The sequence below is a fragment of the Lissotriton vulgaris genome, unplaced genomic scaffold (genome assembly GCF_964263255.1).
Source record: "Lissotriton vulgaris unplaced genomic scaffold, aLisVul1.2 SCAFFOLD_1872, whole genome shotgun sequence".
Lineage (NCBI taxonomy): Eukaryota > Metazoa > Chordata > Amphibia > Caudata > Salamandridae > Lissotriton > Lissotriton vulgaris.
This window is the reverse complement of record NW_028248775.1, coordinates 388,688-501,829: the sequence shown is the minus strand read 5'-3', so window position 1 is coordinate 501,829 and position 113,142 is coordinate 388,688. Positions and strand designations below refer to the sequence as shown.

The following is a 113,142-nucleotide window of genomic DNA, read 5'->3' as shown; positions in this document are numbered from 1 at the left end:
CGGTGTCAGATTAACACCTCCTTGTAAATCTGCGGCAGCGTCAAAAGCCATGGGTGCGGCGGTGGAACGCCCTCAGCAACACCCACTGCACGCCCCTTTCACACAGATACCTGCGTCATAGGGAACCGTATTTACAAAGCGACGTTAAGCCATGCACAGCGCCTTATCACTGCTTATTAAACGCACTGCAGGGGATCGCGCCACCAGAACATCGAAAGCAGTGACATTCTGGTGGTGCACCTCTGTTCTCGTACCCTGGGGGTGGCACATGTTGGTCACACAACCTGGGGGTGGCACACAGTGTTCTGAAGGGTACATATTGTTTGTGCAATTTGGCAATAATCAGACCTGTGCCACTGAAATAATGCTCATTAGAAATGGCCACAGGCCCATGGCATTAACTCTTTCCATGCACATGACGAGCTGAGCTCGTCATGAGCCACGGCGCTCCGGTGCTCATGACGAGCTGAGCTCGTCATGAGCCGTGGAACGCTCGCATGCGGGGATAAATCCCCTGCTGTGCTGAGCGTTCCACAGGAACGGGTGTGGTCATGACGAGCTGAGCTCGTCATGAGCACAGGAGCGCCGTGCCTCATGACGAGCTCAGCTCGTCATGAGCATGCGGGCGCCGTGCGCACCCCGCTACCCCCCAGCACAGCGGGAAAATAACCCCCACAGCGAAGGGGTTAAGAAACATAGTTGGAAAATTTTGCAGTGAATGCACTGGTCCCAGATGTAGTAGAGGGGCCTCGTTTCTCCCAGTACTGTCTTTGAGGTAAAGTAAAGGACTCTTGTATAGCGCTCGATTACTCCAAAGAGTGCCCCGTCGCTCTGCACCTCAGAAGTTAACTGACTGAAGAAGGCCCAACCTTTAATCCTGATTGAAGGGCCACGTTTCCAATTTCTTTCAACACTTGGCAGTGGCTGAAATGGCCCGCATCTCCAGGGGTAATTTGTCCCACACTGATGGTCCAAAAAAGGGAAAGGACCTCCCTCCAGCTCTGGGGCACTAGAGCTACGGGAGTTTGGCCAAAAAAGTGTTGTCTGAAAGGAGGCATTTAGGGCCTAATTTATGAAAAGTGACGCATCACTGCAACAAAACAGTAATGTGACAGTTCTCACTGTGCCGTCCTTGCGACACGATGGATGCCAGATATTAAATCTAAGGCGTTCCATGACGCAAGGAGTTACAGCTACGTCAGTATTTCCAACGTATCTGTAGGCGCAGTAATGACACATCGCTGGAGTGTGTTGCAAAAGTGACACAGGTCCAGCAATGGGTCATTACCATGCTCCCGGTTTTATGGTATTTATTACCGTCTGTATTTAAACATATTTATTTTTGCCTATTTTATCGGTATTTATCCATATTTATTTTGTGTATAAATGAAGCTGTAAACTGTACATTTCCATTTTTATTTAACTGATAGGACACTCACTCATACTTTGATGTCTGTCATGATTTAGCTATTTAAGCTGCCCAATATTGCGTAACAATACATCCACCAAATATTAGCACAAATGTATGTTGACATATGCTGCCATTATTTAAAGAAATGCCACCCTGTTTTCTTAAGTTCCCATGCATGTTCTTGATAATACGCCCCATTATTTTCTGCCTGCATTTATCCGTAATGGGCAAGTCCCATATTTAATGTGCATGCATCAGTCTTACGCCTGCTTTGAGGCAGGCATAAGATCTTGACACAGTGGCGTCCTAGAAGTGGCGCAGTGACTGAGCCAGCCTTATGATCTGGAGGATGGGCATCAGCCAGCCAAAGGGACTACCAAGTCTTTACGGCCTGAACACCAAAGAAACGTCCCTCAGTCTTTTCTGCATTGCATTTGAGCAGGTGGTGAGTCAGCCTCAGACGTACTGCAGTCGGGCAAGCTCTGATCTTTTCACCCGGGAACACTTCATCCCTGCCCGGGGGGAACAATAACCGGGTGTCATCAGCATAAGAAACTATTTGTGCTCCCAGAGCCTCCGCGAGTGGTGTCAGATAGATATTGAATAAGGTAGGGTTCAAAGCTGAGCCCTGCGGTACTTCCACTTGCAACTCACTCGACCCTGACGAGAGGGGAGGAATCCAAACCTCTTGACCTACACCCTCAAGGAACGAAGCCAGCCAGCTCAGGGCATGACTCCCGATCCCGATGGATTGAAGCTGGGCTAAGAGTGTGGTATGATGTACCACCGAAGGCTGCTGAGAGATCTGACATAATCAGCACCGCCCTGGCCCCGACATCGAGTGTATCCCTGATGCGGTCTGTCTCCTCCACTAGTGTTGTCTCTGTAATACAACTGGGACAAAATCCAGACTGGCTCGGTGTAAGAGATGATTGCTTTCCAGGTACTGGGAGAGCTAATGGTGAACGGCTTCTCCAGTACATTAGCCGATTCGATGCGGTGCACTTTCCCCGCAGTGTGGGCGAATTCTACGCATGTGCAAATCGGACGGCCCCCAGCCAACCGAAACACAAGCCCAGCGTGACGTCAAACGCCCTGGGGCTGTCCGACGCATGGAAGAGGTTAGAGAGAGCTGAGACCAACAAAATGGGTCCATAGTAGGACAAATAGCCTGCGTGTGCCTGGGGTTTCTTACCAGACAGAGATGCCTTTATGGGTTTATTGGCCAACGGATTGATGATACTTGCTGCTAGTGGCAGCATATTCGGAGGCAAGGGTCCAATGGAGAGCTGGACTTGAGGCCACATAGAGCTGATATAGAGCCGTCCAAGAGAGGGGGTGCGGAGCTATCCAGCAACAACGATGGCCACCTGAGCCGTTGGCTCCTCTGCCCACTACACTATCCGGACATTAATCCTGTGGCTATCTGTGCCCTCCGAGTACTGGAGGGACGGCTTGAGGAAGCGCTCTGCCTGGAGCACATTTTTGTGCAAGAATCGCCTGCAATAGAGCCCCCAGCGCTGAGATCTGAGCCAGCCTCGGGAGGGAAGAAGACGCGCGTGGGCCGGAGGCACGACCGGAGGAAGGTTGAGGCGCGGCCTTGCCCCGCTCTGCAAGTACGGTGATATGAGGCGGGAGGCGGGACCCGGATATGAGCGCTGTCCCGCCCTGGAGCTCGGTAGGGAATGTCGGGACGGCAGCCAGAAGAGCAGTGGTGAGTGTGGGAGCTGCGCGATGAAGAGCGCGCTCCCCTGACACCCTGTGCCGGCAAAGGAACTGGGCTCGAGAACCCGACTTCTGCTGAGTTGCGAGGACTATAGGCCCCTACTCTCCAGGATCTCGATACGCCCTGCGAGGTGGGGGCGAACTGCTGCGCCCGATTAGCGCTGCCCCGCAGTGCACCCCCGCGGGCCCCACGCGTGTGGTAAAAGACCGGTGTTAGAAATGGGATTTCTGGCTGGCCAAGGCTTGCACCAAAACCAGTCAGAGACCACCATTCCTAAGTCAGGGCAAGGGAGTTACACGCCAAGATAACCCCTGCTCACCCCCTTGGTAACGTGACACGAGCAGTAAGGCTAAACTCGGAGGCTATGTGGGTTAAGTGTTTGCGCGCGCACCCAGTAACAACACCCAAGGCCCACCACTAAAGAAACTCCACACAAGGTTATATGTTAAAATAGCCTTTGTATTATACCAAAACACATTAGATAAAAACACACACTTTACAATGTGCCAACAGGCACGGGCAGAATTTACAGGGGATATATGTACATGACAGGGCCACATGGACCACTGTCAGGAATAGGCACTTTTAGAACTTAACACTTAGAACATGGAATATAGAATCACTGTAGCACAAATTAGAAAATAGAGCACACAACCAGTAATCACTGGTAACAGGTAAGTACTACCTACGCAACCCTAACCACCTTAGGAGAATATTACGCAGGGAACCAGGACCTCACTAGCAACACCTGTACTAGGAAGAACAACCACCGAAATATCACCATACATTTAGGGGTATAGGCATGAACACATTACACATGATGCATCACAACATTCAGAGATGTAGGGAAGGAAAACACATGATGCATAACCCTACATTCAGCGGTGTAAGAACAGGGCACATGACACATCAAAACACATTCAGAGGTGCAGGGAAGGAAAACACATGATGCCTAAAAACATTCAGAGGTGTAAGAACAATTGCGCAGCACTCACATAAGTCACCACCTGTGACTGTACCCAGGCCCTCTGGCCTTGTTGGGTCTAGGACGCCCTGTGTCCCAAAGTCAGGGGGCCTAAATGTAGCAGCTGCCCACTAAGTGCTGGGCAGCTGTAGAGACACTGATGGGGCCAACATTGGAGCCTCGCAGGCTCTGGCCAACTGACTGTCCCCTTGGAGCCTCGCTGGGCTCTACACAAAGCAATTCCCCTGAGCCTCTCCTTGGCTCTAAAACTAAGAAATGCCCCCTAGAGCCTCTGTGACTCTGAACAACAATGTGGGGCAAGGTGGGAGCGGCCCGCTGCCCTCTGGGGCCGCTCTACCAGCTAGGAAAGGTGCCTCTGAGCCTCATGAGCTCTCAAAACAACGGTGGCGCCTTGAGCCTCTCGGGGCTCTGAGACAACTGTGGCGCCTGGAGCCTCTTGTGGCTCTGAAACAACTGCTGTGCCTTCGTTGCAGTCCCACTCGGGGGACTGGAAATCGGCAAATACTACGGGGCCTCTTGGGAGCGGCCCGCTATTGAAGGGGGAGGGGGGCCGCTCTAGGGACACGCAAGACGCGCCCGAGGCCCTCTCCTTACCGGACTCTTCTTGCGGGGAGGCTCCGTTGGCGCTGCAGCTCCTCTGTGTTGCTGCAATGGTGTGGGGCTCTCCTCACACCACGGGAGCCCCGCTAGCGCCAGCAGGCCCTTCTCCTCTTCACGGCGACACGTCCCAGTGCGGGGTAGGCTCCCGCCTGGGCTTCCGGCTGTCTTGTCGTCCCGCCCCCGGCCGGGCGGCGGCGGCAATTCTTTCGGCACAGAACAAGGGGTGGGCACCCTCTGGACACACAGCGCTCCTTGCGCTAGATGAAATTTAAAGCGCTCCCTGCGCTGGATACAAATAAAGCGCTCCCAGCGCTAGGTGAATAATTACAGCGCTTCCCAAGCGATAGTTGGCAGAATAAAGTGCTATTAAGCGCTGGGGGCCAAAATAAATCTCTCCCATGCGCTAATTGGCCCCAATAGACAGCAAAAGATCATTTAGCCAGGCAGGGGGGCAAAGGCTGGGCCCCAAAGTCCAGCAAGTCTCTCAGGATGTGGGGGGGCAAGGCTGGGCCCAGAGCCAGCTCACAGGGTCCTCCTAGGCAGGGAGGCATTCCCCATTGGTGGTCCTCATGTGCCAGCCAATCACGTGCCAGCACACTCACTGCACACGCACACCCATGTCTAGAAGTGGCACTTCCACACTTGACACATTCACGCCGCACACATCATTGCGCAGCATTCAATCACACAAGTCCGCACATACCAAACTCGAGCCTGCACACCTCACGCATCAGGAACTACCAGGGACACAGACATTCCCAATGCATTCCTATGGGAGGGCAGGTCAATCTCACCACACGCACTCAGAGTGCGCACGCACTTTCCACTGGGACACAGTGAAAGTGCGCAGAAGCCAAAAATCACTATCACCAGGTCACATACCAAAAGCAAAAAGTTCAGGGTTGAACCTACCAGAAGGGCCAAGTCCAACAACCAGAGACCCTGCTTTGATGCCGTGTGCCTTTGGACCCCTCCCCCACTCAAACGCCATTTCTGCCAATATATCCCGGCATATGGCCCCTTGCAGTGTGCTTGACAACGCACAGCCTGCTCCCCAGTGCGTGTCTGGGCTCCAGTAGGTCACACTGGGCGGTAGGAGTATCAACCCTACTGCGCGCTGGGTGAGACGCCTACGGATTGCTTGGAGCTGGGAAACGAGGCCGACATCGCGACTTGACCTCTAAAAAGACTGCAGGGTGCCGGAATCGCGACTTTGCATCACGAAGAGAGAGGGTAAACCCGCATCCTATGCTGAGGCTTGGGAGGCAAACCTGGGACCATCTCACTTATTCTAGGCCCTCCTCCTCAGATGCAAGACGCTTCCACTACTGGGATCGCCCCAAATAGGTCCTGGCACTGCCTCGTGTGCACTGGCTGCGCTCCGAAACAGCTACGAAGAGAGACGGCATCCCCGGCTGTATAGGTTCCGTGTAGCATCAGCGGGGGTGCGGACATAGACCCTACCCACCGACGCTCCACAGACGTCACCTCTCCCCTTGGACCGGGCAACAACGCCTTTCTGGATTTGCGGCAACCTGTGAGCCCGGATCCAACAGTTGCTAGATTTGACGCAGCCACCATGGGTCGCCCGGATAGGACGCAACCTAAGCTGAGCTTCGATACCGCCAAAAAGTCCAACTCTGCAGGCCCACCACTCTGAAATGCGGACGACGGAGGGCAGAACGAACCGAATGGGGACGCAGCGGAACCAGACCTCCATAGCATACTCCTAGCAAACTTGCAGGGAGGGCTTACCTCTTTAGGGGCAAAGATAGACGCTCTCTCATATCGTAGGGAACGGATGGCGGAACAGCTTGACAAACACGCCGAACGCTTGGACATAACCGAGAGGCGTGTAGGAGAGGTGGAAGAGGCGCAGAGGACCTTGGATTCAGAGCATAAACAATTGGGGAAGGTTATCCAAATCCTCCAGGACAAGACCGAGGACTTGGAAGCGAGGTCGCGCAGATGAAACATACGCATCACGGGCCTACCAGAAAATACTGCTACTGGCAATATGGAGCTATTTGTAGAATTCCTCCTCAAGAAGCTGCTGGGTGAGTCCGCTTTCTCAGGGATGTTTGTTGTGGAGAGAGCGCACCGCACCCTGGGCCCGAGACCCAAGCCAGGAGCCCCTCCTTGCCCCATCGTGGCTAAACTACTGAATTATAGGGACCGCGACGTAGCTCTGAGACTCGCTCGGGAGAAGCAACCACTACGATATGAGGGGAGAACGTTCTCCCTGTTCCCGGACATCACTGTCCCAGTACAGGAGGCTCGCCGTCAGTTTGTGCCGATGAAGCGACAACTAAGAGACCTAGGAGTGGACTATGCAATGCTCTATCTTGCTAGGCTGCGGGTCAAAAGACAGGGAAGGTCTATGATTTTCACGGACCCGAGAGTGCTCCAGAAGGCCATGAAGGACTGGCGCAAAGACAGGCAACAACCAGAGAGCTGCGGATCGCAAGAGAAAGCTTTGGAAGGGTCTTTGGACGATCAAGACTAACTGATAGACCACTCACCGGAGGATATACTTACTCACTGGGGGGATTGGGGGGGTGCGTGACCCACTACGTATGACCCTGGGCATACTGATTGTACAATGGACTGAAGATTTGCCGCACCAAGGTCCTGCCGAAGGCTGATATGAAGTTGCTGGTTAACAGTGAGTCTGGGATTGCAATGGGGGTGGGATAAACTCTTCATTTTTGGAGTTGTATTTGTGCTTTGTATGACTGTTTTTGCGCTCCCCAGGACACTATGTACGGGTGCGCCACATATTGATGGTATTGCGGGTTGGAACTATAGACAGGATGGTGAAATGTATATAGTGACTTTATGTACGATGCCTGCTCGATGAATAATCACTGATACTCGAGTCATTTGCTGAGGGGAGTGGGAAGCGCCATGGCTACTACTAATCATGGCCAGAGACTACTGTATCTTCAGAAGGGCACTGAACGCCACTTAATGCTATTTGTTCATGGGCTGCACGGTGGGATTATTGCTCGGATATTGCTATATATTGACTGTGAGCAGGCTACCTACACCCCTGTGTGCTTACCACTACCCCTGCCAGGTCTTCTCATTGAGGGCTTATTGCTTTTATTTTAGTTGGATTGGCCTAGATCTTGTTCTTTGTTCTTTTTTTTTCTTTCTTTCTTTCTCTCTTATCTCTGTCTCTCTTCCTTCTTTTCCTTTTTTGATGCTGGCAATTGTGATGCAGGGCGGGTCTAGACTTAGATGCCCCTGCTGGGTGCTTTGCTTTGGTTCTGTGTTTATCCTTCTTTGGATAATGGGGAGATTGGGGGGGGGGAGGGGCAAGGCTGGGATTGAATACTGTTCATTTGTGCAAGGAAGGAGACTATGGGAGGTGGGGTGGGATGGGGTTCGGATTTGTTGGGGTGTTTGATACAGGTGGGAACTTGTGCGCAGCCTTGTTGGGGTTGGACATGCGTGGGTGGGGGGCAGGGCATTGCTGTATGCTCTTGTTTTGTTGTTCTTTATGGCATTGGTTCACTGCAACGGAGATGATGATTTGTTTTTTACGAAAATAGGGAGGGATGCAAGGCTTCCGTAGTATGTCGCACAAGCACTGTACTTAGCACATGCAATACAGGATGCTTGCAATGTCCATGGCTTGGACAAGCTGCAACGGCTCAATTATACACACTATGGCTGCAGACGTGACACAGCACACCCTTGACACTGACACTATCACATTCCTGACATGGAATGTCCGTGGGTTAAACGACCATAGAAAGGTTCCATGAGTGCTCCAGTATCTCGCGAGGCACGCTATAGATGTTGCACTACTTCAGGAGCCACACCTACCCCTGGACAGCCCGACCCTACGCTACAGAGGGTTACATAACAACATACATGCAGCAGGGTTTACCTCTCATGCAAGAGGAGTACTGACGTGGGTTAATCCCAAAGCCTCTCTGACTTTAACTCCCCTAGCTACGGATAGGGAGGGCCGATACGTGGTTTCGGAGTGCAGGCGGAAGGGGATGACTTTCCACATTGTCAATTCTTATGGACCCAACTATGACTGCCCCACATTTTTCACAGCGCTAGCTGGGAGAGTGCGAGACTTGTGTGGGGATCGAGTCCTGTGGGGGGGGTGACTTTAACATGGTACGACAGCCTAGATTAGACAGCTCTGATGGCCCAGACCGATGCCCCTCAGCCTCAGCGGGAATCCTGGGCACTGAAATGTTAAGGCTTGATCTGCAGGACACTCAACACAGGGGGGTTACACGCACTATTCTGCGCAGTACGACATCCACACTCGAACAGATTATTGGCTGATCAGGTCCCATCTCCTCCCCAGAGTGCAGGCGTGTACGACGCTGCCCAGAACGTACTCTGACCATTCACCAGTTTTATTCACTCTTAGCACTAGGCTAAGTAAACAACCGCCTTTTTCGTGGCGCTTCCCCCCTTACTCTCTACTGGATGATGCATTCCGGGAAGATCTTGCCACTGCCACAGAAGAATTCTTTGACAATAATGTAGGCTCAGTGAACTTCTACCTGACGGTCTGGGAGACATTCAAGGCATATCTACGAGGGTTCGCCATATCCAAGTACGCAGGGGTGTTGAAATCTATACGAGGCCGACTGTCTCTACTTAAAAATAAACTTAGGGAACTTGAAGAGAGTAGACTGAGTGGCTCGAGGGATGAGCTGCAGCGTGACCTTGCTCAAACGCTGCGAGAATACCATGAGGAGGCTGATGCAGAGGTAAAACATTTGGGAAAATACGCAGTTGCTAAATCTTACGGTGAAGGGGAATGGCCGGGTGCTGTACTGACAAACATAGTGAGGCAGCACAGGCGTACTATGCTCACTCCTGCTTTACGCTCCCCACAGACTGGGGATTTGATGTCGGAGGAACAAGTAGCCAACCAATTTAGGGAATACTATGCTGCATTGTACGCCTCTTGGGGCCCGGCTCCGGAGGAGCGCATACTAGATTATTTGACACATATACAGCTGCCATGGCTCATACGCATCGCAAGTTTCTGGCTCAGCCCTTTGAGAGAGAAGAGGTTGTGTGGGCATTGTCCTCAATGAAAGCAGGCAGCGCCCCAGGCAGTGATGGCTTTCCAGCCTCTTTTTACAAAACCTACTCGGATCTGCTAATACCCCGTCTGCTGACGCTTGTTAAGCAGATTGTGGAAACGGGAACCATGCCCCCCACGATGAGGGAAGATATTATAGTTGCTATTCTCAAACCCGGGAAGCCTCCGGAGGAATGCGCCTCTTATAGACCACTGTCTCTATTGAATGTGGACGCAAAGATCTTTGCAAAAATTATAGCGAATAGACTGAGCCCCTTAATCGCTACTCTAGTAGCCCCGAAACAAGCGGGTTTCGTGCCTAATCGCAACCTCACCTACAATTTGCGCACAGTGTGTGCGGCATTTCAACATACCCGTCAGGACGTACCAGCCATTGCAGTCCTTTTAGATATGGAAAAGGCTTTCGACTCCGTTGAATGGCCTTTTCTTCGACAGGTGCTCACTCGCATGGGTGTGGGAGAACTTTTCATACAACTAGTTAATAAGCTGTATGCCTCTCCTAGTGCGCGGGTCCGGATTGGATGTTTGTCGAATGAGCCTTTTCCTGTGAACCGCGGCACCAGGCAGGGATGCCCTCTTTCGCCCCTCCTGTATGCACTGGTGGTGGAGCCCCTGGCCTGCGCCCTGAGAGAATATCATAGCCATCGTGGTATTCGCATCCCCACGTATAATCTAATAGTGTCCACTTATGCGGACGATACCTTGCTGTACATCAGGAAGCCGGAAGATAATCTCTCGACGGTCTTGCGTGAGGTGGTACACTTTAGCTCGCTCTCGGGGATCCATGTGAATTGGAGCAAGACAATAATGTCCCCCCTTACTCCAACTACTAGTCGGATAGATCCGGAGTATCTCATCCAATGGACCACGGATTCGGTTCGATACCTCGGAATACGTCTGCACACAGACAGAAGTGGTGCTTAGGGAGAATTAAGGGGTAGCTGTCTCCAAGCTGGAGGATGATGTGGAGAGATGGATCAAACTACCTTTGTCCCTTATGGGCTGTATTTCCTTATTGAAAATGGTAGTATTGCCCCGCTTCCTATTTCTCTTCACCAACATTCCGATAGTCCTTTCGGGGGCCTTTTTCCGTCAGCTCCAGTCGATCGTGCTCAAGCTGGCGTGGGCTGGCAAACAACCCAGAGTGGCAAGGCATATACTCATTCGTCCCTATGTGGAGGGCAGCTTGCATGCTTCGGATCTGGAATTGTACTATCGAGCCGCTCAGGGGGCACATGCATACGGCTGGATTCATGGTCCAAAGGACGCTCCACACTTGCGGATTGAGGTGATAGTGGCGGCTCTGGCCCCGCTGCCGGCCTTGATGTCTCATTCCAGGGATAGGCGTAACGGTATCCTTGGCTCATTAAATGTTGTAACACATGCCTGGCACCACTTGATGAACGCTAAGGCTTGCTCACTGTTGTACACACCAACTGCACGCCTGGCGTGGTGTTCGTGGCTCCCCCCTTGCATGGATGGAGACGTGATAATGTCACTACTCCGGTTTAAAATTGCTGAGGTGGGGGACTTGTTTAAGGATGGCAAGGCTCGCATCTGGAATGACGTAGTCTTGGACGGTGAGATAGACGCTCCCCTCCTACCGCGTTTTCAGTTCCACGGACTCCAGCAGGCCTTGCGAAACCTTCTGGGTGACGACATGTCTGAGCCTCAGACGGTGACGGCATATGAGTATGTCGTAACGGCTAAAACACCGAATAAATTAGTCACCAATCTATATCGAATCACCCTAACGGAGCAGACAATGGATTATACTAAACCCAGACTGGCGTGGCAGACTGACTTGGGTATGGACCTTACGGAGGACCACTGGAGATTCTGCTGTGCCAACGTAAGGAAGACATCCATGAATGGGCGCCATCATCTGACGCACTTCAAATTTTTGAATAGAGTCTGTTACACCCCAGAACGCTTATGTCGCTATGGCTTACGGGAGAACTCGAGCTGTGAGAGATGCGGGGTACTAACAGCAGATTTTTTGCATCCGGCTTGGTGGTGCCCACAGATAGCATCCTTCTGGTGCCCAGTTTATAGGGAAGTGAACGCCACCACTGACTTATCTCTGATTCCATCGCCACTGCTGGCTATATTGGGATACTCTAAAGACATTACTCCCGCGAAGCGGAGGCTGGTTGATATGACCTTCTTGGTAGCGAAGAGGTGCGTAGCATCCCACTGGATGCGAGGCCCGGCCCCGACACTGCCACAATGGTCGAACGATATGTGATTCTGAAGGAATCAAATTTTACAAGACCGGACTATACCTACCAATAGCCCATATATAACATAACATAATAATAAGGCAGTCGGCAATGGAGATGGTCGAATTGTTTATTCAATCAAATGCAAGCCCTGGCATGGGAGCCTCGGTCTACACGACCCATGGAGGTGCGCAGAGGAGACTGCCTACGTACAAGTGACACAAAGCATATATACGTTTTCACACATTCAGGTTAACACCCTACAAGGAGCTATTCCGGGGGCAGGTCGGTGAGGTGCCCTCTTGTCTATCTGTAGCCCAGGTAGTAGAGGAACGGGCTCTGTTAGAATGCGTGCATCCCACAAGATGGGCAGGTGTGACCTTGGCTTTCCCTGGGCTACACACTAAAGATCAGAGAAGGAGGCTAAGCCTGGCAACATGGTTTCATATCAAGAGCTAACTCACGTGACTTCTGGGAAGCAGTACATGAACACGGAGAAACGAAACAAGATGGCCACAGTTATATCAATAGGTCTGAATAGGCCTGCATGAAATAATCGCAAAGCATACATATAGTACATGATACTATATGGTTATTCATATGCATATACAGTTATATGGTACATAGTGGGCCAATCATAAGTACATATAATTTTATATCCCAACAGACGACCCTTTTGGCCTACTATGGCCAATATAACTACATCACTCCACAAATACTCCCTCGTCGATTTGCATGAGGTCTATGACCTCCTTCTGGATCATTTGTTTCTCAATCTTTTCCTGCCGGGAAATGGTTAGAGCAGACGTTATCCTAGTTGCACAGAAAGTGCAACATGCTTGGCCACATTGGAGGCATATACAACAAGTAAAAATAACTCCAAAGGCTCCTGCTAAGATCATAAATATCTTCCAACCCCAGGTAGTCAGGAGGCCCCAGAACCATCCACTGAGGGACCAAGTGCCGTTCTCCACATGAAGCTCGCTGGCTAATCGATGTAATTTCTTAATAGCGAGATGTATGGTAGGGGCCGAATCGGGAATAAAAATGCAGCAAGAGCTGCCGATCACGCGGCAAGCTCCTCCCCTATCTGCCAGGATGACGTCTAACACCATCCGATTTTGAAGCGAAACAAGCCTCGTAGCCTGAAGCTCAACGGTAAGGTTGGTCAATATTTCAGTCGTGGTTTGAACCACGTTTTCCACTATCCTAGACAGGCGTCTTATGTTTCGACTATTAAAAATCAGGCCCCAGAATGGGACCAGGCCCTTTGAAATGTCTTCAAACTGCTGCAGCGAGGTATCTGTCTGATCAGTACTATCGGTATCATAGCTCCTAATAGTCCGATTAGATTCTACCTCTCTCTCTTCACTAACCGATGGGTTTTATGGTAATCAGAAGGGGCAATATAAACAGGAGGATAGAGAAAAGACAGGTAACACCGCCCTACCCATCCTCGAGGGTGCCAAGTATAAGCATTTTCACCACACACAAAATATACATTGGGGGGAGTGATCATCGGAGGAGAACTGTCAGTCTGCAATGTATAGGTATAATTACAAGTGCTACTCCCTACCTTAATATGACCTCGCCCCCTTATACAAAATAGGGAGGTAGCATTTATTATGGGGATCGGCAAAGGTTTATCATTCGTAACATTGCGGTCCTTGAAATGCTGAAAATACATAGTAGAATTGAAAAGTTCAAAATCCTGCATTTCTTCCTGCAACCAGGTGTCATTCTTATAATCAGTATATACGTTCATACAGGCATTCCGGTCCAAGGATCCCTGACCTCCATTCCCTTCAGCATCAAATCCTTGGTGCTGCTCTATATACTTAAAATGGCTTCATAATCCCTTTCAGAATATATTTTAGGATTTTCGACATAGTGTGAATACATTAACGATCAATCAATCAATCAATCAATCAAGGACATTTATAGAGCGCACTACTTACCCGGAGGGTCTCAAGGCGCTTGGAGGGGGCGGGGGGGGGGGGGTGCTGCTACTGCTCGAACAGCCAGGTCTTGAGCTTCTTCCTGAAGGAGAGGTGGTCTTGGGTCAGGCGCAGGTCGGTCGGGAGGGAGTTCCAGGTCTTGGCGGCCATTTAGGAGAAGGACCTTCCTCCTGTTGTCGTTCTTCGGATGCGGGGGACGGCGGCGAGGGCGTGACTGGCTGATCGGAGATGGCATGTGGGAGCGTAGAAGTTGATGCGGTTGTTGAGGTAGCTCGGGCCTTGATCGTGTAGGGCTTTGTGTGCGTGGGTGAGGAGCCGGAAGGTGATTCTTTTGTTGATGGGGAGCCAATGCAGGTCTCTCAGATGTCCGGAGATGTGGCTGTGTCGTGGGATGTCGAGGATGAGTCTGGATGAGTCTGAACGATAACAATTGAAACCATGCTTTGCAGCTAGCTAGATGGGATAAAGGAAGGGAAATGAATAACTCATGCTGGTGCATGACTGACGGTAGCAACCCACAAACCCAACAATTTGTTTTGTTTGTGGTACTATGGGTCTGGTGCAACATTTCAATAAAAACATTCTTCGAATAAGTTTCCCTATGTCTAGCCTTATGTGGAGGCAAAGAATAAAAGAGATGTTCTTCTGGAGCAGGGGTAGTTCTCAACAATTTCTGCACTGGATGCTGAAATTCCAAATATACAAATGCACACATCATTATTACAGTAATTATGACAATAAAAGCAATGAATGCCACCTTCACTCTGGTGGGCCATCCGGAAAAAAATTGCATATCATTAATATGACGCCGAGGGGCAAGTGGTCGTTCATTATTATTATTAAGGGAATTTTGTAAAGCGCCTGGTTACGCTCAGATGGCGTGTCACCGCGCTATGGCAAGTGGAGTCAGCATAGTTGTGCCGCAGGGTCTGCTGGGTTTACCGTGTATAAAGGTGTGTTTTTAATTTCTTCCTGAAGCCGAGTTCAGATGGCTCCAGGCGAAGGTCCAGTGGTAAGGCATTCCAGCTTTTCGCCGCCAGATATCTGAAAGATCTACCTCCCATGTGTGCCTTTTTTATCCTGGGGACCTTTAGTAGCCCTCCACAGGAGGAGCGCAGGGCGCGCGCAGGCGCGTGACGGGTGATCAAACTCTGAAGCGGTGCTGTTGCCTTCCCATTCCATCATAAATCGAGCAAAAGGAAACATACTCTCTATAAGTCCAAATCTATCTCGGTCCCTTGATAAAAGTCCAAAACAAATCTTTGTATCCACAAAGCACGCACACCACCAGAGGGTTTCTTCTTCCCACCAAGGGATCTTCTCCCTGTGTCCGTTTTAGAGCCTCACAGGCAGACCCTTCTTGTTCCACAAATAAAGAGCAGACTTTCAAACTCCAAAGGTACGATCGCGGCCTTTAACTCAGTCTTTCTTTCTGAACAGAGCCTTATTAACACAATGTTCCAAGCTCTCTGCGAGTTCAGTCCAGTGTCTCGCTCAGTACCCCAATCACTCTACTCAAGGATTTTCAACACACAGTCTTGGTTTAATTTCTTCCATTAGAGAGTGGGGTACCGTGCTGTTTTCGGGGCCGCAGATCGTATCAACAACGGCCAGGTTGCTCCTGGTCAGAAAACAATTCGGTAGCATGGGTAACAAACTCAGTCACCCCTTGTGGCGCCTTGGGACTGGCAGCTGCTTCTTACTGAGCTGTCACACCTTCCCCTTCAGGCAACACTTCACTTGATTGCTCTATTTCCTGTGCATCCAAAAAGGGCACAAAGCTTTTAATCAGCTCTCCTTTCTGGCTTGGCACTCCGTCTTTATTCTGCCGAGCAGAAGGCAGAGGCAGCGGCAGGCGCTTCAGATGGCTAACATGGATCCAGTGTTTCCGGCCATGCATCTTCACCGCCGTCCTCGTAGCCAAGATGATCTGGTAGGGCTCGGACCACCTGGGCTCCAAACTCGATTTCCGTTGATAGTTCTTCACCAGTACCCACTGGCCGGGCTCCAAACGATGTCCAGGACCCTCCGGTAGTGGCTGCAATATGTCCGATACCTGTTGATGAATAGAACGTAGATCTTTAGTCAAGGCATACAAGTAATCTGTCATCAACGGGGAATCAATATCCCTAAAGGATCGGGGCCTAGGGACTCCCCACACATTGGCGGGGCGCCCAAAAATTACTTCATAAGGAGACAGCCCTGTTCGAGTGTGACGGGTCGATCTAAGGGACAACAAGGCCAATGGGAGGGCATCTGGCCACTTCAATCCAGTGCTTGCACAAATTTTGGCCATCTTCAATTTAAAGATACCATTGTATTTTTCAACCAGACCCGCTGACTGGGGATGTCTAGCGGCACGGAATTTTTGTCTTATTTTTAGTCCATCACAAACACTCTGTACCAACAGAGCGATAAAGTGGGGCCCGTTGTCCGATTAAATAATTCGGGGCAAACAAAATCGGGGAAAATATTCTTTAATTAAAACCTTGGCAGTAGTAACTGCAGTGGCGTCTTTGGTGGGGTAGGCTTCAAACCATTTACTAAAAGCACATACCACCACCAATACATACTTCAAGTTATTCACACGTTCCATCTGTATATAATCCATCTGTATGACTTCAAAAGGCAAAGATGGCGGAGCAAAATTGCCACTCAAAACAGGTTCTCTACCTCCAGGATTGTGCTGTAAACACACCGGGCAATATTTGACAATGTGTGCGGCAATTTTAGAAATATTCAGATTATTCCATACTGGGTCTAATACTGCACTAATTCCTTTTGCATATATATGGGCCGGGCCATGTGCCATGGTCACCACTGCATATACCAATGCATTAGAGAGCTACCATCGCTGTTTCTCAGATTGGTCTATCCAACATTCATTCTTATCTAGTCTCCCAATCTCCCATTCCCACCTCTGCATCTCTTCCATAGTCGCTTCTTTCTGTAACTCTTTTACACTTTCAATGGTATTGTCAAAGAGGGATGTTTCGGTGGTCCATCGGGCAGATGTACTAGGGAACATGGGACTCCCTTTAGCCTGAGCCGTTTCCTTTGCTACTGAATCGGCAAAGGCGTTTCCCTTTCCAGTAGAATCTACAACTTTCTTGTGGGCCATGCACTTGATAATGGCCACCTTCTTTGGTAATGTCAGAGCAAATAATAATCGATCAATCAAAGGACCATGTTGAATTTTCTGGCCATGTGTAGTGAAGAAACCCCTCTCCCTCCACAGCCTCCCGAAGCTATGGGCAATGCCAAAGGCGTATTGGCTGTCTGTAAAAATGTTCATCATCAGCCCTTCACTCAATGCACATGCTCTTAACAAGACTATTAGTTCAGCTGCCTGGGCTGAGTGGTTGAAGTATTTTCCATAAATAAATCCAAGATTCAGAAAGATGAATTTGATGAAGTTTAATCCAGGAATAAAGATCCCATCCACATACAATGCCAGCAGACATCAACTGACACCAATTAGAACATTTCCATGACACATACAGTGACATAGCTAGTGATGTCCTTAAGATTCTATTAAAGCTACAGTGTTAAATATCACACATCCTCTTCCCTCAAAAACAAACAAAGAAGAGAAAAAATAGATAAATAAACAAGTTATGCAAAATACACAAAATTAACAAGATATATAGATCATACAAAATCAGAGAGATAACTAGGCCTTTTAGACACTCGTGTTGAAGACCTAATGTTACCAGAAACAATTGCTTTACCATTTTCCAAATCCTTTTCCTTGGAATCAGAAGACAGTCCTTCTTGCAATTTCCTTCTAACAATGACAACTCTATTTAAGTTCCAAATGCGATGATCTTGAGTTTGCACTGCATTGTTGAAAATTTTGATTACTTTGATAGGCTTCATGAATTTTGTATCAGAACAGCCCACCATGCCAGGTCGTCTCACCATGACCATATCGCCAACACAGACAACAGTTTTTTTGACATTTTTTTTAACATCAAAATATGCTTTTCTACGTTCAGCTTTATCCTTTTCATTTTCAACAATTTCATCTTTGTTGCACACACATTCTTTACCCTTTGACACTTCATACTTATTAACCCAGAAAGGTTCAACCTGCGTGTTCGGAATTCTCCCACGAAACAACAAAAATGGAGTCTTACCAGTTGTGGCATGAGGAGTATAACGGTATTCTTCTATTTTTGCCAAAACACATTTCTTCCAATCAGATGACAAGTTTTTGGCTAAACTAATAGTGTCCTTGATTACTTTATTAAATCTCTCAACCATACCGTTGGCCTCGGGGTGGTAAAGAGAACAGGTCTTGTGTGTAATACCCTTAGAAGATAAATAATGTTCCATTTCTTTGGAAACAAATTGAACGCCATTATCTGATAAAATGGTTGCCGGAAGACCTTCTCTACAGAATAACTCACTCAAACATTGAATAATTTTACTCGAATCGATTCCTGACAAAAAAAACACCTCTGGCCATCTTGAGTACATATCTATAACCACTAGTATGAAAACCTGAGAATCTCTATGTTGTATGGGACCCACTAGATCTAGAGCTATGTCCTGCCAAGGACCATTTGGTCTTCTTCTTAAGAACATAGGTTGTGTATGCGCACTATAAGACTTGTCACTGACATTACAATGAATACAATCCCTAATTACCCTTTCAACCATTTTATCCATTCCCGGCCACCAATAAGACATGCGAAGCCTCTCCTTACTTTTGGATAAACCTGAATGAGCAACATGGACCAAATCTATCAAATCCTTTCTGAGACTAGATGGAGGGATCAACCTCGTCCCACGAAACAATAAATCATTATCAATAGATAATTCACTGCGTACCGTCCAAAAAGGCTTAATCAAAGCAGAACCTACTTTGCAACTGACCCAACCAGTTCTCAATAAAGATATAACCTCACATAGAGTAACGTCTTTTGCTAATTCTTCAGACCATTTCTTCTCAGATAGAAATTCCTAATCCACAGCACACACCAATTCATCATCTAAGTCCAAATAATCGTCTTCCAACTCTCTACTAGGAACTAAACGGGAGAGAACATCTGCTATTCCATTATCAACACCTGGAATATATTGAATACCAAAACTATACTCCTGTAGGCCAATAACCCACTTTGATATCCTCCCAGATACCAGATCCAAACCTTTCTTGCTAAAAATTTCCACTAAGGGTTTATGATCAGTATAGACATCAAAGACCAGACCCCAATGAAATTTCTTTAGCTTCCTCACTGCCCAAAACACAGCCAATGCTTCCCTCTCTACAACGGAATAACGAGTTTCAGCATCTCTCAAACTCCTAGACAAAAACATTATGGTTTGCATGCCTTCTGGGCCATTCTGCTTCAACACAGCACCCAACCCTTTCTCACTCGCATCAGTGACCAGAATAGACTTGAACTTAGGGTTGAAGCTTTTTAACGCAGGAGCACTGTTTAATATTTGTTTGATTTCAACAAACTCATTCTCACATTGATCAGACCACTCAAATTCCACACCTTTCCTCAACAAACACCTCATGTTTACTGTTAATTCAGCAAAGCCTTTGACAAATTTTGCATAATATTCTATCATGCCTAACAGCTTCATAAGTTCAGATTTATTTTCCGGTGCCACCATTTTGTTTATGGTGTCTACCAATTCGGGTTTAGGTTTCACACCATCACCTGAAATATTATGTCCTAAGTAATTAATAGAATCAGACCTAAATCTACATTTACTTGCTTTTACAGTGAGATTGTGTTTGCTGAATCTTTCTAATACCATGTTCAATGTTGTATCATGATCAGACACATTATCTGCAAAGATTAATACATCATCTTGATATATACAAACACCAGTAACATCTTTTAACACTTTTTCCATAACCCGCTGAAACACAGAAGAAGCAGAAACTAAGCCAAATGGCATCCTCTTGAATCTATACGTGCCAAAAGGCGTAATAAAAGAAGTAAGATCTCTGCAAGACTCCTCCAATTCAATTTGGTGATAGGCAGAGGTAAGATCTATTGTACTAAAGACTTTGGCATTTCCTAACAATACCAATAACTCTGCAATATTAGGTAAGGGATATCTATCAACAATTACACATTTATTCAGTTGTCTGAGATCAATGCATAAACGCAAATCTCCATTCGGTTTTCGCGCTGCGACGACTGGAGCCATCCATTCACAACCCTCTATTTCTTCAATTATGCCATTTTCAATGAGTTTCTCAATTTCTATTTTCATATCTTCTTTTACAGCTAAAGGTACACCCCGGACCTTACAGCTTACAGGAACAGAGTCATCCCTTACCCTTATCCTATGTTGATAACCTTTAAGACAACCTAAAGTTTCTTTAAAAACATTGGGAAATTTCTTTTTCAACTCACATGTGAATTTGTCTTCCATTGACTTCCCTTCAATTGATTTCTTATCTTCAATCAATTTTTCTTATTCATTTGTAATATTAAGAACTCTGTCTCTCAATTGTATGCAAGGAGTGGCATTAGGATCTAAATATACACCCATATCACCTAAATGAAACCAGCTGATTAAGCTGTCACCCTTCTTTGAGACATACACTTTACCGGCCACATACCTAGACTTGTACTCTATAAGACCCATAAAATAACCATGTAGTTTTATTGGTTTTTTGTCATATCCTAATGGAATGGAATGGAATGGAATGGAAATAGATTTATTGAGCGCGATTGCTGCCCGGGGGCGTCCAAGCGCTGGGGGTAAGAATCAAAAGGACAGGTGGCGTGACACATTAGAGCTCGGAGGCTTGGGTGAATAGTAAAGTCTTCAGTTTTTTTCGGAATGACAGCAGGTCCGGGTTGGAACGGAGTGAGAGGGGGAGGGTGTTCCAAAGTTTAGCGGCATTCACTGAGAACAGCCTACCCCCGGATCTAGCTCTCTTTACTCGAGGAACCACTGCCAGAAGAGCCTCAGAGGAGCGGAGATTCCTGTTTGGGTGGTAGGGGATGACGAGCTTGCTGTTAATAGCAGGTCCTGTTTTCCAGAATGCCCGGTGTGCGATGCACAGCGCCTTGAATGACACCCTGTGTCTAACTGGCAGCCAGTGAAGACTTTTCAGTGCAGATCTGGCTGACTGAGCTCGGGGAATCTTTAACAGGGTGCGTGCTGCGCAGTTTTGCACTATCTGGAGTTTCCGGAGGGTCAGCTCGGGAGCCCCCACGTATAGAGCATTGTTTGTGTCAAGGCGGGACTGGATGAGGCCTTGGACTGCCACTTTCTTGGCTTCTGGAGGCAGAAGTGGAAGGACCTTCCTTAGGATTTTGAGGATACCGAAGCAGGTGGCGGACAGTTTGGTAGCCTGGGTGGAGAAGGACAGCTTGCTATCCAGCCACACTCCTAGGCTCTTGACGCTTTCCTTGGGGGTAGGAGGAGTGCCCAGGGCTTGGGGCCATAAGGAGATAAAAGATGTTGGCGAGGCTGGGCCTAGAAGCAAGAGCTCTGTTTTATCTCCATTTAATTTGAGGGAGGAGCTGGTCATCCACTCCTTTATGTCCTCTAGGCAACTCAGCAGGCCTCCTTGGGGGTGACTGATGTTCTTTTGAGCCAATGATACCACTAGCTGAGTGTCGTTGGCGTACGACACAATTTTGATGCCGTACGGTTCGACGATTCCAGCCAGTGGTTTCATGTAAACATTGAATAACACAGGGCTCAAAGAGGAGCCCTGTGGTACTCCGCAGCTGAGGGGCTTGCTGGTTGATATTGTGTCACCATTGAAGATCTGAAATGATCTGTCGGACAGGAAGGAGCCGAGCCACCTTAGAGCATTGCCAGAGACTCCGATGTCCCGGAGACGGTTCAGCAGGGTGGCATAGCTGACCGTATCGAAAGCGGCGCTTAGATCAAGGAGGATCACTGCCACTGATCCTCCCTGATCCAGAGCCCTTCGAGCTTCCTCGGCGACCGCTAATAAGGCAGTTTCGGTGCCATGTTTAGGCCTGAAACATGTCTGGGATGTATCCAGTAGGGAATGATTTTCAATAAACTGGACCAGTTGGACGTTTATATATTTTTCCAACACCTTGCCAGCCCAAGGGAGGAGAGAGATGGGACGATAGTTGGAATAATCGTCGGGGTTCAAGTTTGGTTTTTTTAGCAGCGCCCTCACCATGGCTTGTTTCCATGCTGTGGGAACAACACCTGAGGCTATAGATGTGTTAAGGAGTTCCAGGATAACAGGCAGGGTGGCTTTGTGTGCTTGCATCAGAACTTCTGGTGGGGCTGGGTCGCGTGGGGAACCCGATTTGACTTGCCGTGCCATTTTACCGAGAGTGTCAAGGTCCAGGGGAGGAAAGTGCTCGAGGGTTGGCTGGACAAGGGGAGGGAGTGTTCTCGGGGGGGGGTGGGTCAGCTGTCTCTGGAACTGTGGCTCCTGTTTGAAAGGTGGAGTAAATTTTCAGGACTTTATTGTGAAAAAAGTCCGCAAGCTCATCGCATTGAACTTGGGTTTTAGTCGGAGGAGGGGCAGTGGTAACATTTGAGCAGTGTTTTATTATCTGGAAAATTTCCCTGGGTTTTGATTTAGCCTCTAGGATTTTGTCAGAGTAGAAAGTAGCTTTCGCCGTCTTGATCCCATCTCTGTAAGTTTTTATTGCCTCTTTATATGCGTCCTTTTTTTCCGGGAGAAAATCCATGCGCCAGGCTCTCTCTCGTTGCCTGCAGCGACGTTTTAGTTCTCTTAAAGTGTCAGAGAACCAGGGCGCTGATCTCTGCATTCTTTTAGACGAGGATCTCTGGAGAGGGAGGATCGTGTCTAGTGAGTTCGTAATCCAGCTAACATAATTTTCGTTTGCTGCACTAGGGTCTGAGCAGGGAGGCAGTTGGGTGGCGTCCAGGCTAAGCAGCCAGGATTCCAACTGGAGTTTTGACCAGTTTCTCCTGAGTGTTATCCGGGGGGGTAGCTGAGGGGCCTTGTGGGTTGCCCAGGAGAACGGTATCAGAAAGTGATCCGTCCAAGGGAGGGGGATAGGAGAGTCGACAATCAGGTCGCTGCAGCTGCTGAAAATTGGGTCGAGCAGGTTGCCTTTCTCGTGAGTTGGAGCTGTGACCAGCTGGGACAGCTGCAGAGCTCCCAGGTCGTCTGTTAGGTCTTTGGCAATATTGTCTGAGGGGGAGTTGAAATGAAGATTCAGATCACCCAGGACTGTGTAGTTAGCCACGGACATAGCTCTTTTAGCGATGATCTCTGGGAGCGACCTATGAAACAGTTTTGATGGATCAGGAGGACGGTAGATCAAGGTGCCCGAGAAGGAGGTATTGGCGTTGAACTCTATACAGAATTCTATGCTTTCGCATTCGGGAATGCTTTCTGTTGTGGTGTGGCAACGGTACTGGTTTTTGAGTATAATAGCCAGACCGCCGCCTTTCCCTACTGGTCTGTCCGATCTAACGATGTGGTATCCACTTGGTAGGGCTGCGACTATGTCTGGGTCAGAATGAGTGGAAAGCCAGGTCTCTGTTAAAAAAATAACATCTGGCTCGCGCTCCTCCAGCAGTATGGACATTTGGGTGCTGTGCTTCGGTAATGATCGGCAGTTTAGTACCAGCATGCAGTATTTTAATGTTGGGGGGCCTGCTGAGGCTTTTCGGAATGAGTGTTTGCATTCAGGGCAGCAGGATGGGAGGGATATGGCTGTGAAGGTACGGGTACATGAGGCAGTAACTCTGCTTCCAATGGACCGTAGCGCAATGGGGCTGTAGGTCCTGACCAGAGGAGCGGGAGAGGCAGGGGGGGTGGCCCCTGGTCCCGGCTGGTCGCGGACGGGCGCAAACGGGCTTGCCTTAGGCGCGCCTTCGGCGCGCAAACGGCGCTCCCGCTGCGCTCGTCCGCTGCGCTTCCGATAACAACACATGATGTAGCTAAAGATGGGGGCGTGGCCTGCGGTGTGGGCGTGGCCCAAGGTCTCGCCTGAATGGCGTTTGTCTTCGTTGCAGCCGGCGCTAAGGAGCGTTTCACGGCTGTTTAGAGGTGGGCTAAAGGTAGGTTTTTCTTTCACAAGATTAGGCAAGATTCAACAATTTAAAAACAAATTCAGCGTTAAAAGCTCCCGGCATGTGCCTGCGGAGTCCAATCAATTCTTATGACAGCGCTCTGTTTGGCGCGTTTTATAGTGATCTAGGCGGAGGGGGCGTGGCCTGCGGTGTGGACGTGGCCCAAGGTCTCGCCTAAATGGCGTTTGTCTTCGTTGCAGCCGGCGCTAAGGAGCGTTTCACTGCTGTTTAGAGGTGGGCTAAGGTAGGTTTTTCTTTCACAAGATTAGGCAAGATTCAGCAATTTTAAAAAAAATTCAGCGTTAAAAGCTCCCGGCATGTGCCTGCGGAGTCCAATCAATTCTTATGACAGCGCTCTGTTTGGCGCGTTTTATAGTGATCTAGGCGGAGGGGGCGTGGCCTGCGGTGTGGGCGTGGCCCAAGGTCTCGCCTGAATGGCGTTTGTCTTCGTTGCAGCCGGCGCTAAGGAGCGTTTCACGGCTGTTTAGAGGTGGGCTAAAGGTAGGTTTTTCTTTCACAAGATTAGGCAAGATTCAACAATTTTAAAAAAAATTCAGCGTTAAAAGCTCCCGGCATGTGCCTGCGGAGTCCAATCAATTCTGAATGATGTCAGCTTTCATAAGAGATACCTTACCTTTCAATTTCTTGGTGAAAAATTCATCAGAAATGATGGTAATTTTGGCACCAGAATCGAACAAAACTTTAGTTTTTTCACCCTCAACTAATATTTCATCAATAGGATCAGGTTTTTTATTCCTGGGTGGGTTCCAAGCCGACTACGCCAGTGAAGTATTTTCCATAAATAAATCCAAGATTCAGAAAGATGAATTTGATGAAGTTTAATCCAGGAATAAAGATCCCATCCACATACAATGCCAGCAGACATCAACTGACACCAATTAGAACATTTCCATGACACATACAGTGACATAGTTAGTGATGTCCTTAAGATTCTATCACAGTGGTGTTAAATCCTTGCGGTTTCCACCACTGTCTTCAAAGTCGTAATGGCATATGGCAAAAGACTAAGGGTCGACTCCTGAGGCGGAAGCCGGGAGAAAGACTATTTGCTTTTAAAAACTTTTGTGTCACCGAATAACTTGTTTGTTTTAAGATTTATTGTCACAGATTACTTGTGCGTCCAAATCACTTACCGGACAGAACTGCCGTGCACTCAGCGGAGCCAGCGCTGACGTCACACGCGTTCTCCCCCTCGCGCCCTCCCGCCACGAGCGGAGGCCACGCCCCTTTTCAGGCCACGCCCCCAAACAAACAAACACTCGCGCATATAAAAGCGCCGTGATTTGAGCTCTAGCAAAGACTAAGGGTCGACTCCTGAGGCGGAAGCCGGGAGAAAGACTATTTGCTTTTAAAAACTTTTGTGTCACCGAATAACTTGTTTGTTTTAAGATTTATTGTCACAGATTACTTGTGCGTCCAAATCACTTACCGGACAGAACTGCCGTGCACTCAGCGGAGCCAGCGCTGACCTCACACGCGTTCTCCCCCTCGCGCCCTCCCGCCACGAGCGGAGGCCACGCCCCTTTTCAGGCCACGCCCCCAAACAAACAAACACTCGCGCATATAAAAGCGCCGTGATTTGAGCTCTAGCAAAGACTAAGGGTCGACTCCTGAGGCGGAAGCCGGGAGAAAGACTATTTGCTTTTAAAAACTTTTGCGTCACCGAATAACTTGTTTGTTTTAAGATTTATTGTCACAGATTACTTGTGCGTCCAAATCACTTACCGGACAGAACTGCCGTGCACTCAGCGGAGCCAGCAATGACGTCACACGCGTTCTCCCCCTCGCGCCCTCCCGCCACGAGCGGAGGCCACGCCCCTTTTCAGGCCACGCCCCCAAACAAACAAACACTCGCGCATATAAAAGCACCGTGATTTGAGCTCTAGCAAAGACTAAGGGTCGACTCCTGAGGCGGAAGCCGGGAGAAAGACTATTTGCTTTTAAAAACTTTTGTGTCACCGAATAACTTGTTTGTTTTAAGATTTATTGTCACAGATTACTTGTGCGTCCAAATCACTTACCGGAGAGAACTGCCGTGCACTCAGCGGAGCCAGCGCTGACGTCACACGTGTTCTTCCCCTCGCGCCCTCCCGCCACGAGCGGAGGCCACGCCCCTTTTCAGGCCACGCCCCCAAACAAACAAACACTCGCGCATATAAAAGCGCCGTGATTTGAGCTCTAGCAAAGACTAAGGGTCGACTCCTGAGGCGGAAGCCGGGAGAAAGACTATTTGCTTTTAAAAACTTTTGTGTCACCGAATAACTTGTTTGTTTTAAGATTTATTGTCACAGATTACTTGTGCGTCCAAATCACTTACCGGACAGAACTGCCGTGCACTCAGCGGAGCCAGCGCTGACGTCACACGCGTTCTCCCCCTCGCGCCCTCCCGCCACAAGCGGAGGCCACGCCCCTTTTCAGGCCACGCCCCCCTATCCCACAACCCCAGAGCACTATAAATCATGTGTAACCCTCGGTCGCGCAGCGGGCGCGACGATTGCGCGCCGAAGGCGCGCCTAAGGCAAGCCCGTCTGCGTCCGTCCGCGACCGGACGGGACTAGGGGCTATACCCCCTACAGGTTCCACCCCATCCATGGCTGATACCATTCGCTACAATCGCAACGAACTACTAGCTCTTAACAAAACCACCATAGCGGCCAAACTGCACCCATGCATCCAAACTGGCCCTGGTCTATCCTACGGACCTATCTCATGCCGCTCATGCCGATGGGCTAGCATGGGCCAACCCCCACCGGATCATCACACACTCACCACCAGTTACCAGCGGGAACTAAAATGCCTATATTTCAACGCCAGATCTCTACCTAAACATGCATTAAACATCTGGGACATATTAACATCTAAGACCCCGGATTTGGTTTTTATCACCGAAACGTGGCTATCCGACGCCAGTGCTCCAGACCTGGCCAACGCCCTCCCCCCTGAATACAAAATAATCACACAAAACAGACAAAGCAAAAAAAAAGGAGGTGGAGTCGCTGTGATTTTCAGGGACCACCTAACATGTCTCACGGATACAATTACTGCCTATCCCGAACATGAGTTACTATCATTCAAAATTCTCGCAGAGAATTTTATCATATTAGCAGGTGAAGTTGTCCACAATCCGCCAGGACAACAAACCAGCGTCAGCGCCAAACTACTGAACCAACTGCTCCCATCGTGCCTAAAACACAAAAATTACATGGTCATTGGGGACTTTAATGTCCATTACGAAAACACCAATGCCCCTGGATCGACACAGCTAAAGTACGACATGGAAATCCTGCAACTCAAGCAGTTGGTCGAGGGCCCTACGCACATAGCAGGGCATACCTTGGATCTCCTTTTTACTAACATTGAGTCGACCATCATTAAGGAAATCCTCCCCCTGTCCTGGTCCGATCACTCCATGCTTTCATTCTCTTTTAAACTTCCCGGTAAACCCGTAAAGACTAGACCCACCCCCACCACCACCAACAGAGCCTGGAGACTAATCAACGACTCCAACTTCCAAAATCACTTTCGTGAAATAGATGTCTCCTTATTAGACGATTCATCTATTTGTAACAACGTCGTTCTGCTAGAAACCGGAATCCGCCAAACGTTGGACAAACTAGCACCCCTGCGGGAAGTAAGGAAAAAAACATCCACCAATGAAAAATGGTACACCCCCATCCTCAAAAGCCTTAAAAGGGAATGTCAAAAAACAGAACACCAATGGAGACAAACTAAAGACTCCGAAACCAGAGCTAACTATATCACTAAGCGGAGACAATACATCCTTGCTATTCGAGATGCAAAAAAAGCATTCTTCACGCAACGAATTTACGGAAACCACAACTCCGCAAAAGAGCTGTTCAAAATCGTAAAAGAGCTTAGCAATCCATCCAGTACCTCACAAACCCTCACCCCTTCAACTGAGGCATGCGAACGGATCAGCACCTTCTTTTCCGAAAAGATTAACAAAATTTACTCTACCTTCACCTACTCCCATCCCACTACCCCATCCGACAACTCTGACGAAAACTCGCCTACATCCGACAAAGACAACGTCCATCTAGACGCAGGCAACTCCCCACGTCTAACCAACTTCCAAACACTCTCCGAAGAGGAGGTGTTAGCGGTTCTTAAAGCAATCAAATCCGGCTCTCCTGCAGACCCCTGCCCGCATTTTGTGTTTTCAGAAATCGCACCGACACTCTGCCCCTTCATTACCAAACTTTTCAATCAGTCCCTCACCTCTGCGTCCTTTCCAGAATCCTGGAAACACGCATCTGTAACCCCCCTCTTGAAGAAAGCCGGATCCGACATCCTTAACCCAGAGAACTACAGGCCAATTTCCCAGCTCCCCTATCTCTCCAAGGCTTTGGAGAAAATGGTCAATTCACAATTGTCCAAATACTTGGAGGACAACTCACTTCTGGACCCCACCCAAACCGGCTTTAGAGCAAACAACAGCACCGAAGCAACGTTGCTGGCAGTGTCGGACAGTGTCAGATGCATCACAGACCAAGGGGGATCTGTGGCTCTGATACTGCTAGACCTGTCAGCGGCGTTTGACACGGTGTCGCATGAATGCCTACTAAAAATCCTCCAGAGTAAAGGAGTACAAGCCCCAGCGTTAAAATGGATCAAATCATTTCTAAGCAACCGCACCCAAGCAGTGCACATGGGCCAATTCCATTCAAAACCCCGTCCCATCGGCTGTGGGGTCCCACAAGGGGCCTCACTAAGCCCCACTCTCTTTAATATCTATGTCTCATCTCTGGCTGACATTGGAAGAAAGTGGGGCATCGGCATATGTTCATATGCCGACGATACACAGCTGATGGTGACTATGGACGAAGGGTCGGAAACAACTAAGGAAAAACTACACAGTTGCCTCTCCGAAATGGCAGAATGGATGCGCAACCACTGCCTTAAACTCAATCCTGGAAAATCTGAAATATTACTGTTCGGAGGAGCCAAACTATCATGGAATGATACGTGGTGGCCACCGTCACTTGGAACAGCCCCCACCCGAAACAGTACGCCAGAAACCTTGGCATCATGATGGACGACGCACTGTCCATGAAAGACCACGTACGCATACTCTGGGGCAAAGGCTTTGCAATCTTGAAACTCCTGGCCAAAATCTTTTCTTGGATCCCATTGGACTGTCGACGCACAATCACCCAGGCCCTCCTGGTCAGCCGCCTGGATTATGGCAATGCCTTATTCGAAGGGATGAACGAGCAGCTGTTCTCCCGCCTACAGGTCCTACAAAACCAGGCAGCCAAACTGGTATGCAACAAAGGCAAACAAGACTCGGCATCCGCATGCCTAAAAAAACTCCACTGGCTACCAATGCGTCAGCGAGCCACCTTCAAACTACTTTGTCACGCACACAAAGCCCTCCACAAAACAGGCCCTACAATCTTGCAAGGAAAAATCGAATTCTATATTCCAAACAGGAACCTAAGATCCAACAACTCAGCCCTGGCAAAATCCAAGCGCATTTACAGGGCAAGGACAGGTGGACGAGCCTTTTCACACCTGGCGGCCAAAAGATGGAACGAGTTACCCATGGATCTTAGACACACTGCAAACCTCCTTCAATTCCGGCAAAAATTAAAAACCCACCTCTTTCCAAAAAACTAACTCCCTTCGCATAATCTCAGTAGTCCCCCTTTTCTTACAGCGCCGTGATATCCTATGGGATGAGTGTCGCGCTCTATAAATACCAGAAATAAATAAATATGCAGCTGTTGCAGTGCCATCTGGTAACTTAAAACAAGAGCCATCCACATACAGTTCCCCTTGGGGTTCAAGTAAAGGGGTGTCAGATAGATCTACACGCCCCTTTGTTTCTTCCTCAGTTCTAAATATACAATCATGGGCATCATCTCTTTTATCATTCTCGGGGAGAGGAAACAGTGTGGCTGGGTTCAAAGTAGCACATCTTTTAATAGTAATGTGGGGGGCAAACAGTGTCAGCTCATATCCTGTCAATCTAGCACTCGTCAGGAGTTGGGTCTTAGTTCTATTTAAAAGGATATCCACAGCATGCGGTACCATGACTGTGAGGTCAGTGTTCAGGACTATTCCTTCTGATTGTTGGATAGCCAGTGCCACTGCAGCAGTGGCCCTCAGACAACTTGGGAGGGCTCGAGCAACAATATTCAAAACTGAAGAGAAAAATGCACAGGGTCTCTGTTTTCCACCAAAAGTCTGAGTTAAAACTGACAACGAACAACCGTCTACCTCATGCACATAAAGTGAAAAAGGTTTCCGGTGATCTGGAGTTCCCAACACAGGTGCAGAACAAAGAGCAGACTTTAAAGATTCAAAGGCTTCTTGACATTCATCCGTCCAGGGCAGGGGTTCATGCACATCTTTGGTTGTCAAATGCAACAAGGGTTTAGAGAGAAGTGAATAGTTAGGAATCCATTGATGACAATAAGAGGTTATGCCAAGAAAAGCACGAACATCACGCTGGCTACGAGGTACAGACATGTTAGTTATGACAGATATTCGTTCAGGAGTTAATCGCCTCCCCGCTTTCAACAGGAAATGGCCTAAGTAGGTCACTTCCTGTCGACAATATTGGAATTTAGAAAGGGACACTTTTTTTTCCTTTTCAGCATAATGATGTAACAATTTTACCGTAGCCTCTTTGCATCCCTCCTTAGTATCAGAGGCCACCAAAATATCATCTACATACTGAATAATTGCATTTCCAGCTGGCAAAATTAATTCATCAAGAACTGCCTTCAAGGCTTGACTATAAATGCTAGGACTTTCGGTATAGCCTTGGGGGGCACGTGTAAATCTAAAACTTCGGCCAGCCAATGAGAATCCGAAGATATGCCTGCTATCAGGATGAATCGGGATGCTGAAGAAGGAATTCTTCAAATCGATCACAGAGAAGTACTGAGCTGTGGGGGGAATCTTGGTCAAAATAGCAGTTATATCGGGTACCACTGGATATTGTGGAACCACTATTTTATTAACCTCTCGAAGGTCAATCACAAAACGATATGTGTCCTTATAATCTGGGGCACCATCAACTGGGACTTTCTTCAAAATCGGTAAAATCGGGCTATTACAAGTATTCGCCGCTGTTTCTTCCACTACCCCCTTCTGGATCAGGTCGCGAATAATGTGTAACATAGCCCGTTCACCTTCTGGTGAAATTTTATACTGTGGAATGCGAGGCAGCTGCGCATTAGGTTTCAGGGCAATGGACACGGGGGCTATTCTTAACAGACCAACATCAGTGTCTCCTGTAGCCCACAGTGTCTGAGGAATTGTAGAAAATTCGGGAGGAAGACGTTCACTCTTTGCAAAGTATTGAGCCTCCGCCAAAGAAGGTTTCTGCATTGTCGAATAAACACCATCCGGGAAGGAGGAGCTACGACGGCAAACAAGATGGCTGCTTAGGTTCCCGGCTCCGCCGACCTCCGTACTCTGCCACAAGATCCTGCACAATATCCTGTTCTTACGCCCAGCCTCTGCTTGGATGAAGTGTTCCTCATTCTGATGGTGAAATCCCCAAATTTTTATCGGCTGATTTCACAAACTTACACCGAGTTGAAGATCGTGGCCTGCTCCGGCGGTGAAGCCGGGGCCTCGAGTATCTGCAAGGCCGGGCTGCAGTGCAACAGAATCGGCTGAGAGACCCCGGCAGGGTCTGGTCAACCGTAGTGGAGACTTCGTCTACGCCCGAACTTGGTGGCGATTGTTTGCCTTTCCCAGCGTCGAGAGAGAGGTGACCTGCTGTTGCTGACTGTGGGAGGGGATCCCTGTCCCGCGGACCCGGTATAGATTCCTGCCGGGGTTCGGCGGGTCGGGAACCCGGCCTGCGGTGTTACGCCAGATTAACGCGGCTGTAGATAATGACGGGTGGCTGTCAACGCTTGCCCTTTCGTGATCCTGTTCGTTCCCCCCGAAAATGCCAGATTCACCCGGGGAGTTAATTGTGACTGGTACCAAACTTGATACCATGGATCGAATGGAGTCTGGGCTAATGCTGGGGTCAATATTGGCAGAACTTTGGGCGTTTCACTCACAAGTGGATGTGTTATTCACTAAAATGGATGCATGCCTAACTGGGATTCTGTTCGAGGTACCGGACCCTGCCCCACGGTTGAACCAGCAATCTACAGCTATTCAAGCCATGGCCATTTTGATTTTGTGTGAGGACCCCGTGAGGAAACGAGTGTCGAAGCAACTATCGGAACCAACGGATGGCGCTCTAGATGATGGGACCCCCGAGGCCGTGAATGTATCACCTTACCTTTCATCACCATTGACTTTGGAGGTATCGAATGGCGTTCCCCCCCCGGGAGACCGGCGTTGTAGACTCTTCCCTCATCTTGTGGTTGTCTTTCCCTTTTGTGGAGATTTCACGATCCCAAGGCAAGAAACACCGGGACAGTCCAGTTAAGAGAGGGGACCTTTCCCCGCTTGAAGTTCTCTTGGAGTTACTAGCTGCAGGTGGTAATGGATTGACTTTCGATGACTTCTCTCTCATCTATGACTCGTTTGTGTGCTCATGGGTCTCGCTGGGGAGGGTTTGTGTGCTGGTTCGAAAGGGGCAAGGTTAAGTCAATTGAATCGGGATGGCTTGGAACTACTGTTATAGACGCTTGAACTGTATCAGTTTGATCAAAGAGGCTGGGCGGTGTATCACGGGGCCCCCTATTGTCTTTTGAAAGAGTAGCTATTTATCTGTCTTTTGCGATAGGGGGTGTCTGCTTTTGGTGGGAGGGCTAAGGGGCCGGGAACATCGTACGACTATGCCCTCCTCCATTCTTTTTCTTCCTTCCATTAGGGTTTAGGTTAATAGGGTGACAGGCACGCTGCTAGTGGGGTTAGGCTATAGCCATCGGCAGGGGTGCAGGGTGGGGGGTTGGAAGTTTTTTTTTATTTTTCATTTATTATTTTCTATGGCCTTTTCTTCCTTCTCTTTATTCCTTTAGGATCAGTATGGTTTGTGTTTTAATTTGACGTCATTGTGATCTGGACTTTAGTGCCTATGCTTCTTACGTTAGTCGAACTTCTGGGTGGGCAGGCCCTGAGAACTGGCGTTCATGAAAACGTATATTGTTTTGTAGTTTATTTTGATTCATACGCGCTAACGCCAGAGTCCCACGAATGTCTGTTTCTATATGCATATCCTGTTTCCTTGGCCTGTTCCCCGTATCCTATTGATAGATTGTATGGCACCTGATCCGCTCATTTAAATATCCTGTGATTTATCAATGCGTTCCGATACAAGATCCATCCTGAATCGCTGCCAGACCTAAGGGTTGTCGGCTGAAGAGCTGTGTTGTATCATGATCAATCAGGTTTTACTTCTGTTTAGCAGCCAGCCCCTGTGGTTGTAAGCCCATACTTGTACTTGATGAATGCTGCAATAAAGGTTTTTCAAAAAAAAAAAAAAAATTAACACCATCCGGTGAACAATAAATCCGAGCATGTAATTTCTTTAAAATATCCAAACCTAAAAGGTTCTCACCACAATTTGATGTTAACAAAAAGGGTGACTGTATAGAAATAGGACCTGCAGTGAAGGGCAAAGGCTTAGAAACGGGGCTTACCACAGGTATTCCAGAGAATCCTACCAATACATTATTTTGGCCAGACAGAGCAGCCCCTGGGACCATTGTATAAGCAACTGAACTATTCATTGCTCCAGTATCCAATAGGAATTTTCCCGATGCGCCCAACAGTTCCCCTTGTACATAAGGTCCCTCTTGGTCAACTGGTACTGTAATGTGGCCCCCTCTCTGTCCTTGGCTGTCTCATGCATAGTCTTGTCCGTCGTATCCGTCGTCCCTATAATTCTTGTTCTAGTACTGCCTATTTTGTGGGTTATCAAAATAGTTTTTTCGAGAATCCTCCTCTTCTCATCGCATACTGTTTCGATCCATATTTCCCCGGCCCCGTCCTCGTCCCCTACTGGGGCCATTTCTTGCCAACAACAAAGGACAGTCCGCTCTCCAGTGCCCCTCCTGCTTACAATATGAGCATTGATTAATACCGATATTCGGGGGACCTCCTCTTCCTCTACCTGCAGTTACACCCCTCTGTGAGGAACCACGCCCACCTCGTCCGGCATTCTGTCCTCTACTAACCTGCTGTAGCAGAACTCTAGTCCTTAAATCTTTCGTTTTCTTTTCAGTCTTTTCCTTGCTTTCATTTTCTCGATGCTCATAATATTGAGCCATACTGAGGATCACGGACGGGGTGGCCGTAGTCCACGTACTCTCGGCTGCTTGGAGACGAGACATAATCTCCGGAAGCAGATTCGTAACAAATCTGTTCACAAACAGTCGTATCCCCCTATCTGTGGATAGGTCCTGCCCACTAAAATCTATGAATGTTTTCTCAAACCTGGTGAAGAAATCTGACACACTTTCATCCTTCTTTTGTTTACAGGCCGTTAATTTATCCCAATCTATTTTCCTAGGAGGGAGGAGGGTCTGCATATATGTAATAATTTTATCTGGTACTGCTAAAACTTCATCTTGGGGTTTCTCTCCCGGTTTACGTTCCTTATCCCAGGTTTTTAATTGGTCCCATGTTCCTCCCAGTTCGGGAACATGGTCTGTGTCATGTATTTGTCTCCAAACATCCACTGGAATTAGGAGACCAAAGAATATCTCGATATCAGGTATCGCCATAATGGCTGAATTAGCAGCTTCTGTCAACTCCTTGTAATAAGCAGTGGGATTTTTACGAGGGTCAGGAAGTTGAGCCTTCAAAGTGAGGACCTCACTTCGTTTCCAAGGGGTATAAACCCATTGCTCCTGAAGTCTTGCGTCCACGCGAGCTCGTGTCACTACATTATTAGCATCCCGCACTTCAGGCAATTCAGGGTAAAAGAGGGGGTGTACTTCTCTCATGGGGTTCTGGGTTCCCCAATCGGCGCATTTTCGATGCATACGTTCTCGATAATGCAGGAGAGTTGCTACATTCTGATACACTTCATCGGACTGCAAATGGAATCGGAGAGAGGGAAGAGGCAGTAGCGCACTCTGTACAGACCCGTCAGACGGGGCTGTGGCCACTGCTCTCACTGGGTCTTTAAGGGCTAACGCAACCCCAGGTTGATCCATTCGTGCCAAAGGTACTGCTGGATATTAACCCTGTGGAGCGTAAGGAGGAGGCGGAGGGGCTTCTAATAAGTCCTCCAACTCATCCCCGGTATCGGGTCGGGCCACATAACTTTTGTCAGTTTCCAAACGGAACTGTCTGTCCATTTGTGCAATATTTTCCTCTACTTTTCCCTTATCATACGCAATGGCTTTCTGAGTAACAGTCTGTCCGGATTTAATCTTTCCCAATTTCTCTTCCCTTATCCGTTGCCGTTTTGCCTCCTTCAACCGTAGGTTCAAGGAGTCAAACATCGACGGACGGCTCTTCTTCATAAACATTTTATTTTGAAGATAATTAATCTTCTTCTCGTCAAATGACCCTGTTAGAGGCCATTGCAAGTCAGTATTGTCATTGGTGTACTTATGCCATAGGGTATTAAACAGGATTGGTGTAAGACCATGTTTGACATACATATCGAAACTGGGGCTTCCCTCGGGAGGGGCAGGCTGTCTTTCTTCCAGCCGAGCACCTCGCCGACAGCAGCCCCAAAACATATTTTGCTAAAACAAGGCATAACAATAATAATGTCACAATTCTAAGTTACAAATTTCGATCATTCCGTGCATGCGGGCGCGCCCTCTTCACCATTCACTCTCTCACACTCCTCCTATTTTCCAACCATGCAAAGTGCTGTAAAGTGTGTCAGGGTTCAAATAAGCTCAATACAAATTCAATGCAAATGACATGTCTTCTGAAAAGAACAGAGCCCGTCGACTCCTGTTCGGGGAATCAATTCAAAAGAATTCCAGACCAACCGAAATTCAACCAAAAAAGGACAGGCCATAGACTGTTCTGAGATCACTTGGTAGGCGAATCACAAACCCACTCTCAGGTTATCCCCTGGTCCTATTCTGGTTGGGCCGGGTTTCGGGGCACGAAGCTCCAGAACCCTAGCTTACCCAGTTGCTCCCAGGGCTTCCCCGGAGTGAGTTTGGCCGAGCGAGCACTTCGTACTCTGCAAAGGCACCAAACAAATACACAAGGTGTCTACCCGTGCAGCACCTGCGCCGCAATGTCAGACCCCCCGATTCCCTTGTGGACCGGTTCCCCGGCCACCTACAAAAGAAGACTGCTATTATCAAGCAAACACTTCTTCCAAGCGTCGTTTCCTAATATGATCAGAAAGTTCACTCACCTGGTGCACTCAGGCCGATCACGAATTCTCCACTGCCGACTTCTAGACAGACCGACACAGCCTTTTCTTCTCTCGGGTTAAGCCCGTAGGACTCCGGCGAAGGGTCTTCAGCAGCTGGGAGGGATACTGGGCTCGAGGGCGGAATCTCTAGTTGTCATACCACAAACGGGTGTTTCAGATCAAAATTCTGTTTGTCCACCCACTCGGCCAGAACTCCTCCCTGTCCCTTATGCTCCTGTTTACAGGAGGGGACGACCCTATCGCGGAGTCCCGGCGGAGTCGCCAACTGAAGGAATCAAATTTTACAAGACCGGACTATACTTACCAATAGCCCATATATAACATAACAGAATAATAAGGCAGTCGGCAATGGAGAAGGTCGAATCGTTTATTCAATCAAATGCAAGCCCTGGCAGGGGAGACTCGGTCTACACGACCCATGGAGGTGCGCAGAGGAGACTGCCTATGTACAAGTGGTACAAAGCATATATACGTTTTCACACATTCAGGTTAACACCCTACAAGGAAAAATACAAGTTGTCAGTGAGCCAGCAGGAAGAACCATATAAGGCACTATTGATTGCTAGTAGCTAGGCCGGAGCTATTCCGGGGGCAGGTCGGTGAGGTGCCCTCTTGTCTATCTGGAGCCCAGGTAGTAGAGGAACGGGCTCTGCTAGAATGCGCGCATCCCACAAGAGGGGCAGGTGTGACCTTGGGTTTCCCTGAGCTACACACTAAAGATCAGAGAAGGAGGCTAAGTCTGGCAACATGGTTTCATACCAAGAGCTAACTCACGTGACTTCTGGGAAGCAGTACATGAACACGGAGAAACGAAACAAGATGGCCACAGTTATATCAATAGGTCTGAATAGGCCTGCATGAAATAATCGCAAAGCATAGATATAGTACATGATACTATATGGTTATTCATATGTATATACAGTTATATGGTACATAGTGGCCCAATAATAAGTACATATCATTTTATATCCCAACAATTCTGCTGCACGCAAACGGAACTATATAGCGACCTGCTCCCCCCGATGAATCGTCCAAAAAACTATTGGGCACTGTATCTGGAGAGGTGATCAAAGTGTGGTTGACCGAAGCGATACGCAGGTACCGACTGGGCTGGGGGACACGCAAGAGGATCTGACGACACATGACACAGAGACTGCAGTTACTCCACTTCCAAATTAATACCGCTGCTGGTGAACCTGGAGCCGTAGAGAGGTGACCTGCTGCAGTGGGAATGGAGGGGAATGTTGTTTGTACACATGATGAGGCTGACATCTCCAGGAGGCCGACATCTCCATGAGGCCGACATCTCCAGGAGGCTGACATCCCTAGGAGGCTGACATCTCCAGGAGGGCGACATCTCCAGCAGGCAGATATCTCCAGGAAGGCGACATCTATAATTGGCCGACATCTCCTGGAGGTCAACATCTATAGGAGGCCGACATCTTCAGGAGGCTGACATCAGCTTCCTACTGTCACCCTCTCCTTCTGTGCTCTAACAAAATCCTCTGTACTGTTCGCACTGCAGAATGGAGGGGCACGGTAGAGGCTAGAGTACTGGTGCGCCTGGTGTCTAGATGGGCATCATGGTAGCTCAGGACTGTACTAGCCCCCCTGGGGGGTGAAAGGACAAGGCTGAGCCCAGTGCTGTACTGGTCCCACTGGGTGGGGGACATGGTTGAATCCAGTACTGTACTGGCCCCACTGGGTGGGGGGACATGGTTGAGTCCAGTACTGTACTGGTCCCACTGGGTGGGGGGGCATGGTTGAGTCCAGTCCTGTACTGGGCCCACTGGGTGGGGGTGGGGGGACATGGCTGAGCCCAGTACTGTACTGGTCCCACTGGGTGGGGGGACATGGTTGAGTCCAGTACTGTACTGGCCCCACTGGTTGGGGGGGCATGGTTGAGTCCAGTACTGTACTGGTCCCACTGGGTGGGGGTGGGTGGGCATGGCTGAGCCCAGTACTGTACTGGTCCCACTGGGTGGGGGACATGGTTGAGTCCAGTACTGTACTGGCCCCACTGAGTGGGGGGACATGGTTGAGTCCAGTACTGTACTGGTCCCACTGGGTGGGGGTGGGCATGGCTAAGCCCAGTACTGTACTGGTCCCACTGGGTGGGGGGCATGGTTGAGTCCAGTACTGTACTGGCCCTATTGGGTGGGGGGCATGGTTGAGTCCAGTACTTTACTGGTCCCACTGGGTGGGGGTGGGTGGGCATGGCTGAGCCCAGTACTGTACTGGTCCCACTGGGAGGGGGGACATGGTTGAGTCCAGTACTGTACTGGCCCCACTGGGTGGGGGGACATGGTTGAGTCCACTACTGTACTGGGCCCACTGGGTGGGGGGCATGGTTGAGTCCAGTACTGTACTGGGCCCACTGGGTGGGGGAGGCATGGTTGAGTCCAGTACTGTACTGGTCCCACTGGGTGGGGGTGGGGGGACATGGCTGAGCCCAGTGGGGGTGGGGGGACATGGCTGGAGCTCATTGGACTGCTCGCCATAGGGGGTGGAGAGACAATGCTCAGTCCAGGACTGGAGGTCACTCGGGCGTGGCTAGAGGCCTGTTCTTTACTTGTCCCACTCCAGGATGGTGTGCCGAGGCCAAGGTCCAGCACTGTAGTGGTGTCATTGACCGACAGCCCGTGTATAGCGCCTACCATCCACCCGTGGCTCTTGGCGCTGCTGCTCTAGGTGGAGTCTCTGATTTCCTGTCTCCTGTCTTGCAGCTTTGACTGCTTCATGAAGCACGTGCAAGACACACATACGATCGAGGAGAAGCACCAGGAGGGGCTCATTTCCGGATACGCCATCCCCGCTAAGGAGATGCACGACTACCGTAAGTGTTAAGATGACTGCATTAATATAGTGCCCAAAACCCTGATGAGGGGTTGAAGCGCTTTATCAGCGTTAGTGCTTGGTTCAGTGGTTAGTGGTGGTTGTTGGCAGCTTGGACGAGCCTTGTGCTCTCAAGGAACCCTTCCAGGCACTCACTCCACTTACTCTGTGAGACCGAATGAGGAGCAGCCTGGTCTGGTCATGAGTGTGAGTTCTTGCAGAGAGGAATGATGAGGAGAGAGGAGGAGAGAGGCCAGATGAACTAGCCTGCCCTACAAACCAGGGCAGCAGTGTAGTGAGGCAACCTGCTGTGCTGCGCTGCTCTGCGTTGCATGAAAGGAACAGAGCAGAAATGTGCCAGATTCACAAACAGATGGTGCATTTCTGCTGTCTCTAGTGCTGCTGCACTTGCAGCTGCCTGACACTGACGTGGGCGCCCTTGCACAATGGTGCAAGGGTGTCTATGGTAGAAGGCCTAAACAGACATCTCCTGAGGCGGAAGCCGGGAGAAACGCTCGCCAATTTTTAAGCACTTAAAATCTAAAAACTATTGTTTTACCTGTGATTGCACATCGCCCTGAGCACTCCCCCCTCCTTAGAGTCGCTCGATCTCACACCTCGCAGTCGGTGTAAACGCTGCAGCGGGTCGGACCAACTATTTGCCGCCATTAGCGAGGGAAGTAAGGCCACGCCCACCGCCCTAAGGCCACGCCCCCCCTGGCTGCTATATAAGCCGCGCTACTCGTCAAGCCCGCATTAGCCTAAACAGACATCTCCTGAGGCGGAAGCCGGGAGAAACGCTCGCCAATTTTTAAGCACTTAAAATCTAAAAACTATTGTTTTACCTGTGATTGCACATCGCCCTGAGCACTCCCCCCTCCTTAGAGTCGCTCGATCTCACACCGTGCAGCCGATGTAAACGCTGCCGCGGGTCAGACCAACTATTTGCCGCCATTAGCGAGGGAAGTGAGGCCACACCCACTGCCCTGAGGCCACGCCCCTCCCCTTCCCCCCAAAAGGATGTGCCTTGGCCGCGCGCTGCGGGCGCGCCGGCAGCGCGCCGAAGGTAAGCCAAAGGTAAGCCTGTCTGCGCCCGTCCACGCCAGGACAGGCCCAGGGCCCAGTCCCCCTGCTCCTCTCACCTCGTCACCCATCAGCTACTCCTCAGACACACTTCGACAACTCGCTATGCATGCCCATGACCCCTGCCTCCATTCAATCGCTCCCGAGGAGCATCAAAACAAATGCAACCACTGCCCATACAGACTCACCCCCCACTCATCCCCCAAAGTTAGGACAATCAAAATGGCTCTGCTCAACTGCAGATCCCTCCCCAAACACAGCACCGAGATAAACCTTCTAATACTGAACAACGATATCGAAGTGCTGTTCCTCACCGAAACATGGATCAACTCAGCATCCGAACCAGACATAGTCCAAGCCGTACCCCCGGGCTACATAATTAAACACCTAGATAGACCTCAAGGGTCAGGAGGCGGCATAGCAATTATCACCAAAGCCCACCTCTCCTGCCAACTCAAGGACAGCCCAATCCTCGACTGCGAAAACACTCACTTCTCCCTACATCTCTCCCCGGAGAAAACTCTGTTGGGTCTTCTAATATACCGACCCCCGGGCCCACTTGGACAGTTCCCTAACTCACTGGTGGAGACAGCCACTTCTCTAGCCTGTCTATCCTCCAACTTTACAGTGCTAGGAGATCTTAACATTCACTTTGATGACCCAGGGAACAAAATAGCTGGAGACCTCAAAGAAGACCTAGCCGCACTCAGCCTCTCCTTGAAAAATTCTCAGCCCACCCATAACAAGGGCCATCTCTTGGACCCTATCTTTTCTAACATCCCGGAACTCACCACATCTTCACCCCTACCCATCCCCTGGACAGATCACCACCTTATCCTCCTCAAACTTCCAATCTCCACCAAAATCACTCACAGCCTTCCACCCCAAGCACCTTCTCGCCCGTGGCACAAACTAGACACGGATGCTTGGACAAGCCAGCTGATAGCCTCCACCCCCACCTTGAACCCGGACCCCTAGCAGACACCCAAATCCGAGCTTGGATAGAATCATCCCTTGACAAGGTCCTCCCTGTCAAACACCTCCCCAGTAAGAGGGGATCATTCAAGTCACCCTGGTTTACTCCGGAACTGCGTGAACTACGGAAAAAATGCAAAAGACTTGAACGTCTCTGGAGGAAAGATTGGACCTCAAACAGCAAAGAAACCTATAAATCGTCCATGAAGCAATACAAAACCCTCATTAAAAATACTCAAGCAACTTATTATGAAGGGAAAATCCTACCTGCCTCCAACTCCTCTAAGGAGACCTACCGCATAGTAAAATCTCTTATGAAAGTTCCCGAACCGCAGCCGGCCGCTGATCCCACCGGCGCCAGATGCACCCAACTCGCTGAGTTCTTCTCATTCAAAATCCTCAAAATCCTAAAGACCTTCCCCAAGCCCAACCCCCCAACCGACCTCCCAACTGGGCCCATCGACCAAGACGCCCCCCTCCTGAATGCCTTCCTCCCCATCTCCATTGAGAGGTTGGTGGTCACTCTCAACCATGTGAAGAGTGGATCCCCAGACGACCCAGCTCCCATGAGTAAACTGAAACTAGTAGCCCCTACAATATCCCCCCTTCTCACCAGGCTGATAAATGCCTCTCTCTCCCGTGGGATAGTCCCGTCAACTGGAAAAGTGCGACAGTACGGGCACTCATCAAGAAACCCCACCTAGACCCCTTGGACCCCTAAAACTTCAGACCCATCTCCCTCCTCCCAGGCATCAGCAAAGTGGCATAAAAAATCGTAAACGAACAGCTCTCAATATTTCTAGAGACCAACAACCTCCTTCGCCGCTCCCAGACAGGGTTCAGACCAAGACAGGGGACTGACACCGCCCTCCTGGCCGTAACAGAGGAGACAAGATCCATCTTGGACGCAGGGGGATCAGTGGCAGTGATCCTCCTGGACCTGAGTGCCGCCTTCGACACGGTGGACCACACAATCCTCCTCCACCTCCTCCAAAAAACTGGCATCACTGGGACTGCCTTGGCCTGGTTAAAATCATTCTTGGAACATAGGACCTTCCAAGTGGCCAACAGCTACGGTCACTCCAAAGCTCTCCCCCTGAACTGTGGGGTTCCCCAGGGATCCTCCTTGAGCCCCACTCTTTTTAACGTTTACATGGCCCCCTTAGACGACATTGCCTCACCATTCGGCATAAAGGTGGTCATGTACACCGACGACACCCAACTAGTCGTCTCCATTAACCAGGCCGAGCAATCATGCGAGCAGCCCGGAAGATCCTCCCTCTTATCCCCCCCAGTCTAGGAAAATTCTGATCCAGGGCCTTATTATATCGAGACTGGACTACGGAAACGCCCTGTACCTAGGCGCCCCAGTAGCTGTCATTAAAAAACTTCAGCACGCTCAGAATGCCGCAGCAAGACTACTCACGGGGACGAAATCAAGGTGCTCGGCTAAACCTTCCCTCAAGGCACTTCACTGGCTCCCCATCCAGGAGCGCATCGCCTTTAAAGCCTTATGCATCTCTCATAAAATCTTACAAGGCAAAGGCCCACCTACATTACAACCACTCATCAAACCCCACAAATCTAGCAGACAGCTCAGGTCGGACTCCCTATTTCTGGCCAGCGTCCCCAGAATAAGAAGAGCACGCACGGGTGGGCGCCGCTTTGCATACAACGCTCCTAAGCTCTGGAACAGCCTCCCCCTTAGCATCCGCAAAGAAAACAATCTGCTTTCATTCCGCAGACTACTGAAAACCTGGCTGTTCCCCCAATAATCCTTCCCCAGGAGTACTGTCAGGCTGTTACTATAGCACTGGGACGCCCGAGGGTAGCTACGCGCTCTATAAATCCTTAATCAATCAATCAATCAAGGAGAATTGTTGTTTGTAGAATCATTCTTTCCTCCACAGAAATTATCCCTCAAGGCATTCTCCTCTTTCTATGTGTGCTGGAGCCCACACCCTGCGTCCTGCATCCCGTGTCCTGTGTCCTGCATCTGGCATCCCACATCCTGCATCCCACATCCCGCATTCTGCATCCTGCAACCTGCATCCGGCATCCGGCATCCCACATCCTGCATTCTGCATCCTACATACTACATCCCGCATCCCAAATCTCACATCCTGCATCCTGCATCCCACATCCTGCATCCTACATCCCGCATCCTGCATCCTACATCCCGCATCCTGCATCCTACATACTACATCTCGCATCCCAAATCCCACATCCTGCATCCTGCATCCCACTTCCTGCATCCCACTTCCCGCATCCTGCATCCCGCATATGGCATCCTGCATTCTGCATCCGGCATCCCACATCCTGCATTCCACATCCTGCATCCTACATCCAGTATCCTGCATTCCATATCCTGCATCCTGCATTCCGTATCCTGCATCCCACATCCTGCATCCCACATCCTGCATCCAACATCCCGCATCCTGCATCCCACATCCTGCATCCTACATCCAGTATCCTGCATCCTGCATTCCATATCCTGCATCCTACATTCCGTATCCTGCATCCCGCATCCCGTATCCTGCATCCCGCATCCATATCCTGCATCCCGCATCCCGCAGCCTGCATCATGCATTCCGCATCCTGCATCCCGCATCCTGCATCCTGCATTCCGCATCCCGTATCCCGTACCCTGCATCCTGCATCCTGCATCCTGCATCCCTCATCCTGCATCCCTCATCCTGCAACCTGCATCAGGCATCCTGCATTTGGCATCCCACATCCTCCATACTACATCCCAAATCCCACATCCTGCATCTTGCATCCAGCATCCCACATCCCGCATTACGCATTCTGCATCCCGCATCCCACATCCTGCATCCTATATCCCACATCCCACATCCTGCTTCCTGCATCGTGCATGCTGCATCCAGCATATCACATCCCGCATCCCACATCCTGCATCCTGAATCCTGCATCCCACTTCCTGCATCTGGCATCCCACATCCTGCATCCTGCATCCCACTTCCCGCATCCTGCATCCCGCGTCCTGCATCCGGCATACTCCTGCATCCTACATCCAGTATCCTGTATCCTGCATTCCGTATCCTGCATCCTGCATTCCGTATCCTGCATACTTTACCCTGCATCCTGCATCCCACATCCTGCATCCTACATCCAGTATCTTGGATCCTGCATTCCATATCCTGCATCCTGCATTCCGTATCCTGCATCCCACATCCCGTATCCTACATCCTGCATCCGGCATCCCGCATCATGCATACCGCATCCCACATCCTGCATCCTGCATCCCACATCCTGCATCCTGTATCCCGCATCCCACATCCTGCATCCTACATCCAGTATCCTGGATCCTGCATTTCGTATCCTACATCCTGCATTCCGTATCCTGCATCCCGTATCCTGCATTCTGCATCCCGCATCCCATATCCTGCATCCTGCATTCCGCATCCTGCATCCTACATCTTGCATCCCGCATCGTGCATCCTGCATTCTACATCCTGCATCCTGCATCCCCCTTCCTGCATCTTGCATCCTGTATCCTGCATCCTGCATCCCGCATCCCGCATCCCGTATCCTGCATCCCACATCCCACATCCTACGGCACACACAGAAAGAGGAAATATTGAGGAGAGTAAAATATTTTTCTTCACGTTATGCCATCCTCTGGGAGGCTTAGTGATTTTCCACAATCCCGGGTTTACAAAGCTCTCCGCCCTCGGAATGCAATGCTCCGCCCTTGGAATGCCCATGCTCCGTTCTTGGAACACATTGCTCCACCCTCGGAATGCCCATGCACTGCTCTCGGAATGCCCATGAACCGCCCTAAGAAAGCCCATGGTCCGCCCTCAGAACACCCATGCTCCGCCCTCAAAACGCACATGCTCCACCCTCGGGATCCCCATGCTCTGCCCTCAGAACGCCCATGCTCCGCCCTCAGAACGCCCATGCTCCGCCCTCAGAATGCCCATGCCTCGCCCTCAGAACGCTCATGCTCCATCCTCGGGATCCCAATGCTCTGCCCTCAGAATGCCCATGCTCCGCCCTCAGAACGCCCATGCTCCGCCCTCAGAATGTCCATGCTCTGCCCTCAGAACGCCCATGCTCCGCCCTCAGAACGGCCATGCTCCACCCTCGGAACGCTCATGCTCCATCCTCGGAACGCCCAAGCTCCGCCCTCAGAACACCCATGCTCCGCCCTCAGAACGCCCATGCTCCACCCTCAAAACGCTCATGCTCCGCCCTTAGAATGTTCGTGCTCCATCCTCGGATTGCCCATTCTCTGCCCTCAGAACGCCCATGCGTTGCCCTCAGAACGCTCATGCTCCGCCCTCAAAATGCTCATGCTCCATCCTCGGAACGCCCATGCTCCGCCCTCAGAATGCCCATTCTCTGCCCTCAGAACACCCATGCTCCGCCCCCAGAACGCCCATGCTCCGCCCTCAGAACGCCCATGCTCTGCCCTCAGAATGCTCATGCTCCACCCTCAGAACGCTCATGCTCTGCCCTTAGAACGCCTGTTAGAAATGGGATTTCTGGTTGGCTGAGGCTTGCGCCAAAGCCAGGCAGAAACCACCACTCTAGTCAGGGCAAGGAAGACAACCCCTGCTCAACCTCTTGGTAGCTTGGCACGAGCAGTCAGGCTTATCCCGGAGGCAATGTGTAAAGCGTTTGCGCACGCACCCAGCAACAACACCCAAGGCCCACCACAAAAGGAACTCCACACAAGGCTATATATAAAAATAGCCTTTGTATTATACCATACACATTAGATAATAAACACACAATTTACACTGTGCCACTTGCACGGGCGGAATTTACAGGGGATTATATACATGGGACAGGGCCACATGGGCCACCGTCAGAATTAGCACTTAGTAGAAATAGCACTTTGTAGGAATAGCACTTAGAACATAGAATAATTGTAGTACCAAAGAACAAGTGTAGAACACAACCAGTAACTGCTGGTAACAGGTAGGTACACTCTACGCAATCCTAACCACCTTAGACATATATCACCTAGGGAACCATGAACTCACTAGCATAACTATACTAGGTAAAACAACCTCCTAGGCATGACAACACATTTAGAGGTATAGGCATAAAGGCATTGCATATCATGCATAGATCACATTAGGCAAGTAATCGCATTTGCGCCAAAAATCACATAACTGACCCCAGGCCAACTTGGCTTCTCAGGGGCTCACAGGCCCAATGTCCAAAATATCTGGGCTGGCTGCGCAGGCAGCCAAAGAAAAATGCGCAACAGGCCTAAACGATGCAGCTGCCCACTAAGTGCTGGGCAGCTGGGGAACTGAGCCTGGCACCAGCGTGCCTCTTGACTCTCCTCTGGGCTCTAATAAACATCAGTGTTGATAAACAACGTGGGAACCTCGTAGGAGCGAAACCATGCCCCCTTGGAGACTCGTGGGCTCGAAACAAGAATGCCCCCTTGGAGCCTTGTGGGCTCGAAACAATTGGGGCTTTGTGGGAGCCCTCAGGCTCTATAATCAACAATGCCCACCGTTGGAGCGGCCCGCTGCCAAGTATGGCCGCTCGAGGCACCAACAGAGCCAAACGTCCGAGCTGCTCGGGTAGAGACACCGGCGGGGTGCGCAACCTCGCGCCTTCTCCCCCAGCCGGCTTTCAGTCACCGGCCTCCTCTGGCGGGGACTCCTCTCTGTCCTGGCGCCGCTCCTAGGCGGGGGCTGCCCAGGGGGGCTCAGCAGTCTCGCTGGTGCCATGGGCGGGGCTCTCCTTCACCTCTCCTCTGCTGCACCGGAGCGCGGGGTGGGCTCCTGTCCTTTCTGGCAGTGTGAGGGGCCGCCAGTTCCGACTTCCTGGAGTATGCTTCCTCTGTTGCCGGGCACTCCCGGCGCGAGCACCAATCACAGCGCGGCTCCCCTCTGAAATCAGCGGGGAGCCAACACGGTGCTCCGGGGACTCCCTGGGCCGGTCGGCGGTGATTCGAGGGGTAGGCTCTCTCTTTAAAGACTATTGAAAAGCAGCCCATGCTCCGTCATCAAAACGCTCATGCTCTGCCCTCAGAACGCCCATGCTCCGTCATCAGAATGCTCATGCTCTGCCCTCAGAACGCTCATGCTCTGCCCTCAGAACGCCCATGCTCCGTCATCAGAACGCTCATGCTCTGCCCTCAGAACGCTCATGCTCTGCCCTCAGAACGCTCATGCTCTGCCCTTAGAACGCTCATGCTCCGCCCTCAGAATGCTCATGCTCTGCCCTCAGAACGCTCATGCTCCGCCCTCAGAACGCTCCTGCTCCGCCCTCAGAACGCTCATGCTCCGCCTTCAGAACGTTCATGCTCCATCCTCGGAACGCCCATTCTCCGCCCTTGGAACACCTCCCAGAACAAAAAGCAACACAATGCAGTACAAGCACTGCATTGCGTTACATTTCTTACACAAGGTGGCGCAAATCGATCCCTCTGTGGTTTCGTAAATATCTACTGGTACTTTGCTTCGTGGCTGCACCACTATAGTGACACAACCACGACGCAAGCTCTTAGTAAATCTGGTGTTGTTCCTAGTTTCAAAGGAGGAGGGGCTGCAATCTACCCGGTAAGGCGTGAACCATAGGCAGAAATACAGGTATGAAGATTAAGGCATTTAGGCAAGCCTGGAGAGCTGACTACCCTCAGGGAGAGTGAGGCTACCCTCAGGGAGAGTGAGGCTGCAATCAGGGTAAGGGAGGCTACCCTCAGGGAGAGGGAGGCTACCCTCAGGGAGAGGGAGACTACCTCAGGGAGAGGGAGGCTACCCTCAGGGAGAGTGAGGCTACACTCAGGGAGAGGGAGGCTACCCTCAGGGAGAGTTAGGGTACCCTAGGGGAGAGGGAGGCTACCCTGAGGGAGAGTGAGGCTACCCTCAGGAAGAGGGAGGCTACCCTTAGGGAGAGGGAGGCTACCCTCAGGGAGAGGGAGGTTACCCTCAGGGAGAGGGAGGCTACCCTGAGGGAGAGTGAGGCTACCCTCAGGGAGAGGGAGGTTACCCTCAGGGAGAGGGAGGCTACCCTGAGGGAGAGTGAGGCTACCCTCAGGCAGAATGAGGCTACACTCAGGGAGGGGGAGGCTACCCTCAGGGAGAGTGAGGCTACCCTCAGGGAGAGGGAGGCTACCCTCAGGGAGAGGGAGGCTACCCTCAGGGAGAGGGAGGCTACCCTCAGGGAGTCAGGGAGAGGGAGGCTACCCTCAGGGAGAGGGAGGTTACCCTCAGGGAGAGGGAGGCTACCCTGAGGGAGAGTGAGGCTACCCTCAGGCAGAATGAGGCTACACTCAGGGAGGGGGAGGCTACCCTCAGGGAGAGTGAGGCTACCCTCAGGGAGAGGGAGGCTACCCTCAGGGAGAGTGAGGCTACACTCAGGAAAAAGGAGGCTACCCTCAGGGAGAGGGAGGCTACCCTCGGGGAGAGCGCGGCTACCCTCAGGGAGAGGGAGGCTACCCTCAGGGAGAGGGAGGCTACCCTGAGGGAAAGTGAGGCTACCCTCAGGGAGAGTGAGGCTACACTTAGGGAGAGGGAGGCTACCCTCAGGGAGAGGGAGGCTACCCTCAGGGAGAGGGAGGTTACCCTCAGGGAGACAGAGGCTGGCCTGAGGGAGAGGGAGGCTACCCTCAGGGAGAGTGAGGCTACACTCAGGAAGAGGGAGGCTACCCTCAGGGAGAGGGAGGCTACCCTCAGGGAGAGGGAGGCTACCCTCAGGAAGAGGGAGGCTACCCTGAGAGAGTGAGAGGCTACCCTCAGGGAGAGTGAGGCTACCCTCAGGGAGAGGGAGGTTACCCTCAGGGAGAGGGAGGCTACCCTGAGGGAGAGTGAGGCTACCCACAGGGAGAATGAGGCTACACTCAGGGAGGAGGAGGCTACCCTCAGGGAGAGTGAGGCTACCCTCAGGGAGAGTGAGGCTACACTTAGGGAGAGGGAGGCTACCCTCAGGGAGAGTGAGGCTACCCTTAGGGAGAGTGAGGCGACCCTCAGGGAGAGGGAGGCTACCCTCAGGGAGAGGGAGGCTACCCTCAGGGAGAGTGAGGCTACCCTGAGGGAGAGTGAGACTACCCTCAAGGAGAGTCAGGCTACCCTCAGGGAGAGTGAGGCTACCCCGAGGGAGAGGGAGGCTACCCTCAGGGAGAGGGAGGCTACACTCAGGGAGAGGGAGGCTACCCTCAGGGAGAGGGAGGCTACCCTGAGGGAGAGTGAGGCTACCCTCAGGGAGACTGAGGCACGCATAGGATGGAGCATGAGGACAGATACACTTAAGAGACTATTTTTTGATAGCTCCTAATCTGAGGATGTAAAAGCGCGTAAAGAGCTGCTGTCGTAAGAGATCCCGCACTCTGTGATAACTCTTTCTCCTCTCATACAATTTCAGAGTGTTACCCGGATCTCTTCCGTGGCATGGAGTTCCCAGGCCATAACGTCCTGATAGTTCAGAGGCAAACCCCCGAAGAGTGCCAGGAGGCTTGCACCTACTACGAAGACTGCGAATTCTGCACCCATGATGGCTTAAGGTGGGTGGAACCACAGCAGAAGGGGCGGGGCTCTGGTCAAAACAAGGGTAGCAGAGATGGGGGTCCCTTGCTGAAGGCGCCGCAGGAGAGGATAGCGTCCAGTGGAGGCGCGGGCAGTAACTTGGGGTCCACAGCAGGGGGCGACTCAGACTCAGTAAATAGTGGTGCATTAGATCAGGTTAAACAGCAGTGGTGGGTGCGAACCCTCTCAGTGGAGCGCCTCATTGTTTTATTTTCAGAGGATGGAGCCCTCTTGGTGGAAGCTTAGACACTATAGTGGGTGTTATTTCAGTGGCTGGTGCCCTCTTAGTGGAAGCTTAGACACAATATCGGGTGTCGTCGTTTCAGTCGCTGGTGCTCTCTTTGTGGGAGCTTAGACACTATATAGGTTGTCGTTGTTTCAGTGGCCGATGCCCTTTGATGGAAGCTTAGACACTATAGCGAGTGACTCGCTGTTTCAGTGGCCTGTGCCCTCTTGGTGAAAGCCTAAACACTATAGCGGGTGCCTCGTTGTTTCAGTGGCTGGTGCCTTTTCGGTGGAAGCTTAGACACTGTAGCAGGTGTTGTTGTTTCAGTGACCGGTGCCTTTTTGGTGGAAGCTTAGACACTATAGCGGATGTCATTGTTTCAGTGGCTGGTGCCCTCTTAGTGGGAGCTTAGATACTATAGCGGGTGTCATTGTTTCAGTGGCAGGGGCCTTAATGGTTGAAGCTTTGACACTATAGTGGGTGTTGTTTCAGTCGCCGGTGCCTTTTTGATGGAAGCTTAGACACTAGAGCGGGTGTCGTTTCAGTCGCCGGTGCCTTTTTGGTGGAAGCTTAGATACTATAGCGGGTGTTGTTGTTTCAGTGGCTGGTGCACTCTTGGTGGAACTTTAGACACTATAGCGAATGTTGTTGTTTCAGTTGCCAATGCCTGTTTGGTTGAAGCTTAGACACTATAGTGAGTGTCGTTGTTTTAGTGGCCGGTGCTTTTTTGGCTGACGCTTAGACATTTTAGCGGGTGTCGTTTCAGTGGTCGGTGCCTTTTTGGTTGAAGCTTAGACACTATAGCGGTGTGTCGTTGTTTCAGTGGCCGGTGCCTTTTTGATTGTAGCTTACACACTATAGCGGGTGTTGTTGTTTCAGTGGCCGGTGCCTTTTTGATTGAAGCTTAAACACTATAGCGGGTGTTGTTGTTTCAGTGGCCGGTGCCTTTTTGATTGAAGCTTAAACACTATAGCGGGTGTTGTTGTTTCAGTGGCCGGTGCCTTTTTGGTCTAAGCTTAGACACTATAGTGGGTGTTGTTTTTTCAGTAGCCGGTGCCTTTTTGGTTGAAGCTTAGACACTAAAGCGGGTGACTCACTGTTTCAGTGGCCGGTGCCCTCTTGGTGGAACCTTAGACACTATTGCGGGTGTTGTTGTTTCAGTGGCTGGTGCCCTCTTGGTGGAAGCTTAGACACTATAACGGTGTTGTTGTTTCAGTGGCCGGTGCCCTTTATGGTGAAAGCTTAGACACTATAGCCAGTGTTGTTGTTTAAGTGGCTGATGCACTCTTGGTGGAAGCTTAGATACTATTGCGGGTGTTGTTGTTTCAGTGGCCGGTGCCCTCTTGGTGGAAGCTTAGACACTATAGTTGGTGTCGTTGTTTCAGTTTATGTTTATGTTTACAGATTTGTAAAGCGCATGGCTGCCCGTGAGCGTCCCAGCGCTAGTGATAAAGCAGAGGAGAATTGAGGGAAGAGTGAATTAGGGAAACAGCCATGTCTTAAGGAGTTTACGGAATGAAAGGAGATTGGGCTGGGCCTGGATATCTAGAGGCAGTGTGTTCCACAGTTTGGAAGCATTGTATGAAAAAAGTCGGCCTCCAGGTCGGGCCTTCCTGATCCTAGGTATAGACGTCAAGTGTAGGTGTGTGGAACGGAGAGTTCTGTTAGTTTTGTGTGGAACGATGAGGTCCTTTAGGATCGGAGGTGCCTTTCTATGCAGGATTTTATGGGTGGTACAAAGGGCTTTAAAATACACCCTTTCTTGGATAGGCAGCCAATGTAGTGCCTTAAGGGCTGGTTTGGCTGAGCAACGACTGTGTGTACCCATGAGAAGACGGGCGGCAGTGTTTTGCACAACCTGGAGTTTTGCCAGTACCTTATTGGGAGCCCCTAGATACAGGGTATTGCCATAATCCAAACAAGACAGCACAAGGCCTTGAATCAGAAGTTTTTGAGATTGGGCAGGAAGTAAAGGGAGAATTTTTCTGGTCGTCCGTAGAAGGCCATAGCAGGTGCTGGCAGTTTTCCTGGCTTGGGTGGAGAAGTTAAGACCATCGTCCAGCCAAATCCCCAAGCTCTTAATTTCACATTTAGGGATTGGGGGTGAGCCCATACAGGGAGGCCACAGGGACTCCGGGCGAAAGTATGACTGGTTGCCCAGGACCATGAGCTCCATCTTTTCGCTGTTGAGCTTAAGATGGGACCTATCCATCCATTTGGTTATGTCTCCAAGACAGGTATAGAGATTGGTGGAAGGGGGGTCATGCTGACTAAGGGATACCACCAGCTGGGTGTCATCTGGGTAGGTTAATAGCTTAATCCCAAATGGAGTGACGATCTTCTCAAGGGGGGGACATGTACACATTAAAAAGCGTTGGGCTCAGGGATGAGCCCTGAAGAACCCCACAGTGTATAGGTGTCATTTTGGAGGTGAAATTTCCGTCCGCCACCTGGAAGAAGCGGTCACTCAGGAAGGATTCCAGCCAGGACAGAGTAGACCCTGAGAGGCCCAGGCCCTTAAGCCTGTGGACCAGTATGGAGTGGTTACCGGTGTCGAAGGCCGCACTAAGGTCCAGGAGGATCTCTGCCACTGATCTTTCTGGCCTGTTCGACCACCGCCACCATCGCGGCCTCCGTACTCTGGCCTGGCCTAAAGCCCGTCTGTGAGGGTTTAAGAAGGCAATTGACTTCAAGGTAGTCGGATAGTTGCTGGTTGATATATTTTTCTGCGACTTTACTGATGCCTGGCAGTAGGGAGATCGGTCGAAAATTATTTAACTCCAAGGGATCCAAGTCTGGTTTCTTAATCAGGGCTTTAATGATTGCCTTTTTCCAGCTTGGCGGAACGATACCATGAGAGAGCGAGGTATTAATCAGATTCGCCATGTGGGGCAGGAGGGTTGGGGTGACTGATTTTAGAATGTTAAGAGGTGCAGGGTCTAATGGAGATCCACTTTTGATTGATTGTAATACTGGGGATAGCGTATCTAATGTTGTGGGAGCAAACCGAATCAGCTGGGGCTCCGGGGCCTGGGATACCAATCCGGGCGAGTAATGAGGAGAAATGTTGTCAGGTATATACCGGGGGAGTGAGCGGAGAATTTTTTTAATCTTACGAGTCAAAAAATTCGGCTAATTCGTTACACCGTCTGACCGATGGTTCTACAGGGGAAGGAGGCTCAGGGGTTTATAGAAGTTTTTTGCAATTTGAAAAGTCTCCCTCGATGAGTTGGCGGATGGCCTAATTTTTTCTTCAAAGAAAGTAGACTGTGCAGTTTTAAGGGCCTTTTTATAGTTAAGGATTATATGCTTGTATTCTAGCTTCCTGATGGGGTGGAAGTTCTTCCTCCACTCCCTTTCAGTTTGTTTACAGAGCTTTTTTAGGAGGCGTACTTCCTTGGTGAACCAGGGTGAGGTGATTTTGCCTCGAAGTTTGCAAGTGGATTTTTTCGGCAAAGTTATGTCCAATGTCTCTCCAATCCACTTTGAGAACTCAGAATCAGCCATTGCAGGATCTGAGACTAATAGTGGGGGGGAGAGCTCCAAGTTGTACTTCCATTTTTCCGGGTCCAATTTAGCCCAAGGGCGTGTAGGTCTGCTGGGTAAAGGTCTAGGGCGAGAGATGGTAGAGAACCGCCAGCTCAACGTTATCAGTGGCCGGTGCCTTTTTGGTTGAAGCTTAGACACTACAGCGGGTGTCGTTGTTTTAGTGGCCGGTGCCCTCTTGGTGGAAGCTTAGACACTCTAACTGGTGCTGTTTTTCAATGGCCGGTGTCTTTTTGGTGGAAGCTTAGAAACTATATCAGTGTTGTTGTATCAGTGGCCTGAGCCCTCTTGGTGGAAGCTTAGACACTATAGCGGGTGTTGTTGTTTCACTCATCGGTGCCCTCTTGTTGGAAGCTTAGACACAATAGCGGGTTTCGTTATTTCAGTGGCCGCTGCCCTCTTTGTGGGAGCTTAGACACTATAGCGAGTGTCGTTGTTTCAGTATCTGTTGCCCTCTTGGTGGAAGCTTAGACACTATAGCAGGTGCTGTTGTTTCAGTGGCCGGGGCCTTTTTGGTAGAAGCTCAGACACTATAGCGGATGTCGTTGTTTCAGTGGATGGTGCCTTTTTGGTTGAAGTTTAGACACTATAGCGAGTGTCGTTGTTATAGTGGCCGGTGCTTTTTTGGTTGAAGCTTACTGAAACCTCCTGAGTTAAGAGGTGGAGCACTCTCCGCTAGTGCGCGCTTATTCAATCACCATCCGTGTCCGGTTAGTCCATTCCATATATACACAAATAAGATAACCAGCTATTATTAGTTGTCCAAGGGCATTAATCTCCTTAATTTTGTATCTGGTTGCAGTGGCCGCCAATGTGCATCCACTAGCGGAGAGTGCTCCACCTCTTAACTCAGGAGGTTTATGTATCGAGAGCCCCGAGAAATCCATGTGGCGGTGGATATGTTGAACCCCGATATTTGATTGTTTAAATTATTAATTTATAAACCCTGTCCTGAGGAGGCCTAAGAAGAAAAGGCTGAAACATGGTCACGTCGACACTTCTAAGGAGGAGGCATTGGAATTGTAGTGATTTGCGGATTTGTAAAGTGTCACACTGGAATGAGGTGTACTAGTTGACTAGCCTTAAGTGTGCCACTTAGACTACCTCGAAGTGGTCCTTCCAGAATTGTAAGGGGGACCCTAGTAAGAATTATTTTGTAGGGTTATTGGGTTATGTATTTTGGGATTTTTGTATGTACAGAATGTTGTAATATATGTCAGTTCTGTGTTCACTTGATTGATTAGGTGCCACTGTTTATGTGCGTCATAAAAAGTTTTGATATATTCCTCAAGAATAATAATTGTGGAGAGGGTATTTAAATGTGCTCTGCCCCAAAACTGCTATGTATTTGTTTCTTTATACCATTTTCTATTGAATAAAACTAAGTCCCATCCTCAGGTGTAAAAGGGTTATTTGGGTCTACCCCCATTGAGTTTGACTGTTGGTCTGGTGTGATATGCTATTTCTGACGTTGTGATAGGGATGGCACTTGCAGTCAGTGAATGCGAAATTTGCAGCTTGATGTTTGCTCTTAAATTATTGTTGCCTGTCTAATTTCTACCTCAGCAAATTATGTTTACTGAAGTCCCGAACCAAGCTTGCAGGCCCAACGAGCATCGCGATGGTCCACGGAGTCATTTCTGGATACACACTGAAGGATTGCTCTCCGAGCGAGGCCTGTAAGTCACCCTTCCTCTCTTTAATGACTTGTTCAATCAAATATTGCTCCAGTTAAAGGGGAGAACTGTATTTGCCTCTAGAACTGGATGAAGAAAGAAAGGACAAGAAAGAAATTCAGACTCCAGGAAAGCTTCTCATCTCCATTACTTGATGATGGATCACACATCGTCCTACCCAGATCTTTACCTAGCGAGAGAAAGACCATAGAGCCACTTACGGTGGTCTTTAAACACAGAGACAGAGGGAATGTTAACTTCTAACAGGTTCATCTACTGGTGGACACCTCAGATCCATAGACTTGGTCTTCACCTGGAGAGAGAAGCATCTTATTCACCTGCAGAGAGAGACCTCCGATCTAGTCATCTGATGGGTTAAGCCATGGAGACACTTACCTCAGAGTAAACGGGTCAGCCTTTCACCATCTCCCCTCCTCATCCTTTTCAAGAGTGTTACTGTCATGAACTTTGCTCAATGCAAGATTTCATCATTTCAGCCCGTAAATCCTGCTCTAAGTTCCCACATACGTATCTGGCTATCCAGTGGCGACTTCTAGAACCCACACAGTATTAGATCACAGATCCTTTCATCATAGGATCGTTCAGCTGCTTCTAAAATCCACTCTGTTACAATTTCCTGATAATTTCACTGCTGCATCCATCGACAACTCAAAGAATCCACACCGTTCTAAATCACAGATCCCTTCCACACGCTATCCATCAACAACTCAAAGAATCCACACCGTTCTAAATCCCAGATCCCTTCCACACGCTATCCATCAGCAGCTCATTGGATCCACACTGTTCCAAATCACAGATCCCTTCGACACGCTATCCATCAACAGCTCATTGGATCCACACCGTTCTAAATCACAGATCCCTTCCACACGCTATCCATCATCAGCTCATAGGATCCACACCGTTCTAAATCACAGATCCCTTCCACACGCTATCTGTCAGCAGCTCATTGGATCCACACTGTTCCAAATCACAGATCCCTTCCACACGCTATCCATCAACAGCTCATGGGATCCACACTGTTCTAAACCACAGATCCCTTCCACACGCTATCCATCAACAGCTCATGGGATCCACACTGTTCTAAATCACAGATCCCTTCCACACGCTATCCATCAGCAGCTCATTGGATCCACACCGTTCTAAATCACAAATCCCTTCCACACGCTATCCGTCAGCAGCTCATTGGATCCACACTGTTCCAAATCACAGATCCCTTCCACACGCTATCCGTCAGCAGCTCATTGGATCCACACTGTTCCAAATCACAGATCCCTTCCACACGCTATCCATCAGCAGCTCATTGGATCCACTCGGTTCTAAATCACAGATCCCTTCCACACGCTATCCGTCAGCAGCTCATTGGATCCACACTGTTCCAAATCACAGATCCCTTCCACACGCTATCCATCAACAGCTCATGGGATCCACACTGTTCTAAATCACAGATCCCTTCCACATGCTATCCATCAACAGGTCATTGGATCCAAACTGTACTAAATCACAGATCCCTTCCACACGCTATCCATCAACAGGTCATTGGATCCAAACTGCTCTAAATCACAGATCCCTTTCACACGCTATCCCTCAACAGCTCATTGGATCCACACTGTTCTAAATCACAGATCCCTTCCACACGCTATCCATCAACAGCTCATGGGATCCACACTGTTCTAAATCACAGATCCCTTCTACACGCTATCCATCAACAGCTCATGGGATCCACACTGTTCTAAATCACAGATCCCTTCTACACGCTATCCATCAACAGCTCATGGGATCCACACTGTTCTAAATCACAGATCCCTTCCACACTCTATCCATCAGCAGCTCAAGGGATCCACACTGTTCTAAATCACAGATCCCTTCCACACGCTATCCATCAGCAGCTCATTGGATCCACACCGTTCTAAATCACAGATCCCTTCCACACGCTATCCGTCAGCAGCTCATTGGATCCACACTGTTCTAAATCACAAATCCCTTCCACACGCTATCCGTCAGCAGCTCATTGGATCCACACTGTTCCAAATCACAGATCCCTTCCACACGCTATCCGTCAGCAGCTCATTGGATCCACACTGTTCCAAATCACAGATCCCTTCCACACGCTATCCATCAGCAGCTCATTGGATCCACTCGGTTCTAAAACACAGATCCCTTCCACACGCTATCCGTCAGCAGCTCATTGGATCCACACTGTTCCAAATCACAGATCCCTTCCACACGCTATCCATCAACAGCTCATGGGATCCACACTGTTCTAAATCACAGATCCCTTCCACACGCTATCCATCAACAGGTCATTGGATCCAAACTGTACTAAATCACAGATCCCTTCCACACGCTATCCATCAACAGGTCATTGGATCCAAACTGTTCTAAATCACAGATCCCTTTCACACGCTATCCCTCAACAGCTCATTGGATCCACACCGTTCTAAATCACAGATCCCTTCCACACGCTATCCATCAACAGCTCATGGGATCCACACTGTTCTAAATCACAGATCCCTTCTACACGCTATCCATCAACAGCTCATGGGATCCACACTGTTCTAAATCACAGATCCCTTCTACATGCTATCCATCAACAGCTCATGGGATCCACACTGTTCTAAATCACAGATCCCTTCCACACTCTATCCATCAGCAGCTCAAGGGATCCACACTGTTCTAAATCACAGAACCCTTCCACACACTATCCATCAGCAGCTCATTGGATCCACACCGTTCTAAATCACAGATCCCTTCCACACGCTATCCGTCAGCAGCTCATTGGATCCACACTGTTCCAAATCACAGATCCCTTCCACACGCTATCTGTCAGCAGCTCATTGGATCCACACTGTTCCAAATCACAGATCCCTTCCACACGCTATCCATCAGCAGCTCATAGGATTCACATAGTTCTAAATCACAGATCCCTTCCACACGCTATTCGTCAGCAGCTCATTGGATCCACACTGTTCCAAATCACAGATCCCTTCCACACGCTATCCATCAACAGCTCATGGGATCCACACTGTTCCAAATCACAGATCCCTTCCACACGCTATCCATCAACATCTCATGGGATCCACACTGTTCTAAATCACAGATCCCTTCCACACGCTATCCGTCAGCAGCTCATTGGATCCACACTGTTCCAAATCACAGATCCCTTCCACACGCTATCCGTCAGCAGCTCATTGGATCCACACTGTTCCAAATCACAGATCCCTTCCACACACTATCCATCAGCAGCTCATTGGATCCACACGGTTCTAAATCACAGATCCCTTCCACACGCTATCCATCAGCAGCTCATTGGATCCATACCGTTCTAAATCACAGATCCCTTCAACACGCTATCCGTCAGCAGCTCATTGGATCCACACCGTTCCAAATCACAGATCCCTTCCACACGCTATCCGTCAGCAGCTCATTGGATCCACACTGTTCCAAATCACAGATCCCTTCCACACGCTATCCATCAGCAGCTCATTGGATCCACAAGGTTCTAAATCACAGATCCCTTCCACACGCTATCCATCAGCAGCTCATTGGATCCATACCGTTCTAAATCACAGATACCTTCCACACCCTATCCGTCAGCAGCTCATTGGATCCACACCGTTCCAAATCACAGATCCCTTCCACACGCTATCCATCAGCAGCTCATTGGATCCACACGGTTCTAAATCACAGATCCCTTCCACACGCTATCCGTCAGCAGCTCATTGGATCCACACTGTTCCAAATCACAGATCCCTTCCACAGGCTATCCATCAGCAGCTCATTGGATCCACATGGTTCTAAATCACAGATCCCTTCCAATCAATCAATCAATCAATCAGTGACACTTATAAAGCGCGCTACATACCCGTGGGGTCTCAAGGCGCTGGGGGGGGGGGAGCCGCTACTGCTCGAACAGCCAGGTCTTCAGCTTCTTCCTGAAGGAGAGGTGGTCTTGGGTCAGGCGCAGGTCGGTCGGGAGGGAGTTCCAGGTCTTGGCGGCCAGGTGGGAGAAGGACCTTCCTCCTGTAGTCGCTCTTCGGATGCGGGGGACGGCGGCGAGGGCGTGGTTGGCTGATCGGAGGTGGCGTTTGGGAGCGTAGAAGTTGACTCGGCTGTTGAGGTAGCTCGGGCCTTGGTCGTGTAGGGCTTTGTGTGCGTGGGTGAGGAGGCGGAAGGTGATTCTTTTGTTGACGGGGAGCCAGTGAAGGTCTCGCAGATGTCCGGAGATGTGGCTGGTTCGTGGGATGTCGAGGATGAGTCTGGCTGAGGCGTTCTGGATCCGCTGGAGTCTCTTCTGGAGCTTGGCGGTGGTCCCGGCGTAGAGGGCGTTGCCGTAGTCCAGTCGGCTGGTGACGAGGGCCTGGGTGACGGTCTTCCTGGTCTCGGTGGGGATCCACCAGAAGATCTTCCGTAGCATGCGTAGGATGTTGAAGCATGCCGAGGAGACGTTGTTGACTTGCCTGGTCATGGAGAGGGAGGAGTCCAGGATGAAGCCCAGGTTGCGTGCATGGTCTGTCGGTTTGGGTGCGGTGCCCAGGGCGGGAGGCCACCAGGAGTCGTCCCAGGCGGAGGGAGAGGAGCCCAGGATGAGGACCTCCGTCTTGTCCGAGTTCAGTTTCAGGCGGCTGGTCGTCATCCACTCGGCTACCTCTTTCATCCCTTCGTGCAGGTTGGCTCTGGCGGCGGCGGGGTCGTTGGTCAGGGAGAGGATCAGCTGGGTGTCGTCGGCGTAGGAGATTATGCTGAGGTTGTGTTTGCGTACGATGGCCGCGAGGGGGCTCATGTAGACGTTGAAGAGGGTGGGGCTCAGAGATGATCCTTGGGGGACGCCGCAGATGACTTCGGTGGCCTCTGACTTGTACGGTGGTAGGCGGACTCTCTGTGTTCTCCCGTCGAGGAAGGAGGTGATCCACTCCAGCGCCTTGTCCTGGATTCCGACGTTGCTGAGGCGCCGTACTAGGGTGCGGTGGCAGACCGTGTCGAATGCCGCGGAGAGGTCTAGGAGGATGAGGGCCGCTGTTTCTCCATTGTCCATCAGGGCTCGGATGTCGTCGGTGGCGGCGATGAGGGCGGTCTCGGTGCTGTGGTTGGCTCGGAAGCCGGACTGTGAGGGGTCGAGGGATCCGTTCGTCTCGAGGAAAGCGGCCATCTGCTTGTTGACGGTCTTCTCGATGACTTTGGCTGGAAACGGGAGGAGCGAGATGGGGCGGTAATTCTTGAGGTCGGTGGGGTCCGCTGTTGGTTTCTTGAGTAGGGCGCTGAGTTCGGCGTGTTTCCAGCTCTCGGGGAAGATGGTGGTGTCGAGGGATGTGTTGATGATGTCTCGCAGGTGGGGTGCGATGACAGCGTCGGCTTTGTTGAAGACGTGGTGAGGGCAGGGGTCCACACGCTATCCGTCAGCAGCTCATTGGATCCACACTGTTCCAAATCACAGATCCCTTCCACACGCTATCCATCAGCAGCTCATTGGATCCACTCGGTTCTAAAACACAGATCCCTTCCACACGCTATCCGTCAGCAGCTCATTGGATCCACACTGTTCCAAATCACAGATCCCTTCCACACGCTATCCATCAACAGCTCATGGGATCCACACTGTTCTAAATCACAGATCCCTTCCACACGCTATCCATCAACAGGTCATTGGATCCAAACTGTACTAAATCACAGATCCCTTCCACACGCTATCCATCAGCAGCTCATTGGATCCACTCCGTTCTAAATCACAGATCCCTTCCACACGCTATCCGTCAGCAGCTCATTGGATCCACACTGTTCCAAATCACAGATCCCTTCCACACGCTATCCATCAGCAGCTCATTGGATCCACACCGTTCTAAATCACAGATCCCTTCCACACGCTATCCGTCAGCAGCTCATTGGATCCACACTGTTCCAAATCACAGATACCTTCCACACGCTATCCATCAGCAGCTCATAGGATCCACACCGTTCTAAATCACAGATCCCTTCCACATGCTATCCCTCAACAGCTCACTGGATCCACACGGTTCTATATCACAGATCCCTTCCACACGCTATCCATCAGCAGCTCATTCGATCCACACAGTTCTAAATCTCAGATCCCTTCCACACGCTATCCATCAACAGCTCATGGGATCCACACTGTTCTAAATCACAGATCCCTTCCACACGCTATCCATAAACAGCTCATGGGATCCACACCGTTCTAAATCTCAGATCCCTTCCACACGCTATCCGTCAGCAGCTCATTGGATCCACACTGTTCCAAATTACAGATCCCTTCCACACGCTATCCATCAGCAGCTCATTGGATCCACACGGTTCTAAATCACAGATCCCTTCCACACGCTATCAATCAACAGGTCATTGGATCCAAACTGTACTAAATCACAGATCCCTTCCACACACTATCCAACAACAGGTCATTGGATCCAAACTGTACTAAATCACAGATCCCTTCCACACGCTATCCCTCAACAGCTCATTGGATCCACACGGTTCTAAATCACAGATCCCTTCCACACGCTGTCAGCAGCTCATTGGATCCACACTGTTCTAAATCACAGATCCCTTCGACACTCTATCCATCAACAGCTCATAGGATCCACACGGTTCTAAATCACAGATCCCTTCCGCACACCATCCATCAACAGCTCATGGAATCCACACGGTTCTAAATCACAGATACCTTCCACATGCTATCGTGAGCAGCTCATAGAATCTACACTGTTCTAAATCACAGATCCCTTCCACACGCTGTCAGCAGCTCATTGGATCCACACTGTTCTAAATCACAGATCCCTTCGACACGCTATCCATCAACAGCTCATAGGATCCACACGGTTCTAAATCACAGATCCCTTCCACATGCCATCCATCATCAGCTCATTGGATCCACACGGTTCTAAATCACAGATTCCTTCCACACGCTATCAATCATCAGCTCATTAGATCCACACGGTTCTAAATCACAGATCCCTTCCACACGCTATCCAACAGCAGCTCATTGGATCCAAACAATTCTAAACCACAGATCCCTTCCACACGCTATCCATCAGCAGCTCATTGGATCCACACGGTTCTAAATCACAGATCCCTTCCACACGCTATCCTTCAACAGCTCATTGGATCCACATTGTTCTAAATCACAGATCCCTTCCACACGCTATCCATCAACAGCTCATTGGATCCACACTGTTCTAAATCACAGATCCCTTCCACACGCTATCCAACAGCAGCTCATTGGGTCCACACTGTTCTAAATCACAGATCCTTTCCACACGCTATCCATCAACATCTCATTGGATCCACACTATTCTAAATCACAGATCCCTTCCACACGCTATCCATCAGCAGCTCATTGGATCAACATGGTTCTAAATCACAGATCCCTTCTGCACGCTATCCCTCAACAGCTCACTGGATCCACACGGTTCTAAATCACAGATCTCTTTCGCACGCTATCCATCAGCAGCTCATTGGATCCACACTGTTCTAAATCACAGATCCCTTCCACACGCTATCCATCAGCAGCTCATTGGATCCACACGGTTCTAAATCACAGATCTCTTCCACACGCTATCCATCAGCAGCTCATTGGATCCACACTGTTCTAAATCACAGATCCCTTCCACACGCTATCCATCAGCAGCTCATTGGATCCACACTGTTCTAAATCACAGATCCCTTCCACACGCTGTCAACAGCTCATTGGATCCACACTGTTCTAAATCACAGATCCCTTCCACACGCTATCCATCAACAGCTCATGGGATACACACTGTTCTAAATCACAGATCCCTTCCGCACGCTATCCATCAACAGGTCATTGGATCCAAACTGTACTAAATCACAGACCCCTTCCACACGCTATCCATCAACAGGTCATTGGTTCCAAACTGTTCTAAATCACAGATCCCTTTCACATGCTATCCCACAACAGCTCATTGGATCCACACTGTTCTAAATCACAGATCCCTTCCACACGCTATCCATCAACAGCTCATGGGATCCACACTGTTCTCAATCACAGATCCCTTCTACACGCTATCCATCAGCAGCTCATTGGATCCACACTGTTCCAAATCACAGATCCCTTCCAAACGCTATCCGTCAGCAGCTCATTGGATCCACACTGTTCTAAATCACAGATCCCTTCTGCACGCTATCCGTCAACAGCTCATAGGGTCCACACTGTTCTAAATCACAGATCCCTTCCACACGCTATCCGTCAGCAGCTCATTGGATCCACACTGTTCTAAATCACAGATCCCTTCCACACGCTATCTCTCAACAGCTCATGGGATCCACACTGTTCTAAATCAAAGATCCCTTCGGCACGCTATCCATCAACAGCTCATGGGATCCACACTGTTCTAAATCACAGATCCCTTCCACACGCTATCCATCATCAGCTCATTGGATCCACACTGTTCTAAATCACAGATCCCTTCGGCACGCTATCCATCAACAGCTCATGGGATCCACACTGTTCTAAATCACAGATCCCTTCCACACGCTATCCATCATCAGCTCATTGGATCCAAACTGTACTAAATCACAGATCCCTTCCACACACTATGCATCAACAGGTCATTGGATCCAAACTGTTCTAAATCACAGATCCCTTTCACACGCTATCCCTCAACAGCTCATTGGATCCACACTGTTCTAAATCACAGATCCCTTCCACACGCTATCCATCAGCAGCTCATAGGATCCACACTGTTCCAAATCATAGATCCCTTCCACACGCTATCCGTCAGCAGCTGATTGGATCCACACTGTTCCAAATCACAGATCCCTTCCAAACGCTATCCGTCAGCAGCTCATTGGATCCACACTGTTCTAAATCACAGATCCCTTCTGCACGCTATCCGTCAACAGCTCATAGGGTCCACACCGTTCTAAATCACGGATCCCTTCCACACGCTATCCGTCAGCAGCTCATTGGATCCACACTGTTCCAAATCACAGATCCCTTCCAAACGCTATCCGTCAGCAGCTCATTGGATCCACACTGTTCTAAATCACAGATCTCTTCCACACGCTATCCATCAACAGCTCATTGGATCCACACTGTTCTAAACCACAGATCCCTTCCACACGCTATCCATCATCAGCTCATTGGATCCACACTGTTCTAAATCACAGATCTCTTCCACACGCTATCCCTCAACAGCTCATGGGATCCACACTGTTCTAAATCAAAGATCCCTTCGGCACGCTATCCATCAACAGCTCATGGGATCCACACTGTTCTAAACCACAGATCCCTTCCACACGCTATCCATCATCAGCTCATTGGATCCACACTGTTCTAAATCACAGATCTCTTCCACACGCTATCCCTCAACAGCTCATGGGATCCACACTGTTCTAAATCAAAGATCCCTTCGGCACGCTATCCATCAACAGCTCATGGGATCCACACTGTTCTAAACCACAGATCCCTTCCACACGCTATCCATCATCAGCTCATTGGATCCACACTGTTCTAAATCACAGATCCCTTATGCACACTATCCGTCAGCGGCTCTTGTATCATCTCTATTCTAAATTACAGATGCATTTAATGGGATCCTTCACCAGCTCTCAGTGGAAGGCTGGGATCCCCGGGATTGGCTGGTGAACTTCAACTAGATTCTAAATCTGGTCCTTTAATCTGTGTTCTGATCTACAGGCCCCCACAGCACAGGCAGCAATTTCCTACACTGCTAAGTGAGGAAATGGCCAACTTTGCAACTAACTACACTAAAACATTGCTTACTAGTGATCTAAATGACTGGTCTTATGACCCTCAGGGAGGGCCCCAATCGGCAGAACTAACTGAGTTTTTAACAAACCTGAACTTCACTCAGCATGTGAACGCGGCCACGCACAACAAAGGTCACACTCTGGACCAGGTTTGGACAGCACACTGGACAGTATCTGCCCCCACGATCTTACCTTGTATATGGTGAGACCATCATTTATTAAAACTATCAGTCACTATGCCCATTGCCGAAAAGACTCCTACGGTTGCGGGGGCATGATTAGGGCATGGGTCTCTCTGAATAAACAAGAATTTTGGAACACCCTAGCCAACCAACCTGTTACGGTAGCTTCTGACGTAGACCTCTCCGAGGCTAACATTTCAGCTTGGATCACAGGAGCCAGCGACTTGCACGCACCTCTCAAAAAGCTTCAACAGGCTTGCCGCTCTGAGGCACACAAAAGGTTCTCCCCAGAGCTAAAAAAGCTTGAACTCACAGTACGTCAAAAAGAACGCAGGTGGAGATTAAACTACTCCCCTGAAGACAAGCATATCTATTCATATGGTGCAGAAGGAATATAAAAAAGCCATAAGTGCAGCAAAGGCCTCACGTTACTCCTCTAGAATCCTTAGCTCATCTGATGGGTCAAGGGAAATCTTTGCAATCGTCAATGAATTATCTAATACAGACAGAGTCTTACCTCTTCTTACACCTTTCAAGACTTCTGTAATTCTCTCAATCATTTCTTTTTGGATAAAATAAACATCATCAAAGTGGGTATCCCTAAAACAAACCTTAATGAGACCCTTCCAAGCTCATTTATGAACCCTCTTACTTTGGATGCCTTCCCGGCCACCAACAATGAAGTCTTTCTGAATCTTTTGTCCAAAATCAAATCTGGTTCCCCCTTGGACTGCTGTCCGCCCTATATCCTAAAAAACATATTTTCGGCTTTACCAACATTGGCTGTGACCCTGCTTAAAAGAGTCCCTCTCACAGGGCTACGTCCCCAAAGCCTTTAAAGATGCAATTGTGGTCCCCCTTCTAAAAACGTCTGGCATTGATCCCTTGAACTTGTCAAATTATCCTCCTATGTCCTTGCTTCCCTTTCTGGCAAAGGTGCTAGAGGCATATGTGGCAAGCTGTCTCTCCAGTTTTTTGGAAACGCCTGGTTATCTTGAACGTCACCAGGCGGGTTTTCGACCTGCCCATTCTACAGAGTCAGTAGTACTGGCAGTCATTGACGAACTGCATAAGAAAGCGGACGAAGACACCCCTCAGGCCCTGGTATTACTAGACCTTTCGGCCGCGTTTGACACGGTCGACCACAGTATACTGGAAGACTGTGTCAGACAGGCGGGCATCCAGGGTACAGCCTTTCATTGGATCAGCTCCTTTCTTAAAGGACACACTCAGTCAGTACGTCTTGCTACCTTCACAGCCCCTAAGTTAACAACAACATGCGGGGTCCCCCAAGGCTCCTCTCTTTCCCCCCCATCTATTTAATGTATATCTTCTCCCTCTGATTCAGTCTCTGAAGAAAATGAATGTGACAACTTTCAACTATGCAGATGACCTTCAGCTGATTTTTACTTTTGATAATTCGCATAATTCAGTAGTTGAATTTCAGGCCACCATGACCTATATCCGCCAACGGATGGACCAGAACCATCTAAAGCTCAAGCCTAGTAAGACAGAACTACTACTCGCAGGTAAGAGCAAGAATTTCTGGGGACCACAATATTGGCCATCAGAACTTGGCTCCCCACCAGCTCGGTTAAAAGCCTTGGGGTTATTATAGATAATGATCTGTCACTAAGAGCCCAGGTGGGCTCAGTGGTTTCTAAATGCTTTCTTCAGCAACGTGAAATTAGGAAGATTAGTCGCCTGCTCACTCACGCAGCACTAATACAGGTTACGATAGCCTTGGTGATTTCACACCTAGATTACGCTAATTCAATCTTCTTGGGACTGCCACTCTACCTCAGTAAGAGGCTCCAAATCATCCAGAATCCGCTGCCAGACTGATCCATCAACAGCCTAGATGGCTTTCAGCCAGACCCTTACTGAAGAAACTTTATTGGTTCCCAATATCTGAAGGGGTGGAATTCAAAACGGGATGCCTGATTCCTAAATCACTGCATGGCAAGAGTCCTAAATTCATTAACACACTCTTGACGAGGTATATAACTTCACGCCACCTCCGTTCAATGGATCTCCAGCTACTTGCTACTCCCACTTATAAACGGAAACAACAAGGTGGACGACGATTCGCTTTCCTAGCCACCAGATTATGGAATTCACTCCCTTTGGAGATTTGATCTTGCACAGATCTACTTGAATTCAGGAAATTATTGAAAACGTGGTTGTTTACGAGAGCTCATAAATAACTCCTCTCGGTCTTGGTAGGTTCTAAGTAGCGCCATGAAACTCCTGGGTGTAGGTGTGCTTTATAAGCAACTTTTAACATAGCATAACCTGTCTCTCTGCATCTCTTGTAGGTGGCCTTGAATGCAGCGACCTGGTTCTCGATGGGATCAATTTCCCCGGACATGAGATCGGCAGCGCCCTGAGTCCAGATGCGGACCGCTGCCAGCTCGTATGCAATGACCTGCCTCTCTGCCAGTTCTTCAGCTTCAGCAACGAGAACTGCACCGATGAAAGCCAGAGGTACGAGCATCTGCATCTCATCACTGCTGATGACCCTGTATCAAGCGTTCTTTGCGCACTGCAGCCAGAGGCACCTGATAGGTCAGGGAGCCTGTCACTCTTGCCTCAGTACAACCTTGTCAGGGTTGCACGCACCGCCAAAGGAGAGTGGCTGTTGTGCTCACATCCAGTTTTGGGGTGATTGTTTGACGGTGACCCTGGATATCTGGGACAGAGACATTAGCCTTTATTTCTGTTGCCCTGGGAGAGAGACCACAGACGCCCCGCCCCCACCAGCTGACCATCCAATGAACCTCCATATTAGGGTCCTTCCATTGCCCCTTGGCTGTATCTTGTGTGATGGGGCGCTCTTGAGGCATGGATGAGGGCGCATTCCTTTATTAATGTGTTCTTGGCCAGGACATAAAGGGTGTCTCAGAAGAAGGGGGTTCCACACATGAAGGTAAAGGCCACTCATGCTTGGAGCATCTCTGGGGACCAGGGCCCTCGCATCTCCAGGGATAGTACCTGGCCTGTCTGGCTAGCTCAGCTTTAGATTAGGCAATGAAGATGCTACCTGTGCTGTCTGGCTACCACAGCTTTAGATTAGGGTATGAAGATGCTACCTGGCCTGTCTGGCTAGCACAGCTTTAGATTAGGCAATGAAGATGCTACCTGGCCTGTCTGGCTAGCACAGCTTTAGATTAGGGTATGAAGATGCTACCTGGCCTGTCTGGCTACCACAGCTTTAGATTAGGGTATGAAGATGCTACCTGGCCTATCTGGCTAGCACAGCTTTAGATTAGGGTATGAAGATGCTACCTGGCCTGTCTGGCTAGCACAGCTTTAGATTAGGGTATGAAGATGCTACCTGTGCTGTCTGGCTAGCACAGCTTTAGATTAGGGTATGAAGATGCTACCTGTGCTGTCTGGCTAGCACAGCTTTAGATTAGGGTATGAAGATCTACCTGTGCTGTCTGGCTAGCTCAGCTTTAGATTAGGCAATGAAGATGCTACCTGGCCTGTCTGGCTTGCTCAGCTTTAGATTAGGGTATGAAGATGCTACCTGGCCTGTCTGGCTACCACAGCTTTAGATTAGGGTATGAAGATGCTACCTGGCCTATCTGGCTAGCACAGCTTTAGATTAGGGTATGAAGATGCTACCTGGCCTGTCTGGCTAGCACAGCATTAGATTAGGGTATGAAGATGCTACCTGTGCTGTCTGGCTAGCACAGCTTTAGATTAGGGTATGAAGATGCTACCTATGCTGTCTGGCTAGCACAGCTTTAGATTAGGGTATGAAGATCTACCTGTGCTGTCTGGCTAGCACAGCTTTAGATTAGGGTATGAAGATGCTACCTGTGCTGTCTGGCTAGCACAGCTTTAGATTAGGCAATGAAGATGCTACCTGGCCTGTCTGGCTAGCTCAGCTTTAGATTAGGGTATGAAGATGCTACCTGTGCTGTCTGGCTAGCACAGCTTTAGATTAGGCAATGAAGATGCTACCTGGCCTGTCTGGCTAGCACAGTTTTAGATTAGGCAATGAAGATGCTACCTGGCCTGTCTGGCTAGCTCAGCTTTAGATTAGGGTATGAAGATGCTACCTGTGCTGTCTGGCTAGCACAGCTTTAGATTAGGCAATGAAGATGCTACCTGGCCTGTCTGGCTAGCACAGCTTTAGATTAGGCAATGAAGATGCTACCTGGCCTGTCTGGCTAGCACAGCTTTAGATAAGGGTATGAACATGCTACCTGGCCTGTCTGGCTAGCACAGATTTAGATTAGGGTATGAAGATGCTACCTGTGCTGTCTGGCTAGCACAGCTTTAGATTAGGGTATGAAGATGCTACCTGTGCTGTCTGGCTAGCACAGCTTTATATTAGGCACTGAAGATGCTACCTGGCCTGTCTGGCTAGCACAGCTTTAGATTAGGGTATGAAGATGCTACCTGGCCTGTCTGGCTAGCTCAGCTTTAGATTAGGCAATGAAGATGCTACCTGGCCTGTCTGGCTAGCACAGCTTTAGATTAGGGTATGAAGATGCTACCTGTGCTGTCTGGCTAGCACAGCTTTAGATTAGGCACTGAAGATGCTACCTGGCCTGTCTGGCTAGCTCAGCTTTAGATTAGGCAATGAAGATGCTACCTGGCCTTTCTGGCTAGCTCAGCCTTAGATTAGCCAATGAAGATGCTACCTGGCCTGTCTGGCTAGCACAGCTTTAGATTAGGCAATGAAGATGCTACCTGGCCTGTCTGGCTAGCACAGCTTTAGATTAGGCAATGAAGATGCTACCTGGCCTGTCTGGCTAGCTCAGCTTTAGATTAGGCAATGAAGATGCTACCTGGCCTGTCTGGCTAGCTCAGCTTTAGATTAGGCAATGAAGATGCAACCTGGCCTGTCTGACTAGCTCAGCTTTAGATTAGGCAATGAAGATGCTACCTGGCCTGTCTGGCTAGCTCAGCTTTAGATTAGGCAATGAAGATGCTACCTGGCCTGTCTGGCTAGCTCAGCTTTAGATTAGGCAATGAAGATGCTACCTGGCCTGTCTGGCTAGCACAGCTTTAGATTAGGCAATGAAGATGCTACCTGGCCTGTCTGGCTAGCACAGCTTTAGATAAGGGTATGAACATGCTACCTGGCCTGTCTGGCTAGCACAGATTTAGATTAGGGTATGAAGATGCTACCTGTGCTGTCTGGCTAGCACAGCTTTAGATTAGGGTATGAAGATGCTACCTGTGCTGTCTGGCTAGCACAGCTTTATATTAGGCACTGAAGATGCTACCTGGCCTGTCTGGCTAGCACAGCTTTAGATTAGGGTATGAAGATGCTACCTGGCCTGTCTGGCTAGCTCAGCTTTAGATTAGGCAATGAAGATGCTACCTGGCCTGTCTGGCTAGCACAGCTTTAGATTAGGGTATGAAGATGCTACCTGTGCTGTCTGGCTAGCACAGCTTTAGATTAGGCACTGAAGATGCTACCTGGCCTGTCTGGCTAGCTCAGCTTTAGATTAGGCAATGAAGATGCTACCTGGCCTTTCTGGCTAGCTCAGCCTTAGATTAGGCAATGAAGATGCTACCTGGCCTGTCTGGCTAGCACAGCTTTAGATTAGGCAATGAAGATGCTACCTGGCCTGTCTGGCTAGCACAGCTTTAGATTAGGCAATGAAGATGCTACCTGGCCTGTCTGGCTAGCTCAGCTTTAGATTAGGCAATGAAGATGCTACCTGGCCTGTCTGGCTAGCTCAGCTTTAGATTAGGCAATGAAGATGCAACCTGGCCTGTCTGACTAGCTCAGCTTTAGATTAGGCAATGAAGATGCTACCTGGCCTGTCTGGCTAGCTCAGCTTTAGATTAGGCAATGAAGATGCTACCTGGCCTGTCTGGCTAGCTCAGCTTTAGATTAGGCAATGAAGATGCTACCTGGCCTGTCTGGCTAGCTCAGCCTTTGATTGGGCAATTACTATGTTGGCTGTACTGGTGGCTAACACAGCTTTTGATTGGGTCGAGGAAGATATTGACTGTGGTGGTTGGATGGGATGACCTTTGATTGACTTCTGGCACTCAGCACCCAGTAGCTCACTTTCACTTACTGTACAATAACAGCAGAAGCGGTTGAGGGACCACGTGGGAGGTCTTTGTTTTGCTTTCACTTCTATCCTACACACAGTTGGAAAAGGCCTGGACTTGGGGGGAGTTCTGCTGCTGTGACCTCCTCAGAAGGGGAAGCCCTGAGCAGCCAGGGAAGACAGACACCCTCCTTAGCTGGAGAACAAGCACAAGGCCGATTGTGCACTCACCATCTTAAAATGTTTTGGCAGAGGCTGCCCTCCGAGAGGCCTCGGAGGACTGGCGCCTTACCAGAAGCCCGTGGCTACCAGGTTTTAAATGGCCAAACTGCAGCAGGAAAGGGAAGGACCCCCACTCCCAGGAAATGAGGGGCCAAAAGGAGCTGAAGTCACACAAAAACCCATGGGCCAATCATGAGTGTGCGATAACACTGCCGAGGAAAGGGGGCAATGGGGTTTATAAGAGATGATGCCCTTACGGCCTGCGCATGACTAGAAGCGGGGCAGCGCGCTACAGAACTGACACCCACCCACACTAAGGGAAAAATCAGTGCTGCAGTCCAGAAGAAGGAGGCACCAGTGAAGGCAGCAGTAGGCCAAGAAGCTAATGCTGAAAAAAGGGCAAACCCCGGCATGTCGGGTTAGCAGATGCAGGCTACTTCGCCGGGATGACGTATGGCAGGGTAAGTCCCCCCCAAGCATGGTGGGGTGGCGCATGCAGGCTACTTACCCGAGGATGACTTATGGCAGGGTAAGTCACCCCTGAGCATGGCGGGGTGGCGCATGAAGGCTACTTACCTGGGGAGGACTTATGGCAGGGTAAGTCACACCCTGGCATGGCGGGTGGCAGATGCAGGCTACTTACATGGGGATTACTTAAGGCAGGATAAGTCACACCCCGGCATGGTGGGGTGGCGGATTCAGGCTACTTACCTGGGGACGAAGTATGGAAGGGTAAGTCATACCCCAGCAAGGCGGGATGGTGGATGGAGGCTACTTACCTGGGGATGACTTAAGGCAGGGCAAGTCACACCCCGGCATGGAGAGGTGGTGGATGAAGGCTACTTACCTGGGGATGATGTCTGGCAGGGTAAGTCACACCCCGGCATGGCGGGGTGGCAGATGAAGGTTACTTACCCGGGGATGACTTAAGGCAGGAAAAGTCACACCCCGGCATGGCGGGGAGGTGGTTGCATGCTACTTACGTGGGGATGACGTATGGCAGGGTAAGTCACACCCTGCCATGGCGGGTCGGCGGATTCAGGCTACTTACCTGGGGATGACCTATGGCAGGGTAAGTCATACTCCGACATGGCGGGGTGACCGTTGCAGGATACTTACCTGGGGATGACGTCTGGCAGGGTAAGTCACACCCCGGCATGGCGGGGTGGTGGATGGAGGCTACTTAACTGGGGATGACTTAAGGCAGGATAAGTCATACCCCAGCATGGAGAGGTGGTGGATGAAGGCAACTTACCTGGGGATAACATAAGGCAGGATAAGTCACACCCTGGCATGGAGAGGTGGTGGATGGAGGCTACTTACGTGGGATGACTTAAGGCAGGATTAGTCACACTGTTGCATGGCGGGGTGGTGTTTGCAGGCTACTTACCTGGAGATGACATATGGCAGGGTAAGTCACACCCAGGCATGGTGGGGTGGCGGATGCAGGCTACTTACCTGGGGATGACATTTGGCAGGGTAAGTTTCACCCAGGCATGGCGTGGTGGTGGTTGGAGGCTACTTACCTGGGGATGAAATCTGGCAGGGTAAGTCACACTCCGGCATGGCGGGGTGGCGGATGAAGTCTACTTACCTGGTGATGACTTAAGGCAAGATATGTCACACCCCGGCATGGCGGGGTGGCAGATGAAGGCTACTTACCTGGGGATGACTTAAGGCAAGATAAGTCACACCCCGGCATGGCGGGGTGGCGGATGAAGTCTACTTACCTGGTGATGACTTAAGGCAAGATATGTCACACCCCGGCATGGCGGGGTGGCAGATGAAGGCTACTTACCTGGGGATGACTTAAGGCAAGATAAGTCACACCCTGGCATGGCGGGTGGTGTTTGCAGACTACTTACTTGGGGATGATGTATGGCAGGGTAAGTCACACCCAGGCATGGCGGGGTGGCGGATGCAGGCTACTTACGTAGGGATGACTTAAGGCAGGATAAATCACACCCTGGCATGGCGGGGTGGCGGATAAAGGCTACTTACCTGGGGATGACTTAAGGCAGGATAAGTCACACCCAGGCATGGAGAGGTGGTGGATGGAGGCTACTTACGTGGGATGACTTAAGGCAGGATAAGTCATACTCCTGCATGGCGGGGTGGTGTTTGCAGGCTACTTACCTGGAGATGACATATGGCAGGGTAAGTCACACCCAGGCATGGCGTGGTGGTGGTTGCAGGCTACTTACCTGGGGATGACGCCTGGCAGGGTAAGTCACACCCCGGCATGGCGGGGTGGTGGATGGAGGCTACTTACCTGGGGATGACTTAAGGCAGGATAAGTCACACCCCGGCATGGCTGGGTGGCGGATGAAGTCTACTTACCTTGGGATGACTTAAGGCAAGATATGTCACACCCCGGCATGGCGGGGTGGCGGATGAAGGCTACTTACCTGGTGATGACTTAAGGCAAGATATGTCACACCCCGGCATGGCGGGGTGGCGGATGAAGGCTACTTACCTGGGGATGACTTAAGGCAAGATATGTCACACCCCGGCATGGCGGGGTGGTGGTTGCAGGCTACTTACCTGGGGATGACGTCTGGCAGGGTAAGTTACACCCCGGCATGGCGGGGTGGTGGATGAAGGCTACTTACCTGGGGATGACTTAAGGAAGGATAAGTCATACCCCGGCATGGAGAGGTGGTGGATGAAGGATACTTACCTGGGGATGACGTATGGCAGGGTAAGTCACACCCTAGCATGGCGTAGTGGCAGATGCCGGCTACTTACGTGGGGATGACTTAAGGCAGGATAAGTCACACCCCGGCATGGCGGGGTAGCGGATAAAGGCAACTTACCTGGGGATGACTTAAGGCAGGATAAGTCACACCCAGGCATGGCGGGGTGGTGGATGGAGGCTACTTACGTGGGATGACTTAAGGCAGGATAAGTCACACTCCTGCATGGCGGGGTGGTGTTTGCAGGCTACTTACCTGGAGATGACATATGGCAGGGTAAGTCACACCCTGGCATGGCGGGGTGGCGGATTCAGGCTACTTACCTGGGGACGAAGTATGGAAGGGTAAGTCATACCCCAGCATGGCGGGATGGTGGATGGAGGCTACTTACCTGGGGATGACTTAAGGCAGGGCAAGTCACACCCCGGCATGGAGAGGTGGTGGATGAAGGCTACTTACCTGGGGATGATGTCTGGCAGGGTAAGTCACACCCCGGCATGGCGGGGTGGCAGATGAAGGTTACTTACCCGGGGATGACTTAAGGCAGGAAAAGTCACACCCCGGCATGGCGGGGAGGTGGTTGCATGCTACTTACGTGGGGATGACGTATGGCAGGGTAAGTCACACCCTGCCATGGCGGGTCGGCGGATTCAGGCTACTTACCTGGGGATGACCTATGGCAGGGTAAGTCATACTCCGACATGGCGGGGTGACCGTTGCAGGATACTTACCTGGGGATGACGTCTGGCAGGGTAAGTCACACCCCGGCATGGCGGGGTGGTGGATGGAGGCTACTTAACTGGGGATGACTTAAGGCAGGATAAGTCATACCCCGGCATGGAGAGGTGGTGGATGAAGGCAACTTACCTGGGGATGACATAAGGCAGGATAAGTCACACCCTGGCATGGAGAGGTGGTGGATGGAGGCTACTTACGTGGGATGACTTAAGGCAGGATAAGTCACACTGTTGCATGGCGGGGTGGTGTTTGCAGGCTACTTACCTGGAGATGACATATGGCAGGGTAAGTCACACCCAGGCATGGTGGGGTGGCGGATGCAGGCTACTTACCTGGGGATGACATTTGGCAGGGTAAGTTTCACCCAGGCATGGCGTGGTGGTGGTTGGAGGCTACTTACCTGGGGATGAAATCTGGCAGGGTAAGTCACACTCCGGCATGGCGGGGTGGTGGATAAAGTCTACTTACCTGGTGATGACTTAAGGCAAGATATGTCACACCCCGGCATGGCGGGGTGGCAGATGAAGGCTACTTACCTGGGGATGACTTAAGGCAAGATAAGTCACACCCCGGCATGGCGGGGTGGCGGATGAAGTCTACTTACCTGGTGATGACTTAAGGCAAGATATGTCACACCCCGGCATGGCGGGGTGGCAGATGAAGGCTACTTACCTGGGGATGACTTAAGGCAAGATAAGTCACACCCTGGCATGGCGGGTGGTGTTTGCAGACTACTTACTTGGGGATGATGTATGGCAGGGTAAGTCACACCCAGGCATGGCGGGGTGGCGGATGCAGGCTACTTACGTAGGGATGACTTAAGGCAGGATAAGTCACACCCTGGCATGGCGGGGTGGCGGATAAAGGCTACTTACCTGGGGATGACTTAAGGCAGGATAAGTCACACCCAGGCATGGAGAGGTGGTGGATGGAGGCTACTTACGTGGGATGACTTAAGGCAGGATAAGTCACACTCCTGCATGGCGGGGTGGTGTTTGCAGGCTACTTACCTGGAGATGACATATGGCAGGGTAAGTCACACCCAGGCATGGCGTCGTGGTGGTTGCAGGCTACTTACCTGGGGATGACGCCTGGCAGGGTAAGTCACACCCCGGCATGGCGGGGTGGTGGATGGAGGCTACTTACCTGGGGATGACTTAAGGCAGGATAAGTCACACCCCGGCATGGCGGGGTGGCGGATGAAGTCTACTTACCTTGGGATGACTTAAGGCAAGATATGTCACACCCCGGCATGGCGGGGTGGCGGATGAAGGCTACTTACCTGGTGATGACTTAAGGCAAGATATGTCACACCCCGGCATGGCGGGGTTGCGGATGAAGGCTACTTACCTGGGGATGACTTAAGGCAAGATATGTCACACCCCGGCATGGCGGGGTGGTGGTTGCAGGCTACTTACCTGGGGATGACGTCTGGCAGGGTAAGTTACACCCCGGCATGGCGGGGTGGTGGATGGAGGCTACTTACCTGGGGATGACTTAAGGCAGGATAAGTCACACCCAGGCATGGCGGTGTGGCGGATGCAGGCTACTTACCTGGGGATGACTTAAGGCAGGATAAGTCACACCCCGGCATGGCGGGGTGGCAGATGAAGGCTACTTACCTGGGGATGACTTAAGGCAGGATAAGTCACACCCCGGCATGGCGGGGTGGCAGATGAAGGCTACTTACCTGGGGATGACGTATGGCAGGGTAAGTCACACCCTGGCATGGTGGGGTGGTGGATGGAGGCTACTTACGTGGGGATGACTTAAGGCAGGATAAGTCATACCCCGGCATGGCGGGGTGGTGGATGGAGGCTATATACCTGGGGATGACGTATGGCAGGGTACGTCGGCCAACAGGGGCAGTATGCCGGGCAAGAAACTTGCAGCCCAGACCTGCCAGACGGGCGGGCACAAATGGACAGACAAGGTAGCGAGTGGGGCCTAACATCAGTGAGAGGTTACCCCCAGCTGAAAGGGGATCATTCCAACACAGAAACTTGATTTACGTCCCAAATTGACACGTATGATTTATGGCATAGTAACGATTGGAGTGTGACATGATTTATGACATGAGTATGATCAGCCGTGATTGATTTATGACAGGGCGTGATTAACGACCCTGTCAAAGTGATTTATGCCCTTAGGGTGTCGGTCACATGCCTAACATACAGGATAATAAAAGCTGCAGCCAAAAATTCCAAGCACACCCATGCATCATGTGTCAGTAATGACGTCCATCATTACATGGGGGGTTTGGAGGGGGCCATGGGTGGGGTGAAGGAAGCCAGCAGCGAAGTCTTTGGGGTAAGAAAGGCGCGAGCGGACTGCGGCTGCACGTATCGGACCCTTCCAAGTGAGTCCTTGCCAGCGCGTGTCCATGTGGAGTTCACAAGTCCAAGGGACATCAAACCTCGGGGTACAGCAGCCATGAGGGACCGTCCGAAGCAGATACAGTCTCACTTTATGAGGGAGGTACTAGGAAAATGACACCAAAGAGATTTACAACATAATGTTCTCCTGCAGGGCCCTGGAGTCCACTGCGAGAGGGAAGTGAAGTTGAAATATAAGCAAGTGGTCGGACAGATTTAAACTAGATTTAACAAGAGGACTAGTTACTTGTAGGTCCTTGGGGAGGTGTGGATCTTGTTTATCTCGACCCCTGCATTTTCTATTATTTACAGAGACCTGGTTTACTGATTTATAATGGCCTGTCCTGGCTACATTTGTTCGACGGGTTTCAAAATATTGTTTGTCACAGACGGATGGGTAGAGGGGGGGTGTTGCCATTTATATCAGGGTATAGCAAGAATGTAATAAGCCTTTGTGCAAGCAAAGAAACTGTCCCCTTTGGCTGCTGTTGGGGTGGAGAAATACAGCAATTTCTAGGGTTCAGTGGCGCCGCTGCTACTGCACCTTATGCACTAAGGGTGACTATGCCCCTTATTGTTGTATGGTAAAAATATCAGATCTCAGAGTTGAATCAATGTGGTCTTAATGCATTTCTTTAACCTCAGCCAAAACCTGTACTTAGTTTGCACTGTGTTGGATGCCTCTGACTGGAAAACACAAGTGTCCAGTTGTAATCAGAGAGTAGTAGAGGTCGGTAATTGTAATTTACGCATTTGTGACAACTACCCCACAAAAGGGATCTTTCGTGGTTGGAAAATGCCAGTCACTCCTTTCCGTGGTACTGGCTGGAGGTGGGAATATACTTTTGTATAGACATGGCTTAGTGCGAACCCTGGCAGAGTTTATATGGTGAGCCCAGGCCCTTTCAGGCACACACTGGAGCACCCCCATCAGGGTGAGCTTACCCGCAGAACTACCTGAACAAAGAGGAACAAAGGCACAACGAGGAGGGACACATACTGCGGGAGTGGGGGAGGAGGGTGACTCACCTGGACCAGCCCTGGCTGCTGAAAGGACTTCAGTCCCCAGTGCGCTGTAGCGACTGTAGAACAATATCAGACACGTTGCAGCTCTGGATCAATGGCTTCCTCGGAGCCGCCTTCTTACATAGACGTGACGTGTGCCCGCCTGCCTTTGTCTGGACTTGAGTGCTGTCTGAGACTGCGGAGACATGCATTTTATATGTTTTCCATAGGCTGCCTCTTATACAGCAGCAGAAAACCTCTGTTTCAACCAGCAGCATGAAAAGAAGTGGACGTAGGTTCTGAGCCCCCAGACACCCTCTATTCTGCCACTGTCCCACTCCTGTCATTCACACAGATCACCCCATCTTTATGGGACTACAAGCGCCACTATCAGCGAGCCAAATGTGGGACAAAGATAGCCATGATTTGATGAGGACCTGAGATGCAGTGTCTCGGTCTTACGCAGTTTTTCCATGTGACGGCTCAGACATTCTCTGACAGATCGTAGGTACCCCTGTGTTTTACAGCTCACCAGTACCCCCACAGACTAACAGTGTGCAGCCCTGCGGGATACAGCTTATGTCTGGCTCTGTAGTGTGCATGTGTTATCACACTGTAGGCAGTCCAGTACCGGGCGTATCCTGCATTGCTTTAAAACCTGAACATTAATAAATAATTAGACACAACCTATTGTACCTGAGCATCTACACAACGAATCCATTTAGCCCTTAACTGCATTTCAGCGCTGTGACCTGCGAGAGGCTCTAGAGAAGGACAAGAGTGATGAACAGATGCCCAATAAATTGCACAAGGAGACAGAAGCATGCCAGAGTCAAACATGTGTGCACCAGATTTCAGAAGGATTTAATCTGCGCATACCCACTGTGTGCTCGTTGATTTATAGATGGTGCGAACAGAAGACGAGCAATTGGTTCCTCACTCTCTCTGACATGTTAGGAGTTACCAATCCCCAACAGGCTGCTTCCCCAACTCTGGCTTGCAGCAGACTGTGACTTGGAGCACACACGCAGTTGAGAAGCAGAAACATAAAATGGTAGTTTTACCATTCTAAGGTTCTGCTTCTTGCAAAGACCACTGTTTTTCAATATTACATCATTTGTCTGGTCAGACCATTCCATGGTTCAACTAACAAAAAAGTACAAGATGCTGCAATAGTAAAAGTTGACCTAAGTCGATTGTAGCAAGTACATTGGCTAGAGCTATATGTCCAGGGGGCTGCAAGGAAGGTTGAGGGTCAGTGAAGGGTAGAGGCCGCTTTTAGAGCCGAAACTCTATTACTTCAAACACCTGCCAGTGATATCTCCCCAGGCACTTTTAAGCCTTAATCCATGCAGTTCAAGAACAACTAGTATCAGTGGTGGCTCCTTCATAAGGGCGTGGGGGTATCACCCCATTGCTTTCCCTCAGTGCGAGAAGCAGAAACATATGATGGTAAAACTACCATTTTGTGTTTCTGCTTCTCGCAATGCGAGAAAGCCGAAGTGCCTGGTTGTGGGAGGGCAGTGGGCGGCCTGCTCGAGGGCAGGGGGGGTATGGTTTGCCCACTGTTGTGGGCCCTCACTGCTTTGGTTGGCCGGGGGCACTTTCCTTTTTCTCTATGTTGCGTTGTGATTGGTGGAGGGGAGGCTGCCTGTGGGTGGCTTTCACTGTTAACATTCACTATTTCCAGGTTCGATTTTAAGTCCACTATTTACAGGTTAATTTTTAACACCCAATGTTTACAGGCTTGATTTTGATACCGACTCGGTTCATTGTTAATATCCATTATTTCCCATTTCGATTTTAAAACCCACTTTTACATTTTGATTTTAAAACACACTATTTACAGGTTCACTTTTAACATCATTTTTTGTCCCAATTTACAGGATCACTTTTAACACCCTCTTTACAGGTACCTTTTTACAGCTCCTATTTACAGATTCTCTTTCAACACCCACTATTTACAGACTCACTTTTAACACCTACTAGTTACAGGATCACTTTTAGCACCCACTATTTACAGGTTCCTTTTCAATACCTCCTATTTACAGGCTCACTTTTAACACCCGCTATTTACAGGCTCACTTTTCACACCCACTAGTTACAGGATCACTTTAACACCCACTAGTTACAGGATAATTTTTTACACCCACTAGTTACAGGATCACTTTTAGCACCCACTATTTACAGGTCGCCTTTTAATACCCCCTATTTACAGGGATGCTTTTAAGCCCCTATTTACAAGTTCCCTTTCTATACCTCCTATTTACAGGCTCACTTTTAACACCCACAATTTACAAGCTAACGTTTAGTACCCCCTAGTTACAGATTCACGTTTAACACCCACTATTTACAGGTACACTTTAACAGCCCCTATTTTCAGATTCTCTTTTAACACCTACTATTTACAGGCTCACTTTTAACCCCCACTAGTTACAGGATCACTTTTAACAGCCACTAGCTTCAGGTTCACTTTTAACACCTACTTGTTACAGGTTCACTTTTAACAGCCACTAGTTACAGGATCACTTTTAACACCTACTAATTACAGGCTCACTTATAACAACCACTAGTTACAGGATCAGTTTTAACACCTACTAGTTACAGGCTTACTTTTAACACCTACTAGTTACAGGATCACTTTAAACACCCATTAGATAAAATTACAGCTCCAATTAACAGGTTCACTTTTAACACCCCTATGTACAGGTACACCTTTACAGCTTATATTTACAGATTCTCTATAAACATCCACTATTTTCAGGCTCACCTTTAACATCCACTAGTTACACAATCACTTTTAACACCCCTATTTACAGGTACACTTTTGCAGCCCCCATTTACAAGTTCATTTTTAACACCCATAATTACAGGCTCACTTTGTTACACCCACTAGTTAGAAGATAACTTTTAACACCCACTAGTTACAGGCTGACTTTTAACACTCACTAGTTACAGGCTGACTTTTAACACCCACTAGTTACAGGCTCTCTTTTAGCACCCACTAATTACAGGCTCTCTTTTAACAGCGACTAGTTACAGGCTCTCTTTTAACACCCACTAGTTACAGGATCACTTTTAGCACCCACTATTTACAGGTTTCCTTTTATTACCCCCATTTACAGGGATGCTTTTAAGCCCCTTTTTATAGACTCTCCTTTAACACCCACAATTTACAGGCTAATGTTTAACACCCCCTAGTTACAGGCTCCCGTTTAACACCCACTATTTCAGGTACCTATTTTCAGATTCTCTTTTAACACAATTTACAGGTTCACTTAAAACACCCACTAGTTACAGGATCACGTTTAACAGCCACTAGTTACAGAATCACCTTTAACAGCTATAAGTTACAAGCTCACTTTTAACAGCCAATAGTTACAGAATCACTTTTAACACCTACTAGTTACAGGCTCACTTTTAAGAGCCACTAGTTACAGGATAACTTTTAACACCTACTAGTTACAGGATCACTTTTAACATCCACTCGGTAAAATTACAGGACCTATTTACAGGTTCACTTTGAACACCCCATGTACAGGTACACGTTAACAGTTTCTGTTTACAGATTCTCTTTAAACATCCACTATTTACAAGCTCACCTTTAACATCCACTAGTTACACGATCACTTTTAAAACCTCTATTTACAGGTACACTTTTTGCAGCCCCCATTTACAAGTTCACTTTTAGCACCCGTATTTACAGGCGCACTTTGTAACACTCATTAGTTAGAGCTAACCTTTCACAAACACGATGTACAGGCTAACTTTTAACACCCACTAGTTACAGGATCACATTGAACACCCACTAGTTACAGGCTGACTTTTAACTCCCACTAGTTACAGATTCACTTTTAACACCCCCTACTTACAGGCTCACTTTTAACACCCACTAGTTACAGGATCACTTTAACACCCACTAGTTACAGGATGATTTTTAACACCCACCAGTTACAGGATCACTTTTAGCACCCACTATTTACAGGTTCCCTTTTAATACCCCATTTTTCAATGTTGCTTTTAAGCCACTATTAAAGGATTCTCTTTTAACACCCACAATTTACAGGTTAACGTTTAACACCCCCTAGTTACAGGCTCATGTTTAACACCCACTATTTACAGGTACACTTTAACAGCCCCTATTTTCAGATTCTTTTTTAACACCTACTATTTACAGGCTCACTTTTAACACCCACTAGATACAGGCTCACTTTTAACAGTCACTATTTACAGGATCACTTTTAACACCAACTAGTTACAGGCTCACTTTTAACACCTTCTAATTACGGGATCACTTTTAACACCCACTAGCTAAAATTACAGGCCTATTTACAGGTACACTTTTACAGCTTCTATTTACAGATTCTCTTTAAACATCCAGTATTTACAGGCTCACCGTTAACACCCACTAGTTACACTATCACTTTTAATACCCCTATGTACAGGAACACTTTTGCAGCCCCAAGTTCACTTTTAACACTCGTATTTACAGGCTCACTTTATAACATCCACTAGTTACAGGCTCTCTTTTAACACCCACTACTCACAGGCTTTTTTTAACGCCCACTAGTTACAGGCTCTCTTTTAACACCCACTAGTTACAGGTGGACTTTTAACACCCACTAGTTACAGGCTCTCTTTTAAGTCCCACTAGCTACAGGCTCTCTTTTAACATCCACTAGTTACAGGCTCATTTTAACACCCACTGGTTACAGGCTCACTTTTACCACCCGCTAGTTACAGACTCACTTTAAACACCCACTAGTTACAGGTTCCCTTTTAGTACCCCCTATTTACAGGTTCAGTTTTAACACCCCTATTTACAGGCTCACTTTTAACACCCACTAGCTACAGGCTCACATTTAACACCCAACAGTTACAGGGTCACTTTTAACACCCACTAGTTACAGGTTCACTTTTAACAACCCTATGTACAGGTTCACCTGTAACACCCCGTATTTATAGGTTCTCTTTTAATACCCACTACTTACAGGCTCACTTTGTAACACCCACTAGTTACAGGCTCTCTTTTAACACCTACTAGTTACAGGTTCTCTTTTAACACCCACTAGTAACAGACTCTCTTTTCACATCCACTAGTTACAGGCTGACTTTTAACACCCACTATTTACAACCTCTCTTCTAACACCATCTAGTTACAGGCTCTCTTTTAACACCCACTAGTTACAGGCTCTCTTTTAACACCCACTAGTTACAGGCTCTCTTAACACCCACTAGTTACAGGCTGACATTTAACACCCACTAGTTAAGGCTCTCTTTTAACACTCACTAGTAACAGGTTCACTTTTAACACCCACTGTTTACAGGTTCACTTTTAACACCCACTTTTTACAGGTTCACTTTTAAAACCCACTAGTTACAGGCTCTCTTTTAACACCCACTAGTTACAGGCTGACTTTTAACACCCAGTAGTTACAGGCTCTCTTTTAACACCCGCTACTTACAGGCTCTCTTTTAACACCCACTATGTACAGGTTCACTTTTAACACCCACTATTTACAGGTTCACTTTTAACACCTCCTAGTTACAGGTACACTTTTACAGTCCCTATTTACAGATTTTCTTTTAACACCCCCTAGTTACAGGCTCTCTTGTAACACCCACTAGTTACAGGCTCTCTCATAACACCCACTAGTTACAGGTGGACTTTTAACACCCACTAGTTACAGGCTCTCTTTTAAGTCCCACTAGCTACAGGCTCTCTTTTAACATCCACTAGTTACAGGCTCATTTTTACCACCCGCTAGTTACAGACTCACTTTTAACACCCACTAGTTACAGGTTCCCTTTTAGTACCCCCTATTTACAGGTTCAGTTTTAACACCCCTATTTACAGGCTCACTTTTAACACCCACTAGCTACAGGCTCACATTTAACACCCACCAGTTACAGGCTCACTTTTAACACCCACTAGTTACAGGTTCACTTTTAACAACCCTATGTACAGGTTCACCTGTAACACCCCGTATTTATAGGTTCTCTTTTAATACCCACTATTTACAGGCTCACTTTGTAACACCCACTAGTTACAGGCTCTCATTTAACACCTACTAGTTACAGGTTCTCTTTTAACATCCACTAGTAACAGGCTCTCTTTTAACATCCACTAGTTACAGGCTGACTTTTAACACCCACTATTTACAACTTCTCTTTTAACACCATCTAGTTACAGGCTTTCTTTTAACACCCACTAGTTACAGGCTCTCTTAACACCCACTAGTTACAGGCTGACATTTAACACCCACTAGTTACAGGCTCTCTTTTAACACTCACTAGTAACAGGTTCACTTTTAACACCCACTGGTTACAGGCTCTCTTTTAACACCCACTATGTACAGGTTCACTTTTAACACCCACTATTTACAGGTTCACTTTTAACACCTCCTAGTTACAGGTACACTTTTACAGTCCCTATTTACAGATTTTCTTTTAACACCCCCTAGTTACAGGCTCTCTTGTAACACCCACTAGTTACAGGCTCTCTTAACACCCACTAGTTACAGGCTTTCTTTTAACACCCACTAGTTGCAGGCTGACCTTTCACACCCACTAGTTACAGGCTCTCTTTTAACAACCACTATTTACAGGTTCACTTTTAACACCCACTATTTACAGGTTCACCTTTAACACCCCATAGTTACAGGTACACTTTTACGGTCCCTATTTGCAGATTTTCATTTAACACCCCTTAGTTACAGGCTCCCTTTTAACACCCACTAGTTACAGGCTCTCTTTTAACGCCCACTAGTTACTGGCTCTCTTTTAACACCCACTAGTTACAGGTGGACTTTTAACACCCACTAGTTACAGGCTCTCTTTTAAGACCCACTAGCTACAGGCTCCCTTTTAACATCCACTAGTTACAGACTGACCTTTTAACACCCCCTAGTTACAGGTACACTTTTACAGTCCCTATTTACAGATTTTATTTTAGCACCCCCTAGTTACAGGCTCTCTTTTAACACCCACTAGTTACAGGCTGACTGTTGGACTTGGCCCTTCTGACAGGTTCACCCCAAACGTTTTGCTTTGTGTGGTGGCCCAGTGCTAGTGATTTGTGGCTTCTGCGCACTTTCACTGTGTCCCAGTGGAAAGTGCGTGCGCACTCTGAGTGCGTGTAGTGAGGTTGGCCTGCCCTCCCGTAGGAATGCATGGGGAATGTATGTGTCCATGTTAGTTCCTGATGCATGGGGAGTGCAGGTGCGAGTTTGGTATGTGCGGACCCGTGTGATTAAATGCTGCGCAATGATGTATGTGGCGTGATTGTGTCTAGTGTGGAAGTGCCACTTCTAGAAGTTGGCATGTTTGTGTAATTTGTGTCTGGCGTGTGTTTGGCTGGAGCTGGCTGGTGAGCCTGGCTCCAGGAGTCAGGATGGGTCTGCCCCTGTGGTGAGTGTTGAGATTAGCATGCTGATGTGAGGGAGGGGTGCACCTGGGACCTGAATAGGGCTGGGCTTTCCCCACACAATGCTGGCTCCGCCCCCTGTGGTGCGACTGATGTCCCTAGCCTGGCCAGTGAATAGTGAGAGGGGCTGAGCACATCAAGGGTGCTCCAAAACCAGCTGCAACTGGTTTCTCCCCCACCCTGCCCACAGACAAAGGATTTACTGTATAAAAAGGGGCTGTGTCCCCTGGCAAAATGTTCTCTTCCTGGATTCTTTCTTGAGGGGGGGGGGCTGCTGCTGCTGGGCTCCAGGAGGACCGCCACTGGGACTACCTTCCTCCCTGGATGGTCCTGTGAGCTGGATCCTGGGCCCAGCCTTTGCCCCCTGCCTGCCTAAGACTCTTGCTGGACTTTGGGGCATTCTGGCGCTGGGGAGCGCTTTGCCCCTATTTCTTGGTTCCTGCAGCACCTAGGAGCGCTGGAATTGTCCCCCCAGGAGCGCTAATTTAATGGCCACTTGCCCCTGGTTGATCTAGGGGAGAGCAGGGCCCACCCTGCGTCTGGTGCCGTTTAGGCGAGCAGGAGCCCACCCTGCTTTATAGTCTAACTCAGAGGGAGCCTACCCCTCGTATGCCAGACTTTGGATTTTATTTGTTTTGAAACGGGTGCCCACCCCGTATTGCCGCCAAACTGCTGCAGAGGAACTCCCCTTGGCCGCCGCGCGGCGACCCGGAAGCAAAAGCCACAAAACGGAAGTCCCGCCTTGCAGCCGCGGGGTGAGAAGGAACCTGCAGCGTCTTGTCTTCAGCAAGGCTCTCACGAGTTAGAGAGCCCCTCCCGCTGCCTGTGAAGAAAACCCGGCCCCCAAAAGCAGGACCGGGTGCGAGGGTACCCAGAGCAGAAGGAGAGCGCTGTGTCCGCCCCCGAGACCGGTGAGTGGGGCCCGTGTTAGTAGCTGCAAAGGGAGCGTCGGGGCACATTGCCGGTGCCCGCCCCCGTGTGCGCTCTCCGTGTGAGGGCGCTGGTGATGTAGAGCCTGTCGAGGCTCTTCCGATGGTGGGGGCACCATTTGTCTTGAAAGGCCCCGTGGGGGCTCCGGGGGCAGTTTGCTTGTTTCGAGTCCCCCGAGAGGGACTCCAACGAAGGGGGCCATCTTTCTTCCAAGCCCACTAGGCTCCAGGGGCACAAGTTGTTTCTCAAGCCCACGAGGGGCTCAGGGGGCATTTCATGATTTAGAGTCCCACGAGCTTGACTCCACCGACCGATGCGTGGCTGAGTTGGCCCACGAGGGCCCTGGGGTCATTTTGTTTATCTCGAGTCCCCCGAGAGGGACTCCACCATTGGGGGCCACATTCCTTCGTGCCCACAAGGCTCCTGAGCAGTTGTGTCTCATGTCCCCAGAGGAGAGGGACTCCCCTGAAGGCGCCATTTTGTTTCTGGAGCCCCAGCAACTCCTAAGGCCCCAGTGTTTGTTCGAGCCCACGAGGCTCTCACGTGTGTTTTGCCCATTGGATTCAGCTGCCCAGCACTTAGTGGGCAGCTGCCACGTTTAGGCTTTGCGCAATCTCTTTGGCTGCCTGCGCAGCCGGCCCTGACATTTGGGACACAGGGCGTTTCTAGCCCCAGAGAGGCCAGTTGGCCTGGGGACAGTCACAGGTTGTGGCTTATGTGATTTCTGCGCAATTGTTCTGTGCTGCACCTCTGAATGTGTTTTTATGTGTCATGTGCCTTTTTCCCTACACCTCTGAATGTGTTGTGATGCATCATGTATAATGTTTTTATGCCTACACCCCTAAATGTATTGTGATGCTTAGGTGGTTGTTCTTCCTAGTACAGGTGTTGCTAGTGATGTCCTAGTTCCCTGCGTAATATTTTCCTATGGTGGTTAGGGTTGTGTAGGTGGTACTTACCTGTTACCAGTGATTACTGGTTGTGTGATCTATTTTCTATTTGGTTCTACCATTGTTCTATGTGCTAAGGGTTATCCCTACAAAGTGCTAACTCTACCAAGTGTTAGTTCTAAAAGTGTTTATTCCTGACAGTGGCGCCCGTGGCCCTGTCCTATGTACCTAATCCCCTGTAAATTCAACCCAATCCTATGGCACATTGTAAAGTGTGTATTTATTATCTAATGTGTTTTGTACAATACAAAGGCTATTTTTATATATAACCTTGTGTGGAGTTTCATTTGTGGTGGGCCTGGAGTGTTGTTGCTGGGTGCTCGCGCAAATGCTTTACACCTTGCCCCCGAGATAGGCCTGACTGCTCGTGCCAAGATACCAAGGGGGTGAGCAGGGGTTGTCTTGGCGGGTGACTTCCTTGCCCTGACGTAGAATGGTGGTTTCTGCCTGACTTTGGCGCAAGCCTTAGCCAACCAGAAATCCCATTTCTAACACTGACCTTTAACACCCACTAGTTACAGGCTCTCTTTTAACACCCACTATTTACAGGTTCACCTTTAACACTCCCTAGTTACAGGTACACTTTTACAGTCCCTATTTACAGATTTTCTTTTAGCAACCCCTAGTTACAGGCTCACCTTTAACAGCCACTAGTTACAGGCTCTCTTTTAACACCCACTATTTACAGGTTCACCTTTAACACCCACTAGTTACAGGTACACTTTTACAGTCCCTATTTACAGCATTTCTTTTAACACCCCTTATATACAGGCTCACATTTAACACCCACTAGCTACAGGCTCACATTTAACACTCCCTAGTTACAGGGTGACTTTTAACACCCACTAGTTTCAGGCTCACTTTTAACACCCCCTAGTTACAGGCTCACTTTTAACACGGATCTCTCTTGCTATACTTCAGGTTCAGATGCTCCCTGAAGGCTGCCTGCACAGGGATTCCATCTCAGGTGGTAGCTACCCCCAACATCCAGTCCGGCTTCTCCCTGAGGAATGCGCGGATCCACAAAAGTAAGTATAATGACTGACATATGAAGATCTCGTCCCCTCGTTCACTAATGCCAGTCCACATGACGATATCTCCTTCTTCTCACTAACATTAGAGCACGTGAAGATATCAACCCTCTCGCACTCACATCAGAGCACGTGAAGATATCAGCCCTCTCTCAGTAACATCAGAGCACGTGAAGATATCAGCTGTCTCTCACTCACATTAGAGCACGTGAAGATATCAGCCCTCTCTCACTAACAAGAGCATGTGAAGATATCAGCCCTCTCTCACTAACATCAGAGCATGTGAAGGTATCAGCCGTCTCTCACTAACATCAGAGTACCTGAAGATATCAGCCCTCTCTCACTAACATGAGCACGTGAAGATATCAGCCCTCTCTCACTAACATCAGAGCACCTGAAGATATCAGCCCTCTCTCACTAACATCAGAGCATGTGAAGATATCAGCCCTCTCTCACTAACATGAGCACATGAAGATATCAGCCCTCTCTCACTAATATGAGCACATGAAGATATCAGCCCTCTCTCACTAACATCAGAGCACGCAAAGATATCAGCCCTCTCTCACTAACATGAGCACGTGAAGATATCAGCCCTCTCTCACTCACATCAGAGCACGTGAAGATATCAGCCCTCCCTCAGTAAAATCAGAGCACGTGAAGATATCAGCCCTATCTCACTAACATCAGGGCACGTGAAGATATCAGCCATCTCAAACTAACGTGAGCATGTGAAGATATCAGCCCTCTCTCACTCATATCAGGGCACGTGAAGATGTCAGCCTTCTCAAACTAACATGAGCAGGTGAAGATATCAGCCCTCTCTCACTCACATCAGAGCATGTGAAGATATCAGCCCTCTCTCACTTATATCAGAGCACATGAAGATAGCATCCCTCTCTCACTCACATCAGAGCATGTGAAGATATCAGCCCTCTCTTACTTACATCAGAGCACGTGAAGATATCATCCCTCTCTCACTCACATCAGAGCACGTGAAGATATCAGCCCTCTCTCACTAACATCAGAGCCTGTGAAGATATCAGCACTCTCTCACTTATATCAGAGCACATGAAGATATCATCCCTCTCTCACTCACTTCAGAGCATGTGAAGATATCAGCCCTCTCTCACTTACATCAGAGCACATGAAGATTTCAGCCCTCTCTCACTAACATGAGCATGTGAAGATATCAGCCCTCTCTCACTAACATGAGCAAGTGAAGATATCATTCCTCTCTCAGTAACATCAGAGCACGTGAAGATAACAAGCCCTCTCTCACTAACATCAGAGCACCTGAAGATATCGGCCCTCTCTCACTAACATGGGCATGTGAAGATATCAGCCCTCTCTCACTAACATCAGAGCACCTGAAGATATCAGCCCTCTCTCACTAACATGAGCACGTGAAGATATCAGCCCTCTCTCACTAACATCAGAGCACGTGAAGATATCAGCCCTCTCTCACTCACTTCAGAGCACGTGAAAATATCAGCCCTCTCAAACTAACAGGAGCATGTGAAGATATCATCCCTCTCTCACTCACATTAGAGCACGTGAAGATATCAGCCCTCTCTCACTTACATCAGAGCACGTGAAGATATCAGCCCACTCTCACTCACCTCAGAGCACGTGAAGATATCAGCTCTCTCTCACTAACATCAGAGCACTTGTAGATATCAGCCCTCTCTCACTAACATGAGCACATGGAGATATCAGCCCTCTCTCACTAACATCAGAGCACCTGAAGATATCAGCCCTCTCTCACTAACATGAGCACATGAATATATCAGCCCTCTCTCACTAACATGAGCACATGAAGATATCAGCCCTCTCTCACTAACATCAGAGCACGTAAAGATATCAGCCCTCTCTCACTAACATGAGCACGTGAAGATACCAGCCCTCTCTCACTCACATCAGAGCACGTGAAGATATCAGCCCTATCTCACTAACATCAGGGCACGTGAAGATATCAGCCATCTCAAACTAACGTGAGCATGTGAAGATATCAGCCCTCTCTCACTCATATCAGGGCACGTGAAGATGTCAGCCTTCTCAAACTAACATGAGCAGGTGAAGATATCAGCCCTCTCTCACTCACATCACAGCATGTGAAGATATCAGCCCTCTCTCACTTATATCAGAGCACATGAAGATAGCATCCCTCTCTCACTCACATCAGAGCATGTGAAGATATCAGCCCTCTCTTACTTACATCAGAGCACGTGAAGATATCATCCCTCTCTCACTCACATCAGAGCACGTGAAGATATCAGCCCTCTCTCACTAACATCAGAGCCTGTGAAGATATCAGCACTCTCTCACTTATATCAGAGCACATGAAGATATCATCCCTCTCTCACTCACATCAGAGCATGTGAAGATATCAGCCCTCTCTCACTTACATCAGAGCACATGAAGATTTCAGCCCTCTCTCACTAACATGAGCATGTGAAGATATCAGCCTTCTCTCACTCACATCAGAGCACGTGAAGATATCAGCCCTCTCTCACTAACATCAGAGCCTGTGAAGATATCAGCCCTCTCACTAACGTTAGAGCACGTGAAGATACCAGCCCTCTCTCACTAACATCAGATCACGTGAAGATATCAGCCCTCTCTCACTAACATGAGAGCACATGAAGATATCAACCCTCTCTCATTCACATCACAGCACGTGACGATATCAGCCCTCTCTCACTTACATCAGAGCACGTGAAGATATCATCCCTCTATCACTAACATCAGAGCACCTGAAGATATCAGCCGTCTCTCACTAACATCAGAGCACGTGAAGATATCAGCCCTCTCTCACTAACATCAGAGCACGTGAAGATATCAGCCCTCTCTCACTTACATCAGAGCACATGAAGATATTAGCCCTCTCTCACTCACATCAGAGCCCGTGAATATAACAGCCCTCTCTCACTAACATCAGAGCACGTGAAGATATCAGCCCTCTCTCACTAACATCAGAGCACCTGAAGATATCAGCCTTCTCTCACTTATATCAGAGCACGTGAAGATATCAGCCCTATCTCACTCACATCAGAGCACATGAAGATATCAGCCCTCTCAAACTAACGTGAGCATGTGAAGGTATCAGCCCTCTCTCACTCACATCAGAGCACGTGAAGATATCAGCCCTCTCTCACTCACATCAGAGCCCGTGAATATAACAGCTCTCTCTCACTAACATCAGAGCACGTGAAGATATCAGCCCTCTCTCACTAACATCAGAGCACCTGAAGATATCAGCCTTCTCTCACTTACATCAGAGCACGTGAAGATATCAGCCCTATCTCACTCACATCAGAGCACGTGAAGATATCAGCCCTCTCAAACTAACGTGAGCACGTGAAGGTATCAGCCCTCTCTCACTCACATCAGGGCACATGAAGATATCAGCCCTCTCTCTCTAACATGAGCACGTGAAGATATCAGCCGTTTCTCACTCACATCAGAGCACGTGAAGATATCAGCCCTCTCTCACTAACATGAGCACGTGAAGATATCAGCCCTCTCTCACTCACATCAGAGCACGTGAAGATATCAGCCCTCTCTCACTCACATCAGAGCACGTAAAGATGTCAGCCCTCTCTCACTCAAATGAGCATGTGAAGATATCAGCCCTCTCTCACTAACATCAGAGCACGTGAAGATATCACTCTCCTCTTACTAATATTAAAGCACAGCTATCAACCCTGTCTCACTAAAGTTGAGGCATGGGAAGATATCACCCTTCTCTTACTAACAGTATCTCTCAGTATCATTTGAGCACCAAAGTAATGTACTACACAATGCAGTTTGTGATTAGCCCTCTGCGTGTGGAGTTATTCATTACAGATTTGTGGTCAGGGGTTTCAGTTATTGTATGAGTATTGAGCAGCACAGAAGATGTTGTTGGTGATTCCATATCTCCTGTGATTATTTTGAGATCAGTTGTCGATGGCTCCAGAAGAAAAGTTAGCAACACCAAATGTGTTGGCAGAAATTCCAATAGATGTGTCGTCAGTGAGTCCAGGTGTGATGTCAGTGACTCCAGGTGTGGTGTCAGTGATTCCAGGTGTGGTGTCACTGATGCCAGGTATGTTGTTATTGATTATAGATGTGTTCTCAGTGAGTTCAGGTGTGGTGTCAGTGATTCCAGATATGTTGTTAATGACAACAGATGTGACACATCGGCTGCACAGCATACCCACTCTTGCATAGACCTTATCTTTATGCCGGCCCGGACTACCGCGCTGTCTCGGACATTAAAGTACTGGTGCGTGGAGTGTCTGACCACTCCCCCCTCCTCCTGCGGTTGGGCGGCCCACAGGGGCGCTACGACCCACGTGCCGATTAAACGCCTTCTATCCTCAAGACTCAGAATATAAAGAGAAAGTGGGAGAAGAACTAAGGGGATTATTTACAAGCCACTTGCACCACTTTTACATCACTTATAACATGGGAAAAGTGACGCAAAAGTGGCACAAGGGGCTTGTAAATCTGCCCCTAAGTACCCATTTCCGTAGGAATGAAGGCACAGCACAACTATGAGATGCATTGTGGGAGGCAGGTAAAACCCCAATTCGGGGATATGCGAAATGGTTCCTCAAACGCAAACGACAGGTCCAAGACCACCGACTCTCCAATCTTGAAGCCCAAGCCCTCCGCCTGGAGAGCACATTGGCTGCAGAGGAAGGAGAAGCAGAACGCCGTCAACTGCACCTCATGTGAGAGGAGATCAAAAATATCTCCCTTGAATCTGCTAAACTGCTCTGGAGGTCCTTGTTGCCAGGGTCTATTGATGGGGGACAAGAACGGAAAATTGCTCCATTGGCTCGCCACCCACCACATGGCCAACTGGATTGTCCCCGAAATCTGCGATGCGCAAGGACAAATCTCTCGCACCCTGGTGGCAATTGCCCAGGTCTTTGCATCCTGTTACAAAGAGCTCCACTCAACAGACCCCTCTGGCACAGAACAGTTCCTCCTTTTTGCCGGATACCCCCCTTCCGCGACTCTCCCGGGCCGAGAGCGCAATCCTGGAGGAACCCATCACGCCCGAAGAAATTGGAGACTCTATTCCCGCACTCGCCACCCCTAAGACTCCCTGTCCAGATGGGTTTTCTGCGGAGTATTACGTAGCATCTCGAGAGACCCTTATCCCGAGACTCCATTCCATCTTCAAAGAAACTACAGAGAGGGGCGCCATCCCAGCAGCCACACACATTGCCACCATTGTGGTCATACCCAAAGTACATCCCCCACTGCCCTCCTGTGCCCAATACTGCCCAATTTTCCTCATCAATACAGAGGTCAAAATCTATGCAACCATCCATGCCACCCACATGAAGCAAGTGCTCCACACCCTCATCTCCCCTGACCAGTGTGGTTTCATGCCATACGCAGCACGAGACACAGTCTCAGATGCCTATAAGTAGCCCTCGCTCACCGTAGTCGCCTAACACCCTACTTAGCTCTAGTGCTGCTTGATTTTGAAAGGCCTTTGATAGAGTTAACTGGCACTACGTTGGAGGGGTGTTGGACAGGGCAGGATTCAGGCCCTCCTACCAGAGAATGGTGAAGGCCCTTTACTTCACTCCGTCAGCCAGAGTCCTAATAAACGGCACACTGCCAGACACTGTCCCGGTTGCGAGGGGGACCCGCCAGGGATACCCCTTTCCCCCTCTCTTATTCATCATCACAATCGAGCCCTTGGTGTGTCGCATCTGAAGTGATGACCTGATCCACGGTTGGCGCTGGCAGGGGTCCCATGAGGACCGGATTGCCTTATATGCCGACGACGTCCTCTTCTATCTGGCGGACCCAGCCCGGTGAGGACCAATGGCTCTCCTTATCCTCCACTTATTCGAGAAGGCATCAGGACTACGTCTTAATCCAGCCAAATCCATGGTAGGGCCTCTCCATGTCTCTAGGTGTGTATAGTGGCAAACAACCATTCCCCTGCGTAGGCGCTCATTCAAATATCTCAGGATCTAGGTGGCACTCCTTCCCGAATTGACCTGGTCCCTTAATCGAACCCCACTCCTCCAGTGCATCAAAGGTGACCTCCACCGCTGGCAGACTCTTCCGCTGAATCACCTGGGCAGAGTCGCACTTTTTAAAATGATGGTTCTCCCCCGTCTTTTATACACCATTCAAAACCTTCCGCTCCACCTCCCTTGCAGCTGGCTCCGAGACCTGGCCCTCACAACATGTCAACGACCAACCTACGGAAGTGGTATGGAGATGACAAACTCATTCTTGTACTACCTAGCCACTCGCCTTTTAGTGATTCTCGACTGGTTTAATGGTGGATGGTCGGACCCAACCTATCGACTGGAGCTAGAGAACCTCAGATTCTCCCGAGTCCAGACCATGCTCTACGGAGCCCCAATTCCACGCACACTACCAGCAGTTACCCGCACAGTCCTCCTGGCATGGCACTCCGTGCTGCACCACATCCACTGGAACACCAACACTAACCGCAGACACCTTTGTGGCATGGCACTTGGCTACCGGAGGTTGCAACCCTACCAGGGTTCCAGAAATAGGATTTCATCGGCATAACTTGTTTGGGTGATATCTGGATGGGTGAACACCTGTCCTCTTCCAAGACCTCAAACAGACATACTCCTTGCACTCCGCCCAATTCTTTCACTACCTCCAGCTGTGACACGCCCTGACCACACAACCGCCCCTGAATCCAGCCCTTTAGAGGACAAACTCTTTATGGGGAACCTGGGAAAGGGAGGGATATCCCAAATTTATCGCTCTCTGATCAGCAACACCCCATCCACACTAGAACCTCTCAAGGCCCGTTGGCATCGATGGCTTGGTCCTCTTGAGGGGGAAGGCTGGAGAGATGCCCTGATGGCCCCAAGGACACTCACAAACTCCACTAGGCTCCGCCTTATTCAGACCTACTACCTCAACTGTGCATATCTTACCCCGGTGCGACTCCACAGGGCAGGCTTGCCTGACATTCCTGATAATAGAAGCTACAGCAATGGTGCTGTGTCTACGTTGTTATTTCTAAAACTGGCAATAAAGTTGGTTATAGATGTGTTGTAAGTGACTCCAGGTGTGACGTCAGGGATTTCTGATATGTTGTCAATATAATAGATGTACTCAGTGACTCTAGGTGTAACATCAATGAGTCCAGGTATGTTTTCAATGAAAGCAGACATAGCTATCACTAAGTCACTCCAGATGTGTTGTCCATAATTCCAGATGTTATGTCTGCCTCACTGTAGTTGCCTCCCTAACCAGCTTACTCCAATATCCTTTAGCCTGCAGCCATGAAGTTTACGTTGACATGGACTTCACAGGAAATGATCAAAAGATAGTGAAAGCGTCTTCATATCGTGAGTGTCAGCACCACTGCACCCACGACAACCTGTGCCAGATGTGGACTTTCGTGTCTAGAGAGTATGCCAAGGAAGAACTTCAGTGAGTATACGACATCCCTCCGCCGGCCACTATATACATTGTGAATGGAAAAACGAACGGGTGTGTGAGTGAATGAATGAGTACATCAGTCAACAAGTGACTTACAGGCATATGCATCAAAGTAAATAGCCGGGAGCAAATGGGCAGATTCTCAGAATCTGCCCCTTTGCTCCCGGTATTTTTGCATTTGGGATGCATCATCCCAAATGCAAAAAATGCAATTTAAGGAATCTCTAAATTGAGATTCCTTAAATTGTGATTGCATTTAAGGAATCCCAAATTGAGATTCCTTAATGCAATGCATGAAAGTCAAAAAAATAGCGAATTTGCTAATAGGGGGAGCAAATTACCATGAAGTTGGACTTCATGGTAATTTGCTAAAACTTTGAAAAAAGCACTTTTGTGCAGTTTTCAAAGTTTCATGTTGCGCACACACATGCCCTTAGGGCATGTGTGTGTGCAACATATGTGCATAGATCAATTTCAGGGGTGCAACAGGGTGTCATTTTGACACCCTTGCACCCTTGAAATTGCATGAGCAATTTGCGAGTATCTACTGGTACTCGCAAATTGCTCATTCATTTATTTATTTATTTATTTAATTTCTTGTATAGCGCAAGAATCGACCCCGATCGGGGTATCTCCGCGCTTTGCTCGCTAGGATGGTGAGAGACAAGGGCATTACAGATGAGCTGAGGATACGATGGTGGAACTACAGTTAGTTATTCCTCTACGAACAAGTTGGTTTTTAGCCTTTTTCTAAAGGATAGGTGATTTGTGATCTGTCTGAGGCTGAGGGGCAGATTGTTCCACAAGGTCGGCCCCACTAGGGAGAGGGCTCGGCCGCCTTGTCTGGTCTTTTTGATGAGAGGGGGTTTTAACAGAAGTTGATTGCTTGACCGCAGATCGCGGTCCGGTTTGTAAAGCTGTAGTTTTTGGGTTAAGTAATTGGGGCCGTTTCCAAACAGGCACTTATGGACAGTACAGCAGATTTTAAATTTGACACGTTGGCGTATTGGGAGCCAGTGAAGTTCTCTCAGCAGGGGTCTAGAAGGTGTTCTTGTGGGAGCGTTCAGAATCAGTCTGGCCGCCGTGTTCTGAACCACCTGTAGTCGATTAATGGCATCCTCGTTAGCTAGTATCAGGAGCCCGTTACAATAGACTAATCGACTTATTACCAGGGCCTGTACAAGGGTCTTTGTGTAGGTGTCAGGTAAGAGAGGGAAAACTTGTCTGAGCAGGCCAATGGTGCGGAAACAAGCTCCTGCAATCACGTTTGCGTGTTCTTTTAGGGTTAGATTTTGGTCCAGTTTCACACCCAGATTTTTGACAGTCAGTTTTGGGGAAGGTACTGGTCCTAAGTCCAGAGGCCACCAGTCGGGAGACCAGAGTATGCTAGCTTTCCCAAAGAGCATTACCTCTGTCTTCCCGACATTACATTGGAGGCAGTTGGAAGCCATCCAATTTGAAACAGCCCTCATGCCTTCAGCAAAGTTTTCCCTAACATTAGAGTTAAGGGCATGGAAAGGGTAGAGGAGTTGAGTGTCGTCGGCGTAGGACACTGGTGTGAATCCATACTTCCTCACAATCTCAGCAAGGGGGGCCACATACACATTAAATAATGTGGGGCTTAGGCATGAGCCCTGAGGCACCCCTTTCGTGAGCTCCCTGGAGATTGAACGGTAGGGGCCCAGGCTGACAGATTGTGAGCGTCCGAAGAGGAAACTTTCCAACCATGCAAGGGCTTGACCTCCAATGCCCACTCCCTGCAGCCAGCTCAGCAGGATTTTATGGGACACAGTATCAAAAGCGGCCGACAGGTCTTACAGCACCAGAATCATCGAGCCTCCTCTATCCTGTGACATCTTGATGTTATCGGTCACGGAGAGGAGTGCTGATTCGGTGCTGTAGTTGGGCCTGAACCCAGATTGAGATTGGTCCAGGCCCCCTGTCGCCTCTATGAAACTGGAAATCTGGGTGTTAACAAATTTCTCAGCCAGCTTGCTCAGGAGGGGCAGAAGAGAGATGGGACGGAGGTTGGAGAGTTCCGTCCAAGGAGAGGTGGTGTTTTTGCGTATAGGATTCACTACTGCCTCTTTCCACTGCTGAGGAAGTTTATCTTCTTTAAAGGAGAGGTTGAGGATTTTTCGGATGATTGGGCATAGTATTCTGCTCAGGTTGTTTGTCAGTCTGGCAGGGAGAAGATCACGGGGAGAGCCAGATTTCATGTTGCTCAGTAATGATAGAATATCACTCTCAGTGGCTTCTGGGATGTCAATGAAGGTCTCTGTGGGGTTTTTTTTGCATGAGGTACTAGGGTCTTCCGTGTTATTGGGGTGTTTGGCCAGGATTTTATTGTAGATAGTGTCGATCTTGTCCTCGAAAAATTGAGAAATGTTGTTACACAACTCTTGAGAGAAAGTGTCGGGGCTTTCACAAGCCGAGGGATTGGTAAAGGTTTAGAGGATTTTATATAATTCTCTAGTTGAGTTGCCGGCTTCATCAAGCTGAGATATTAAGTAGGTTTTTCTTGCCTTTTTAATGTTTTTATAATAGGTAGATATTGCCTGCATGTAAAGTTCCTTACTGGCGAGAGAATGATTCTTTCTCCATAGTTTTTCCAGCTTTCTGCATTTTTGTTTCTCTGTTTTTAATGTTTCGGTGTACCATGTCTCTTTTTTTGGTGGTCGAGGGTTGTTTAACTAGTTTTTGAGGGGCTAAAAGGTTTATGGCATCCAGAAGGGTATTATTAAGTTTGGCTAGAGCCGATTCAGTGTTATCAGAGTCAGAGATAATAGGCTCTCTCCAGACTTGCTCGAATGTGTCTGGGGTGATTTTATGCCATGATCTCCGTTTGATGCTCAGTGTAGTAGGAGGACCAGAAGGTTTGGTTAGTTGTAAAAAGGAGAATTCCAGCATGCTGTGATCGGACCAGTTTATGGATTTGGGAGGGTGGCAATGTATTGAGGGATGGTTGGTAAATATTAAATCCAGAGTGTGGCCTTTCCTATGGGTGGGGCCACAGTTTCGTAGATGGAGACCTAGAAGAGCAAGGTCGGCTAGAAGGAGTTTAGTGTCAGAATCTTCTGCTACGTCTGCATGAAAATTAAAATCTCCAAGTAAGATAACATTTTCTTTTGCCCTCATGTGTGGGGCTAGTATTTCGGTTAGGGCTAGTGAAAAGCCAGCATTGGGGCCCGGGGGCCGGTATACTAGAGCACCTCTCCAGTGGTCCTTAGTTCTAGTGTTTATTTTAAAAATCATTATTTCCATAGAAGGCAAAATAGTTTGTTCTAACACTGTAATATGGAGCTTTTCCTTGTAAATAATGGCGGTTCCGCCACCAGTTTTTACTGGGCGGTCCTGTCTTAGAATTTTATATCCCTGAGGGATTCCCAGAGTTATGGATGGGACAGTATGGGGCTTCAGCCAAGTTTCCGTAAGGAAACATACTTCTGGTTTGAGGCTCTGAATAGTGTCCCAGATCTCGACATGGTGCCGGGGGAGTGATCGGACATTTAAAAGAAAGCTTTTCCAGCCTTTCGTTTCAGTGTTAGTAGCCCTTGTGAAACCAGTAATGATTGTGTCGGAAGTGGCTTGAAATCTACATTGAAAACAAGAGAACAGGCCTTCTGGATATGGCCAGTTGTCGCATGCACATCTCGGTTGTCCCTGAGGCCGGAGAGCTAATAGGGATTGGGGGGTGTACCTGAGACGTGTGTCCTCTGAAGACGCCATGGTAGATAATAGAAATATGTTATGTTATGTTATGTTATGTTAATGGCATTTATTATGCGCGCAGCTGCTCCAGCGAAGGAGCGTCCCGGCGCTCCTTCCTGAGCAGAGTGAGTGGCCCCTGGCCCCGTCCTGTCGCGGACGGGCGCAGACGGGCTACTCTTTGGCTACTCTTCGGCTCCGCTGCGCGCTCCCGCTGCGCGTACACAGAGAGGCGAGGGCTAAATAGCCCCGAGCTAGTAAACCGCTAGAGCCTGTAGGCCCATAGGAATGAATGGGACAGCATTCCTTAATTGCGACTAGCAATTTGCGAGTAGCAATTAAGGAATTTTAAGGAATCGCTATTTTAATAGCGATTCATACATGCATAGGCTTTTGCTTTTCCTAAATAGCGATTCCTTAAAAATCGCTATTTAGGAATAGCAAAAGGCTACGTTGATGCATCTGCCAGTTAGTGAGCTATGGAGTGAGCGATCAAGTGGGTGTACGTTAATGAATGAAAGAGTGAATAAGTGAAAGAGTGAGCTAACGAGCAAGCGATTGTAGAAGCTGAAGTTAGTTGAAGTTAAAAGTTCTTGATAGAGCGCACTGTGACCTAGCGGCTTCCTGGCGCTAAAGTAGAGGGCTGAGATGAATGGAATTCTACCGAGAGGGAATCAGCAGGAGTACGCTTGGGAGAACAGGAAGGTTTTAAAGGCCTTGCGGAATTGTAGGTAGACTGGAATGGATCTAATGGACAGTGGAAGACTGTTCCAGAAGCGAGGGGCTAATACAGAGAATCTAGTGCCTCCAGTTTTGGATCTGCGGAAGCGCAGACCATTGAGAAGAGCCTGATTGGAGGAACGGAGGGCATGGTTGGGAGTTTAGGGACTGATGAGGGAATGAATGAAAGCCGGGGCAGTGCGGGCACAGGCCATGAAGGCCAGACAACCCATCTTGAAAAGGGATCTCTGGCAAATGGGAAGCCAGTGAAGGGATTTCAAAACAGGAGTGATGTGGAGGGACTTGGAAGGTGAAGGATAATACGGGCGGCCTGATTTTGGATAGCCTGAAGACGGCGTAGTTCGTAGGCCGGAATACCCACGTAGAGGCTATTCCCGTAATCAAGACGAGAAAGAATCATTGCCAAAATAATAAGTTTAAGAGCATCGGAAGAAAAGAAGCGGGACACTTTCCGAATAATCTGGAGGGAAAGGAAGCAGGAGGAGACAACTGAGCTAATCTGGGCATGCATGGAGAGGTCCCGACTGACTTTAATGCCCAAGGTCTTTGCAGAGGCCGCTGGTATGGGCGGGGGACCAAAGGTGGAGGGCCAAAAGGCGGCAGACCAGGGGGAGGTGGTAGGGACAGTCAGGACCAACTCCGTCTTGTCCAGATTGAGTTTTATGTTGGTTGTGGTTCATCCACTCAGAGATGAAAGCTAGGGAGAGTGGAATTTAGGTAGGGAGTCCAAAGGAGAGGAAAGATCACACACTAACTGGAGGTCGTCCGCGTAATTATACACGGAGACCCCCATGTCAAGAAGAGAGAGAATAAGGGGGTGGATGTAAAGATTAAAAAGAAGAGGGGACAGGGAGGAACCTTGGGGGACCCCGCATGGAACCAAGCGGGTGAGGGCAATGAAACCAGAAAGATGGACCGCCTGAGTCCGTTCTTTAAGAAGAGAGGCGAACCAAGAGAGGGCAGTGCCCCGAACGCCCGCTGCGCGGACACGGTCGAGAAGGATGGAGTGGTCGACCGTGTCAAACGCAGCGGACAAATCAAGGAGCACCAAGGCTTGGGGTAGGTTGGAATCAAATAACGTGCGGTATGCCTGCCTCACCCGAGGCTACCTCTGGTCCAGGTAGAAGTGTCCAGAAATAATAGGAAAGGGAAAAATATAAAAACAGTGTGTCACCAAAAAATAATTTTTAATGAAAAGGTTGGCACTGTTGTTAAAAAATTCGATATATATGTAATCGGGCAACTAGATTGCCATATATCTATATATATATATATGGATGCGTCAACATGTTTCAGCTCTATGAGCCCAGCCGGGGCTGTAGAGCTCTCGTCAGGACAAAAAGACAAAAAATACATACACAGAAGGTACTTACACAACTTGTGTAGGTTCCTATAGCTATTATGGAATTTCTTATACAGTCACCTTAATAGGCGTTCTTAGAGGCTTCTACAGGAGTGAAGAGTCACTAGGAGTGGTCTTTGCCACGAGGACCAGCTTTCAGTCCCTGTGCTGACTCTGCCCCTGGTTCCAGGGGCAGAGTCAGCACAGGGACTGAAAGCTGTTTTTTTTAACAAGAGTGCCAACCTTTTCATTAAAAATTATTTTTTTATATTTTTCCCTTTCCTATTATTTCTGGACACTTCTACCTGGACCAGAGGTAGCCTCGGGTGAGGCAGGCATGCCGCACGTTATTTGACTACCCTATGAATATGCCATGACGCCTGACGGGGCGGATAAAAGATACACCGCATCGACTAAATCAGGCTGTCTATGAGGGTTTTCAAAGACTAACCGAAGGTTTAGTAGACACCAGTGTCCATTCCCTTTTGATTAATTCAGTATCTAACTAGGGGAACTGAATGGACCTTGAATCCTCTTCCCTCCTTTTTGATAGAAGTAGGTTGGAATCAGCCTTGCTCTTTAGCTCGTCTAGAACGGACAGGACCACTGACTCAGTAGAGTGGGCCGGGCGGAATCCCGCTTGGTGGGAGGCCAAGTGGAGAGACAAGTTGTAATATAACTCTCTAAGATCTTCCCAAGGTATGGAAGAAGGGAAATGGGTCTGAAATTGGACAGAAGGGAGGGGTCTAAGCTGGGATTTTTTAAAATGGGGAAAACTATGGCCGATTTAAAGGATTTCGAGACTAGGCCTGAGGAGATAGAGGCATTAAGAAGGGAAAGGGGGGGATCAGGGCAGTGAGTGAAGAGCTCTCTCAGAATGGGAGCAGGAACACAATCAGCCGGGGAGCCTGACTTCACTTTCTGGAGTAAAGCAAGAAAGGAGTTCAAAGAGATGGGGGGAACTGGTCAAGGCAAGAAGAGGGCGGAGGGAGTGCAGGGGAAGGGGGTGGCGAAGATACTGAAGGGATGTTAGATTTGATCTTCGCGATCTTCTCTAAAAAAAAATCATTCAGGGACAAACAGAGAGCTTGGGAGGGGATGAGGTTAGGGTTGGCCCTGTCAGAAGCAACTAAGTTGCGAACTATGGCGAACATCTCTTTGGGCTTATTGGCTGATGAGATGATTTTCTCCGAGAAATAAGTGGTTTTAGCTGAGAGGATAGCCCTCTTGTAGTTAGCTAGAAGAGACTTGTATTTAGCTCGCAAGAGAGGACAGTAGTTGCGCCTCCAATGGCGTTCAGAGCGCCTAAGGTCCAGTTTAAGAATTTTCAACTCGTCCGTAAACCACTTTTGGGCATCATGGGGGCGGCAAGCCTTGACTTTCCTGAGGGGGGCAACCAGGTCACAAGAAGAGGACAGCCAGTGATTCACGGCGCCTACTTGAAGATCAAGGGAAAGGTTAAGAAGATCGGGGGGAGAAGGAAGCGAGAGAAGCACCGAGAGAGTTGAGATCAACCCGATTCCAATTGCGAGCCGAGATATTCTTGGATAAGGGGAGTTTCTCTGGTGCTTCAAGCTCGATGGAGAAGGAGATCAGAAAGGAAGAGGCTGGAACTGAAAGTTGGAGCGAGTGATCATCGCCACCCCCCCACCGGCTTTGCCAGCAGGGTGATCCGCCCGAAGGGCGTAGTAAGAGTCGGGGAGAGTGGACAATAGATCAGGGAGGGAATGGGCCGAGAACCAAGTTTCTGTGCGAAACAGAAAGTCAGGGGCCTCGGTGTCCAATAAGTTAAAGAGCTCGTGCTGGTGCCTACCAGCCGATCTAGTGTTTAGCAGGTAGGCAGGGGCCCAGGTGGGGGGAGAAGGGGAAGGAGTGGCAGGAGGGGAAGGAACGTGCAACCGGGGAGTGAGCAGCGTAGATCCAGACGAGGGGAGCGAAGGGACAGAGATACCCAGGGCGACTGTGCGCTGAAGCAGGGAAGGGGCGATGGACTGAGTCGCATTAAAACAAAGCAACTGAGCTGAGGTATAAGTCAGAAGAGGAGCAGGGTGCGTGGCCCCTGGTCCTGGCCGGGAGCGGATGGGCGCAGATGGGCTTGCCTTTGGCGCTCTGGCGGCGCGCCCGCTGCGCTCGTCCGCTGCGCGCACGGGGAATGCACATAGTTATGGGGAGGGGGCGTGGCCTCACGGCAGTGGGCGTGGTCTGTGGTCTTGTGGGGAATGGCTGCGAAAGAAGTTTTCAACCCGCAGCAGCGCTAAGATCCGCTGTGCGGGGGTAGCTGACACGAATGGTTTCAGGGGGGAATTGCTCAAGTAGGAGAGAGCAGGGTGAGTAAAAACACAGATACAATTTGCAAGTTTAAAAATATTCTCGAGCGTTTTCTCCCGGCTTCCGCCTCAGGAGCAAGTTACCTCTACGAGGTATATGAGTGATTAAGCAAATGAGGTTGTGAGTGAGCAAATTGATGAGTGACTGAGTCAGTGAGTGAGCGGGCAAACGAAAGAGTGAGTGTCCATGTGTGTGATTGCCTTAAATTAGCTGCTATCCCTGTAGCATGGACTCACTCAAAGTGCTTGCTGTTTACACCCCTGTACGCAAGGCTGTGCAGCTAGTGCTGCTACTAATAAGGGCCTCTAGGCCTCTTCCATATGCCTTTTCCTTACCACTTGTGTCTTATATTTAAGGCTCGCTGTTTTCCATTTTTACGGATTTTTACAGATAAATACAGACAGAAAACAATGTGTTTTCTGTCTGCATTTATTTTTAAAAGTGGATAAATACAAAAAAAATGCTTCTTTTAAGTGACTTTCCATGCTGTCTTTCATGAATTATAGGCCAGCAGCTGAGCAGATGGACAGCATGGGAAATTAAAAAATAGGATGACATTTCTTTAAATAATGGCATATGTCAATATACACTTATGGTCAGGGCACAAGTCCTAAAAAAATAAGTAGGAGGGATGCTGACGTCACAAAAGGTGGCTTGCACCATCAGACTCATTGCCTCTCCTCGCTCACCCCTTAGATGCGATTGCATCAGAGAAGCCAGCACTTGAGCAGCGTTCTGAATGAGCTCCGATCTCGCCCCAGAGAGGCCAAAGAGTGAATGTGTGGCTCCATTTGCTCCAGTAATCGAGCTCCTGGTAAAATAAGTGGGGGGACGCCGTCCACCCGCGTGGTACCCAGACTCGAGCCCTGCTTATGGTATAATGCTAGTGTTTACCAGTGCATGTATTGGCATGTAATATTTGGCAGCTTAACCCCTTCACTGCGGCGGCTATTCCGCCACAGTGCTAAGGGGGAGGGGGGGCCGCGCAGCGCTCCGGTGCTCGTGACGGAACCGCTCCGTCACGAGCCTCGGGTGAGCTGTGCTTGTGACGGAACGGTTCCGTCACGGCCCCGCCCACCCAATAGAACGCTCAGCGCAGGCGCGGAATTCCCGCCGCGCAGGCGCGGCGAGCGGGCCGTGACGGAACCGTTCCGTCACAAGCACAGCTCACCCGAGGTTCGTGACGGAGCGGTTCCGTCACGAGCATGCAAGGGGTTAAATAGCTAAAACACAACAGACATCAAAGTATGAGTGCACGTCTATCAGTTAAATCGATATGGAAATGTACAGTTTTATAACTTCATTTACATGTAAAACAGAAATAAATATGGATAAATACAAATAAAATGGTCAAAAAATAAATATGGATAAATACAGATGGAAATGGCCAAAATATAAATACCATAAAACCAGGAGCCCTACTTATAATGAAGTCTTCTCCCACCATAGGACCAACATGGACACCTCTGGGGTCAGGGCAAAGAAGCAGGACGCAAAGTCTCTAGACACCTTGCATGCTGGAGTGTGCATGCCACGCCACACATGTGTGACAGATGCATGACAGACATGTAGATCTGATCATGCCATGCCACACGTGTGACAGATGCATGACAGACATGTAGATCTTATCTTGCCATGCCACACGTTTGTGACAGATGCATGACAGACATGTAGATCTGATCATACCATGCCACACGTGTGTGACAGATACGTAGATCTCATCATGCCATGCCACACGTGTGTGACAGATGCATGACAGACATGTAGATCTGATCATGCCATGCCACACGTGTGTGACAGATACGTAGATCTCATCATGCCATGCCACACGTGTGTGACAGATGCATGACAGACATGTAGATCTCATCATGCCATGCCGCACGTGTGTGACAGATGCATGACAGACATTTAGATCTGATCATGCCACGCCACACATGTGTGACAGTTGCATGACAGACATGTAGATCTCATCATGCCACGCCACACGTGTGTGACAGATGCATGACAGACATGTAGATCTCATCATGCCATGCCACAAGTGTGTGACAGATGCATGACAGACATGTAGATCTCATCATGCCATGCCACACGTGTGTGACAGGTGCATGACAGACATGTAGATCTCATCATGCCATGCCACACGTGTGTGACAGATGCATGACTAACATGTAGATCTCATCATGCCATGCCACACGTGTGTGACAGATGCATGACAGACATGTAGATCTCATCATGCCATGCCACACGTGTGTGACAGATGCATGACAGACATGTAGACCTGATCATGCCACGCCACACGTGTGACAGATGCATGACAGACATGTAGATCTGACCATGCCACGCCATACGTGTGTGACAGATGCATGACAGACATGTAGATCTCATCATGCCACGCCACACGTGTGTGACAGATGCATGACAGACATGTAGATCTCATCATGCCATGCCACACGTGTGTGACAGATGCATGACAGACATGTAGATCTCATCATGCCATGCCACACGAGTGTGACAGATGCATGACAGACATGTAGATCTCATCATGCCATGCCACACGTGTGTGACAGATGCATGACAGACATGTAGATCTCATCATGCCACTGTCTTTTACGGATTTGGTGCTTTCCTAGGTTTACACCACTTTGTAAATCTGGGGCATCGTAAATTCCGTGGGTCTTGTGTGAAAACCCACCCCGCCCCCAAGCTTTGCCTTATTAATGATTAATGAGACCACTCAAAGCCATGCAGGGCGGCTCTGCGTGGCTTCGTAAACCTTAATGAGAGCCCAGCGTCACGCATGTACTACTTTACGTGGCGCAAAAGTGACTCACGGCTCTCATAAGTAAGCCCCTCAGTGTCTTACATTTGTTTTGCGTTTGTTCGTATAGCGCCACGAAGGTGACCCATGTTCTTCTTTCTCCGCAGCGGCAACTGTTACCTGAAGAACGTGCTGGCCCTACCCAGCCCCAGTACGATCGTACGGACTGAGGACCACACGGTGTCCGCCTTCTCACAGAAGAAATGCATGGAATATACTTATGGTAAACTTACCTGTGACGTCAGTGGGGAGAGGGACAGGCTTCGAGGGGGAGGAAGGCTGGGTGACATGGATGCAGGGGTGGAAGCACGCGGGTAGGGGCATAAGATGGAGGGGTGAGAGAGACAGAATGGGCCTGCCCACAGGTGGTGGTGGGGCTGGGAAAGAGAGGGGAAGGAGAAACTTGCAGGCGGCAGACAATGGTAGGGGGTAGTAGAGACGTTTGGGAGAAGAGAGAAGTGTTGGTGAGAGGGGATGGAGGAGGGAGCTGACTGGGAGAGAAAAAGGTTGGGGAGCTGGCTGGGAGAGGGAAGGGATGGGGAGCTGGCTGGGAGAGAGGAGGGTTGGGGAGGGAGCTGGCTGGAAGAAGGAAGGGTTGGGGAGCTGGCTGGGAGAGTGATGGGTTGGGGGAGCTGGCTGGGAGAGGGAAGGGTTGGGGAGCTGGCTGGGAGAGGGAAGGGTTGGGGGAGCTGGCTGGAAGAGGGAAGGGTTGGGGAGCTGGCTGGGAGAGGGAAGGGTTGGGGAGCTGGCTGGGAGAGGGAAGGGTTGGGGAGCTGGCTGGAAGAGGGAAGGGTTGGGGAGCTGTCTGGGAGAGAGAAGGGTTGGGGGAGCTGGCTGGAAGAGGGAAGGGTTGGGGGAAGGGTTGGGGAGCTGGCTGGGAGAGAGAAGGGTTGGGGAGCTGGCTGGGACAGGGAAGGGTTGGGGAGCTGGCTGGGAGAGAGAAGGGTTTGGGAGGAAGCTGGCTGGAAGAGGGAAGGGTTGGGGAGGGAGCTGGCTGGTAGAGGGAAGGGTTCGGGGAGCTGGCTGGGAGAAAGAAGTGTTGGGGGAGGGAGCTGACCGGGAGAGAGAAGGGTTGGAGGAGCTGGCTGGAAGAGGGAAGGGTTGGGGAGCTGGCTGGGAGAGAGAAGGGTTAGGAGGAGCTGGCTGGGAGAAAGAAGGGTTAAGGGAGGGATCTGGCTGGGAGAGAGAATGGTTGGAGAGAGGGGATGGAGGAGGGAGCTGACTGGGAGAGAGAAGGGTTGGGGAGCTGAATGGAAGAGAGAATGGTTGTGGGAGCTGGCTGGGAGAGGGAAGGGTTGGGGTAGCTGGCTGGGAGAGAGAAGGGTTGGGGGAGCTGGCTGGTAGAGGGAAGGGTTGGTGGTAGCTGGCTGGGAGAGAGAAGGGTTGTGAGAGGGAATGGAGGAGAGAGCTTACTGGGAGAGAGAAGGGTTGGAGAGAGGGGATGGAAGAGAGAGCTGACTGGGAGAAAAAAGGGGTAGGGAGCTGGCTGGGAGACAGAAGGATTGAGGGAGGGATCTGGCTGGGAGAGAGAAGGGTTGGGGGAGGGAGCTGTCAGGAAGAGGGAAGGGTTGGGGAACTGGCTGGGAGAGAGAAGGGTTAGGAGGAGCTGGCTGGGAGAGAGAGGGGATGGAGGAGGGATCTGGCTGGGAGAGAAAAGGGTTGGGGGAGGGAGCTGGCTGAAAGATGCACAGGGTGGGGGAGCTGGCTGGGAGAGAGAAGGGTTGGGGGAGCTGGCTGGGAGAGAGGGGATGGAGGAGGGATCTGGCTGGGAGAGAGAAGGGTTGGGGGAGGGAGCTGGTTGAAAGAGGCACGGGGTGGGGGAGCTGGCTGGGAGAGAGAAGGGTTGGGGGAGCTGGCTGGGAGAGAGAAGGGTTTGGGAGGGAGCTGGCTGGGAGAGAGAATGGTTGGTGAGAGGGAATGGAGGAGATAGCTGACTGGGAGAGAGAAGGGTTGGGGAGCTGGCTGGGAGAAAGAAGGGTTGGGGAGCTGGCTGGAAGAGGGAGGGGTTGGGGTAGCTGGCTGAAAGAGGGAAGGGTTTGGGGAGCTGGCTGGGAGAGAGAAGGGTTAGAAGGAGTTGGCTGGGAGAGAGAGAGGGGATGGAGGAGGGAGCTAGCTGGGAGAGAGAAGGGTTGGGGGAGCTGGCAGGAAGAGGGTGGGTTTGGGGGTAGCTGGCTGGAAGAGAGAAGGGTTGGGGGAGCTGGGAGAGAGAAGGGTTGGGGGAACTGGCTGGGAGAGAGAAGGGTTAGAAGGAGTTGGCTGGGAGAGAGAGGGGATGGAGAAGGGAGCTTGCTGGGAGAGAGAAGCGTTGGTGGAGCTGGCTGGGAGAGGGAATGGTTGGGGGAGCTGGCTGGAAGAGAGAAGGGTTGGGGAGCTGGCAGGAAGAGGGAGGGGTTGGGGGTAGCTGGCTGGGAGAGAGAAAGATTGGGGGAGGTTGCTAGGAGAGAGAAGGGTTGGGGGAGCTGGCTGTGAGAGAGAAGGGTTGGGGGAGCTGACTGGGAGAGAGAAGGGTTGGGGGAGCTGGCAGGAAGAGGAAGGGGTTGGGGAAGGTTGCTAGGAGAGAGAAGGGTTGGGGGAGCTGGCTGGGAGAGAGAAGGGTTGTGGGGAGCTGACTGGGAGAGAGAAGGGTTGGTGGAGCTGGCAGGAAGAGGTTGGGGAGGGTTGCTAGGAGAGAGAAGGGTTGGGGGAGCTGGCTGGAAGAGGGAAGGGTTGGGGAGCTAGCTGGGAGAGGCAAGGGTTGGGGAGCTGGCTGGAAGAGGGAAGGGTTTGGGAGCTGGCTGGGAGAGAGAAGGGTTGGGGAGCTGGCAGGAAGAGAGAAGGGTTGGGGGAGCTGGCAGGAAGTGGGAGGGGTTGGGGGAGCTGGCTGGAAGAGAGAAGGGTTGGGGGAGCTGGCTGGGAGAGAGAAGGGTTGGGGAGGGAGCTGGCTGGGAGAGAGAATGGTTGGTGAGAGGGAATGGAGGAGATAGCTGACTGGGAGAGAGAAGGGTTGGGGAGCTGGCTGGGAGAAAGAAGGGTTGGGGAGCTGGCTGGAAGAGGGAGGGGTTGGGGTAGCTGGCTGAAAGAGGGAAGGGTTGGGGGAGCTGGCTGGGAGAGAGAAGGGTTAGAAGGAGTTGGCTGGGAGAGAGAGGGGATGGAGGAGGGAGCTAGCTGGGAGAGAGAAGGGTTGGGGGAGCTGGCAGGAAGAGGGTGGGTTTGGGGGTAGCTGGCTGGAAGAGAGAAGGGTTGGGGGAGCTGGGAGAGAGAAGGGTTGGGGGAGCTGGCTGGGAGAGAGAAGGGTTAGAAGGAGTTGGCTGGGAGAGAGAGGGGATGGAGAAGGGAGCTTGCTGGGAGAGAGAAGGGTTGGTGGAGCTGGCTGGGAGAGGGAATGGTTGGGGGAGCTGGCTGGAAGAGAGAAGGGTTGGGGGAGCTGGCAAGAAGAGGGAGGGGTTGGGGGTAGCTGGCTGGGAGAGAGAAGGATTGGGGGAGGTTGCTAGGAGAGAGAAGGGTTGGGGGAGCTGGCTGGGAGAGAGAAGGGTTGGGGGAGCTGACTGGGAGAGAGAAGGGTTGGGGGAGCTGGCAGGAAGAGGAAGGGGTTGGGGAAGGTTGCTAGGAGAGAGAAGGGTTGGGGGAGCTGGCTGGGAGAGAGAAGGGTTGTGGGGAGCTGACTGGGGGAGAGAAGGGTTGGTGGAGCTGGCAGGAAGAGGTTGGGGAGGGTTGCTAGGAGAGAGAAGGGTTGGGGGAGCTGGCTGGAAGAGGGAAGGGTTGGGGAGCTAGCTGGGAGAGGCAAGGGTTGGGGAGCTGGCTGGAAGAGGGAAGGGTTTGGGAGCTGGCTGGGAGAGAGAAGGGTTGGGGGAGCTGGCAGGAAGAGAGAAGGGTTGGGGGAGCTGGCAGGAAGTGGGAGGGGTTGGCGGAGCTGGCTGGAAGAGAGAAGGGTTGGGGGAGCTGGCTGGAAGAGGGAAGGGTTGGGGAGCTGGCTGGGAGAGGGAAGGGTTGGGGGAGGGAGCTGGAAGAGAGAAGGGTTGGGGGAGCTGGCAGGAAGAGGGAGGGGTTGGGGGAGCTGGCTGGAAGAAGGAAGGGTTGGGGGACTCGTGGGGACACTGATATATTACATATGCAGATGCACAGAGTGTATTGTGTTGTTTATTTTCCTTGTTGCATCTGGGGAGGGACCATGGCTCAGGAGAGGGCAGTACGCTTCATGTGGGGTTTATGGGGTGGAGCCAATGAGAGCAGAGGGCATTGCTAGCCATGTACCCAGTGCCCCAGTGCAGCTCTTACCCTACAGCACGTGCGGTCACTCATGTTTTCTCACCTTTGTCACAGAATGGGAATCCTATGAGGACGACAGCGAAGAGGAGCATGAGGAGGACCCTGATACTCAGCAGTATGTCACTCAGTAGGCGCTCCTTCAGGAGGGACAGTGGCATGAAAGATGGAGCACCTGCCAATCAAGAGCCACTGACACGTGTGTCAAGCCAGAGACCACAGCTGACCGCATCATTGGCCACAGGCCAAGCCTCCTTCTGTCACTATGATCTGAAAATGAGTCCCTAATAAAGGAACCCTGGAGAATGCAAGGACTGAGTGGCCTCTTACTCGCGACAAGCCGCTGCGACATGTGGGGGTGATGACTGAGTGTCCATACCAATGCAAGGCCATGTCATCACTCCTGGGGGTCTCTAGGCGCAAGGGAGGGGTGGGCTCTGCAGGGAGGGTCAGTCCAAGAGCCAGATGTTCAGAGAGGCGGATGGCCTAGTGCGCTGGGGAGGCCGCGCCCCACCCCCTGCCTCGCTTCTATGGATCTGGGAGTGTGGGGGGGCAAGAGGGACCAGAGTCGAGGCTCCTGGTGGGTTGGAGAACTTGTAGGCGGTGGTTGAGGTGGGTGTAGTGAACAATCCACACTACACAAAAGTGAGAACTTCAAGTTTATTAAATAACTCAACCAGACAACGAACTGCGAGCCTGCGGGAGTCACAATCAGCTGACCCCGCGGTGCTGTAAGCCCGACTATTACACTATTACATGGCAGTAGCTGGAAACATCCTTGTATGGATTACTGAAGTCCAAGCGCCAGGATACCCGTTGGGTGACAGTCATTGCGCTATACAAGTATGCCAATACATACATACCCTCACAGGGCCACACTCTCCACGCATGAGAGGCTCCACGAGGGAAGAGAAGAACACTGCATCTCCTCCTTTACAAACAAATCAAGCATTATTACAAACATAATCGTTTAAAACAACCGGACGTCTGATGGTCCTTTCGCTGAGGGGTTGGTATCTTCATCCTGTGAAACCATGGCTTCCCTTTCTTGAGCACCAGGATCCTGTGGACAATCGGAAAAATCAGGCAAAACAGACGACTCGTTGACAACAGAATCACTTGCAAACGGAGCTTTACATAAAGCAACTGTTTTCAGAGGCCAACATTTTCTGTTCTCCAGAATAACAGCATTTTTTCTTAATTGAGCAATGCGTTGAGGTTCAAAAAATGTACTTTCATTTTTTTTGCACAAAACCTGGCTTCTGGATTCTGACCCACTGGCCAACAGAAAGCCTGACCTTAAGAGCGTCATGTTTCTTGTCATAGAACCTTTTGTACTTGTCAAGTTTAAGAAGGAGATTGTTCTTTACATCAGAAGACCCACTCTCCTCTCCACAACTTTTAATCCAAGCGGGATACCTCTTAGCTCTGGGTTTGCTGCCCCTCATGAGCTCGAAAGGGGAACATTTGGTAGAATCGACAATTGAAACTCTATAAGACCAGAGAGTTTTAAACATTTGTGTTTCCCAGGGAATGTTGTTCTTAAAAGCCAACTGGAGAGCCCCTTTCAAAACTCTGGTGTACCTCTCCACCAAACAATTTCCAATGAGATTATACAAGGAGGTAGTTTTGTGTTGACTACCAACCACATTTACATGAATATTGGGTCATGGCCTCCGAAGTAAACTGTGCACCATTATCGCTAATTATACCAGCAGGGGTCCCCTCACTAAGGAAATCTTCATTAAAAAAAAATATCACTGAGTCAGTACCCAATTTTCTGATAACTTTGACCACAGGCCATTTAGAAAACACATCCTTCATAGAAATAACATACGTCCCAGAACTGCCAACAGGACCCATGATGTCCACAGCAACGTTCTTCCAGGGAGATTCCGGGCTCATACAGTCACTCATAGGAGGTCTTGAAGTTTTAAAAGTTCTGTCAGCAGAGGAACACAATCCACAATCT

The 113,142-nt window shown here is 49.7% G+C and overlaps 1 protein-coding gene across 1 annotated transcript; it reads left to right on the top strand.

Annotated features, from left to right (window-relative positions):
- Window positions 1–39,072: 39,072 nt before the first annotated feature.
- On the top strand, window positions 39,073–111,479 carry LOC147663833 (coagulation factor XI-like). The gene is made up of 8 exons (XM_086950170.1): window positions 39,073–39,178; window positions 49,591–49,729; window positions 55,090–55,202; window positions 67,459–67,627; window positions 88,433–88,539; window positions 95,823–95,982; window positions 107,036–107,151; window positions 111,228–111,479. Exons 1-8 carry the CDS (start codon window positions 39,082–39,084, stop codon window positions 111,302–111,304), a joined length of 978 nt encoding a protein of 325 aa, XP_086806296.1. The 5' UTR covers window positions 39,073–39,081; the 3' UTR covers window positions 111,305–111,479.
- The last annotated feature ends 1,663 nt before the right edge of the window (window positions 111,480–113,142 follow it).

Excerpts from the sequence above, each read along its gene's own strand:
- LOC147663833 (XM_086950170.1), top strand. The coding sequence starts at position 39,082 with ATGAAGCACGTGCAAGACACACATACGATCGAGGAGAAGCACCAGGAG. Across the intron at positions 95,983-107,035 it reads TATGCCAAGGAAGAACTTCA|CGGCAACTGTTACCTGAAGA; the intron begins GTGAGTATACGA and ends CTTTCTCCGCAG. Across the intron at positions 107,152-111,227 it reads ATGCATGGAATATACTTATG|AATGGGAATCCTATGAGGAC; the intron begins GTAAACTTACCT and ends CCTTTGTCACAG.